Raw genomic sequence first — 144179 nt, 5'->3', positions numbered from 1 at the left:
GCCTGTAGAGTAGATAAGAGAGTTCTGTCATGTTCATATACATCTTCCAGATCAACTATAAATAGCAAGCACTTGTCCTCTCTTCAGCTGGAAGGATTATCATAGATTTGATCCGATTACAGTACGGACGTGAGGGACATTTTGGATGAGGACAGATATTACGTGCTGATGCATCTAATGCAATATAGTTACTCATATTAGTACAAGCAATGGGGAAACAAAGTGGGAAACCATGAAAATTGCAATGACAAGACAACCCTGGCAGATGCCTAGGGGCTCTAGAAATAGGGATCAGGGAAATCACATGGGCAAAACAGAAAGATATGGGCCATGTGAAACATGAGGAGGAAGAAGAGCCCAAAAGGATCATGTGATCTGTGAATCAGTCAGCTCTGCCCGAGGCCTGACGGCAGAGCTGACTGTGCAGTGCCGGAAGAAGACATAGGAAGAGGCCGTTCCACAAGAAGATAGTGGCGGCGCTGGAGAGTTCTCTCGCAGCATGAGGACCGCCCCCAGTGCTGCAAGAGAACTTATTTGCATACAGAACAAAACCAGGATTTCTACCAAATGGTGGCACAGAGAAAACATCTAAAGGTAGGAGAAGAATAGCCTTTCTTAAGGCTATTCCTACGTGTTAGGGAGAAAAAATTGCTTTATAGTGACTGAATCCCTTTAAGAATCTGTATAATGGGAACCATAGTGAATTTATATTCCCTGGGAATCTTTGCATGTTACTGTCAGATCTACAGCCTGTCTCACTAATGACAGTCCCTCTAATATGAGAGCCTGGGCTGGGATCTGGTGACTTCTGACAATCAGGAAAGCTGTGGCTTTTTCGAGGGAGAGCTATGGCCAGCTAGACATTTATGGATACTAAAACACTAAACCATATATATACTGTATATATACATATGCATATATTCTGCAATAAAAGACTACACTGTAAATGTAGTATAACACATGTGGCATGACTTAGAATATAGGGACTACAACCACTGGCATATATAAAAGAGCTGCGGGCTCCATTACATCATGTTGTATGGCCCTTGATCTAATACCCCAATAGCCCATTGTTTGCTGTGGAGGGGAGTCCTTCACCGTTACTTACCACCCAACAGCACCAGGGCCCTGTAGTGGCCACATGGCACTTACACCCTATATTACAACCATACATTGGCATTTCAATTTATTAATATGACTTGATGCTGCATGTAACATTATTTATAAAGTGAATACTGACCATGCTTGTCTCTCGCGGGATATGTTGTACAAGTGTACTGACAGCTTCCTCTCCTCTATGATATGCAAGAAACATATTAAGGGTTAATAGGCAGTAGAAAAATGGATGACCATAGAAAAAATAATGTACCTATAGATAGGGTTGAGCGATCGTGTTCGGAAAAGATTGGATTCCAATCGGCGATCAAGAAAATTTCACGATCGCGATCGGAATTCCGAACACGGTCTTTTTAGGTGGGATCGAGATCGTGATTATTTCCCACAATGCTTTGCTACTGGCCAAGCATTGTGGGAAAAGCTAACAATGTTAGCCTTCACACTGAGTATATGCTCCGCTCATTCTGAGCAGAGTGTACACTCAGTGTGAAGGCACCGCTGTGGTTCCATAGGAATGAATGGAAGCAGCCGGCACACAGCCTTAACCCCCTGCACGCCGGCTGCATCCATTCATTCTAATGGGAGACTAGCTATCATCTCTAGTAGCTACTTACCTGCAGAGATGGCTGGTCCGGTGCCCGGTGTTTTCGTTCTTCTTCGCCTCGCTGCCCCCGCCTCCCAGGTTAGTGTTAAAGAGCTAGGAAGAAGGCGGGGCTGTGGCTTCTCTGACGTGACGTCTCCCCTCCCAGTACCCGCCCACACTCTCCTAACCTGGGAGGCAGGGGGCAGCGAGGCGAAGAAGAACGAGAACACCGGGCACCAGACCAGCCATCTCTGCAGGTAAGTGGACACCAGGGGGGGACTAAGTAGCCACAGGATTAAAAAAAAATCTTCTGGCTACTTAGTGATTAAAAAAAAATTACTACACAGTGTGGAGTCTAACAATTAAAGCGTTCAATTGCTAGATTCCATGTTGTATAGTGAATAGGATTGTTTTTAAAATCTGATCTCCGATTAGTAAAAAAAATCCCATTGCCTTGCATTGGGATCGGAATTGGGATCGAGATCGGGTTCGAATGAAAAATGATCGGAAATCGGATTTCAAAACTGATCCTGAAAAGTCAAGATCGGCTCAACCCTACCTATAGGACTGTTTCTTACAAAAGTAAACAAATGATAGAAGTGTCTGCAATGGTTTTTCACACTGGAGTGAATGCAGACAGAAGCGGCTCCATCTGCATCAGTCATTGCAGCTCCGTATAAGTCAACCTATGACGACTAAGAACAACGGACTTTATAAACAGAAATCTGAACTTAGCCAAAAATTCCTCAGGTGACTAATGGGGATCAGATTCTTTATCAGGAAATAGAGTTGAGTATGTAGCGCCCAACAGAGTGGGTCACTACAAATGTTATCTTATGTGATCTATACTGTGTACTGTGAAGGTATAGTGAGATCCAGTCAACCTGTTAGCACACACAAAGTTCCACAGCCATTATCTCTTCCCTTTAGGAAAAGGGGTGGAGCTACAGACTGGAAGAGGGTCTCTCTTTCAGTTCCAGATCGGGGAGTGCAAGAGAGTGCAGGAGAGAGCAGGTGTGTTGAGGTGCAGTGAGTGCTGCAAGCCTCATGGTGTGATAGCACAGCACAGGAGGCCGGAGACCTGCAGAGGTGAGATGAGACCTCACAGGCACGGGGCTGCAGTTATAGGACCATCAATTCCTAACTAGTGTGAGAAACACTAAGAACATTGAGAGACTCACTGGACCGAGGCCTAGTGATTGCAAGATTCCTGGAGGCTCAGTAACATACAGAGTTGGGGGTGAGTGTCTGCATCCAGCATCCCAAAGAACTCGCATTACCTGCTGTCCAGAAGGGGGATCTACCCAGTTGTAATTAACCTTTGAGCTCCTGGAACCCAGGACCAGAGGAAACCTATTAGAGAGTTTGAGCAGCAATGGAAGGCTGAATCATACTGGTGGTAAAAGGAAAGACTGGCATCTCACTATACTGGAGCAAGGTGAATCCTCCTGTAACATCTGTTATCTCCTGCTGACTACAGAAGTAAACTGTAAGTGTTTGGTTAACCCCTGTCTGGACTGTGTTCTTTCATCGATCCTCTGTTACTCCTCCTGTAAATCATCCCTTCCTCACCTATATCATCTGGCCCTGGGACCTGCCCTGGTTGGGGAGGGTATAACATCTGGCACTGCATCACCACCTATTCCCAGAGGCCCTATCTACAGTGCCCGGCTTCACCTCAAGCCGAAACCCCAACTGGCGTCACAACAAACTTTTACTTTTCTTTATTTTTCTTTAATCTATTTTTGCTTAAAATTCCCCTTTTTCAAGGCGCTGCCGCCCCTGGTGTCGGGCCTGCTCGCACCGTGAATCTACATAGGCCGAGCCGGGGCAACTCAAGAACAGATATTCCCAACTTAACATGCGAACCCAGATCTATCTCCTGAATAAGGTCTCAGTCTCAACTTCTGTCCTGCCTGGCATAAAATGAATGGTGAGGTGGCCACCTACAGATATACACAGCACCTGTGCTCAGCTGTTACCATAATTCCCATAGAAGTCAATAGAGTGGTGGGATCACCGGTCCATTCATTGTATATTAGCTGTCTTGTTGGGTTGCATGGGGGTCAGGACCAGGCTCGGCAAGTCAGGCCCATACTACAAGCTTAGTACAAACTATATACATATACTCATTATACCGCCTCTCAACCAGACTATGTGCCAGTATAACATACTGGATATAAGATACAGGGCACCCAGTTTATTTTTATATACTGTAGACACACCAGAGTCAGGCCAACCAGTATCCTTCCTCTCTGGGCCCCATCTCCTCAATTACTTTGCAGGAGCCCCAGTAACCAATCATTGTGTAGGGTCTTGTGGCTCCTGAGGCCGGCTACTGGGCACCTCATCCAGTGGTGCCCAGTAGCCCTCGCTCATAGAGCTAAAAGGACCCAAGAGACAGGAGCAGACTACTGATAGGACCCAGGATCGAAACAACCAGGGACAAGGGCTAGGCAACAGGTTACTACTGAAAAATACATGAATGGATACGTGAATGAGTGTCAGGTAATATATGTGGGCCCCAAAATGAATATTATTGGTGGGACCAAGGTACACCAGTCCGACACTGGTCAAGATCCCATTCTGGAGATAAGCATCTATCAGATATTTATGGCATATCCTGGGGATAAAATGGGAATACCCCTTTAAGGTGTTCAGTGATATAGATGACAAAAAGTTAATACTTGCTAAAATTTGGAAAGTTCTAAAAGTAGTTACAAATGGCTCAAAGAAAAATTCATTTGAATAAATATTCCTATTATGTGAACCCTAAACACAAGCGTTATAGAAATCTATGAAATTCCCTTTACAACATTGTAGTGAGCTATTCCTTTACCTCTTGGTCTCTGCTCGCCCTTCTGTTCTGTGTCACATACTGCACATGCCATGGCAGGGGCTGGTACATAAGATATGGGGCTTGCTCTTCTCGAAATATGGAGCTGCCTATCTGTAAGAGAACACAATAGTCATTGCAGGGCGCAGCTCCGAGATACGCCACTGGTTAAAAACAGTCAAAATCCATAAGTTACTTATTTTTCCATAAATTATTCGATTTTGACCAACGTTTTTAACCATTAAAGTTATTAAAAGGGGTTAAAAAAGAAAAGCATACGCACCTGTCCCCGGCTCTCCATTGTCTTCTTTCCATCATGAGTTGGTCCTATTATTCTGTAAGTCCTGAGGCTTGCATGGTCTCAGCGGTCGCTGGGGAGGGACCAGTGACATCACTCACATACATCACTGATGTGTTACCAGTAGCCACTGAGGCTACTGGTTGGTTTCCATGGTCAAATGAGCCTCATCATGTAATGGAAGGTGGACTGGCAGCAAACAATTGAGTGTCGGGGACAGCAGTGTATGATTTTTTTTCTTGTACACCCCAGTACAGTTATTATGGCTTATATACAGTGGGTACAATACACTACAGTAATAACACTAGTTCTGGTCACTCTATGAATTGTAGCATCTTCCTCTTTGCAAACTGCCTCTGTAATTTTCAGTTTTCCCAGGGAGCTGCAAGGTATAGACAGTGGCGTAACTAGGAATGGTGGGGCCCCGTGGCGAACGTTTGACATGCCCCCCCCCCCCGACCGACACTGACACCGAAGACCTCGACCGACCCCCTTCTCCACATTCCTGCACGCTCTATTATCCCCCATAGTGGCCCCTGCACACAGTATTATGTCCCACTGCGGACACTTATAAACAATTATACTCTGGGGTCTTTCCAGAGTATAATAATCGGAGACCCGGGGGAATAAAAACATAAGAATACACTGTTACCTGTCCCCCGGCTCCGCTGCAGTCCTCCGCTGTCGGCCTTCTTCAATGACGTCGGACGTCACATGACCCGGGACGCAGGCCGGGTTCATGTGACGTCAGAGACGTCAGACAACTAGGCGAAGCCTGCCCGGAGCCTGGAGAGGTAAGTAACACCAGCCGGTAACAGCCTATTAAGAAAAAACTGGGGCGATAGCGGATGTCACCGGGCCCCCTAATGTCTTGGGCCCTGTGACAGCTGCCTCCGCGGTAGCTACACCACTGGGTATAGACAAACTGCTGTGATGTCTCCTATAGACTGCACGCAAAAAGTGGAAGAGGCACCAAAGCAGCAGCATATGGGACAATACACTGTCTACCAATAAGTATTTGGATACCTGGGGTCCAAGCGGCACAAGCAGAAATTACAGCCTCAACCCTCTGGGGCTTTCCACAAGTCCTTGTATGTCGGCTAGTGGTTATTTTATTCCATTTGACTTGGAGAAGACAGGTAAGCTCTTTCACCGATTTTGGACGGCTGCTGCACCCCTTAGTTTGGCGATCCAACTCGTCCCAGAGGTGCTCAATAGGGTTCAAGTCTGGGCTCTGGGCAGGACAGTCGCTTAACCTGATTGTCACTGTACCAAGCCATGGTAGACCTCGCTACATGACAGCTGGCGTTGTCATCCTGGTAGTAACATTGGTCCAACCCATAGAACCGCCATAATGTAGGAAGCACACTGTTATCTAAAGTAGTGCAATAGGTGTCAGCGTTGAGTTTACCATGCACTAGGACCAAGGGTCCTAGTCCATACCAGGAGAAACACCCCCAGATCATAACTCCACCTCTGCAGAACTTTACTGGGTGTCCAAATACTTATTGGTAGGCAGTATATAGAGATGGACTTCTTTGGAGTCATGCTTTTTCCAAAGTTAGTGACCGTTTAAAGAGGACCTTTCACCATTTTGCCCATAGGCAGTTCTATATACTGCCGGAAAGCTGACAGTGCGCTGAGTTCAGCGCACTGTCGGCTTTCCCGATCTGGGCCCGGTGTGAAGAGCTTACGGCCCGGTACCGTAGCTCTTCTATGGTCAGAAGGGAGTTTCTGACAGTTAGCCAGAGACATCCTTCTTCACAGCACAGCCAATCGCGCTGTGCTGTGAGAGCGGGGAGCAGCTCCCCCCTCCCTCCCTGATAATGCTCGTCTATGGACGAGTACTGCGAGCAGATGGAGGGGGCATTCCTCCCGGCTCTCATAGTACAGCGTGATTGGCTGTGCTGTGAAGAAGGACGTCTCTGGCAACCAAAGTTGCATCAAATGACCACCATTTAAGGCATAGATGGGACAATAAATAGTGTGCATCCTATTAATATTATAAATGTGAAAGTTTGTGTGTTTGGATGTTTGCATGTTTGGATGTTTGTTCCTCAATCACGGAAAAACCGCTCCACCGATTTGGCTGAAATTTTCCACAAACATAGTTAATGCACCCGATTAAACAATAGGCTACTTTTCGTCACAATAGCGCACATACGTTTGTGCCAGGACCCCCACAAAACCCAAACTCACACCACCATCTCTGCAATCTCACACACTTTGGACCATAGCAAGCCACCAAATTCATATTGCCCTCTACAGCTTCGCCCCTAACCCCACACAATCACATATACATATACTTTACCACTTTGCCCCTCACCTTACCGATACTCCAGGAGGTTCTCTTTAACGCTCCAGAGCAGCCATGTTTGCCGACCCCCACCGCTCTGACACTCCGCGACACCGCCCACCCATGTCAATACCCCTAGGAGGTCTAATAAATGCAAAAAAAAAAGTTTAAAAAAAGTTAAAAAAAATATAAAAAAAAAATAAAAAGGATCGCCCGCTCTACAAAGCTATACAAATATTTTTCCTGTTCGGTAAACGCCGTAGCAGGAAAAATGGTCAAAAGTGCCAAACCGCCGTTTTTTCACTGTTTTGATTCTGATAAAAAATTGAATAAAAAGTGATCAAAGCAATAACATTTCCCGAAAATGGTAGAACTACAAAGTACACCCGGTCCCGCAAAAAAAGACGCCCTATACATCCCCGTACACGCACGTATAAAAAAGTTACGGCTGTCGGAATATGGCGACTTTTCAAAAAATTATTTTTTAACACAGTTTTGGATTTTTTTTTAAGGGGTCAAAATATAAATAAAACCATATAAATTTGGTATCCCCGGAATCTTAACAAAACACAGAATACAGGGGACATGTCATTTTGGTTGCACAGTGAATGCCGTAAAACCACAGCCCGTAAGAAAGTCGCAGAAATACATTTTTTCTTCAAATCCACCCCATTCTGAGTTTTTTCCCTGCTTCCCAGTACATTATATAGAATAAATAATGGCGGCATCATGAAGAAAAATTTGTCCCAGGAAAAATTAAGACCTCATATGGCTCTGGGAGCGGAGAAATAAAAAAGTTATGGGGTTTAGAGGGACAGGAGTCAAAAACGAAAATCAAAAAATGCCATCGGCGGGAAAGGGTTAACTTCAAATACCTCTGTCCCAAAGTCACTATGTAACGTTTCTCACAACACCGTATATATAGCAGCTCAAATACAAATTAACTTCAAACACAAAAGTCTCACGTATTCTCAGAATTAAAGCAAAAACAAGATACAAAGTTACATTTCATATCCCATACCTTATACACACTACGAAAACCTTACCCGCGCCTGTATATACCCACTTCTACAATCACCGCAGACGAAGTCGTGGGTAACAGCTAGTAGAACCAATAAGTGAGATTATGAGGTAATGGCTGTAATGATGTGATGTAATGATCAGGTGGCTACCTGCTTAAAGATCTGATAACGCCTAGTTGTCAAATAAGTTTCTAGTCTGATTTGACCATTTTTGGACAGGTTTGGATTAGAGATGAGCAAACACTGTTGGATCGAATATCAGGCCGTTCGAGGTATTCAATTCCAATCGAATACTACGAGGCAAACGCAGTAAAAATTCATATCCCCTCCCACCTTCTCTGGCGCTTTTTTTGCACCAATAACTGCGCAGGGGAGGTGGGACAGGAACTACGACAACGGAGGCATCGAAAAAAAATCGGAAAAAGGAATTGGCTGCCGAAATCAGGTGACCTCCAAATTTATACGAATGGTGGATTTAACATTCAGTTAATTTGGGACTGTGAACTATGTGACTGTGAGACAGGGACAGATCTACAGGCAGGGTTAGCTAGGGATTACCTTTATTTAGGGGGGAATGTTACTCACCCAGCTCTTTGGGGCTCTATCTGGTCGGGATCCCTGTCAGCTTGCGATATGCGGGAGCTGACTTTTTCCCATAGAAATGCATTGACCAGCGTTGATTGGCCGAATGCCATACAGTGTACAGCATTCGGTCAATCAACGCTGGTTCTGCCGGAGGCTCGTCTGTAAGAAGGCAGAGTCTAAGATTGGACTAGAATGGAGACTGCTGTGGACCGATCTTAGACTCCGCCTCCTCTGGCAGAACCAGCATTGATTGTCCGAATGTTGTACTCTGTATGAGATGCAGCAGAGCTGAGTGTGCAGCAGAGTTCACATCTCCAGTGTAGCAGTGGTGGCCGTGCGCTCAGCTCAGCTGCATCTCCGGTGTAGCCGAGCTGAAACCACAGCCAGCACTGCTACATCTTGGCATAGGAATGCACTGACCAGCATTGATTGGCCGAATGCCATACAGAGTACAGCATTCGGCCAATCAACGCTGGTTCTGCCAGAGGAGGCGGAGTCTAAGATCGGTCCACAGCAGTCTCCATTCTAGTCCGATCTTAGATTCCGCCTCCTCACAGATCTTAGATTCCGCCTCTGTATGGCATTCGGCCAATCAACGCTGGTCAATGCACTCCTATGGGAAAAAGTCAGCTCCCACATATCGCAAGTTGACAGGGATCCCGACGTAATACAGTGACTTGGGCATGTTAGATGCCCCCAGACATGCTTCCCCTGCTGTCCCAGTTGCATTCCAGGGTGTTGGCATCATTTCCTGGGGTGTCATAGTGGACTTGGTGACCCTCCTGAGTCAAAGAGTGGGATCCCCTGAAACGAAGCATTTTTCCCCATAAACTATAATGTGGTTCGGTATTCGTTCGAATAGTCGAATATTGAGGGGCTATTCGAAACAAATATCGAATATTTAACTGTTTGCTCATCTCTAGTTTGGATATTGCCATCGGTCAGTCCTGTACACTACTTGCTACTTGTGATCAGATTTCACCATCAGTTAGCAGGTATATCTGTGTAGGGACTTAACTGGAAAACACTGGAGCTCTGGCCATGTAGTACATGGAGCTAAGAGCATTATCAGTAAAAAGGGACCGTCACTAGCTGGGCTGAAATCTCTTCATCAGGCCTTAAGCCCCAGGCACATGGTAGAGCTGTGTGCTCAGAGCCGGCGCCGTGGCACAAGGATTCCCATGGCCGTACCGTACAAAGCCGGATACCAGATAGTACATCTGTATAGCCTTAGATATGGGCCTTGTAGAATAAGGAGTCGGAGTTGGAAAGTTTCCTTCAGATGCTATGAAGGCACTTAAAAGGGAATCTTTCACCCGAACCCATCATATCAACCCGGACCCACAGATAGATAGGTTAGGATCACCTGAATGAAACTGTGTTAACCCCTTGTGACTTGGTGCCTCTGTTGCTGAGATATCGCTGTACTTGATAGTATAAAAATTAACTCTTTGGAGCAATGAGGGTATTGCCGCCATACGTCATTGGAGAAAAGGCCACACCCTCGCTGCTAAAAAGACCTATTCATATTTTGACAAAAAAAAAGTGATATCTTGGCAACACTGGCTCCAAGGGGAAAGCGCCATTTGATTCGGGTGATTGTAATCTATCTGCAGGGCTGGGTTCTGCTGACAGATTCCCTTTAAAGTGGTTCTCTACTTTGGACAGTCCCTATTTGTTATTAGCTGATAGCAATGTGTTCTCTGCTGAATCCCTTCCCCCCATAATTTGTGGAAAACCAGGCAGTTAGGCTGGTCTTACACGACCGCATTGAATGCACAGTCCGCAAGTTGCCGAACGGCAACATAGACTCCGCAGACGTCCGTGTCCTGCCACACTCGCCCATAGAGTTCTATGGGCAAGTCCGTGCAGTGCCGCAATTCACCATTATGGACATGTTCTATAAATTGCGGGCACACCACGGATAAAATACCTGGTGGTGTAAGAGGCCGCATTCAATATAATGTGTCCGCAAATGGTCCGCAATTGAAAACCCTCAATTGCGGACCATTTGCGTACTTACATTACGGCCGTGTAAGACCAGCCTAAGTGGTCAATTTCACGGCAGTGCCATGACAGAGAAAATAAAGCATTACACAGTGGCCATTCACCTCGATAAGGCCTTGTTCACACATCTGCATTTCACATATGTGTGGTGTCTCCATTTATCAAGGACACCACATGTGCGCATTCATTTCAATGTGTTTATTCAGACATTGCCCTTTCTTTTACCGATGCCTCACATCATTGAAAGTCTAGGAGTCCATGAAGAAAACAATTCATGACATTTGTGTGTAATCCATTTATCACGGACCTACATAGTTAGTCCATGAAAATATAGAATATGAAAATTGAAAAAAATAGAAATGGATGGACTGCAGATGGGAATGTGTGAGTAAGGTCTGAGCCTTGTGTGTAATGCAGGACAGGACATGTCCTCTAGTGGGCAATGCTCTTTGTAACGGCTCCTCTCACCGGCCAAGAGTTGAGGATCCTGAACACGGAAGACTCTAGTTCACAGCTCTCTAAAATGGTCTTTGGAAATGAGTTCACTAAACTGGACACCCCCTTTAAATATATATATAATTTTTTTTTTAACCCTGAATCAATGAGAGGAGTCAAGTTAAAGCATTATACAACGTTTAAAAAAAAGGATCTGCAATTTTTGTACAAACAGCGCCCTTCTGGACCATGGGCAATGTCTGGTATTGCAGTTCAGCTCTATTTCCCTAAAGACGACCTTTCACCACTTCCAACAAGTCCAGCTCTTTACATCAATTAATAGGGCTGCTCCACTGATTCTGACATAGATGGAATTTATCCCCCACTATTCCTGAGCAATCAGTGCTATTACTTTCAGTCCCTGATATACTATTTAGTCTCTGTACTGTCAGGAGGGCGGTGTCAGGCAAGAGCAGACAAGGGGTGTGATTCTGAGCTCTGACACTGGCTGCTTCTGATTGGAGCTCTGAGTCACGCCCCTTGACTGACACCGCCATACTGACATTACAGAGCTTAAATAGCACATCAGGCACCAAAACTACCTGCACTTGTTGCTCAGGAATGGTGGGGGCTAGAGAGAAAAGATTCCAACTCTGCTGGAATCAGTGAAGCAGCGAATAATAAGAGAGTTTGAGAACTTACAATGGTGGAGGAGTTGAAAGGTGCTCTTTAAGCAAAAATAGTGTCTGTAAAGCTAAAATGTACAATTTTTGTATCTTTAGCTGAAAATAAAACACGTGGGATCGCCATACTCCTGACACAATAAAGAAAGTAAGACAGAAGGACAAGGTAGCAACTTTCAGAAGTATTGTGCAAAAGAACTGGTATGTACCCTACATAGTTATTATGTAAGATTCCCTGTCAATGCCACCGCCCCATGGAGGAGAGCCCATATTAGCTGTCCCCCTATGTTCACGTGGCACGTAACACTTCACATCTCCACAAGCCCGGCAACATTACCAAACAACAGATGTGAACACAACAACCTTGCAGCTCTTTATTAGGAAATTGGGAGGAGGGGGCGGCACAAAACGTAACAGGTCCACCATAAAAGGCATTATCACTATTAAAGACTGAATCAGCGACAGGAATATTCCCTTATTGGAGGCATTATACAATGGCAGCATTGACCTATCACATATAGAGTTGCCCTTGGGGGACCTGAGTTGCCACATTTGCCTACAAACAGTCAAGACACAGACTGAAAATGTCAACGACGGATTAAGTTGCGGCAAATCCAGAGCAGGACCTGAAAAATCAGGCCCCGCCCCCAGTGCACTTCCAGGCTGATTTGCATACTCAGAAATTGATGATTATCTCTGCTTTCTTTCAGTTTGTGACTATAAAGGTTTATATCTGCTCCCATAAAGGGCCCCTACATGACATTATTATCGGTTTGGGGGGCACTTCCCATATACACATACCATATCATGCAATAACAACCTGTATATAATAGCAATTATTAGTAAGTGCATAGCAACTCCCCATAATAATAGATATTCTATAAGTGATCAATACTATATCTATATCCGATATACTAACCTTGCCAAACACCCGTACCACAAAAAACAGCGCTGTCATAAGAGACGCCAACATGGTGACAGAGGAATAGCGGTCTATTAAGTGGCAGCACAGGCTGTCAGCAGCAGAACTGAATGCGACTAATAGGATTACACGACTAGATCCCACACCTGCTGTCCTGAGGATGTAATCCTTCTGAGGAGAGAGACAAAGCATCACCAGGAAGCTACCCTATAGGATACATGGGGGAGGTGACAGTATGGGAAGGTGCGGTATAGGGCTCAGAGCCACAGCTCCTAAGCAGGCTGGACAATAAAGTGTTAATACATATCATTTTAATCCAACTTTTTATCAATTGGAAGATGAAGAGTATTTTAGAGGAAGAGTGACGTCACACAATCCAAGTACAGGAAGACTTTTGTGTAGGAAATATATCCTGTATTTCATGGTAGTTTCATTCACTAGATGGAAGTATTTTTTTAAGCATCCCTGGGGGCAAGAACATCTGAAAGTTTTGTGGGGAAAGATTCAGTATAACTAGTCATTTATTCACTTTAATTTCTGCGGTTTCTGGGTTTAGGAGTCCAGTGGGAGGTCCAACTGAGTAACAGTCTTTCCTGTACATGTGTACATACAGAGATAGCTGTCAATCACTAAGTAGGACATCCCACGGGACCCCGAAACCCAGAAAGAGCCGAAATTAAAATGTATAAATGACAAGTTAAACTGAATACTTTCACACATAATTATATATGTCTGCTAAGATGTTAAGGCCCCTTTAAGGCATATGCCCGAGTTGTGCCAAGTACAAGGGCTTTCTCTTTAGTGTCATGTTAAAAGTACAAACCAGCGGCTCTCCATCTGACCTCACCGGCACCATCCTGCTTTATTTTCTCCTGGGCTGCCCTGAGGCTCTCCCCAAGCCTCCGTCTGCTGTTTTTGGGCGCCATCCGTCCGCTCTTGCGTGGTCCCGGGCGGTTGATTGTTCTGCGGCCTACTGCTTTGCCTGAGTCCGGCCGCCATCTTGGCCTCGCGGCCTACCCGGCTCTAGGAATTGACCGCATCCACTTACCTGCCTGCCGTCCGTTCTCTCCTCCTCTCGGTGGTGATCCCCTGGTGCTCTCTGGTGTCCTCTGCCTGCCGGACTCTTCATCTGCTGTCTTCTCACCGCTGCGACCGCCATCTTGGATCTGCGGCCTACGTCTGTGCTGGCTTCTCTGTCGGTGGCTGCATCCAGAAGACCTTGCCTGCTGTTCCACAGTCGTTCCTGGCTCAGTGTGGTTGTCCAGTGTCCATCTCCTGGTGTTCCTGACCCTCCTGGTACGTCTGTGGGGGCCTGCTGCTGCTTGTTAACTCAAGTCAAAGCTGCTGCTTGTTTATACTGGGCCCTTGCTCTACCTGTTGCCTGGCCTTCCTGCACTGCTTGGATTACAGATATCTCCCCCCTCTGCTTTTTGGCTCTGGCGCTGTCTGCTGGGACATTCTAACACTGTGAGTACTCTCTGCTGGTTTTTTGGATTCTCTCACCCTCTCCAGAGACATTCCTAGTTGGGAACTCCTGCTGTTGTGACTTGCAGTGGAGTGAAGGGAGAGTTGAGCCCCTACTCCACCATCAGGGGGGGATCCTCACCTTCCTCCACTTGCTGTGTGGTGTGCGATCTGCGGTGTGTCCCCACAGACCTGACGCTTCCCTCATTGCTCCTTTTGCACCCCCTGGACGCCAGGTTTGACTATGGAACTGTTTGACCGCCTCATGTCAGGCCTGGTGATACTGCGAGTGTACCTTCATTACCTTCTATGGTCGCTTCCCGCTGTGATATGTCCAGAAGACGTCCTAACACCTCCACTGCTCCCTCCCGCACACCAGGCCGCCCTCTTGCTCACTCACCATCAATCTCTACCTTCTTGTCCCGCCCTGGAACCTCGGCTACAGGGTCTGGCGCTGAAGACATGGCTCCTCCATCTCCTCCGCTGCGCCAGTCGCGGCCGCCTTCTTTAGTGTCTGCTATCCCCCCTGCACATGACATGCAATCCTCGGATTCTGCTCCCCCACCCTGCTCGGCATCCCATATTGCCCCAGCGGACTTTCAATTACTTCGGGACCTTATTCAGGCTCTACCTACTAAACAAGACCTGGATGCTGTAGTTTCTCGAATGGAGCAGTCCCAAGCTCAGGCCCTGGGTGCTATCCAATCTGATGTGTCTCAGCTTACCACTAGGGCTGATGCTACTGATCAAACACTGTCCTCTCTGGAACAACGCCTGTCAGCAGTGGAGAGCGCTCAGTCTCACTCTGAGACTCGTCTTCAACATATTGCTCTGCTCCTGGATGATCAAGAGAATCGGGGTCGCAGAAATAATATTCGCCTGCGCGGAGTACCTGAAAAAGGCCCTCAGGATGATTTGCTCAACCGAGTTAATACCATTTTCAATATGGCGACTCAACGCCCGCTGGATGCTACCTTCGTGATGGACCGTGTGCATAGAGTCCAGCGGTCTGGCTCGATTGACCCTGCTAATCCTAGAGACGTTCTGTGCAGATTACATTACTTCACGGACAAGGAACTCATCCTGAAGTGTGCTTGGGATATGGGATCGGTGCCTTTTGAAAACGCCTCTGTCAAGCTCTATCCTGACATCTCATCTCGCACGCTGGCTATGCGCCGTGCTCTTCAACCGGTGTTGACTCTAATCAAGGACAGTGGAGGTTCCTATAGATGGGGTCATCCCTTCCATTTGATTGTACGTTCTGGCTCCTCTTCCATTGTGGTCCGTTCCCCGGCGGATTTGCCTGATTTGTTTGCCTCCTTGGATGTACGCCCTGTCTCAGTCCCGAACTGGCTTGCTCTGGACTCCTCCCGCCCTACTGTATCCAGACGTAGCCGCGGCTCCAGGCGTTCTTCTTCAACTGCCTCCGGAGAGAGACTTCGGAGCAACCTATCTCCACGACGTCTTCCAATGATGGATCCGCCTGGGCTCCCGCTCCATCAACCGGATCTTTCGACTTCGCTTCCCATCGAAGCATGAGCCCTCGTGCTACTGATCTCTGCCCTACCCACAGGACAGTGTTATTGTCCTATTGTGTTGAGTGATCTTGGACTTGTTTTGCAGTTGGTGTTTATTTTGTTTGTGATTGCTCTGTTCCTTTTGATCCTGTTCCTGATGGGCTTTCTAGGTGGCCCTTGGTGTTGCTTATGTCATGTTTTTTTTTTTAAATGTTGTCTCGTAGACCTTAGATTCATTTTGTAGCCCTGTGCTCCCTATCCCTTTGTATTTCATTGGGAGTGGGGGGCGTGGGGTTCTCCTTACCAGGTACACTCGTGGTGCTTACGGGCCCACTTCCCCCCCATCTTTTCCTAATCCCCTACTCCTTCCTGTTTCTTGTTGTGCCCCTTGTTTATTCGTTTAGGGGTAGTTAGACTTGTTCTACTCTTCTCCCCCGCCCCCTTCTTCTACCCTACCTTTACTGCTCTTCTCCCTCTACCCCCCCTCCCCCCCCTTTTTTTTTTTTTTTTCTTTTCTCTCTCTTTCCTTTCCCCCTTCCTCTCTCTCTCCTCCCCCCCCCCTTCCCCTCTTCTTAGGCTGTGAGCGGTGAGGGCCTGTCTTCCACCATGCCTCCACTTACTCACCTCTCCTCCATCACAGTAGGCTCCCTCAATGTGAGAGGCCTTCACAGCCCGGAAAAACGCTCCGTGCTCTTCAATCTGCTCAAAGGTAAGCGCCTTCATGTTGTGTTTTTGCAGGAAACTCACCATTGCTCTCACAAACCGTACAAGTTGACTAATGCTTGGTTCCCCCATTCCTATCACAGCTCTTCTCCTGACCCGAAATCCAGAGGGACTAGTATTTTGATTTCTCGCTCCCTGCCTTGGGAACATTTGGAGACTCGCACTGATTCCGAGGGCAGACTTGTTATGGTCAAAGGTCGTATCTCCTCCCAGCTTTTTACTTTTGTTTCTTTGTATTTGCCTAATTCGGGACAGGGTCGTGCCCTCAGTTCTTACTTAGGACTGTTGGACGGCTTCGCAGAGGGCTTCCTGGTAGCGGGGGGTGATCTTAATCTGGTCCTAGACCCTTCATTGGATTCCTCCACTGGTGTCTCTTCTCATCCCTATTCGCTTCTTCGAGGGGTTAAGAGGGATCTTCACTCCCACCAACTTGTGGACTCCTGGAGGTTACTCCACCCCTTAGATAGGGATTACTCCTATTTCTCCCCGGTCCATCACCGATACTCTCGTATTGATTACCTCTTTGTCCGTCACCAACATCTCCATTCTTTGTTAGCTGCGGAAGTTGACAACATTACCTTCTCCGACCATGCTTTGGTTACTTTGTCTGTTTCCTTATCCTCTCCTATTCCCTTCCAACGTCAGTGGAAACTGAACGCGTCACTTCTAGACGACGTATCCATTCTGGCAGACGTCAAGACCCGATTGGAGGAATACTTTGAGAGGGAGGAGACGTCGGGGGTTGCTCCCCCAGTGGTGTGGGAGGCTCATAAATGTTTTGTCCGGGGTATCCTGCTGCAACATGGTTCCCGCTTGAATAAGGCGCGCCGAGCTTGCATTGAGTCTCTGCTGCAGTGGATCCGCTCGTTGGAACTCCTTCATAAACGCCAAATCACTCCTGATGTTTATTCTCAGCCTGCCAGCGCCCGGGAAGAACTCCGTATGCTTGTCACTGATAAGGCGAAGGGTACTCTAGCTAAATGCAGACGTCATTTCTACGAGTTCGGAAATAAGAGCGGGCGTTCCCTGGCTAGAGCTCTTCGGGTTCAGCGATCCTCCACCTATGTTCCGTGCCTCCGTTCCACCCAGGGTACTCAGTTGCACTTGCCCCTCGACATTGCGTCTGCTTTTCGAGACTACTATGCCTCTTTGTACTCTGTAGACTCTGGTCCCTCTCCTCTCCCTGAGACGGTGTTCCGTGATCGTATTCGTTCTTATCTCTCCTCCTCGGGTCTCCCATCGCTGTCCCTGGAGGACTTGGCCGCCTTGGAATCTCCTATTGTTGAAGAAGAGATTTCTTCAGCTATCTCCAGTATGGCAACGGGTAAGGCCCCAGGCCCAGACGGCCTTACCTTGGTATATTATAAGAAACTTGGCCCTGAACTCCGCCCCAGACTGTTGAGAGTTTTCAATTCCCTTACTACTGGTTCGACCCTTTGTCGTGACTCCCTGTGTGCTCACATAGCGGTTATTCCCAAACCAGGAAAGGACCCTTTCGTATGCCCTAGCTACCGTCCCATTTCGCTAATCAATGTTGACCTCAAAATCCTTGCCAAGATCCTGGCGATCCGATTATCACCCCTGCTGGGTGCCATTATCCACCCAGATCAAGCTGGATTTCTACCCGGCCGTGAGGCTCGAGACAATACTACCAAAGCTATCAACCTCATGTATGGGGCTAAACGATCGGGTAATCCTCTCATGCTTCTTTCGACGGACGCTGAGAAAGCCTTTGACAGGGTTAACTGGCGGTTCATGGAAGAGACCCTGTTACACATCGGTCTTCGAGATCGCATGATGAGTTGGATTATGGCCCTATATTCTCTACCCTCGGCGATGGTCAGTGAATGGGTTGTTGTCCCAGCCCTTTCCTGTCCAAAATGGTACCAGGCAAGGATGCCCCCTTTCGCCTCTCATTTTCGTCTTGACTCTTGAGCCTTTCCTCCGCCACGTTCGAGCTGATCCGAACATCTCTGGTGCTGCTCATTCTTCCTGCTTATATAAAGTGGCGGCGTATGCAGATGACTTGTTATTTTTTCTCTCCTCCCCTCATGTTTCTCTTCCAGCTCTGATGTCTGCCTTTCAGGTTTACTCGACCTTCTCGAACTTTAAAATCAACTTTTCAAAGTCTGAAGCTCTTAATGTGACCCTTTCCTCTTCAGCGGCCACTTCCTTGAGTCAATCCTTCCCCTTTCATTGGGCCCCCACTTTTCTTAAATATTTGGGGGTCTATCTTACTCCGGACCCGAAAGATCTTTTTCGCTGCAACTTCCCCCCATTACTGGCGTCTATTAGGGCTGATTGTACTCGCTGGTCCACGGGTGCCTTTACCTGGTTCGGGAGGTGCGCCATCTTTAAGATGAACGTTCTTCCTCGTCTTCTCTACTTGATGCAGACGCTTCCCGTTCACATCCCTCTATCCTTTCTTAGGGCCCTCACTTCCATCCAACTGAAGTTCATCTGGTCGGGCAGACCCGCCCGAGTGAGCAAAGCTTTTCTCTTTCGCCCTAAGAGTTGTGGTGGTTTATCGCTTCCGGACCTGAAGTCCTATTACTTGGCTACCCACTTGACTCGTGTCGTGGACTGGTGTAGGCATGCTGTTTCTAAACCTTGGGTCTACATCGAACAGGCATTCTCCCCGATCCCTCTGCAGGTCGCCCCGTGGTTGGATTCCTCCTCATTAACATCTCTTTTTTCCCATCCTACCATTGGCCCCACGCTTCGGGTTTGCTCCAGAGGCCTGGTTCGCTCCACTTTCTTCCCTAAAAACTCTGCTTTTTTTCCAGTACTAGGCAATCCTGCTTTTCCACCTGGAATGTTTGACCGAGTCTTTCGTAATTGGCGCCGCCATGGAATTTTCCGTGCTTGTCACTTCCGAGACGAGGGGGGATGGAATACAATTCCGAGCTCTCAGGCCCCTCCTGAACTGCCACCTTTGGATGCTTGGCGCGAGATGCAACTTCGTCATTTTTTACATTCCCTTCCTGCTCCTACAGAGTTCCGTGTCGAACCCACTCCCTTGGAGAAGATTTGTGTTGGCGCTGACCCCCTTCGCCACTCCCTCTCACTCACTTACCAAATCTTGGTAGAACCTCCGGAGGACTTGGTTCCGCCATTCTTACTGAAGTGGGAATCTGATCTATCTCTTTCCCTCTCTCGGGAACAGCGTAGGCGTATTTTGTTGTCCGTCTCAGGTATCTGGCTGCTGGTCGCACCCGAGACCTTTCCTCTGGCTGTGATGTAGATGACCTGACAATGGAGGTGCTCTTTCTGGTATCCTGACTGCTCACACTCATCCTTACCCTGTCCCACCCGTTGTTAAGTTCCTTTTTCCGTCCGTCTCCCCCCCCCCTTTTTTCTTTCTTTCCCACCCCTTCCTCTCCTCTTTTCCCCCCCTCGCTTCCTTGTCGCTTTTCGACTCCCTTATCCCGGTTCTTCCGGGTCTTCCTGAAAGCTTCTTATTGTTTTTCCTATGTTGTTTTTCTTTTTCTGTGCTTCGATATTGTGTTGCACTATATGCTTTTCTGCTCACAGGGCATGTGTTCGCCCGGTAGCTTGTAATTGTCTTTTCTTTTCTCCGTGTAAAAATTATCAATAAAAATTTTTGAGTTTAAAAAAAAAAAAAAAAGTACAAACCAGCAGCCAGACTTAGATGAAGGAGTATGCTATTCATAAGCAATTCACACCCCAAAACGCGTTATCTCCATTGAGTTTGTGAGGAGCGCAAGAACCGGTTTTATATTTTGGAACTCTCAGTAGTTCCTACCCTCTCCTGATTCTCTACAGTTTTGGCGCATCTGATCGGTCATACATCGGTTGAACGCGACCCTCTATCTGGGTTTATTCCCGCCATCCCCAGCACAGGGGTTGTTACATATGTCGTGATACCAATTACGTGTTTTCTTATTTTATATCAGCTTTGATATATTCTTGTCAGTTTGGTTCTTTTCTGCCCAAATCCATTTTGTCTGACTGAACAGACATGACATTAAAGGAGTTTTCCGAGACTATGATATTGATCATCTAACCTGTCATAGAAAGCTTTGATAGAAAATCGTCTCAGGTGGATAAAAGCGGATAAAAGTTTATTGAGAAGTGAAGTGACAGCAAAAGGAGATTTAGAGATGGAGGTAATTTAAGAAATAAATTAAAGAGAAAGACAAGACAACCAAGACTCTCTAAAGAGATAAAGAAACCTGGCGCTTGTCCCAAAAACGGGGGTTCTGGCAACCAGTCATCAGAACGACCCTCCACAATGAACATCACTCTCTTAGGAGAATTAGCAGAATTCTAATTGTCACGTGAAGGGAACTCTAAAGAAAAAAACATTCTGTGGCCTAAACATCAGTCCGGACTCTCTTCATGGCAGTGCTAAAATTTTGGCTAACAGTTACATTAAAAAAAAAAAAGTCTTCACACAGGGTTTCTGGACTTGGAAGGTTCTAGGTAATTAGATCATAGGTGAGCATAGTAATAATGCCACATGGAACAGTGGCATAGCTGGGGCAGTGGGGGCGGCTGCCCCGGGCCCACTGACTCTGTGGGATTCACCCCAGGGCCGCCATTAATACATCCTTTACTTGTAACTACATTGATGTCTGCAGACACCGATGTAGTTGAAATGTGTCCCACAATGTAACAGTTTTGTAAACAGCAAGACAATACAGGCCTGCCATTAAAAAACACTGAGACCTCAGACGGATGTCTGGTTCTCAGCACAGGCATGTGCGATAACATCACAGCACCGCACCTCCTGTGCTGAGATACAGACGTCCTGTGCGTGGATAGGAAGGATACAGTGGTTCCATTCATCAGAACCTACACTCACTATATACTAAGAATAGCACCTTGGCCATGTGACCAATGGACATTAAGCCACTGGCCTGAGAAAAGGAAGTGGAGTTCACCTAAGCACTGCAAGCTCTTCAAACAACTAGAGATGAGCGAGTAGTATTCGTTCGAATATCGAATCCTATTATAGTCTATGGGAAAAAATGAGAATGTTGTTCCGGTTTCCATGGAAACCAAAGTTCAACACCTTGGATCCTCCACGTTCCGGAAGTAGCAGGATGAGGAGCACCAGGAGGTTTTTGCATTGAATTCAATGGATTTTTCCTGTGTGGTATTCGACCGATACGAGTATTCGATCGAATAGTCGTATTCGATCAAATACTACTCGCTCGTCTCTACAAACAACTGATCCGTAAGCATCTCAGATGTTGGACTTTGATGGTTTATCCTAAAGATAGATCATGGATATCATAGCCCCAGAATACTCCTGGGATTGAAATAATTACCGTATTTTTCGGACTATAAGACGCACTTTTTTTCCTCCCAATATGGGAGGAAAATGTGTGTGCGTGTTATAGTCCGAATGCAGCGTGCGCAGCGTCTGTGTCAATCAAAAGGAGAGCAGCACGGTGCCTGCCTGCTCTGCCCCTCCTTCCCTGTCTGTGTCGCGTGTTTGCAGGAGCGAGATCTGAGAGGCAGGGAAGTAGGGGCGGGCCAGACAGGTGAAGGAAGTGTGGTTTCAAGCTTGCCGAGAAAACCACGCCTCCTTCTCCCGTCTGGCCCGCCCCTCCTTCACTGCCTCTCAGATCTGGCTCCTGCAATGATGCCACACAGACAGGGAAGGAGGGGCGGGCCAAACGGGAGGAGGAGGCATGGTTTTCTCGGCAAGCTTTAAACCACGCCTCCTTCACCCGTCTGGCCCGCCCCTATTTCCCTGCCTGTGTGGCTTCATTGCAGGAGCAAGATCTGAGAGGCAGTGAAGGAGGGACGAGCCAGACGGGTGAAAGAGGCATGTTTTCAAGTTTGCTTAGAAAACCACACCTCCTTCACCCGTCTGGCCCGCCCCTTTTTCTCTTCTTGCATAGCTTCACTGCAGGGTGTCTCTTTCCATTCATGGATGAGAATAGATAGATTAGATAGATTAGATAGATAGATAGATAGATAGATAGATAGATAGATAGGAGATAGATAGATAGATAGATAGATAGATAGATAGGAGATAGATAGATAGGAGATAGATAGATAGATAGATAGATAGATAGATAGATAGGAGATAGATAGATAGATAGATAGATAGATAGATAGATAGGAGATAGATAGACAGACAGACAGACAGATAGATTAGATAGATATGTTCAAATCACCCTCATATCCCTAGAATACATATAAAACAAAAACATTACTGTGAAACACATACACATTTGGTATCCCTGTGTCCGAAAGCCCCCGGTTCTATTTACATTGGTGAAATATTATATTATTAGGTTATTAAATATTTCACCAATATTTTTTTCCTTAAAAATTTTTTTTCCCTATTTTCCTCCTCTAAAACCTTAGTGCGTCTTATGGTCCGGTGCGTCTTATAGTCCGAAAAATACGGACTATAAACGACCCTCACACTTTAGTGCCCCATATATAATATAACGGCCACCAAACTCAATGATGTGTAAGGAGCGAGTGGCAGGCGGCATTCATTACTTACCACTGGGGCAAATTAAGGGTATGATGGGTATCAGGCTGTTAAGAAAACATCCCTTCCCCGTTTGTGCCAAAGATTCCTGGGACAGAATAATGTCCCACTGCAGCCCCCCACACAGTATAATGTCTGATATCGTCCCTCCATGCTGTATCATATCCTATAGCGGCCCTTCATGTAGTGTAATGTCCCACTCAGGACAGGTCCTATTCCTTTCCATTGTGTGGCCCAGGCAATGGGTCTGTGGTGGGCATTAACATCACCATTTTGTGCCTTTTGGTAAAAAAAAAAAATGTAGAAGGTGAGCCTGAGGAAATGTTTTTTTCCAGGGGTGCCCAAAGTCTGGAAAGGTTGGAACCCGCTGCTCTAGTGTTCGGCTACCTCTAGTTTTCAGCCATGATGTGCATGCAAGTCTCGGTTTTCATCTGCACCCGGTCTCCGTGAGGGGATTCTGTTTCCCTCTCTGCATTTTTTGCCTTTTTCAGGCGGAAACCAAACAGACCCCATTATAGTCTATAAGGACCGTGGGAGTCCTAAGGTAACCACTTTTATGTGGATTAGGTTTCCGTTTGGGGGGTCCCAACGCAGATGTGAACCAGGCCTCAGACTTTCGATCATAATGTTGCCACATATTTTTGACCACGTGGTGCCCATATAAACCAGAGGAGCGACTGCTTTGCTTGTGACAGCTAAGTTTGAGAAGACAAAGCTTACTATAAATGGTGGAAGATATTCTAGCATAAAAATCTATGAATGTTAGCAGTCTCCTCCAACATGCCGTCCTCCAGGAGTCAAAGCTTAATATCTGTCATATATTTCAGACCAGTTGAAGCTGAGGGATTTTCTATAGCGTGGAATCGGCGTGTAGCCCTGGATTGTTCACGTCTCAAATCGATTGTTAAGGTCTGCGAATAGTTTTTCTCTGTAAAGACTCCGATACATATGTCGAGCTAATTCTCTTCCCCACTGAGCCAACATTCAGTATCTGCGTTCCAATGAGATTCACACAGGTAAAGTACAGTATATGGATTTAATCTGGATACAAAACAAAGCAATCCAATTCACACAGTGCATACAAAGACCGAGTATGAAATGTCAACAAAGTGACACCGTCATTACCACAGTCAATAAATACCGGCGTACCGCTGTAAGGAGACATAACCGTACACGTCACACATGAAGGCTTCCATTAGGTTTGCATAGTAGGAAGGAGAGAACTCAAAGATCTGTAGTAAGAAAATATATCAGTCCATTTATTGATACAGGGATTGTATGGTCTGTAGTTTGTACAACTGCAGCTGGCAGGGCATGCTGGGAGTTATATGACAGCCACAGGTTGCAGACCACTACCCTACACAATGTATATACCTCTCCATACGTCTTGGGTAAGTTATTCCAGCAGCCTACTTAATAGGGGGTTTCCAGTCTAAAAATATGGATGACCTATCCTAAATATAGGTGGGGTCAGACACCCAGAGCCCCCACCAATCAAATGTTCTCAGCTGATGGCAACAGAGAATGGAGCAGGAAGCAGACAGCACTGTTCTGTGTATAGTGGCAGAACTGAGTCACTGCAGCTTAGCTCCTATTCGAGTGAATGGGATCCGATCTGCAGTACCTGGTTTGGCCACTACACAGAGAACAGAGCTGTCTACCTCCTGCTCCATTTTCTATCTGATCGGTGGGGGTGCAGGGTGTTGGACCCATACTAATCTACCCTTAGGATAGGTCATCCATATGTTTAGCCTAGAAAACCTAGAAACATTGCATTGGTTGCTGCAGGTAACATCTTCACATTGGTTTACAAGTCCTGCAGGGAAGACACCCAAAAGAAGGATGGCAATTTTATTTTATTTAAGCAAATTTTGTTCTCTAGCTATGCCCTAGAAAGTGGTCATATACTTAAAATGGCTGTCAACTGGGCGGTCATTGTCCAACAGCGACTCTTCTTCAAGTGCATGCTTGGCTTGGCCAGGAGTGCATATATCACTGACAGTCATTTTGGTAGGGGCTCATCTCCCCAAGAACAAAAGGATTGCCATATTGAAATCCAATAGTCTGATCCTCTTAGGCGGTCTGTAGAAAGTCCAGACACCCCCCCCCCCCCCCCCCACACACACACACATTAGATGGTTGTAGAGAATTGTCATGTTTGTCTGATGATAATGGCCACCTTTAGCATAGGCCATCAATGTGTGATCAATATGGAGATTAGACCCCATAGCAGAACAAAGTATCTGACCCAATGCAGTCTATAGGACAGTTCAGTTCAAGAAATAGGGCCGCATTTGGGTACTGTAGTAAAAGTTCTGCTATGGTCACCTCTTCTCTCTGAAGATCAAGTGCAGGGCTAGATTTTCTACAGGAACCTACCACAAGATAGGCGGTACATCTGATCCCCTTTGGATAATGAGGTTTCCATAATAGTCAATCATTTCAATACATTGTGCCCAAGTCCGCGCGGCCGCTTCTCCACTATGGATCAGAAGTGTTGGCGGCCATATTGTCAGCAGCCGATCTGCATTTCATCACACGACATGTCACAAACATTGGAGACCTTTTCATTTTAACCCTTTGGAAGCTTACGCCATATTGTAAACCTAAATACACAGTAAGGCAATGTGTAAAATCAACAGGCACTCATTTATTCTCTATAGGAGTCCTATAGGTGACACTATAAGGGCAATGTGTTCAGCACTGCTCATAGTGTCCCGGTACAAAGTGCACAAGCTAATAGTCTTCTCTGATCCAGTATAAAAATAGATATGTACACAATTTATAGAAATCCTCCTGCCGTTGTGGTCCTGCAGCAGAAAGATCTAAAGCTTAGGTTGAGGACATCTTCATACTTACCAAGGATTTTATTAAAGACGTACAAGTTGCGGCTGTATATCCGTGGGTTTCCCTAAGGTACACACGTGTCCTGTGCCGCACTTAATCTTAACAATCTGTGAAACTCCACTCGTACAGTGAATTTCCACCCATTATTTTTGAAGTTTATACCCAGATCGATGGACACTCAAACCCCATTAATCTCTTTATATGTCTTTATAACAGCGGGAGCTTTGTTATCCTGACACAGAGCTCCAAACCTCCTGCATAACATAGATTTTTAGAACATGACTGCTAGGCATTAACCAAAGAAGGTATAAAAACCTTATATATATCTTATATATACATCTTCTTTGCCCCATCATTCCCCCCTGCCGCCCCCATCCTGTATAAGACTTTCAGGCCTCAGGCTGCAGGGGTAGGATCAAAAATAAAGCCCCACTCCCATAGACAAGCACCGCCCTGCCAAAAATGCAGCAGGTCAGTGGGATTTTGATCTATACAGGACGGGTTTGTGTCAGACTCGTGCGGACAATGCCGCAGATGACGATCTGTAATTCTCACTAGATTTCTTGCATTCATTTCTAAGATTACTGATCATTTAAACTAAGTATAGGCCTTCAATATCCGATTTTTCTTGGGGGGGTCTGACGTCTGTCACCCCACTGATCCGTTGTTCTCAATAGCATAGGACTGATCTACAGTACCATAGCATAGGGCTGATCTACAGTACCACGTATGACCACTTGAAAGAGAACAGCGCTGTCTGCTTCCTGCTCTATTCTCTGCGTGCCAGCTGCTAAGAACAACTCATCATTGGGGGTGCCAGGTGTTGGACCCATGCTGACCTTACATTGATAACTTATGCTTAACCTCTTAATAGTAAAACCATATGCAGTAAACTCCTGGAGCTACCCCAGTGGTGGCCGCAGACAATAATAATGTTACATAGTAATCTATGTCTATGCAGAGGATTGGAAATAAAAGGGTATGTTCACATGGCGGAAACCTTTTCCGCCTTGTGAACGATCTGCTCGGCTACCCGCGACAGGATGGCGATGCAGTGCTGGGGACGGGGCCAGTCCCTGATTCTGCACTAAGATGATAAAGGGAGTGTCTGCCATAATAATGTACTGTAGGAAGTTGTTATTTATGCAATGCCCTTTCTTATTCTTTAAAGGAACACTAAACCTCAGGTTTGTAACACAAAGAAGCGCAGCTTATAAGGATTGCTACTAATCTCATTCATATGGATGTAGAGGTTTCCGATGTCCCCAGAACATAGGAGATATAAAAGCGATCATGCGGCAGACATTTTTGTAGACTTTCTAGAGTCCTCCCAATAACACAATTCTTCTTTGCGGCTTGACATAACAGCTCGCAGGCAATATACTGATCCAATGGCGCAGCAAAGATTCTGAGAGTATACCGTACGTTAGGTTTAGCGTCCTCGTAACCTGCAGAATCCTCTGGACGTTTCAGGAATGTTCTGTCTCAGTTTGGTGAACTGCATGGATGACAATCCCAATATAATTCTGTAAGCTCCGGCATCACATACAGTAGAGTATATATGGAATGAAAAAAGTGTCGCGTCGGCTCCTGGCCCGCCGACGTGTTACACTGCTAGTAATGGTAGACTTTGATTTTGTCATTTTCATCCAAACCGAGCTGCAAAAATCCCTTTCCCGTTGGAGATCTGTTCATACGTGATGGAAGAAGACTGTGCAGTTAGTTAAGGAAGGCCCAGATGTGGCAGAGGCCATCTTGTAGCGTCAATGACCAGTCATCATGGGCTAAAAGTAAGATTCTTGGTGATTTTATTTGTATATATTATATTAGGAGGACACAAAGTACTGAAACATAAGTAAAAATATCTTACTTATTATATGTTATATTACTATATTGTATATTATATTCAAGTCTAAACAATACACAGGTCCATTTACAATATATATTCCATAGGCTAGACCTTCTTTGTGCGATCTGTGCGAGCCCAAACCCCCAAATCCTCAATCACTGCAATAAAGAGTCCACAAAACTCTATGATGTAACTGAACTATCAGGCACAGTAGTGTATACAGAGGAGTTGCTGTGCCTGGATACATGTTATGATATTGGTGAGGGTCCCTACAGCCCCACCAGCAGTGTATACAGAGGAGTTGCTGGGCCTGGATACATGTTATGATATTGGGGAGGGTCCCTACAGACCCACCTTTCACACAGTAATGGTTTCTCCTTAGGATAAGTGCTCTATGTATATTCTTGCAAAAGCCCTATTAACATCTGCAGGGAAAATATATCACACTATGATCCTATGGTTGCAGTCCCCAGCCCTCAAGTAAGTGAAAGGGGCTGTCCACAGGATAGGTAGGGGTCTGACCGCTGGGGGTCCCACCACACTTCACGTTTCCCATTTGAATGGGGCAATGGTTGCATGTGTGCGTTTCTGCACAATTGAATGCCTATAGCTGCCCATTGCTGGAAACAGCTGGTCTGCGGAGCGCCCATAGTTAGCCAATCTAATAAATACCCTATCTAAAGGATAGACCGTCAATTGTCAAATAATTCCTTTCACAAAGCCCCTTTAAATACTCCATCCTTTACCAAAGAGATTCCAGACACCAGTGGATTATAAGGATACACCTTGGGGTCATTCTTGTAATTTTCCAGCCATTTCTTGTTGGTTTCGATCATGGCCTGCATGGTCTGCTTATCTGTGTGCTGGGCTCGTAACGTTGCACTCTGCATGTTTTTGAGCTGCTCCCTACAGGAGAGATCACATGTAAATGACAGATATAATAGGCCCTCTGGTAATATGGCAAAGAGACAATACAGTCACTAATGCCGTAGAAATCATGAGCCAAGGCTTAGAGGAAAAAAAAAAGAAAAAAAAAAGTATACAAAAAAAATATAAAAATTCAAATTTCCCCCTTTCCTTAGATAATATAGAAAAATAAACTAAACACATCTGAAAACAACAAATTCTATATATCCCATAAGCTGAATGCCTTTGCCAGGACCCATGCCACGGTGTATACAGATTTTACTGAATTACTGAGAAGTTTGTGACTCACTCGGCTGAAACATATCCCAATTTATTGTCTGTGCGTAGAGGCTGCTCGCTGAGTAAAGGCGTCCCCCCTGAAAAACAGATAAAGACACAAAACTCATTGCTGTTAGAGTGACAGCTATTATGGCCGCAGTCAGAGGAAAGCTGTCAGTAGCTCCGCCCACTGGACTCCTAACCCCAGAATTAACAGGGATTTAAATGAATAAAATGCAAGGTATACTGACACGTATGCCCCAAAACTATATATCAATCTGCTCAGCAAATCCTGCTGTATAACCTAATGCAGATTAGACATTGTTTAACATGATGGGTTCCCCTTTAAAGCGATCCTATCATTGGATTCCCTTTTTTTCTGACTAACACATAGGAATAGCCATAAGAAAGTCTATTCTTCTCCTACCTTTAGATGTCTTCTCCGCACCGCCATTCGGTAGAAATCAAGGTTTTCTTCGGTATGCAAATGAGTTCTCTCACAGCACTGGGGGCGGTCCTCAGCGCTCAAACAGCACTGGGGGCATCCCCAATACTGCGAGAGAAGTCTCCAGCGCCACCTCCATCTTCTTCTGGAACGCTCTCTCCCTGTGTCTTCTTCTGGCCTGGGTTTCAATCTTCTAGGCATGTGCAGTCGGCTCTGCCATTGGGCCTCAGGCGAAGCCAATTGTGCATACCCCGTGGTCAAAAGAAAAAATGGCCGCTTACACCAGCTTACTGTGTAAGCGACCACAAGAAAATGGCTGAGCACTGGGGACCACCCCCAGTGCTGCGAGAGAACTCATTTGCATACCGAAGAAAACCCAGTTTTCTACCAAACGGCGACGCGGAGAAGACTTCTAACGGTAGGAGAAGAATAGCCTTTCCTAATGCTATTCCTACGTGTTAGTCAGAAAAAAGGGTATCCAATGATAGGATCCCCTTAAGAATATACCTAGTAATAAAGTAAATGCCTAACATATTAGGGAAAAAAGACCCTACTGTAAAGTAAAGTGGTCATCACATCATATCACAAGCTCTCCCACCTGGGAAATACTTCCTCCATTTCTCCGCCATGATGGCGTCCACTGTCTGGGCAGCAGAGGATGAAGCAGTGCTGGAGTGGACACCAGTTCTCCAAGCCCACTGAGATAGTGAATGTCCGCCAATTTCAGGATTGATTCTGGACAGTGTTGCGTAGGCTGAAACGGGGATGCCTGTCACGGACGGAGGCTGGTGGTGGGTATGGAGTATAGACTGCGGGTCAGAGGATAGCGATGATAAAACGCTGTTCAGCTCGGCTGTGAGGTTTCGCAGAGACTCTGTTAGATGCTGGACCTTTACAGGAAGACTGGCCTGTGACCCCAGAATATCACCTGTTGAAATATATTTTTACATAACAGTACCCATAAAGCTGGAGGACAAACCTCACCATAAAGGTGAGGACAGAACGTAATAAGCAAGGTAATGGAGTGTCACCTCTGTAGACGTCCATACTGGTCCCACTACTGGTGTCGTCTGAGTCACTGACATCAAAGGTCACTATTTTTTTGTTCCTTCTGGCTTTTAGCGTATCATCTTCTGACACCTTAAGAAGAGGAAGAGTGACGGTAATAGTGACTAATCCACATGATAGCTTCCTCAGCCATTCCTAGCGGCATCCACTTCCACGCAGGCGCTAAACGGTAAGTGAATGCACCCAACATATATGTAGCTACAGGCTGTAATCTGCTGTGTGTGTGTATACGTGCATGCGCTGAATGTATTCAGTAAGACAGCCATAAGGGTCGTGCTCTATGATATGGACTAAGGTTTCTGCAATGGTTGTCTGAGCTCATGAAGGCTTTCTGTCAGTAGCAGGACCGCACACTAGACTCCTAAACCCAAATAGAGCAGAGATCAAAATGAAAAAAAAAAATGACATGTGACACTAGGTTTACACTGGAGTTTGGGTTTCCGTTCTTCGTGTCCCCAAGTGGAAACCCTATCCACTTAAAAATCATTTACCCACAGACACCGTAGACTATAATGGGGTCTGTCAGGTTTCCGCCAAGAGAAAAGTCCAGCTCCGCATTTTTCAAGCTAAATGGGGGGCTAAATGGGGGATGGAGTCCCTGAACGCTTGTGTGACCATATCCTTCTACTAAATCTGCTCAGCTCCTCCTGCCCTATAACATGCTTCCTGCACATAGGACAGCATATACTTTGGGATAGGTTCCTTTCAATCATAAGACAAGACAAGCACTTACTACCTCAAAATTTTTAGCTTTCCAGTAAGTTCTCCTATTCAGTATTTATGGGTCACTGCTTTAACATAATTTTCTGGAAATGACTTCTGCAGTAAAGCCCTATATCTTTCTCTAGCGTTGCATGCCAAGCCCACCATCTGCTGTGTGACTGCTGCCCCCATGAGAGTGCTTGTGCCAGCCACTGCTCCGGGTCACAGATGTGTGAATGTACATTTTAGGCTGTCGTGCATCATGATGAATATGGACTGCCCCTCGGAGATGATAGTAAAGTGAGAACTCCAACAAGCACCCTGCAATATGGCATAAAACACATTTGTTTGCATATAAGCCTTCACTTGACAGCATATGATTTTCTATTTTTGAGTAGGGCAGAGGGCGGCATATGTCAGGGCTGCGCACTACAGTGGCTTCTACCTCCTCAAGGAGCGAATCCTCCAGCTCCTGCAGACGCTGCTCCTTCTCCTGCAGCAAAATGTGCCCCTTTTCCATTGTGGTGCGGATGTCTTTCAGGTTGCGAGATTCCTGCAGGAAAACAGGCGATGTATTAAGATTTCTAGCTTCTGTGCAAACATACTACGACATGAATAATGAACACAATGTTTTCCACAATGATGGAGGAGCCCCTTTTTTAATACAGTGACACAGACATGGTGCTCTCCATACAATGAACACGCTGCACATCAAGATGAGGAGTATGGACACACTGGCAATGAACAGGTTGCTCTGTACAACGATGCCGAGTAGTCGTATTATAGTTGGTTAAATGCTGTCCCACATCATACAGAGCATTTATACCTTATAGGGAACCTGTCATATTGAACACGGTGACTGATCTGCAGGCAGCATGTTATAGAGCAGGAGTAACTGAGAAGATTGATATAGAGTTTTATGAGGATAAAAAGGAGTATAACTGGTCATCTATTGAGATCAATGATTAGGAGTCCAGTGGGCGGGCTTACTCATGCAATCACTGAGCTTGACCACCCACTGGACTCCTAAATAAAATGAAAACAATATATCAATCTTCTCGGCATCTCCTGCTCTGTACTATACTGCCTGCTGGTCAGACACCATGTTGAATGTGGCAGGTTGCCTTTAAGCATGAACTGACTGAACAGTAATGATCATGCTGCTGTGAACCAAGGCGTAGTATATTGCAGAGAATAACATGCTGATCTGGAGGCTTACCTTCTCCTCTCCCGTTCCTTTAGCTGGCCTCCTCCCTGTGTGACAGATGCCTGCTTCTTCTCGTGGTGCCTGAAAACTGCCAGCACTCTTATGGGAAGAGGGAGAGGAGACTGGGCCCTCAAGGCCTTCCATAAAATAACAGTATGATTCCTAAGCTGCCAAATCCTGCTGAATGTAAAGGACTTCTAATCCTGATAACCGTAATCTGAAGATATTAACCATGGAGGTAATATTAAGTGTTTATGGCCTGATATGGTGGGTGAATACAGAAAACAAGTGTGGTACAGGGTTTGCTGGAACAACCATATGTGTAGCTTTGCCTGATACTGCAGCTCAGCCCCATTCTTATCAGATATGGCTCTGAAGTTTCTTTCTTTACTTGGCACACTTTTTAGAGAAACCTGTCAAAATAATCAATGTTTCTGACCTCTAGGCAGCATGTTATAGAACAGGAGGAGCGGAGCAGATTGATATATAGTTTTATTCATTCATATCTCTTCTCATTCTGTGCTTAGGAGTCTAGTGGGCGGTCCTACACTGTGACAGCCCTACCTGTAGGAGTGTGCATACAGAGGTAGCTGTCAATCACTAAATAAGACTGCCCACTACTCACCCATAGAAGTTCGGAGTTATAAATGAATATTCTGCCTCAAAACTATATATCCATTGGCTCACCTTGATCTATAAGAGGCTGCCTGCAGAGAAGACTGCAAATACAACGTGACCGATTAGGTTCACATCTGCGCCCCGGTCTCTGCTTTCAGGTTTCCGTCTTCTGCTGACAGGAGACGAAAACCCAGCAGTCAGTGTCCGCCCGTTAGCGTTTTGTGCTCTCCGTGGCGAAACAGTTTTTTTTAACCGGACACAAAGTCCTGCACGTCCGACTTTGTGTCCAGTTAAAAAAAAAAAAAAAAAAAAAAAAAAACTGTTTTGCAGCAGAGACCAGAAGACGCTCACGGGCGGACACTTTGCAAACCCATTCAAGTGAATGGGTTTGAAAAGTGACTGCAGGTTTCCGTCTCCTGTCCAGTTTCTCGGGCAGAAAACGGAAACCTGAAAGCGGAGACCGGGCGCAGGAGTGAACGCGCCCTAAACTTGTTGAGGAAGTCATGATAATCTTGTCCTTAAACAATACAGTCCTTTCTATACCGTACTTATTACCATAACATAGCACCTAGTGCAAGTGTAAAATTTAGGATCTGCCGGGACCAACCAATCATGTTGCTGCTTTTATTTTGTGAGAAATCCTAAAAAACCTAAGACCTGGAAACTGCTTGGCTCACATGGGCAATCGCTCCACTTTTTTAGAGCGTTAATTTTAATGAAAAGACCTGCATGTAAATGTACATAACCTTACATAAGACTGGGGAGACATCATGAGAACTCACTGTAATGAACAGATGACCTGCTCATAGTCAGACGATGGACACGTTATACCAGTGATGCCGATTCCCACTAGATGCCGTGTATGAGAGTGTTAGGGTCTGTTCACATTTGGGGGGGGTTTAGTTTCTGTCTGTGGTATATATCAGATTTCCCTCATGCATAACTCCAATGGAAGCTTCTAAAATGTGTCACTATATCACTACAATACATTGGTATACCAAAGCCATTAAAAACAAGCATGGTACACAATTTTGTAGTGTTCCTCTCTGCGGTAGAAAGTGTAGCAGACGACCCTTGCCTACACATAAATAAGAAAAGGCTATGCTTACATAAATTGACCCAGACAATGCCAAAAAGCTACTTCTTTTGGCAAATCCTAGACACAAGGGGGTGCCTGGATATGTTCAGTATGTGCGCACATCTGTTACATGTAAAGTGAACGCAATATGTGAGCAGACCCTGAAAAGTCTCTTTATACTGCATAGTACAATATACTAAATGGTTGACTATTTCTAGGTTACCTCCTCTAGGTTCTTCCTTATGCCCTCTAGTTTTTGGGACTCCTGTGGATCCGGAGACTCCTGCATGTTGTGACGCCACTGTTGTTTGGCTGCTTTGAGCAAAGTCTGTCGTCGGCACATGGAGCGGGTCTGCAGACGTAGAAAATCCTTGGCCTTTTGGATTGAAGCTCCTTGTGATGATATGTAAGATCGCACGCTACAAGAGAGATATGAGGCAGAGGTCAAAAGAGAGGCGTTAGATTAATGCTTATCCTAAATAATCTATTACAAAAACAAGGGTCTCATGTCCCCTGTCTGGAGAGTCAGTCAAGCATGCATGCTGCTGTTCCATTCAGATCTATGAGACTAAGATAGCCAAGAACAGCCATGGTGAATGGATCCGCAATGGACATGTGCAACCTCCGCTCCATTCTAACTGGGGCCGTTGGACCCTTGAAGTTTCTTGCAGTTCTTGGTCTTGAACAGTAGGAATTAATATCATATATGGAGCGAACTTACTCATCAACGTTGGAGTCCAATCCAGGGATACGTATAGGGGTTGAAGATGCTTTTGGAAGCTCTGTGCGGTACTGTGATAAAGGGGAGAAAGAAACCTATGTCAGTCAAATGCCATCAGTAATGAAAGGGGTTGTCCAGACCCTGTCTTCCTTCCACTCTGACACTGGCTACGGAGGAACACTACTGTACAACAGGTGGGAAATTTGCAGAGGTTACCATCTGATGCCCAGCAACTTACATACAAGCTTGACATCTGGACTGAAATACCCTTGTAACAGTGACTAGTAATATACTCACAGGAGAGGCCATGGACTGGATGAGGCTGTTTGTCTTTGTCAGATCTTCTACACGGAGCTCTTTTTCCACCGGACTGACTTTCCCCTCCATCTTTAACTCCTTCAGGTCCTCCTGTTTCTTGCTCACTTCTTCCTCCAGGTCACTGTAGACAGTACATGGGTTAGCATTGGTCTTATAGAACAAAACTTGGTAACTTTATATGTAGCAGACTAAAAAGGTCTTACTTTGCCAATTTTTGAAGACGGGTGTATCGGCCCTGGAGGAGCTCTATCTGGGCCTCCAGCTCTGCCTTATGATCTTGTAGTTCCTCGAGTTCCTTGTGTTTCCGCTGTATTAATTCATTGACTTGCCTTTGCTCCTTCACTGCAGCTTCTTGACTCTTGACACTCTATGGGGTATTGAGAGCAATATGTAAATGTCTTGAAATAATGAGACCAAAAAGGAGGGCAAAGCTTTCATTTCCTATTGTTATTTATAATGGACACGTCTATTGGTGAGTGTTAAAAGATTATCCTAAAAAAGACTAAATTGGTCATTGTTTAGAATATAAAACCAATTTTTCTATACCCCATTAGGGTATTCTGTGTTAATAGACTGTTAACTCATCTCTCAGTCCAGTGGTAACAAAGAGTGTCTCTCTGACTAGAGGATCGGTTCTGTCCTGCATTACATGGGTAACCCACTCATTTGTATGGGGGTTGTGTAATGCTTTATCCCTCCTCAGGGGGCACTGCAGGGAAATAGTCCCTCATTTCTGATCACTGGGATTTCTGGCAAGGAAGAGGTGCACAGACTTTTCTAGGGACCCTTCTAAAAAAGGGATTTTTGTGTACTTACCTGTAAAATCCTTTTCTCGTTTCACTGGGGGGAAACAGTAACCATGGGTATAGACCTGGTCATTAGGAGGCGGACACTAGGATACAAAAAAGTGGTTGGCTCCGCCTACGCAGGCTATACTCTCTCACTGGCAGAATGCTCAGGCAGTTTTGTACCATAGCAGTAGGAGAGAGTCCCCAAATGAACAATATATATGGAACCAAAAACCTCCAAAAAACCTAAACTCGTGAAGGGAAAAGAAAACCCCAACCCTGTGCCAAAACTTAATATGGGGGGGGGAGGACCTGTGTCCCCCAGTGAAACAACGAGGAAAGGATTTTTACAGGAGAGTACACAAAAATCCCTTTTTCTCGCAATATTTCACTGGGGGACACAGTAACCAAGGAACGTCCAATAGCAGCCCCAGAGGGAGGGAAAACTCAGGCAACCTTGCGAACAATCAGCGCACTGCTGCCTGAAGAACCTTTCGACCCAAACAGGCATCGGCAGAAGACACAGAATGAAACTGATAAAACTTAGTGAAAGTGTGAACTGAAGACCAGGTGGCAGCCTTGCAGACCTGGGGAACGGAAGCCTGATGCCGAACAGCCCAGGAGGCACCAACAGCCCTAGTCGAATGAGCCGTCACCCGGAAGGGAGGATCCCTACCCGGATCCTTCTGGAAGAACAAAAAAGAGAATCACAGCGCCGAAATGGCTCAGTGAGAGCCAGGTAGACTCTGACTGCCCGGACCACATCCAGGCAGTGGAGACAGTGCTCCCGAGGATGCTTTGGTGCCAGACAAAAAGATGTCAGGACAATGTCCTCATTGAGATGGAAAGAGGACACCACTTTGGGAAGGAAGGATGGAGGGAGACGAAGCACAACCTTGTCCTTATGTATAACCAGGAAAGGGGGGCTGGCGTGACAAAGCCGCCAGCTCAGAAACCCTACGAATAGAAGTGATAGCGACCAAAAACGCCACTTTCCAAGAAAGCAGGCGAAGAGAGATGTCCCTTAGCGGATCAAAAGGAGGAGTCTGTAGAACTTCTAAGACGAGATTGAGATCCCAAGGATCAATAGGTACAGAGGAACACAATGCGCTACCCCCTGAAGAAAAGTCTTTACCTGAGGTAAGAAGGCAATAGCCTTCTGGAAAAGAATGGAAAGCGCCGAGACCTGACCCCTCAGGGTAGACAGACCAAGACCCTGGTCCAGCCCAGACTGCAAAAATGCTAGTACCCTAGGCAAAGAAAAAAAAGAGAATGACACTCTTCCGCTTCACATCAACGGATGTAGGCCTTCCAGGTGCGGTAATATATCTTTTCTGATTGAGGCTTCCTGGCCCTAATCATAGTCCGAATAACAGGCTCAGAAAAACCCCGGCGCTTCAACACCTCGGTTTCAACAGCCACGCTGTTAAACGCAGCCGATGTAAAGAAGGATGGAATAGCGGCCCCTGAGAGAGCAGATCTTTTGTAGAGGCAGAGGCCAGGGAGCGTTTGCTACCAGAGCCATGAGATCTGCGTACCACGCTCGACGAGGCCAGACTGGAGCCACCAGGATCACAGGAACCCCCTCGACCTTGAGTTTCTTGAGAACCTGAGGGAGGAGAGGAAGAGGGGAAAGGATGACCTCCAGACAGCCCCACCTGAAGCTCAAGTGGAGAAACACCCCCTGATGGAAGGACCATTTGCCCAGATCGAGACACTCCCCCCGCCTGAGAAAGTCTATGGCTCAATTGTCTACCCCTGGACTGTGGACCGCTGAGAGGGCGGGGACATGAACCTCTGTCCATCTTAGAGAGTGGGAGGCTCCCAGAAAAGCTGCCCTGCTCCTAGTCCCGCCCTGATGGTTGAGATAAGCCACAGCCGTGGAATTGTCCGACTGGATGCGGACTGGCCTGTCCCAGAGAAGAGGGGTCCAATGACACAGAGCCCAAAAGATGGCTCTCAACTCCAGCAAATTGATCTGAAGCGAGGCTTCCTCCTGAGGCGGAAATAGGATTTGGCGGTCCAGGCTGAACTGGCACCGGTCCCAACGTGCCAGGATTGCCAACTGAAAGGGCCTTGAATGGAAATGGGCATAAGGGACGGCCTTGAAGGAGGAGACCATCAGGCCCAGAACACGCATGCAGAACCACATGGCACATGGTGACCTCCTCTGCAGGTGTGAAACATTGGACCGAAGATTCCAAATTTTTGATTCCATCTACTGAGGTGACACCAGACCAGAAAGGAACATTTACCGCCAGCCTTTTAATACTTACCCGTCCAGCGTCTTCAGGCGCCACAGACTCACCCCCTCGGTGGGGTCACCGTAACTCCAACCGCTGATGCAGCAACAGGGGACTGGGTGACTGCGCGCCGCTCTGAAACAGAGCGCTTGAGCCTGCAGGGGAAATGACTAGTGTAGCATGTACACTGACAAACCCCTGCCCTTGAAAAGGAAAATAAAAATAAAAACGATGTAAGACAGAAAGACCTGAGATAGGTCGTGACTGCCTCCTACGACACTAGGAAAAAAAAACTGCCTGAGCATTCTACCAGTAAGAGGGTATAGACTGTGTAGGCGGAGCCAACCACTTTTTTGTTTCCTAGTGTCCGCCTCCTAATGACCAGGTCTATACCCATGGTTACTGTGTCCCCCAGTGAAATGCTGCAAAAACATAAGTATTATTTATATCAATAAGGAGCTGATTGTTGGCAGCCATGTGTACGAAGACCATTACTACAGGGTTTTTTTTGCCATGTTATGCACAGTATAAGCAGGATCAGTAATCTAAGCAATATGATAAGGCATCTGGAGAGTAAAGATCCAAGGCATAATTGAGTCAGTGAAAATATTTTGCAACATAGTGACTGCAAGCTTGGTGCAACCTAAGGCCATGGTGACACGGACAGCGAGGACTGTCCTACAATCCATCATGCATGTAAAGCCCAATGTAGAATGAACCTAAACTCAACTGAGGATGTTACACTCGTATTTCATACATCCATAACCTCATATATTTGTTCGGCATGTAAATTCACCTCTGATTTTTTCTGTAACTCATTCTCTTGAAATTCTAGTGCTTCTTTTTTCTGTGCCAAAGCTTCTTCCTAAAAGAAACGATATCACACCTATCACCTAACAATCATAACTGACAGGCACTGATATTTTTAGCATGTAAGGTATACTAAGAATCACTAGTCATTATATGGTGGCTCAGTGGTTAGTACTGAAGTCCTAGATTCGTGTCCAGCCAAGGACAACACCTGCAAGGAGTTTGTATTGTAGAAGAAAACCCGGGTAAACGGGAGAATATACAAAGGCATACTGATAAGGAATTTAGATTGTCCTGCTTATGACAATATCTGTAAAGTGCTGCAGAAAATGTTGGCGCTATATATAAAAAAAAAAGAAAGAAAGAAAGAAAGAAAGAAAGAAAGATTGGCTCTTGCACCTTAGGTTGTAATCCTCAAGTTTCACAGCTGCCGCTAACTAAGTAGAAGGTTACCTGGCCGTCCAATTGGCTTGTCTTCAGTAATAGCTGTTTTCTTCTGATCTCCAGGTTTTGCTCTAAATCTTGGAGCTTGTTCTCCTACAAAAAGAGATGACACATTAAACAATAGATATTATATAACAAAAGACACTACATCACATGCTCATAAGGTATAAGTAATGACTAGGGTTGAGCGATCGGGAAAGATCGGATCCCGACCAGCGATCGAGCAAATTTCACGATCGGGATCGCCTGGAAAATGATCGAAAATTGGATTTTAAAAACGATCCTGAAATCTCAAGATCGGGTCAACCCCAGTAATGATATAACAGTAGTGAAGTGGCACATGATTTGGCATTACCTGATCCTGGTAACTGCGCTGCCTTTCTTCTAGACGCCTATCCTGTTCCTGCCGTTGGATTTCCAGCTCCTGTTCATGGACACGCATCATCCTCCCCAATTCATCTTTTAATTTTTCCAGCATCTGCGACCTCTGGGTCTGCTCCTAAAAGTAGACAGTAGGGTCAGTTCACACAGCGGAAAGTGAAGAGGAAATTCCTGTCGCGCAAATAGCTGTGACGGGATGCCGATGCAATGCATGCAAGCCGTGGACGCTGTGGCTGGCACAGCCGTGCAACCCGTCTGAGGATAGGTCATGTTGCTTTATTTTCTCCATGAGCTGAAAAAAAACTGCTAGAGACTCCCATTGAGATGAACGGGAGGTGTTTTTTCAGGCACATTTCATGTCAAAATCCAATTGCAAAAAACTCGGTGTGAACTGACCCTAAGAGTTAACCCAGCTATATGTAAGCAGAGCCCCATCAGCACAGGGTTCGTATGTTCTCTCCTTATATTGTATTTCTGCTTCCACCTTCTATAGCCTTGTTTCAGAAAACATTGGCTTTACTGTACATCTATGTACAAGACATAAAGAAATGACGCTAGTCATATACATTAGGTGAGCGTCGGACAAACCCACTGATTTTAACTGAACCGAAAGCCCACCTAATGTATATGGAGGTTTCCCAACTCCCCTCAGATGTCAAGAGAAAGAATACACCTGACCCTATGTTGTCAAAGGTCCATCCACTAATGGTGCCTGGCAGTGGCTTATTCTCCTCTCCCTGCTGATAACACATGCATGCTCAGTCAAGTGGAGTATGCATATGTATGGGATGAAAGGGGAGGAAGAAATAGCTATATAAACTGCTATATGTGCACTGCTGGGTACAATGCAACCCCATTTATTAACATTACAGACTATACAGTAGATCAACAATGCAATCTTATGTTCCATGACTACACAACACTGTCTTAGTCTAACAGAGAGGCATAAACACTGACACAACTTACTTCATCCTCCAGCTGATTCCGCATCTTCTCCAGGGCTTCTTCATGCTCCTCTCTCATACGCTCTAATTTTCTTTCATGGTCCTGCTGCAGAACCTCACGTTTCTCTTGTAGGAGGTCCATCATCTAAATAAGAATAGGAAATGGAGTCATTGGAAACACTTATACATGGTAGATGACAAAAGTCAGATACAAGATACATAGATAGATAGACAGATTGGTAGGTTGATCAATCGATCAATAGACGTATAGATAATACCTGTTTTTCAAAGTCCAATACTTGGGTCAATTTCTTGTTAGCGAGGTGAAATTCACTTGGTGTTGCAGAATCCTCCTTTTCCTGTATTTTCTGCAGGTCAGAAACTTCCTGAGGAACATAAAAGGTTTGTTAGTTACAAAATCTACGAGATTATATCTAACACCATACAAGTAAGCATGTCACACACTTGCCTGGACAGCCGATAATGTGGATGAGCCATAAACACTGATCCCTATATACAAGGACTGTCCATAGCTGTATGGAACATATACTTCCCATTTAATATCATAGATCTCTATTGAAGTAAGAACATCTATTCCCCATTAGAGAGGTACTCTTTACCCCCCATCCACATGATAGTAGGTAACCTGCTGCCCAATGGGAGGTCAACCGATGAGACCTTCATGAGAACAGGGGGTGCACTGTAACCCAAGGACTGTACTCGGTTATCTCCCAAAGTCTCACAAAGAATGAATGAAGCAGCAGTGGGTATGCTTACCCTGCTACTCCATTCAGAGGGGGGAATAAGACCCCTCTTCTCCTCCTCGCTGGGGGTTCCAGCAGCTGAAACCTCACCAATGAGCACGCTAATCCATCTCCTGCCTATAAGGGGTAAGTTGTTCTAGATGGAATATCACTTTAAGTAACAAAGCAGTTTAGCTGAAGCAATGTATTTAGGAAAAGTCTTAAATCCACATAAACTAGCAGTATAGATAGGATCCTTGAGATGGGACAACCCCTTTAATGATTGGGAGAGGCGCTAATAAGGCACTTTTCCCACTCCGTGTGAGAGCGGTTCATCTGCTCAGCTCTCTCCTCCCTGTCATATACTGATCAGAGCAGGGCAGGAGAGAGGAAGCCATCCTCTCTATAGGGTCGCTGGCAGACTGTGGCCCTAATGCCAACCACAACTGCCAGCTGTCCAGACTCCTGGCCCCATAATAATCAGAGTGGCCGGGAGAAACCCTCATCTGTCCCCCTATGTTTGATACATTAGACTAGTGGCAGTAGGAATCGATAATCCTCCCAGCATCCCATTCCCTGCTGTCGCTATTGTAAAGCATTAGTACACTAGACCTTACACTTGACCTCAGTGCTCACCACACACTATAAAGCCCCTTTATCTTCCCTAACCTAACAGAGACATTGACTCCTCCACTCTATTAACCACCAGGGAAGGTTAAATGAATATAAAATATTTTTCGGAATTTTTCTAGGTTAAACCCGGGGTTAGTCTTATTGTCTGAAAAGTACTGTATTTGCATTATGCTACATAACCCACTAGTGAGGCCCACAAAATACAGAATACCAATTGTACAAAGTGCCTGCTGCTCAGACCTTGTGATGTTTCTCAAGAGCTTCTGTTTTCAGCCGATTCAGATCCTCCAAATGCTTTTTCTCCAAAGACTCAAGAATCTGAATAAAACAAGAAGAAAAGGGTCAGTCAAGTCCAGGTACATTTTACCATGATTCTGAATAAAGGGGTCCGAATTGCTTGGGCAGAGCCTACAAGTTTGACCGCCTGCGCTGGAAGAAGACGCATGAAGAGGACGTTCCTGAAGAAGATGGAGGTGGCGCTGCAGAGTTCTCTTGCAGCATTGGGGATGCCCCCAGTGCTGTTTGAGCGCTGAGGCCCGCACCAAGAGAACTAATTTGCGTACCGACGAAAAACGGGATTTCTACGGAACGGCGCCGCGGAGAAGACATTTAAAGGTAGTTTTCCTACCTTTAGTTTTCCTACCTATAGCCTTTCTTAAGGCTACTCCTACGTGTCAACCAGAAAAAAAAGTGTTTTAATGGTAGACTCCCTTTAACAGAGGGTGTGGCCTAGCTATGCACGCATGAACACATCTTCTACAGCAGCTCCCGGACCCCAGGCAGCCTTACACCTACCTACAGTGGTCTGATCCCTCTCCTGGCCTCCCTAGCAGCGATGGTCCGTTGTCCTAGCCGCAAGGGCACCTCCACTCTGCGTCTGGACTCACAGTTGGCATGGTATCTCCTGTCTTCGGTCCCTGCCTCTGCTCCTGCCAGCAGGACCAAGATTGCGCCGGCACAGAGTGAGGGGAATCACTCCTCTCACCAGCTGCGGCATATCTGCTTTCCCTGCACCCGCTGAGGCTCCTGCTATGCCTGCTCCGTTGCCAAAGGAGGGAGAACCGGCGTCCCAGCTTCAGGTACTGATCCCCCTCCTTGTTGGTGTCCAAAAAGGCGGCTACCACGTGTTGGCGCCGCTCCAGACCTCCTGCCTGCACACTCCTCAGCCATCCACAGTGCCCCAGCCTCTCTCTGCCCTTGTAGACTTCCCCTGGATCCCTGTAGAAGGCCCCTGGACTCTCTTCCTTGCCTAATAGGCTGTGCCCTCCTGGCCTTGGGACTACCTCGTCCCTTCTGCCCTTGTTGCAGGACTCTATGTATTCCATGGGGACTCCCACTGCTTTGCCTGGCAGGGCCTCACAAGTTGTTGGACTCTACTCTATGGGTCCCCTCTCCTCAGTTATGAGGGGTCCTCCTCCGCAAGCCCTGAGCCCGACTCTACATGCTGGTCATTCCCATCCTCTTCTTCGGCCTGGTGCTCCTGACTCAATATCCATCTCAGCCAATCTGGATCAGGACTTTACTTCTACTCCTGCGGCCCTCCGTTCTCCATTCTCCTCTGACTTGTCTGATTCTTCACGCCATGCTGCTGCATCGTTGTCTCATCATTCCAAACGTCCTAAATTGTCGGACATATGGGATCTTCTTTGTACTACCAAGTCAGACTTGGAGTCCTTTGTCTGCAGAGTTGAGGAAAAGCAGGAGAGGCTCATGTCAGAGTTTAAGTCAGAGCTCCAGTCCCTTTCGGCTCAAGTTGCCACCCAGCAATTGCAGACATCGTCAATTGATCAACACCTTACGGCGGTGGAGCAGTCCCTGTCCACTCAACATTCCCTAAACCGTCACATCCTACTTCAGGTAGATGACCAGGAGAACAGGGGCCGGCAAAACAATATCAAGCTGTGTGGTATCCCTGAATCCGTCCCCCCGGTGGAACTCCGGTCTGTTGTCTCCTTCATCCTCAACACGGTTCTCTCCCGCCCTAAGGACACGGAGATTAACCTTGACGGAGTCCACCGTGTAGTGGGGCCCCGCCATGCGGCTGCTACTATTCCACAAAACGTCCTCTGCCGGGTCCACTTTTTCCAGAAAAAGGAGGACATTCTTCAGGCGGCTCGGAAGTGTGGTCCTACATCCTTCCTGGACAGTCCAGTGCAACTGCTTCCCGATGTCTCTCATCTCACACTGGCCACGCGTAGACTTTTGAAACTGGTTCTGCAAGCTGTACTGGACTCTGGTGCTACCTATTGTTGGGGTCACCCCTTCCATCTTCAAATACGCTGTAATGGTGCTCTGTTCACCTTGCATTCTCCGGATCAAGTGTCTTCCCTGGCACGGTTCCTGGATCTTCCTGACCTCCCTGACTCGCCAGTCGCTCCGTGCTGAGGAGTCTGCTCCGCCACCTCCTTGAGGGAGATACCCTTCTAGTACAGCTCCTTTGCAGAGACTTTGCTTCACTGTTGGACTCTATTATGCCCTGTTCCTGTGCCTTCTTTTGCCTTTTACTGGGGAATGGGTAGCACTCTATTATGGTTCTACTTACCCCTGTTAGTCAGGTTTGCCCGCCCCCACCTAGTTAGGATTGGCGGCTCTCTGGGTGCATACTGCGGTGTGCATTCGAGACCTGCATGAGTGGGCTTTCTCCCACTGTTTTTTATTGTTGTTCGCTCAGGATTAGCTTAGAGCGGATTTGCTTGTCTTCTATGTCCGTTCTATCTCTCTTTACCTCTGCTTGTTTAGTATTTGTCTCTCTTGGTTTTCCAGTTCTCTCCCCCCCTTTTTTTTTTTTATCTTTCTCTTCCAGGACCCCAGCTCCCAGCCATGGACTCCACTGCTTTTGTCTCCAGTATGTCCGATCTGCCCTGCTCCGATTGTCTCCATCCTTGTGGCCTTTGTACTTGAGATACTTCTTTGTGAGGGGGCGGCCCTTCCTTTTCCATTTCCTAGGTTCCCCGTTACGTCCCATAGCTGCTAATTTTTGATCCGACTCTAGGGAGCTTCCCAGAATTTGATTGCTTACTTGAGAGGTTTACGAGGCTTGCCCTGGGAGGGTGCCCGTAGGGTGGTTAGTCAGGTGTTTTTCAAATCTCTCCTCTATACTCACTGACTCTCTTCCTGCTTCACCTTTCAGTCCTCCCTCTCTGCACCTATAGTAAGTCTTCCTTTCATCCTGTGCTCCGTGAAGCCAGGACTTTCGTCCCTGGGCGCTCTGATAGTCTCCTTATCCTCCCCTCCTTCCGCCAACGGCTTCATAACGTAGAGGAGTTCGGAGTCTTGGAGGACCTCATGAGGGCGTGTAGGAGGCCTACATGGACGCTCGGATTCCGTGGATTCTCTTCTGGAGTTCCCGAATGTGCAGGGATCTGGCTAGCTGATGTTTCCTTGCGGTTGGCTGGTTTATGGCTGCAGCTTGGGGTTGCCCCCCATCCTCCCCTCCCGTTTTTGACTTTGGCCTTACGTTGTATTGCATTGCATTGTCTCGTCCGTTTGGACGAATCTATATTTGTGATTTTGTTACGTGGGTCCAGTTGCTCCAGCCCTGCTTGTTTCCTTTTTGTTCTGTTTTGCTTACTTGTAAATTGTTTATAAATAAAGAATTTATAAAAAAAAAAAAAAAAAATCCCTTTAACATACTGGCCCCCGCCAGTCACCACTAGAGGGGGCTTAAACACTTACTATGGTATATATTAGTTATATGGTGAACTCACTAGTAAAACATGATGTAGTAAGCTCCCCCTAGTGGTGGCTCCAGGCAGACACAATTTCATCTTGTGACTCTGAGCAGGGAATCTGGAGCTTTGTATCAGACAAATTACTATAAAGATATATTAGGAAATGAGTCAGCAGGGGATTGATAGACGTGATAAGAAGTGGAGATTCACCTTCATTTACTCGGCTTCTGCTTACAGACTTTGAAGCTTTGAGTTTTAGAAACTCAAAGACAAGAAAATGGAAATATACAAAACAGAATTTTGCTATATTTTTCTACATTAAATAGGAAAAATTTCTTCTGGTTTAGATTGTCTATGTGACATACCCGATTCCTCCAGCACTGGTATTATGTATATTTTCCTTGTTGCCTATTTTCCAGGTATATACAAAAGCCTTTCATTAAGCTGGTGAATAGACATCCAATACTCAGGATACGCACCTGATGCCTCATACTGGGAATATCCTCTGTGGATATTCACTGATCGGAACACCACAGCTTGGCTTGCCCGAAAGGAACGAGAGAACATCTGCTCTCTATCCATAGGCCTTGTTAGATTGTGGGAACGGAGAAGAATAGTGCCAGATTTAGGGAATATTAGGTGAACTCCACATTGTGGTAGGAGGTATAAGTATCTCTAGTACATTAAGTAATAACGTACCAGCAACTATGTCACATTATTCCAGGTTCCCTGGTTTATCTCAGGGGATATAATGTATCACGTGATACTTTTTATCCCTATATTACTATTTGATAGACATATATATATTTTTAATTGTGTACCAATTTAGCTGACATCAGGTGTGTGTATATAGTGGACAACAAGCCACGTGGACCCTGAGAATGGTGAATACCAACAAAAGAGTAGGTGGAGATGGTCGAGGACGGTGGCAGAAATTGTTATTTAAAGGCATGTCAGAGTTGAACACAAGTAAACCTCCCTCTGTGGCATGTAAAAGGCTCCTTTATTTCCAGCAGTGACAAAACCGGCCCATCACACCGAACAGGTTGCCACACAGTGAGAACTTCCTGCTCCAGACCCCGATTATCCCATAGTGACATCTTCGCCACTACACCCGAGAACCGAGCAACTGGCTTGGCCTATGACCAAACCTGTCTAGCCATTTTGTGGAGAGAAAATAGGCAATGTGGGTGGAAGTCATAGGGCTCAAGGACAGGCCAAAGGGATCACAGCTGGAGAAAATAAGATAGATGGTGCTCCACATTCATAAGCTGCAGAGAAGACCCAAAAAGATAGGAATCAAAGCTGCCCAGCGAGACAGTATAGAAAATAACATCGTATCAGCTTCATTTTAAGATCACTGAAGTGTTGCCAGCCTGAGTTTGGTTCCAACACAATCCACTAATGAAAAGAATCCGCCCCTAAAAGTTGCTATAACAGCTGATCTATGCGGGGTCAGGTGTCGGACCCCACAGGTCATGACCTATCTTGTGGATAGTTTATCAGTATGAAAACTCGATATGGAGCTGCAAAACCCCTTTAAGTATGCAAAGTCCTTGCACTGAAACCAGCCACGTTCTTCTAGCACAATATCTGATGGACATTCTGCTATTCATTGATCATATATGTACAATACAGCTAAAAAGCAGAATTCATGGCGGAAACAGATCACTTACCTCCCCTGTCTCCTGTCCATGTTTCTTCCTCAGCCTTTCGAGGGCTGATTCTCTTTCACTCAGCAGCTTTTCTCTCTCTTGTTCTAGTAAATTTTCTGTTTCTTTCTTCATTTTTTCTAAGAGATGATTTTTATCCTGCAGCAGCTTCTCCTCCTGAAACTCCTCCATTTGCTCTAATGCCTGCATACGCTTCTTTCTCAGCTCCTCTTCACGGATCCTGCAAGAAGACGACAAATAGAAAAGTGCGCAGAGACTGCTTTCAGCTTATCTAACAAAAGTTAGAAAAAAAATGATTTTGCCACAATAATGTGGCGAACAGGTGGCAGGCAAAAAATATGTAATGCGTTTGTATCTAAGACATGGAAGTAAAGTTGCAAGATCCACCAGGGCTGAGTCCAATGTGAATGACCCCATGTGATGTGTGTGGATACATCCAGACTTACCTGACAGCATATAGGGTATCCGGGAGAGGATTGGTCATGTTGGGTTTCAACATGTCCTTTGTTTTTGTTCTTAAAGGAGATAAGCCTCACCGGAAGCATCTGGTAAAAGCTTACTCCAACCTTCCCACTGAAAGCACATGAATACTCGCTGGAACCAAGCGTGCATGTGCATTAGCGGGTAGGATGGAACAAGTGCTCAAGAGCGATATAATGTATATAGCCAACGTATAGGCCATGTTCACTTTATACTCTACACATATAGAACGACAAGTAGTGCAAGTAACAGTACTAGATATAGGATCCTGCTATATGATAAATCAACATAAAAAAAATAAAATTTAAAGGGATATCCATATGCTAATACTAATAGTCTACTCTTAGGATAGGCCATCAATATTAGATCAGTGGGGGCTTGGCACTCCAGCGCTAGTGCAAGAGCTGCAGCCTCTTCATTAGTATGTATTGTATTACATAATGGCTGTGCTTGGTATTGCAGCTTTGTCCCTTTCACTTAAACTTAACCTCAATAACAAAATACAACATTCTCCATCAAGCCTGACAATCCCTCCTTACTAGAGATGAGCGAACACTAAAATGTTCGAGGTTCGAAATTCGATTCGAACAGCCGCTCAATGTTCGTGTGTTCGAACGGGTTTCGAACCCCATTATAGTCTATGGGGAACAGATACTCGTTAAGGGGGAAACCCAAATCCGTGTCTGGAGGGTCACCAAGTCCACTATGACACCCCAGGAAATGATGCCAACACCTCTGGAATGACACTGGGACAGCAGGGGAAGCATGTCTGGGGGCATCTAACACACCAAAGACCCTCTATTACCCCAACATCACAGCCTAACAACTACACACTTTACACACTCAATACCACCTCTCTGACAGTAGGAAAACACCTTGAAACATGTGTATTTGGCACTTGCAGTGAGGAGAGCTTGTCACCAGCAGTGAATTTGGCCCTTGTAGTAAGTTGAGGTTGGCACCAACATTTGTTTTGAAAATCAGGGTGGATTGAGCCTCTAACCAGCAGAGTTTGGGCAAATTCATGGTGGAGGGAGCCTCTAAAAACCCCAGTTTGGACCAATTCATGGTGGAGGGAGCCTCTAACCAGCCCAGTTTGGGCAAATTCATGGTGGAGGGAGCCTCTAAAAAACCCAGTTTGGACCAATTCATGGTGGAGGGAGCCTCTAACCAGCCCAGTTTGGGCAAATTCATGGTGGAGGGAGCCTCTAACCAGCCCAGTTTGGACCAATTAATGGTGGAGGGAGCCTCTAACCAGCCCAGTTTGGACCAATTAATGGTGGAGGGAGCCTCTAACCACCCCAGTTTGGACCAATTCATGGTGGAGGGAGCCTCTAACCAGCCCAGTTTGGACCAATTCATGGTGGAGGGAGCCTCTAAAAAACCCAGTATGGACCAATTCATGGTGGAGGGAGCCTCTAAACAGCCCAGTTTGGGCAAATTCATGGTGGAGGGAGCCTCTAAAAAACCCAGTTTGGACCAATTCATGGTGGAGGGAGCCTCTAACCAGCCCAGTTTGGACCAATTAATGGTGGAGGGAGCCTCTAAACAGCCAAGTTTGGACCAATTCATGGTGGAGGGAGCCTCTAAAAAACCCAGTTTGGACCAATTCATGGTGGAGGGAGCCTCTAAACAGCCCAGTTTGGGCAAATTCATGGTGGAGGGAGCCTCTAAAAAACCCAGTTTGGACCAATTCATGGTGGAGGGAGCCTCTAACCAGCCCAGTTTGGACCAATTAATGGTGGAGGGAGCCTCTAAACAGCCAAGTTTGGACCAATTCATGGTGGAGGGAGCCTCTAAAAACCCCAGTTTGGACCAATTCATGGTGGAGGGAGCCTCTAACCAGCCCAGTTTGGACCAATTAATGGTGGAGGGAGCCTCTAACCACCCCAGTTTGGACCAATTCATGGTGGAGGGAGCCTCTAAAAACCCCAGTTTGGACCAATTCATGGTGGAGGGAGCCTCTAACCAGCCCAGTTTGGGCAAATTCATGGTGGAGGGAGCCTCTAAACAGCCCAGTTTGGGCAAATTCATGGTGGAGGGAGCCTCTAACCAGCCCAGTTTGGACCAATTAATGGTGGAGGGAGCCTCTAACCAGCCCAGTTTGGACCAATTAATGGTGGAGGGAGCCTCTAACCACCCCAGTTTGGACCAATTCATGGTGGAGGGAGCCTCTAAAAACCCCAGTTTGGACCAATTCATGGTGGAGGGAGCCTCTAAAAACCCCAGTTTGGACCAATTCATGGTGGAGGGAGCCTCTAACCAGCCCAGTTTGGGCAAATTCATGGTGGAGGGAGCCTCTAAACAGCCCAGTTTGGGCAAATTCATGGTGGAGGGAGCCTCTAACCAGCCCAGTTTGGACCAATTAATGGTGGAGGGAGCCTCTAACCAGCCCAGTTTGGACCAATTAATGGTGGAGGGAGCCTCTAACCACCCCAGTTTGGACCAATTCATGGTGGAGGGAGCCTCTAAAAACCCCAGTTTGGACCAATTCATGGTGGAGGGAGCCTCTAACCAGCCCAGTTTGGGCAAATTCATGGTGGAGGGAGCCTCTAAACAGCCCAGTTTGGGCAAATTCATGGTGGAGGGAGCCTCTAACCAGCCCAGTTTGGACCAATTAATGGTGGAGGGAGCCTCTAACCAGCCCAGTTTGGACCAATTAATGGTGGAGGGAGCCTCTAACCACCCCAGTTTGGACCAATTCATGGTGGAGGGAGCCTCTAAACAGCCAAGTTTGGACCAATTCATGGTGGAGGGAGCCTCTAAAAACCCCAGTTTGGACCAATTCATGGTGGAGGGAGCCTCTAACCAGCCCAGTTTGGGCAAATTCATGGTGGAGGGAGCCTCTAAACAGCCCAGTTTGGGCAAATTCATGGTGGAGGGAGCCTCTAACCAGCCCAGTTTGGACCAATTAATGGTGGAGGGAGCCTCTAACCAGCCCAGTTTGGACCAATTAATGGTGGAGGGAGCCTCTAACCACCCCAGTTTGGACCAATTCATGGTGGAGGGAGCCTCTAAAAACCCCAGTTTGGACCAATTCATGGTGGAGGGAGCCTCTAACCAGCCCAGTTTGGGCAAATTCATGGTGGAGGGAGCCTCTAAACAGCCCAGTTTGGGCAAATTCATGGTGGAGGGAGCCTCTAACCAGCCCAGTTTGGACCAATTAATGGTGGAGGGAGCCTCTAACCAGCCCAGTTTGGACCAATTAATGGTGGAGGGAGCCTCTAACCACCCCAGTTTGGACCAATTCATGGTGGAGGGAGCCTCTAAAAACCCCAGTTTGGACCAATTCATGGTGGAGGGAGCCTCTAACCAGCCCAGTTTGGGCAAATTCATGGTGGAGGGAGCCTCTAAACAGCCCCGTTTGGGCAAATTCATGGTGGAGGGAGCCTCTAACCAGCCCAGTTTGGACCAATTAATGGTGGAGGGAGCCTCTAACCAGCCCAGTTTGGACCAATTAATGGTGGAGGGAGCCTCTAACCACCCCAGTTTGGACCAATTCATGGTGGAGGGAGCCTCTAAACAGCCAAGTTTGGACCAATTCATGGTGGAGGGAGCCTCTAAAAACCCCAGTTTGGACCAATTCATGGTGGAGGGAGCCTCTAACCAGCCCAGTTTGGGCAAATTCATGGTGGAGGGAGCCTCTAAACAGCCCAGTTTGGGCAAATTCATGGTGGAGGGAGCCTCTAACCAGCCCAGTTTGGACCAATTAATGGTGGAGGGAGCCTCTAACCAGCCCAGTTTGGACCAATTAATGGTGGAGGGAGCCTCTAACCACCCCAGTTTGGACCAATTCATGGTGGAGGGAGCCTCTAAAAACCCCAGTTTGGACCAATTCATGGTGGAGGGAGCCTCTAACCAGCCCAGTTTGGGCAAATTCATGGTGGAGGGAGCCTCTAAACAGCCCAGTTTGGGCAAATTCATGGTGGAGGGAGCCTCTAACCAGCCCAGTTTGGACCAATTAATGGTGGAGGGAGCCTCTAACCAGCCCAGTTTGGACCAATTAATGGTGGAGGGAGCCTCTAACCACCCCAGTTTGGACCAATTCATGGTGGAGGGAGCCTCTAAACAGCCAAGTTTGGACCAATTCATGGTGGAGGGAGCCTCTAAAAACCCCAGTTTGGACCAATTCATGGTGGAGGGAGCCTCTAACCAGCCCAGTTTGGGCAAATTCATGGTGGAGGGAGCCTCTAAACAGCCCAGTTTGGGCAAATTCATGGTGGAGGGAGCCTCTAACCAGCCCAGTTTGGACCAATTAATGGTGGAGGGAGCCTCTAACCAGCCCAGTTTGGACCAATTAATGGTGGAGGGAGCCTCTAACCACCCCAGTTTGGACCAATTCATGGTGGAGGGAGCCTCTAAAAACCCCAGTTTGGACCAATTCATGGTGGAGGGAGCCTCTAACCAGCCCAGTTTGGGCAAATTCATGGTGGAGGGAGCCTCTAAACAGCCCAGTTTGGGCAAATTCATGGTGGAGGGAGCCTCTAACCAGCCCAGTTTGGACCAATTAATGGTGGAGGGAGCCTCTAACCAGCCCAGTTTGGACCAATTAATGGTGGAGGGAGCCTCTAACCACCCCAGTTTGGACCAATTCATGGTGGAGGGAGCCTCTAAACAGCCAAGTTTGGACCAATTCATGGTGGAGGGAGCCTCTAAAAACCCCAGTTTGGACCAATTCATGGTGGAGGGAGCCTCTAACCAGCCCAGTTTGGGCAAATTCATGGTGGAGGGAGCCTCTAAACAGCCCAGTTTGGGCAAATTCATGGTGGAGGGAGCCTCTAACCAGCCCAGTTTGGACCAATTAATGGTGGAGGGAGCCTCTAACCAGCCCAGTTTGGACCAATTAATGGTGGAGGGAGCCTCTAACCACCCCAGTTTGGACCAATTCATGGTGGAGGGAGCCTCTAACCAGCCCAGTTTGGACCAATTAATGGTGGAGGGAGCCTCTAACCACCCCAGTTTGGACCAATTCATGGTGGAGGGAGCCTCTAAAAAACCCAGTTTGGACCAATTCATGGTGGAGGGAGCCTCTAAACAGCCCAGTTTGGGCAAATTCATGGTGGAGGGAGCCTCTAAACAGCCCAGTTTGGGCAAATTCATGGTGGAGGGAGCCTCTAACCAGCCCAGTTTGGACCAATTAATGGTGGAGGGAGCCTCTAACCAGCCCAGTTTGGACCAATTCATGGTGGAGGGAGCCTCTAAACAGCCCAGTTTGGGCAAATTCATGGTGGAAGGAGCCTCTAACCAGCAGAGTTGTGGGAAAGCAGGGTGGAGGGAGCCTCTAACCAGCAGAGTTGGTGGAAATCAGGGTGGAGGGAGCCTCTAACCAGCAGAGTTGGGGGAAATCATGTTGGAGGGAGCCTAGTATTAGCAGAATTGTGCAACGCTTATGGTGGATGAGTATGAGGATGCGGAGGAATTGGAGAGGTTGAGTACAGACATGGAGTTTCATGTTGGGGTGCTTTACACAGGTGGGCACAAAAATGAAGGCTCTATCCAGTGGTGGTTCATTTTTATCAAAGTGAGCCGGTCGGCACTCTCAGCTGACAGACGGGTGCGCTTGTCAGTGATGATGCCACCGGCTGCACTGAACACCCTCTCAGATAGGACGCTGGCGGCAGGACAGGACAGCACCTCCAAGGCATATAGGGCAAGTTCAAGCCACAGGTCCAACTTCGACACCCAATACGTGTAGGGCGCAGAGGGGTCGGAGAGGACAGGGCTGTGGTCGGAAAGGTATTCCCGCAACATGCGCCTATACTTCTCACGCCTGGTGACACTAGGACCCTCCGTGGCGGCACTTTGGCGAGGGGGTGCCATCAAGGTGTCCCAGACCTTAGACAGTGTGCCCCTCGTTTGTGTGGACCGGTGAGAACTTGGTTGCCTACTGGAGGAACTGCCCTCCCTGCCGCCACTGTCACATGCTGGAAACATCTCCATCATATTCTGCACCAATTGCCTGTGGCAAGCATTGATGCGATTGGCCCTCCCCTCTACCGGAATAAAAGACGAGATGTTGTTTTTATACCGGGGGTCAAGGATAGCAAAGATCCAGTACTGGTTGTCCTCCATGATTTTGACAATACGCTTGTCGGTTGTAAAGCACCCCAACATGAACTCAGCCATGTCTGCCACAGTGTTAGTTGGCATGACTCCTCTGGCCCCACCGGAAAGTTCAATCTCCATTTCCTCCTCATCCTCCATGTCTACCCATCCGCGCTGCAACAATGGGACGATTCGAAGTTGCCCGGAAGCCTCCTGTATCACCATCACATCATCGGACAACTCTTCTTCCTCCTCCTCCTCCTCCTCCTCCATTAAACGCAGTGAAGCGGACAGATGTGTGGACCTACTCTCCAGCTGTGACGGATCGGATGCTATCCCTAACTCCTCTGTGTGATCTGAGTTATCCCTGATGTCAATCAGGGATTCTCTCAGAACACACAAGAGCGGGATTGTAAGGCTCACCATCGCATCCTCAGAGCTCACCCTCCTTGTGGACTCCTCAAAGACCCGTAGGATGTCACAAAGGTCTCTCATCCATGGCCACTCATGGATGTGAAACTGAGGCAGCTGACTTTGTGGCACCCTAGGGTTTTGTAGCTGGTATTCCATCAAAGGTCTCTGCTGCTCAACCACTCTATTCAACATCTGAAACGTTGAGTTCCAGCGTGTGGGGACGTCGCACAAAAGCCGGTGTTGTGGCACATGCAGGCGTTGCTGGAGAGATTTTAAGCTAGCAGCGGCTACTGTCGACTTGCGAAAGTGGGCGCACATGCGCCGCACTTTCACCAGTAGCTCTGGAACATTGGGGTAGCTCTTTAGGAAACGTTGCACCACTAGGTTGAAGACGTGGGCCAGGCATGGAACATGTTGGAGTCCGGCAAGCTCCAGAGCTGCTACCAGGTTCCGGCCGTTATCACAAACGACCATGCCTGGGCCCAGGTGCAGCGGCTCAAACCATATTGCCGTCTCATCGAGGAGGGCATCCCTCACCTCGGAGGCAGTGTGCTGTCTGTCCCCCAAGCTGATCAGCTTCAGCACAGCCTGCTGACGTCTACCAACGCCAGTGCTGCAACGTTTCCAACTCGTAGCTGGGGTCAATCTAACAGCGGAGGAGGAGGCGGTGGCGGAGGAGGAGGCGGTGGCGGAGGAGGAGGCGGTAGAGGAGGAGGAGGAGGGGGGTGTTCTTCTCGTGTCCCTGCCAGGAATGTTAGGCGGGGAGACGAGGTACACCGGGCCAGTTTGGGAAGCAGTCCCAGCCTCAACTACATTCACCCAGTGTGCCGTCAGTGAAATGTAGCGTCCCTGTCCGCATGCACTTGTCCACGCGTCGGTGGTCAAGTGGACCTTTGTGCAAAGCGCGGAACTAAGGGCCCGCCTGATGTTGAGTGACACGTGCTGGTGCAAGGCGGGGACGGCACACCGGGAGAAGTAGTGACGGCTAGGGACGGCATAGCGAGGTGCCGCAGTTGCCATCAGGTCCAGGAAGGCGGGAGTTTCAACAAGCCGGAACGCCAACATCTCCTGGGCCAGCAGTTTAGCGATGTTGGCGTTCAAGGCTTGCGCGTGTGGGTGGTTAGCAGTGTATTTCTGCCGCCGCTCCAATGTCTGAGAGATGGTGGGTTGTTGTAAAGAAACGCCTGATGGTGCCTTTGATGGTGCAGGAGAAGGAGATAAGACAGGACCAGGGGAGGATGAGGTAGAAGTCAACAAAGTGGCGGAGGCAGATGAAGTGGTGTCCTGGCTCGTCCTCTGGAGTGCATCGCCAGCACAGTCAGCAGTGGCAGTGGCAGAGGCAGAGGCAGTGGCAGTGGCGTGAACGGCAGGCGGCCTTTGTCCTGCCGTTGCTGCCTGCCACTGATTCCAGTGCTTGGATTCCAAATGACGGCGCATTGAAGTGGTGGACAGGTTGCTCTTCTCAGAGCCCCTAATCAATTTCGAGAGGCAAATTGTGCAGACAACACTATATCTGTCCTCGGCGCATTCCTTGAAAAAACTCCACACCTTCGAGAAACGTGCCCTCGAGGTGGGAGTTTTTCGGGGCTGGGTACGAACTGGAACATCTTGGGAGATTCCGGGTGTGGCCTGGCTTCGCCTAAGCTGCTGACCTCTGCCTCTGCCTCTAGCTACCCTTTTTGGTGCTGCACCTGCCTCAACATCCACACTACTTTCCCCGCTTGACATCCCCCCTGTCCAGGTCGGGTCAGTGTCCTCATCATCCACCACTTCCTCTTCCAACTCCTGTCTCATCTCCTCCTCCCGCACAATGCGCCAGTCAACTGGATGCCCTGACGGCAACTGCGTCACATCATCGTCGATGAGGGTGGGTTGCTGGTCATCCACCACCAAATCGAACGGAGATGGAGGAGACTCTAGTGTTTGAGCATCTGGACACAGATGCTCCTCTGTTAGGTTCGTGGAATCGTGACGTGGAGAGGCAGGTTGAGGGACAATGAAAGGAGCGGAGAACAGCTCTGGGGAGCAGGGACAGTTTGGGTTATTGTTCTGTAAAGCTTCGGAATTTTGGGAGGAAGGAAGACAAGACTGTTGGGTAATAGGAGGAGAGGAGGCAGAGTCTGACTGGCTGCTGGACAATGTGCTGTAAGCGTTCTCTGACAGCCATTGCAAGACCTGTTCCTGGTTCTCGGGCCTACTAAGGTTTGTACCCTGCAGTTTAGTTAATGTGGCAAGCAACCCTGGCACTGTGGAGTGGCGCAATGCTTGCTGCCCCACAGGAGTAGGCACGGGACGCCCTGTGGCTTCACTGCTACCTTGCTCCCCAGAACCATTCCCCCGACCTCGCCCACGGCCTCGTCCACGTCCCTTTCCGGGAGCCTTGCGCATTTTGAATTCCTAGTTAGAAATTGGCACTGTATACCAGTAGTAAAAATTGTGGGTGCACGTAACCCCAATATATTCTTTGAATTACCAGTCAGACACTGGCACTATATGGCAGTAGCAAGAAATGAGGGTATTTGTATTCCCAATATATTCTTTGAATTCCCAGTCAGACAATGGCACTGTATACCAGTAGTAAAAATTGTGGGTGCACGTAACCCCAATATATTCTTTGAATTCCCAGTCAGACACTGGCACTATATGGCAGTAGCAAGAAATGAGGGTATTTGTATTCCCAATATATTCTTTGAATTCCCAGTCAGACAATGGCACTGTATACCAGTAGTAAAAATTGTGGGTGCACGTAACCCCAATATATTCTTTGAATTACCAGTCAGACACTGGCACTATATGGCAGTAGCAAGAAATGAGGGTATTTGTATTCCCAATATATTCTTTGAATTCCCAGTCAGACAATGGCACTGTATACCAGTAGTAAAAATTGTGGGTGCACGTAACCCCAATATATTCTTTGAATTCCCAGTCAGACACTGGCACTATATGGCAGTAGCAAGAAATGAGGGTATTTGTATTCCCAATATATTCTTTGAATTCCCAGTCAGACAATGGCACTGTATACCAGTAGTAAAAATTGTGGGTGCACGTAACCCCAATATATTCTTTGAATTACCAGTCAGACACTGGCACTATATGGCAGTAGCAAGAAATGAGGGTATTTGTATTCCCAATATACTCTTTGAATTCCCAGTCAGACAATGGCACTGTATACCAGTAGTAAAAATTGTGGGTGCACGTAACCCCAATATATTCTTTGAATTACCAGTCAGAAACTGGCACTATATGGCAGTAGCAAGAAATGAGGGTATTTATAACCCCAATATATTCTTTGAATTCCCAGTCAGACAATGGCACTGTATACCAGTAGTAAAAATTGTGGGTGCACGTAACCCCAATATATTCTTTGAATTACCAGTCAGAAACTGGCACTATATGGCAGTAGCAAGAAATGAGGGTATTTGTATTCCCAATATACTCTTTGAATTCCCAGTCAGACAATGGCACTGTATACCAGTAGTAAAAATTGTGGGTGCACGTAACCCCAATATATTCTTTGAATTACCAGTCAGAAACTGGCACTATATGGCAGTAGCAAGAAATGAGGGTATTTATAACCCCAATATATTCTTTGAATTCCCAGTCAGACAATGGCACTGTATACCAGTAGTAAAAATTGTGGGTGCACGTAACCCCAATATATTCTTTGAATTACCAGTCAGACACTGGCACTATATGGCAGTAGCAAGAAATGAGGGTATTTGTATTCCCAATATATTCTTTGAATTCCCAGTCAGACAATGGCACTGTATACCAGTAGTAAAAATTGTGGGTGCACGTAACCCCAATATATTCTTTGAATTCCCAGTCAGACACTGGCACTATATGGCAGTAGCAAGAAATGAGGGTATTTGTATTCCCAATATATTCTTTGAATTCCCAGTCAGACAATGGCACTGTATACCAGTAGTAAAAATTGTGGGTGCACGTAACCCCAATATATTCTTTGAATTCCCAGTCAGAAACTGGCACTATATGGCAGTAGCAAGAAATGAGGGTATTTGTATTCCCAATATATTCTTTGAATTCCCAGTCAGACAATGGCACTGTATACCAGTAGTAAAAATTGTGGGTGCACGTAACCCCAATATATTCTTTGAATTCCCAGTCAGAAACTGGCACTATATGGCAGTAGCAAGAAATGAGGGTATTTGTATTCCCAATATATTCTTTGAATTCCCAGTCAGACAATGGCACTGTATACCAGTAGTAAAAATTGTGGGTGCACGTAACCCCAATATATTCTTTGAATTCCCAGTCAGAAACTGGCACTATATGGCAGTAGCAAGAAATGAGGGTATTTGTATTCCCAATATACTCTTTGAATTCCCAGTCAGACAATGGCACTGTATACCAGTAGTAAAAATTGTGGGTGCACGTAACCCCAATATATTCTTTGAATTCCCAGTCAGAAACTGGCACTATATGGCAGTAGCAAGAAATGAGGGTATTTGTATTCCCAATATATTCTTTGAATTCCCAGTCAGACAATGGCACTGTATACCAGTAGTAAAAATTGTGGGTGCACGTAACCCCAATATATTCTTTGAATTACCAGTCAGACACTGGCACTATATGGCAGTAGCAAGAAATGAGGGTATTTGTATTCCCAATATATTCTTTGAATTCCCAGTCAGACAATGGCACTGTATACCAGTAGTAAAAATTGTGGGTGCACGTAACCCCAATATATTCTTTGAATTCCCAGTCAGACACTGGCACTATATGGCAGTAGCAAGAAATGAGGGTATTTGTATTCCCAATATATTCTTTGAATTCCCAGTCAGACAATGGCACTGTATACCAGTAGTAAAAATTGTGGGTGCACGTAACCCCAATATATTCTTTGAATTCCCAGTCAGACACTGGCACTATATGGCAGTAGCAAGAAATGAGGGTATTTGTATTCCCAATATATTCTTTGAATTCCCAGTCAGACAATGGCACTGTATACCAGTAGTAAAAATTGTGGGTGCACGTAACCCCAATATATTCTTTGAATTACCAGTCAGAAACTGGCACTATATGGCAGTAGCAAGAAATGAGGGTATTTGTATTCCCAATATATTCTTTGAATTCCCAGTCAGACAATGGCACTGTATACCAGTAGTAAAAATTGTGGGTGTATATAGCCCCAATTCTATTGCTAGGGGACTTGCAGGGTATTTCTGGGGTGAAGGTGGGGGGGCACACCGTTGGAACGGGTATCGGGGTATATATCGGGTATACGGGAATACACTGACAGTGTATTCCATTCAGGATCCTGGGAAAGCTGGGTTGCGGCGATTGAGCCCGTCAGTGCCACGTTACACTGACAAGCTTCTCCCTGGAATTTAGCTCTTACAAGAGCTGTTGGTTGTCTTCTCCTTCCTATCCTAGCCTGTCCCTGCCTACCCAGAATCTAAGCCCTAGCTAGCTGGACGGAAACCTCCGTCCTCGGTGAATTGCAAGCTCAGAATGACGCGAAGCTGGGCGTCGCTGTTCTTTTAAATTAGAGGTCACATGTTTTCGGCAGCCAATGGGTTTTGCCTACTTTTCTCAACGTCACCGGTGTCGTAGTTCCTGTCCCACCTACCCTGCGCTGTTATTGGAGCAAAAAAGGCGCCAGGGAAGGTGGGAGGGGAATCGAGTAATGGCGCACTTTACCACGCGGTGTTCGATTCGATTCGAACATGCCGAACAGCCTAATATCCGATCGAACATGAGTTCGATAGAACACTGTTCGCTCATCTCTACTCCTTACTTCATGTGTTCTTCTTCTTCCTCACGTTCCAGGTTGAGCTCGTTTTCCAGTTTTAGCAGTCTCTGCTTCTGGATCTCCAGCAGTTTGCTCTCTTCCTTCTTTTCCTCCTCTTCTAATCTTTCTTCTAAGGCCCTGAGAACACAAGAACAAAATATTTCCAAACACTTCTTTCCATTACACTTGAACTAAATGCAGAAATTCCTCCTTAAAGGGGTTGTCCCATCACAAGGATCCTATCTATACTGCTAGTTTATGTGGATTTAAGACTTTTCCTAAATGCATTGCTTTATCAAAACTGCTTTGTTTGGCCGTTATCTTAATTTATTCACTTCATTGTTTACACTCTGTTTCTATGGCCCTTGGGATTATCTGCTCATTTGTCAAGTGAGGGAGGGGCTGGGAGCAGCTCTGAGCTGTTTGTGTCTTTTAAGTAGCGGAGCTTCTCAGATAGGGGAGGTGACACCAGGACACCAGGCGGAGAGGCTTAAATGCATGAATGTGTTAAAGCCGACCACTTGCAAACTGTCTGCTGTCCTGTTTCCCCGGGCTTTACCATGGATACCCAGGGGCAGAAAGCAGCTGCAGTGTGAACGCCGCTTTAGTCTATATATCTGCCCTAGTGAATTCAGTATCTAAATGTTTTAGGTACTAGTTTATTCTAGTAGTAAAATCTCCCTAATGTGAGCTCTACATTACCTGAGGTTATTCTCCTTTTGCTGATATAGTCGCTGTCTCTCGTCTTCCTCTTCTTCTCTCAGCTTGTCTCTCAGTTCCTGCAGTCTTCTCCTGTGCTCTTTCTCTATTGCCGTCTTCTCTTGCTCCACCATTAGTTCAGATGTATCACTGGAATGTTTAGAAGAATCTTCCATAACCTTCACGGGCTCAGCTCTGGGTTTATTAGGTTCTTCTTTCAGTTTGGACTCTTTGACTGCATTTTGTATGGGCTGGCTGCCATATTTGTACGGTTCTGATAATCTGGACTGATCCTTAGCAATTGTTAGACCCAGGGTAGAGTTTATTGGCTTTATTTCTGGAATATTCCTAGAATTTATAAAAAATAAAAAAAACGTGTAGCTAGATACAAATATTCAGTAAGGGCTCGTTCACACGGGGGCAGGGGGCGGATTTTGACAATATTTTGACTCAGGGAGCCAAGTCAAAATATGGTCAAAGCCTGCCTGCCACGATGTCGCGGCTTCCACCACCCCAGAGTCGGCTCAAATGAATGGGCCGACGCCAGAGGTTGTGGCTTCCACCTGAAGAAAGGGCAGCTCGCTTCTTTTTTTCCGCTATTGGCAATTGCTGATAGCAGAAAAAAGAACGCTAGTGGTCTCCATAGACCACCATTGTAAAGGGGCGGATTATAACGTGGATTCCGCTGTCAAAATCCGCCCCTTTGTGAACTATCCGTCCATGTGAACTAGCCCTAAGGTTTTCAAAATGTAATATAAAGTCAAAAAACAAAACTCAAACAAACAACAACAACAACAAAAAAAAACCTTCCACCTACTTTTTTGTAATATCCATTAGATCTTTCACTGGCTCAAGGAGATCTTCTTCACTTACATCTTCTTCAACATCCTCATCCACCTCTTCTTCTATTGTCTCCTAAGAAAAAAGACGACAGTAAAAGCACCTGTCTAATGCAGTTTATTTCTCTTACTTGTATAGCGCCAACATATTCTGCAGCACTTTCCAGATATTGTCAGTCACTATTCCATACATCTCACAATCTAAATTTCCTATGAGTATGTCTTTGGGGTGTGAGCAGTGGTATAACAATCATGGTAGCAGGGAGTGCGACCAGGCCCGTCACCAGCTAGAAATGGCCAGGGCCCCGGACCACCATAACAGTGGTCGAGGAAAGCCTTCTTCCCCGACCGCTATACACATTGTTAATGGAAAGGAGCCTGACTGGGCCCCTTTCCATTAAATACCAGACCAGGGGAGGTAGATAAAATAAAAATAAAAATTCTTATACTCACCTGTCCTGGCCTGAGCATCCGCTCTGGGGATACAACTTGCGGTAGTTGCTAAATCCTAGTGGGCTAAAAGACCTTTGATGATGTCATGTAGGGGCAGAGCATTTTTGGATTGTACATGACAGTGTGGTGTTACACTGGAAGAGGAATCTGCTGGGAACTTAAACGGATAGATGGTAAGGAGGAGAGAAGAGAACATGTGTGAGCAAGAGGGGAGGCATGGGGATGTAGGCTGTGTGTGAGCAAGAGGAGGGAAAGGGGGTGCAAGCTGTGTATGAGCAAGACGGTGACATGGGGGTGCAGGCTGCATGTGAGCAAGAGGAAGGAATGGGGGTGCAGGCTGTGTGTCAGCAAGAGGTGGGAATGGGGGTGCAAGCTGTGTATGAGCAAGACAGTGACATGGGGCTGCAGGTTGTGAAGGGGGATGTGGTGCAGGCTGTGTGTGAGCAAGAGGGGTATATGGAGTGTAGGCTGTGTGTGAGTAAAAGGGGGGGATAGGGTGTTCAGTCTCTGGTGGGCATTGTGAGCACATAATAGTGTGTTGGGGGCCACTGTGAGCATATAATACTGTGTGGGGGCCACTGGTGAGCATATAATACTATGTGGGATCTACTGTGATCATATAATACTGTGTGGGGGCCACTGTTGAGCATATAATACTTTGTGGGATCTACTGTGATCATATAATACTGTGTGGGGGCCACTGTGAGCATATAATACTGTGTGGGGGCCACTAGTGAGCATATAATACTGTTTGGAGGACTCTGTGGAGCACGTAATACTGTGTGGGGTCCACTGCGGAGCATGTAATACCGTCCCAGTATTGTTTACATGCCCAGCGTTCTGCTGTTCACTCACCATATTCTTGATAACTGCCGTTGTAGGTACTAAAGCTGTACCCCTTTCAAGTATCGGAGATATCGCTTCAGTGCTCTTAAATGCCACTATCAAGAATTCGCTCTAGGAAGGGTGTAGGGGGCCTCGGACAAAAGTTTGCATCGGGCCCACAAGACATTTGTTCCGCCACTGCGTGTGACAGGAAACTGGAGTAACCAGAGGAAACCCACAAAAACACGGGGAGAGCATACAAACTCCTTACAGATGTCCTTGGCAGGTAAGTTACACCCACCCACCCAACTGTCCACTTGATTTATTAGACCACTTTACTCCACTCTTCAGTTCTGATGGTTATAATGTTATAATATAAAACCACCATGGTGGACAGGGGTCAGCACAGGCAATCTGATCAGTTCACTCCTACACAGCCCCGTGTGCTGCAATGTGTGCTGTCCTGTGTGTTCGGACATCTTTTTACCATAGCCACCATCATAGCCATATAACTTGCAGAGGTGCTGGGGGTTCAAAGTGCATAGGCTAGTCTACACTGGTTCCTACACATTAATGGCACAGAGTCAGGACACGGTCACTGGTTCTCTTTTAGATGGTACTAACCCTGCATACTAGGAGCACCTCAAAAGCCCCCCCTGCTTTGGAGATACTTGGACTCCATCACAGTCTCAGTTTCTTGCAGTTGCTTGGTGGCAATTTTTTTTTTGGTTTACAACAGGCTGAAATTATTTTAAAACATAGAAGAAGAAATCCCTCACGTATTGCTTACTGCTCCCATTCCCATGCTGGTCTCTTTGGTACTAGTGGAATTGTTAGGAAACGCCCTGTTAGCCGACCACTGAGGATGGATCCCCACTTTGGCCAATAATCGGCTGTGTGGTCACTACCTGTATGATCCGTCACTTAAAAACAACCCATCATATGATCTCATTTGCCTTAGCATGAGCTTCCTGACACTGGCTGCTACAATTACATCCCTACTAATCCCCACAATTCCCTTTCTATGTCTGTTAACCAAATGCTACAATATTTTATTCTCCTAATGTAAATTGTAGTGCCGTATACTATTATCCAGCACACCATTGGAGCTTACTGTAACATTCGGCCTACAGCGTTAATAAATAGCTTGTTTCCTTTTACTCGCATTATATAATTTTTCCAGCCCGTTAATAAGCGGTGTGCCCCTTCTGTTATACCTGCCCGTGCTTAGTGATCACAGGTCAGGTAATTCTATATACACGGGTGGCCAAATCTGCTGAAGCAGTCATCCAGCTGAGCCCTGGAACAAAAGCTGTAGAGAACGCTGCAACTGGTAATCAGAATGAAAGAGAGTATATGGCGCCACCTGTTGGCTGCACACACTCATTACAAGGATTTTTTTTATTTTTTTTATTATTTTTTTTAAGGCTCGCAAAAGTGGCGTCATGTGATCACCAATCTGACTACCAGTTCAGAGCGGACTCACACTACCGACTCAACACAGAAAATTAAAAGCAAAAAAATAAACAGATAAAAAAACATGCTCCAGCTAGGCAGCCATTATATTATTTCCTTTTTATCTTAGGATAGACGTGTGTTTATCCCAGAGATGTATAAATTCATTTACTATAGACTTCACAACCACACTTGCTGGAAATGACTTACAATTCTTAAAGAAGACCTTTCACCATCTCCACCAACTCAAACTTGTTGCTGAAACCAACAGCAATTATCTACATGTGAAAAGTTTGTGTGTTTGGATGTTTGTGTTTGGATGTTTGTTCCTCAATCACACCCAAACGGCTGAATGGATTGCTTTGAAATTTCACACACATCTACATATTGGCCACGAAGGATACATAGGCTACTTTAAACGTGTCTCACTCACCCCAAATCGCCACTGCGACCCTCAAAAGTTGGCTCCGGCTCCACTGTCGGCCCTGAGGTCAGCACAGGTAGTGACACGCAGCTCCGATTGGTGCATGGCGGTGCGGGGGCGGGATAGGGAGACAGCACAGCGGCCCCATAGATTAGCACCGAAATGTGGGTGCGGCCAGCGCGCGAGGACACTTGCCTGAACATGGCGGCTGCCTGCATGTTCCCAACGCTGCTCACATGCCGGCCAGCCACATATCGCCTAATGCTGGCATTACATACAGCAGCACGACCAGGCCTCAAGCCCACAGCCGCCCATACCCGCGTACTGTGTGGCCGGGAACAGACAGCACTCTCATGTCACGGTCACTACACACAGACATCCCCAGCATATGCAAGGTGAGTGCTGGAGGTTCCGTGATCGCCAGTTTCCTTAGTGGTGGTGGGGGAGGTTTACAAGAGTTGGTGTGTAGGGGGCTGGGGGGGGGAAGAGGCGCTGGGTAGGAGAAAGAGGGGGGGTGGGGTTGGTGGTTTAGGGGAGCTGCTGGGAGTTAGGGAGGGGGCCTGGAGGGGTTTTTTGGTGGGTGGGTTGGGACCAGAGGGCCGAGGGTGAGTAGGAGGGAGGCCGATTGCACAGGTTAAAGGGGGAGGTGGGCGGGTGACTGGGGTCACGGGTGGTTGGTGGTGGTGGGGGCAGGGGGGGAGATGTGGAAGGTGACTGTAGGTTCTGAAGGGGGGAGGGGGCGCGGGTGGGAGATAAGGAGAGAGCAGGGGGCGTGGGTGGGTGCTAGGGGGGTAGCCGGGGCCAGAGCAGCAGGGCTGTCTGGTCCCGCCACACGAGGGTGTGGGAGGGGACCGTGGTGGCCACAAGAAAAGGGCCGTGGGGGGGCCAACGGGCCGCGCTGCACATGGTTCGCGCAAGGAAGGGGGGTTCGCGGACGAAGTCGCGGGTATAGCTAGTTTCTCATAAATGGTGGAGGCTACAGGAAAAAAAATTCCTACTGAAGGATGCAAAAAGTTGGAGTTGGTGAATGTGGTCAAAGGTCTTCTTTAACTTCTCCTTCAGAGAAATAATATCACTGATATTGTTTCTGGTCTTCCCCCTATCTGTGAATACTGTTTTCAGAACCTCCAGTGTATTCCTATGAGATGCAGCTTTACACTGCACTCATCTGTCTCCTGCTTGTAAGAGCTGTCATGGAGAAACTTACCACCAGAATGTATTGGACAACTAGTAGAATTTGGATAATTCCACACAAAAAAAATCTGGTGGGCGCACGCTCCTTAGCAACAACTGGAGTCGGATTGTCATATGAAACAACTTTTTATTGGTACCAATAAAAAGTTGTTTAATATGACAATCCGACTCCAGTTGTTGCGGTCTAACGCTGGGTTCACACCTGCGTTTGGGGTCTCCGTTCTATGGTTTCCGTCTTCTGCATGCCAGAAGACGGAAACCATAGACCGGGTCCGGCCGTGAGCGGCGGTGAGCGTTTTAGGCTCTCCGCCGCGAAACCGGATTTTTTTATCCGGACACAGAGTACTGCATGTCCGACTCTGTGTCCGGATTAAAAAACCCGGTTTCGCGGCGGAGAGCGCAAAACGCTCACCGCCGCTCACAGCCGGACATCTCTCTCACCCATTCAAATGAATGGGTGAGAGAGACTCCTGCAGGTTTCCGTATCCTGCCTGTGTTTTAGGCAGGAAACGGAAACCTAAGTACGGAGTGCCGGGCCGCAGATGTGAACGAGCCCTAAGGAGCGTGCGCCCATCGGATTTTTTTTGTGCGGAATTATCAAAATTCTACTAGTTGTCCAAGTTCCGGAACAGCATCTTTCCTGCAGGAGAGCTGTTATTTAGGTGGTGGCGACCCCTTTTCTCAGCCATCTGAACTCTACTTCACATCCTGAAAAGGAGAAGTGGGCATTTAGTGTGTTCTTTGAGGAGGAACCACGCCACTCACCATACCATTATCAGTGATTATTTCCCACACACAAGGAAGCGCAGATTCTTCCATTTTTATTTTTTCCACTACACACCACAATATATTGGCATTTCACTGCACCTTTATTTTAATACTTTCTATAATAATTAATTCATTTTAAAGGTGTTTCGTCTCTGGGTATCTCTACTGATCTCTGTTTCCTGCATTCCGGCAATGACATGGCTGATGGCTCTACGTAGCCACTGTAAGCAATCAATGGTCTCAGAGGTCATGCAGAGTAGTTGAGTACATCATTGCTGAGCAGAGATTAGTCCTACATCGATAATAGATTCCACAACCCCATTTTACCGCTAATGTCAGTGATTATCTGCAATGGCCATGTGAATTGCTCAATGACATCATTGCTGGAATGATGAAGAGGTGAGTAACACGTCTTTTCTTATTTTAGAACATTCCCTGGCATTAGCTACCGTATATACTGGAGTATAAGCCGAATTTTTAAGCACAGTTTTTGTGCTGAAAAAGCCCCCTCGACTTATACTCGAGTCAGCAAAAAGAAATTTATTTAATTTTTTTTTTTTTTTTTTTTTTTAAGGGGGGGGAATCTATGACCAGCTGCAATATCAATGTATAGAATTTCCCATAAAATAGTGGAAAAAAAAAAAAAGCTTTAAAGAAAAATTAAAAAATAAAAGTTGTAAATCCCTCTGTGACTGTGGAACACATACACATTAGGTATCTCTGTGTCTGAAAGTGCCCGGTCTACTGAATATAGGGGATCTGCAGTGCTCCTGTTCCGTCGGGAAGGGGTTAATAGGAGCACTACAGATACCCTATATTCAGCCAGGCTGAATTCCAAGTGGGGGAGAAAAAAAAAAAAACAGTCCTCAAGCTCAGGGAAGGGGCAGACAGACAACCAAAACACCCCCTCCCCTTCCCCAGCAACTACTGCACCCAAAAACTCCGACCATTTTAATTTTTGAAATTTTCCAGTAGCTGCTGCATTTCCCCCCCTCGGTTTATACTTGAGTCAATAAGTTTTCCCAGTTTTTTGTGGTAAAATTAGGGGCCTCGGCTTATATTCGGGTCGGCTTATACTCGAGTATATACGGGTAATTTTTATTTCTTTTTGTTTTTATTACTTTTAGCTTATAAACTATATAGCATTTTTTAGCCGGATTTATTACAATTGTACTGTATTGTATTTGTGCTATGCGGTCATCTTACTTTTGGGCTTAGAGGTCCAGGAGACAGAGCACTGATGTCAAGAACTTTCTCCAGTGATCGACTACCAAATCCGAAATCCTGCAGAGTAAATCATGATAGAAAATAAGAACAAATATTATGTAAATGTGAACTGCTGATATATCCGTAATAAATTCTGAAACATCAGCAAGTGCTCAATGGAAGACCAAGTAGTAATATTGCTTACAGTGGGGCTTGCCTTGGTTCCCAGTCCTACGAGGTTTGACTTTGGAGCATCCTTGACACCCTCACTGGGTTCAGATTCCTGCAATAAAAACAAGAATGTCAATCTAGTATATTATCACTCCTTAAGGAGAGATCACCTTCGCAGGCATATGGAGACTTACAAAAGCCTTTTTCGCTCTACTGGGGGATTATGGGAAAAATATGCAAATCTGTTTCCTAAGATGTAAACAGGAAAACAGTGCCTCTGTTTGCTGCCCTCTAGGGGCAGCTCCCTTAAACATCATGCCCGACTTTTTCAACAAGCCGTGTATTACAATGCAGGATTTAGCCAAATCAGTATCCCAGCTGTGGACAGCGCTGTTTCGATTTGGTTGGATCTCCTCAGTACAGCGTAGGGAAAACTGATTTGGCAGAGAGGAGAGACTTCTAGACCTGGTCATTGTGTCTTTTTTTTCGAAGACCCAGCAGCTTATACAGTTCCGAACCTCCCATGGGTCATGTGACTGCCGGGCCGGAACAGGAGCCACATCATGGCGGCTTAACTTACCTGTACGCCCTTGCAGAGTTGACCGACCAGACCCATAAAGTGTATGGGCAGTTCAGAACAGGTTAATGTACTAATTCTTAATGGCTGGCGTGTGCAATAGCAAGAATCAATCCCCGCCTGTGTACAAGAGTATACAGGCGGTGGGACTGTGACCACTAGAATTGGATATATTAGATATTATAAACCATTCACAGCTACAGAGGTCATGACAACCTGAAAAAGCACAGCTACAAAGTGTAATAATTATTGAAGTGTAGCCCCCTCCCCCGCCCATCCAGTCTTACACAGGTTTCAAGTCTTTTATTTCTATGGTTATGGTGACCAAAGTACGCAGCAAATTAAGTAACCATGGTCACAAGATTATAAGTCCCCTAGTATTCAAGGAGAGGGGGACAAACAATCTCAATGGAGGGATTGAGATTGTCTCTAGTTTGTAGTTTTTAAATATTAGGAAAGTATTTTCAGAGCATTTTCTTAAAGGGAACCTAACATAACAAGCAGTGTAATACTCACCTAACCACTCCCCTGCTGGTCATTGTTCTGCTCTGTTACAGTGATGACGTATCGTCGGGACATGTGACCCCTGCACCCAATCACGGAGCAGTGATGTGATGACATCACGAAGGTCACTGCTGCTTTTTAAAAACACATGGGCTTGGTCAATGGCTCTAAGGAAGTTGTATCATGAAGACACGCACCGTCCACATGCCCTATTAGTATATACAGTATGGAGGTCATATTGCTAGGGACCACCCTTTATAAGTCGGTACATAGAGCAGCCTGCCTCTGGAGGACTGGGACTGTTGATGCATTGCAAGACCTTCCACTTGCCACTGAATGGCTGCCATGCAATGCTACTCTGTCCAGCAAAAAGCAGCATCCCCTTTAGCAAAAGACAACCCCTTTAACAACCTGAAGGAGTAAGAACCCCCTGCCTTTCCCTTGTTCAGACGGCTCATAAAATGTGATTTCCGCAGCTTATCTACTGCATTCAGATACACAAAATGTTCTGATTTTTTAGTGACGTCCTGGAGAATATCTGTAAAGGGAGGCATCCAAGTACTTGCTTATTATATACCGGATTATACTCACAGGGTTTACTATTATTGAATAGGACCCCTACCACAGATCAGCTACTATTAAGGTCTATGCACTAGCTATTGCAGACAGAATCACTCTTAGGCATCAGGGGTGAGGGACTTTTCTTACATCCTGAGCGTCCTGGATATGATCCCCGGTACTTGAACCAGGCTCTCCAGCTAAGGAAGCAGCAGAATTGTCTTCCTTAGCATCAATCTCAATGGAGTTTGGTGCAGAATCCTCCTTTGGTGAAGGTTTTTCGGCTGCAGACACACTGGGCACCACCTGTATATCTGACTCCCCAGGTTGCTCAGTCTGTGCTTTTGCCACACTGGTGTCTTGGACTCCTGGTGATGACTGACCAGTGGAAGGGGAAGAAGGATGAACACTCGGACTCCCCTTTAATTCCTTGTAGAAAGAGTTAATAGTATTTCAATGTGCAATGGTAAAAAATGCCCAGGCGTAGGGTCAATAATCCCACAAGACTAATTCTAGAAGCAAACCACTACCAAGGCAAACATGCAAGATGGGAAATCCACAGAAGAAAGGCTCCTTAAAGGAGTTGTCCCACCAAAGTAAGTTTTTCCCTAACCAAAAGATAGTGGATAAGTTGCAAATTGAATTGATGGTGGTCTGATTGCTGGGACCCCAGGGTTCATGAGAACAGGGGTGTTTTAAGTCCATTCAAGTCCACTACTCCACCATCTCTGACAACTCCTTTAAGAAGTACAGGAAAAGTGCAAGGATGCATTACACAAGTAGCTGTGGAAGGTTACTCTATCTGAAGTGGGAGAGTACTAATAAGCAAGAAGGGAAGATTTACTGAAATCTGCTGTTTCAAAAGTAAAATATGGTGGCGGATTCTAAGATGCCCAGGGCCTGAGGCTCCAGGGAACCCGCCACTGACCAAATATTTAATGCAAATGTTGGTTTTGTTGCATTTTTTTCTTGTAAATTGCGCCGAAGCAAAAAAAAAAAAAAAAAAGTGCAATATTCAATCCTTCCTAAAGCCACTGATGTGTATGGAAGTTGTTAATGTAGAAGGACCTACAGACAAATAACCTAATTTTGGGGTTCCTTAAATATTAGGACCTTTGTTTTCAGGGCAATTTCTGAAAAAAAACCTAAGAAAAGTCAACAGGAGAAAGATACTCACCCTTCAATTCCCAAGCTGCTCTTGTAACGACCCTTCCTGGGTCCCCTGCTGCTCCTGTGACGACCCACCCTTGGTCCCCTGCTGCTCCTGTGACGAGCCTTCCTGGGTCCCCTGCTGCTCCTGTGACGAGTATTCCTGGGTCCCCTGCTGCTCTGTGTCCTTCCTGCTCCACCAATGTACACATCTACATGACTTGTGACCACTGCACCCACAATTGTTTCTAGCAGTGACATGTGAACATTATTAAGAGAACTGCTGTATTATTTTTTGGTTTCTTTCTTTAATTCAGAGGATAGATAAACTGCTTTCGGGTTAATCCCCCACATTGCAACGCATTTTTATTGCAGATTTTGCTGTGTTGTTTTTATTCTTTAGCCAAAGTCAGAAGTGCATTCGACAGCAGGGAACCATCTAAGAGCTTCCTTTATTTTTTCTATTCATTTTCAAGCCACTTCTGACTTTGGCTCAAAAAACTGCAGCAAAATCTGCAACAAAAAATGTTGCACTTCTGCAAAGTGGGGCTTTAGCCTTAAAGAGATCTTGTCATGAAGACTAGCCCTGTCCACATGTCTTATTAGCACATATAGATTCCACATTGTCAGGGACCCCCCTCTGAGTCAGAACAGAGAGCAGCTTTTCCTGTGGAGGACCTGGATTGTCAATGCATTGCATGACCGGCCATGTATAACTACACTGTCTGGCCAAAATATTATATAATATAATATCCCATGCTGAATAAATAGTGGATAGCTCCATTCAATGTCATACTATCTAGCTGAAAGCGGCATCTTGTGCCATAAGCTGTTGGTCTGAGGATAGAGAAGCCAGCTCCCATTCCATAAGGTTGTATTCGACCTCTATACAGCAGGCCATAGGTTCAGAAGAAGTAAGAACCCTCTGCCTTTCCCTTGTTCAGATGTAAGGCAGACAAGTACTTGCTTATTATATACCTATATATTACTATTATTGAATAGGACCCCTACCACAGATCAGCTACTATAAGGGTCTAGTACAGCAGACATGCACTAGCTATTGCAGACAGAATCACTCTTAGGCATCAGGGGTGAGGGTCTTGTCTTACATCCTGAGCGTCCTGGATATGATCCCCGGTACTTGAACCAGGCTCTCCAGCTAAGGAAGCAGCAGAATTTTCTTCCTTAGCATCAATCTCAATGGAGTTTGGTGCAGAATTCTCCTTTGGTGCAGGTTTTTCGGCTGCAGACACACTGGGCACCACCTGTATATCTGACTCCCCAGGCTGCTCAGTCTGTGCTTTTGCCACACTGGTGTCCTGGACTCCTGGTGATGACTGACCAGTGGAAGGGGAAGAAGGATGAACACTCGGACTCCCCTTTAATTCCTTCTAGAAAGAGTTATTAGTGGGAATATCAATGTGTAATGGAAGCAAAATCCAAGGAAGCGGGTCAAGAACTCCACAATTCTAGAACCAAACCACTCAAACACAATGGCAAACATGCACCAGGACTAGGGAAATCCACAGCAGAGAGGATTGCAATACACAAGGAATTGTGCAAGGTCACTATCAAAAGCAGGAAAGAACCAGAATTGAGAGGAGATCTCTTTGGCTATGTCAAAAGTTCGCCACGGGGCCCCGCCATTCCTAGTTACGCCACTGAATTGAAGGTATGCTATAAGGTATAAGTGCAAGTTCAAGATCCTACACTTTTGCTAAGGCCAAACCAAGCAATAGTAAGAAATAAAAGAAGTGTCCTCAAGTCCCGGTCTGGGAATGCTATCAGTAACCATCAGACTATGTTACAAATACAAGTGAGTGGAAGGCAACAAAGGAAATGTGAAATCTTTAAGTCAAAGGAAATCTCATATGACCTGTAAGATAAACTTGATATATGTCTGCAATAATATTTACCTCAGAGTTGTATTTATGGCATCCCATAATACCCAATAAAGATTTAGTTAAAGAAATAAATCGTATAAGTGCTTCATATAATCTCTCCCTCTACAGTAGTCATCCTCTGTAAGGCTGGGTTTGCATCGTGTCTGTAATGTATGTTTGGTGTGTACGCCAGGAAAGTTACCTAATATGTGCTAAACGTGTCCACAGGGCGACATTAGCCAGACTGAGAGCCAACGAGTGTCCTACTAGCCTCCACCTGACAGCTATATATCAATGTACCACAGAAACATATGGAACAGTATAAAAAGTATGGACTAACCTAGTAGACAATGCTACCGAAGCGGTCTAATAGGAAGGTAGGGAAGGCTACAGGTGAGTGAGGAGGGATCACACACATGCAGGGTGTCCATGACATCACTGCTGCATGATGTCATATGCCCCGGGCACCTCTCTTTGGCTCTCCTCTTCATCCTCGGACTTTCCAAGGTTCTGTAACTCTGGCTCAGAGCCCTCGTCTGTACAGCTGGCTGCAATGGATTCATCTCTGCGCTCACTCTCCTGGATGACATATGGAAATGGAACTTCCACTTCTAATTTGATAAGTTTACTGCACCGATTTAAACCATGCTAGGCAACTTTTAGGCATGTGGATTTAGTGGGTAATATCACACCTTACCTCATATTCAAAGCCACCTCCTAGAGATCCTATGTCCATGTGCAAATTCTTGAGCAGACGAGCAGATCCTCGAGGACTCTGAAACACAACATCAGTACAAGTCATAAAAAGAAAAGGGATCCGATCATTAAAACTCAATTTTTTGTCCCTAACACGCAGGAATAGTCTTAAGAAAGGCTACTCTTCTCCTCCTTTAGATGTCTTCTCCGCACCGCACCGCCGTTCCGTAGAAATTCCGGTTTGTGTAGGTATGCAAATGAGTTCTTTTGCAGCAATGGGGGCGGGTCACAGCGCTTAAACAGCACTGGGAGCGTCCCCAATGCTGCGAGAGAACTCTCCAGCGCCCCCTCCATCTTTTTCCAGGAATGGGCTCTCTTTGCGTCTTCTTCCAGTGGTGGCTTCAAACTTCTAGGCCTCAGGCAGCCGTCTGCACATGCCCGCCGGCCACAAGAAAATGGCCGCTTACAATACTGTGTAAGCGGCCATTTTCTTGTGGCCAGCAGGCATGCGCAGCCAGCTTTGCCCTAGGCCTAGAAGTTTGAAGCCACCTCCGGAAGAAGACGCATGAAGAGGACGTTCCAGAAGACGATGGAGGCTGTTTGAGTGCTGGGGACCACCCCCAGTGCTGTGAGAGAACTCATTTGCATAACAACGAAAAGCGGGATTTCTACGGAGCGGCGGCGAAGAGAAGACATTTAAAGGTAGGAGAAGAGTAGCCTTTCTTAAGGCTAGTCCTACGTGTTAGGGACAAAAAATTGAGTTTTAATGATAGGATCCCTTTAAGGTAGGTCATCAATGTCAGATCAAGTGGACTCTCACTTCTAGCACCATTGCCGATTGCTGAAGCACTACAGACTCTTAAACAACTAGGTGAGGGTTATCAGATGTCAGGCTCCCACTACTCTGATATTGAAAACCTATCCAAAGGGTAGGTCATCAATATTAAAGGGGTTGGCCACTTTCAGACCAATATTGACAAACAAATGTACAATAAAAAGATATACTATTTTCCAATATACTTTCTGTATAAATTCCTGGCAGTTTTCTAGATCTCTGCTTGCTGTCATTCATTCTGTTACTTCTAGAGGATAAAACTCTGACCATGGTCATGTGATTTACGGTCCATGGTCATGTGATGAGCACACAGGTGCCGCTCGTTATAATCACAGCACAGTAATCAGACATCTGCCTGGTAATCAGCTGTGCACCTGTGTGCTCATCACATGACCATGGGCCATAAATCACATGACCATGGTCAGAGTTTTATCCTCTAGAAGTAACAGAATGAATGACAGCAAGCAGAGATCCAGAAAACTGTGAGGAACTGATACAGAAAGTATATTGGAAAATTGTATATCTTTTTATTGTACATTTGTTTGTCAATATTGGTCTGAAAGTGGCCAACCCCTTTAAGTTCTTGGAAACCTCCTCTAAAGTCACCTATTCACGTGATAGGAAACTAAAAATCAGCATAAGTGTTTTATGTCCCCCAAAACTTCATATAACAAAGGAGTAGCTTTACTGGAAATCTTAAAGGAAACCTGTCAGGGGTCATTCACATCTGCACCCCAGTCTCCGTTCATACAGGTTTCCGATTCCTGCACAAAACAGAGCAGGAGACGAAAACCTGCAGGACTCTTTCATAAAATGGGTTTGAAAGATGTCCGGCCGTGAGCGTTTTATGCTCTCCGCAGCGAAACCGGTTTTTTTTAAACCGGACACAGAGTCGGACATGCAGTACTCTGTGTCCGGTTTTTAAAAAAAACGGTTTTGCGGCAGAGAGCTTAGAACGCTCACCAACGCTCAAGGCCGGACCCGGTCTGACAGCTTTCCGTCTTCTGCATGCAGAAGACGGAAACCCGAGAACGGAGTCCGGGCAGTAGTGTGAACTCAGCGTCAGGATGATTTGGAACACTAAAGCTCAGACAGGTCCTTATGGTCAATAAGGATCTGCCCCCAAATCAGCAGCAGGTTCAGTTCCGGTTCTGCTTCCCATTGTTTTCAATGAGAAGCAGAGATCAAATAAACATGTTGCTTGATCTTGCGGCGGATTCTGCAGGCATGAGACCCCCAACCGATCAGACTTAATTATTTGGGTTTAGTCAGCGGTGAAAAATGGAATCCCTGTCATGACTTTCTACCACAGGAGGCCGGAATGGTGAAAATGAAGAGAAATTTAAGGCGGAAGTCTTCCTCAAATGCTTCTTAATTTTCGGTCATGTGAACAGCCCCTAAGTCACCAATGTCTAGTACCTGATCTTCACTCTCCTGATCCCCTTCCTCATCTTCCTCTTCAAGACCTGGTAAAGCGAGGCTCACTCTCTCCTCCGGCTGCTTCACAGTGGAGCTTTTCATATAGGATGCATTTTTTTGTGGCTGTGCAGTGGAGATCTGATGAAAAGATATAGGAATATGTATATTCATAAAAATAAAGTTATGTTTAACCGGTTAAGGACCGGGCCCAAAAGTATGTTAAAGACCAGGCCTTTTTTTTCAAAACTGACATGTGTCACTTTAAATGGCAATAACTTTGAGACGCTTTAACATAGACAAGTGATTCTGAGATTGTTTTTTCGTAACACCTTGTACTTCATGTCAGTAGTAAATTTTGGTCGGTATGTTATGTCTTTGATTATTAAAAAATATGAAATTTGGCGAAAATTTGGAAAAAAATGCAGTTTTCAAACTTTGAAATTGCATGTCTTTCAAATAGAAAGTCATACCACCCAAATTTTTTCATAAATATAATTAACCATGTCTTTCATTTATGTAGCAATCAAATTTTAATCACTCTTTAATTTTTTTCAGATATTATAAGGCTTACAAATCAAGCAGTAATTTTCAAAATTTTCAAGAATATTTCCAAAACACATTTTTCAAGGGACCAGTTCAGTTCAGAAGGGAAATTGAAAGGCCTCTGTAATAAAAACCCCCATAAGTCACCCCATTCTAAAAACTGCACTCCTGAAAGAATCCAAAACAGCAGGTAGAAAGTTTTTTTAACCCTTTCAGCATTTCACAGCAATTAAAACAAAATGGAGGTCAAATTTACATTTTTCAATTCCTATCACTAATATATTCATTTAGCCCTAGAATTTACACATTTACTAAGAGTTAAAAGAGGAAATGCACCCCACATTTTGTTGCACAATTTCTTCCGAACACGACAATACCCCATAAGTGCTGTTACCCTAATGTACGGGCACACAATCGCTCTCAGAACGGATGGAGCGCTAATTGGATTTTGTAGGCCAGATTTTGATAAAATAGTTTGCAGGCACCATGTCCCATTTGCAGAGCTCCCAAGGTGCCAAAATAGTGGAAACCCCCCAAATGTGACCCCATTTTGGAAACTAGACCCCTCAAGGAATTTATCAAGGGGTATAGTGAGCCCTTTGACCCTACAGGTGTCTCACAGATTTTTTTACCATTTAGACGTGAAAATGAAAAATTACTTTTTTCATAATAAAATGTTACTGTAGCCCCAAATTTTTCATCTTTACAAGGGGTTAAAGGAGAAACTGCACCCCATATTTTGTTGCACAATTTCTCCCGAACACAACAATACCCCATATGTGCTGGTACCCTAATGTACGGGCACACGGTCGCTCTCAGAACGGATGGAGCGCTAATTGGATTTTGTAGGCCAGATTTTGATAAAATAGTTTGCAGGCACCATGTCCCATTTGCAGAGCTCCCAAGGTGCCAAAATAGTGGAAACCCCCCAAATGTGACCCCATTTTGGAAACTAGACCCCTCAAGGAATTTATCAAGGGGTATAGTGAGCCCTTTGACCCTACAGGTGTCTCACAGATTTATTTACCATTTAGACGTGAAAATGAAAAATTACTTTTTTCGTAATAAAATGTTACTGTAGCCCCAAATTTTTCATCTTTACAAGGGGTTAAAGGAGAAAATGCACCCCATATTTTGTTGCACAATTTCTCCCGAACACAACAATACCCCATATGTGCTGGTACCCTAATGTACGGGCACACGGTCGCTCTCAGAACAGATGGAGCGCTAATTGGATTTTGTAGGCCAGATTTTGCTAGAATACTTTTCAGGCACCATGTCCCATTTGCAGAGCTCCCAAGGTGCCAAAATAGTGGAAACCCCCCAAATGTGACCCCATTTTGGAAACTAGACCCCTCAAGGAATTTATCAAGGGGTATAGTGAGCCCTTTGACCCTACAGGTGTCTCACAGATTTTTTTACCATTTAGACGTGAAAATGAAAAATTACTTTTTTCGTAATAAAATGTTACTGTAGCCCCAAATTTTTCATCTTTACAAGGGGTTAAAGGAGAAACTACACCCCATATTTTGTTACACAATTTCTTCCGAACACGACAATACCACATATGTGCTGTTACCCTAATGTACGGGCACACGGTCGCTCTCAGAACAGATGGAGCGCTAATTGGATTTTGTAGGCCAGATTTTGCTAGAATACTTTTCAGGCACCATGTCCCATTTGCAGAGCTCCCAAGGTGCCAAAACAGTGGAAACCCCCAAAATATGACCCCATTTTGGAAACTAGACCCTTCAAGGAATTTATCAAGGGGTATAGTGAGCACTTTGACCCTACAGGAGTTTCACAGAATTGGCCCAGCAAATTGGAAAATGACATTTTTTGCTATAAAATGTTGCTTTAACCCAAAATTTTGCATTTCCACAAGGGGTTAAAGGAGAAAATGCACCCCACAATTTGTTACGCATTTTCCCCCAACTACAGAAATGCCCCATATGTGGCTGTAAAGTGATGTATGGGCATGCTGTGAGGTCCAGAATGTAAAGATCGCTATTGGGATTTTGGAGGGCAAATTTAGCTGGAATATCTTTCAGGCACCATGTTGCATTTGGAGAGCCCCTGAAGTGCCAGAACAGTAGAAACACCCCAAAAATGACCCCATTTTGGAAACTAGACTCCTCAAGGAATTTATCAAGGGGTATAGTGAGCACTTTGACCCTACAGGAGTTTCACAGAATTGGCCCAGCAAATTGGAAAATGACATTTTTTGCTATAAAATGTTGCTTTAACCCAAAATTTTGCATTTCCACAAGGGGTTAAAGGAGAAAATGCACCCCACAATTTGTTACGCATTTTCCCCCAACTACAGAAATGCCCCATATGTGGCTGTAAAGTGATGTATGGGCATGCTGTGAGGTCCAGAATGTAAAGATCGCTATTGGGATTTTGGAGGGCAAATTTAGCTGGAATATCTTTCAGGCACCATGTTGCATTTGGAGAGCCCCTGAAGTGCCAGAACAGTAGAAACACCCCAAAAATGACCCCATTTTGGAAACTAGACTCCTCAAGGAATTTATCAAGGGGTATAGTGAGCACTTTGACCCTACAGGAGTTTCACAGAATTGGCCCAGCAAATTGGAAAATGACATTTTTTGCTATAAAATGTTGCTTTAACCCAAAATTTTGCATTTCCACAAGGGGTTAAAGGTGAAATTGCACCCACATTTTGTTACACAATTTCTCCCGAACGTGACAATACCCCATATGTGCTGGTAATCTAATGTACGAATGGATGGAGCGCTAATTGGATTTTGTAGGCCAGATTTTGCTAGAATAGTTTGCAGGCATCATGTCCCTTTTGCAGAGCCCCCAAAGTGCCAAAACAGTGGAAACCCCCAAAATATCACCCCATTTTGGAAACTAGACCCTTCAAGGAATTTATCAAGGGGTATATTGAGCACTTTGACCCTACAGTTGTTTCACAGAATTGGCCCAGCAAATGGGAAAATGACATTTTTTGCTATAAAATGTTGCTTTACCCCAAATTTTGCATTTCCACAAGGGGTTAAAGGAGAAATTGCACCCCACATTTTGTTACCCAATTTCTCCCGAACGTGACAATACCCCATATGTGCTGGTACCCGAATGTACGGGCACACGGTCGCTCTCAGAACGGATGGAGCGCTAATTGGATTTTGTAGGCCAGATTTTGCTAGAATAGTTTGCAGGCATTCAATAAGTGCTTTAGCATCTTCTTAGAGTATCCAGATTTTTTGTGAAATGTTGAAAAAGATGCAAAAAAATGTAATTAGTATTTTTGTTCCCCAATGTATTCATCTAGGGGTATAATTTAGGGAATTTAGAGTTTATAACAATAGGAATTTGCAGGTTTATGCAAAAGATGGGGCTTGGTGGCAATCACAAAATTAGAAGTGGAATTTTCTGGGGAAGAGATCTAATAATGAAGAACAGTGTGGTATCTCTCAAAGCAAGGGACAATACACAGGCCTGGTTTTGAGGGGCATGAGGGACAATGGTAACGGGTATCTCTGCGTCGCCCATTTTTGGTGCAGACACGGCATTTTTTTTGCGCGTTAGCTCGTGTTGTTGTGGAGGGAAGTAGACTAATAAAATGCCTTTCAGTGAGTCGTTTGACATCTTCAGACTGGGGGGTCTCTATGGGGTCCTGAGGGTCAAAAAGGAGGTTGTGAATTATTTTTTCCTGGAAATCCAGATATTTGTCGGTGCCTCCCTTCTTTTTATAAAGTAAAAAGGCATTTTGGATTCCAATTTGAAAGAGGTAAATGGCCACTTTTTTATACCAGGTTTTGGTTTTTCTTTTTACTAAATAGGGCTGTAAGATTTGATCACTTAAATCCACCCCCCCCATGTGTTTGTTATACTCGGACACACTTATTGGCTTATGCTTGTCTGCTGTTGCCCCTCTTTCCCTCACTGCCACTGTTCCTGTGGGGTGTATTGTGCTCAACAAATAGACATCTCTCCGATCTCTGTATTTCACCGCCAACAGCTCCTCACAAGAATAAGAACAGGACTCCCCCTTTTGTATGCCCTTCCCCACTAGCTGCTGCGGAAAACCAATTCGGTTTTTGCGCATGGTTCCACATGCTCCTGTGCTTGCACAATGCAAGTGTCTAAATAGGGCCACACCTGAATAGAAGTTGTCACAATACAAGTGGTACCCTTTGTGTAGCAGGGGCTGCATTATCTCCACCACTATTTTACTACTGATGGGAAAATTTGGGGGGCATCCTGGGGAATTAATTTTTTTATCTCGTCCCTCATATATTCTGAAGGCGGCGGTGTAGCCAGAACTGCTTTCGCAAAGCTTATATAGCTTTATGCCATATCTTGCCCGTTTGGAAGGGAGATATTGGCGAAAGCTCAGTCTACCGTGAAAACTAAGGAGGGATTCGTCCACACTGACGTTTTGCTCTGGGGTGTAATGTTGTAAAAAGGAGTGGTTCAAATAATTTATGAGGGGTCTCAGTTTGAATAACCGATCACGGTTTGGATCATCACTTGGGGGGGCCTGTGAATTATCACTGAAGTGAAGGAACCTCATTATTCGCTCATAGCGAAGCCTGGACATGACTGCCGAATATATTGGGGTTGACTGTGCGGGACTTTTTGACCAATATGATCTGATTGAGGGCTTTTTTACAATACCCATATTTAGGGTGAGGCCCCAAAATTTTTTCATTTCCACCAGATCTGTGGGTGTCCAATCTTTGGCATGGGCAGAGGAAGGTTTTTGGGTTATGTACTGGGTGGCATATAAATTCGTTTGAAGGACAATTTCATTGAGGAGGTCGTCGCTTATGAATAAACTAAAATAATTCATGTGGGTAAATTGGGAATCATCCACTGTTATGCCAGGAGATGCAGTAAATGGGTGGACTCTAGGGGCAAAAGATGGAGCAGGTGCCCACTGGAGGGAACGCACATCAATTAGTGGGAAAGTGTCACTGTCTGCTGCCGCACTGCTAGTTCCTGCACCTTCACCATCTGAAGAGTCAATGTCATCAGGGAGAACGTCCCCTGAAGACAAATCTGAAATGACACTTGTATTGTCATTTTCATTGTCTGCAAATGTTTCAGTGTCAGACGCATCTGATGCATCTGACCAAAGAATGGCGTATGCCTCCTCACTAGTATAAAACCTCCTCGCCATAATGTCACTGATTGCGAGCCCTCTTTGGTAGAGTGGCTGTAAAGCGCCGCAGAATATGTTAGCGCTATACAAGTCACAGATATATATATACCTATATGGCGGGTATATATATATATATATATATATATATATATATATATATCTAAAATTTATACGGTAGATATATATATAGTGCTAGAGAGCTGATTATTGTGAGCCCTCTTTGGTAGAGTGGCTGTAAAGCGCCGCAGAATATGTTAGCGCTATACAAGTCACAGATATATATATATATATATACCTATATGGCGGGTATATATATATGTATATATATATATAAAATTTATACGGTAGATATATATATAGTGCTAGAGAGCTGATTATTGTGAGCCCTCTTTGGTAGAGTGGCTGTAAAGCGCCGCAGAATATGTTAGCGCTATACAAGTCACAGATATATATATATACCTATATGGCGGGTATATATATTTGTATATATATATATATATATATATATATCTAAAATTTATACGGTAGATATATATATAGTGCTAGAGAGCTGATTATTGTGAGCCCTCTTTGGAAGAGTGGCTGTAAAGCGCCGCAGAATATGTTAGCGCTATACAAGTCACAGATATATATATATACCTATATGGCGGGTATATGTATATATATATATATCTAAAATTTATACGGTAGATATATATATATATGGTGCTAGAGAGCAATTTATTGTGAGCCCTATAGGGTACGGTGACTGACACTTTCTGTAAAGCGCCACAGAATATGTTAGCGCTATACAAGTGACAGAAATATATATATATACCTATATGGTGGGTATATATATATATATATCTCCCTATCTAGCTCTGATATACACAGATATATATATATATATATTTATTTTTTTATATATATATATATATATATATATGATCTATATATAGATTTGGGGATAGGGGATTAGGAATTAGGGGATCGATGGGTTTGGGAGCAGGATCGGGCAGTAGAAACTGTGTATATGGGTGTTTTTTAGCAAGCAATGTCTCAAGTCTCTCTCCTTCTTCTCTTCTCCTCACAAAGTAACAATGTGTAAGGAGAAGAGGAGAGGGAGGAGACTTGAGACGCTGCCTGTACTGTAAATAAAAGAGATCGCTGTGACTTGCTGTCACAGCGATCACATGACCGGGGACCAATCAGATCGGTCCCCGGCATCTTCACCAAGTCCCGGGCTAGAGGTAGGGGCGGGACTGTTACCAGGGGGGGGGCGCGATCTGCTCCGAAATGGCACCTAAAGACCGGACGTATTTCGACAATAGTCCGGTCTTTAGGTACCAGCACATGAGGCCGTAAATTTACGTACGGCGGTCCTCATGTGGTTAAAGGGGTTATTCAACAATATCAAATTTATCTAGAGTAGGGGACTTAGACTCTCTGCATCCACAGCTTATCCTCAAGGGTACCAGTAGTTGGACCTCACCAACCTAAACTGAACACGCAACATGGAGCCACAAAATGGTCCCAAAGCTGCCTTATACATGTAGTGTTACTGGATCCAGTCAACACAACAACTGCTAAGTGACTAATATATGCATGCATAGCAATGTACTTACTCCAGAAGTTCCCCCCAACAGACTGTCGAATCCTCCAGAACTTCCTGCACTGCTGCTCAGAGACCCTCGCACTCCACCACTCCCTCCAGCAGATTCACCCATTGCACGTAAAGGAGCCAGACCGCCAAGAGGTCCCTGTACTGGTCCAAGGGGGGTTCCCAGAGACTATCCAGAAAAAGCACAAGTGGGAAAATATACATCACAAAAATCTATAAACAACATACATAAGAGGATACTGTAAGACGTGGTCTCATGACTTGGGCTATTTAAAGGGATTCTACCATTAAAACACTTTTTTTTTCTGGTTGACACATAGGAATAACCTTAAGAAAAGCTATTCTTCTCCTATCTTTAGATGTTTTCTCCGCGCCACTGTTCGGCGCCGTTTTTTGTTGGTATGCAAAGGAGTTCGCTCGCAGCACTGGGGGCGTCCCCAATGCTGCGAGAGAACTCTCCAGCACCACCTCTATCTTCTTCAGGAACGTCCTCTTCACACGTCTTCTTCCGGCGCAGGCGGTCAAACTTGTAGGCCTTGGGCAGAGCATGGCCGTGCATGGCCACAAGAAAATGGCTACTTACTTACTGTGTAAGCGGCCATTTTTCTTGTGGCCACGGGCATGCGCAGTCGGCTCTGCCCGAGGCCTACAAGTCTGACTGCCCGCACAGGAAAAAGACGCGTGAAGAGAACGTTCCTGAAGAACATGGAGGCGTCGCTGGAGAGTTCTCTCACAGCATTGGGGACACCCCCAGTGCTGTGCAGTGCGTACCAACGAAAACCGGGATTTCTACCGAACGGCGTCGCAGAGAAAACATCTAAAGTTAGGAGAAGAATAGCCTTTCTTAAGGTTATTCCTACGTGTCAACCAGAAAAAAAAAGTGTTTTAATGGTAGAATCCCTTTAAAGGGCAAGTTCAGTTTCACATACATATTGAGAGACAAGTGAGTTATTCTTCATATAATGAAAAATTAAGACAGTTTGGCAATATTCTCATACTGCTTACTAAAAATCAGTCAATGGTCATGTGATGGAGAAAACAGTGAGGAATCAATACAGAAAGTATATATTGGAAAATTGTACAAGTAACATTTGTCTGAAACTGGACGACCCCCCTGTCAGAATCAAGATGGAATCTGCCTCAAAATCAGCACCAGATTCTTCCTTGTGAATGGGCCCTTTACACAGAAATACTACTGACTTCCAAGAAACAGTGTAAGTCTTTATTTCTCCTGTGGTGGTGCCGCAGGGAACCTAAAAACTTGCTTACTGGTGAGCCATCCAATAACATGTGATAATAGGGGGCAAGCAGCAACACACCCTGCAAAGAGGGGAGGCCTTGATAGATAAGGGGTTACCTCATCATAAACAAAACCTTATTGTGTGTGCACCCACCACAGCGATCCAAACATGCATGGAGCATAGTGGAGCTCTCTATTGTGGTTCAATTTAGGAGGGGTCCCAAGCAGATCACCCCTAAGATGCCATGCAAACAGGGTTGACTTTTTCGGGAAATCCCTTAAAGGTGTTCCCGAGGATTGGAGAACTAGAGCTCATTTTTTTCCTCTAGAAACAGCGCCACCCTTGACCATGGGTGCATCTGGTACTGCAATGTTTAAGTAAATAGGACTGAGCTGTCAATTGGAAGTGGTTTAGGAAAAATAAATAAACTGTATTTATTAGGGTGTATGAAGATCTGACATAGATAATGGTATTTAGGGCTGATGCTGACACATGAAATATAATGGAGCGAATCTTCAGAAGTGATCACGTGAGTATAAAATCATGGATGATCTGAAACCATTGTGAACTGATCTAAAAATTGGTGTTTTTTTTTTATCATTTTGAACTAAAAATTGTTATGTTCATGGCCAGCCTTAGTGACGGGAGAGAAGTGTATGCATGGTGACAGGTGACAAGCATCTCCCTAATGGAAGGCATGTTGTTCTGAAAGCTCAGTCACAACGGCAGTGTGTCAACTACTTCAGCTGACAGCCTACAATTTTAGGTTTACATTTATTAAAACTTTGAGAGACATATGGAGAGCGACATTCCCTCATGTCAGTCACACATAGGAGAACATATCTACACTCCTACACCCGCTCGCACAATAGCTACGGGTCTACATTAGGTGACACACAGCTTCGGCCTTGTCTACGGATAACCTACAATAAAAGGTTATAAATGGACCTCGCATCGCCATCCAAACTGTCCGCTGTGTCCTGGACTCTGCAGTCATTGCGCCTTATCCCATTGCTTCTGCTCTCGAGTGACAGCTCTAGAGGTCTCCTAAATGGACACTAAGGCCGGGACCCCATGGGCCGGAAATGCCGCGGGTAAAAACGCCGCATTTTACAGTACTTTCAAAGTGGATGAGATTCATGTGAATCCCATGCCCACTTTGCGGGGAAAAAAAAAAAAATTCGCAGCGCGGACACGCCGTTGCGGTTTTGAAAATCGCAGCATGTCAATTATATCTACAGAAACGCCGCTGGCGTTCCCGTAGATATAATTGTAACAAAGTCTGTGGAGGAAAACTGCGCTGCTTTTCCAGCCCGTGGGGTCTTAGGGCTCGTTTACACGGGGCGGGCGAGAAGGGGCAGATTCACCTCAAAGTCCGTCCCCTCATAATAGAGGTCTATGTAGACCGCTAGCGTCCTTTATGTTCACGCTCACGGAAAAAAAAAAAGTGAGCTGCCCTTTCTTCAGGCAGATTCCACGGCTGATTCAGTCGCAGCGTCCGCCTTGCGGCAGCACCCTCCGAACTAGACCTATTCATTTGGGCTTACTCCGGAGTGGGAAGCCACGACGGTCGAAAGCCGCGACAGTCACATTTTGGTCCTATTCTGACGGGGCTTCACGTGTCAAAATCAGGACCAAAGTACGCGGTCACAGCCCCCATTTGAACTAGCCCTAAGCAGAGGAGAAGGGCTGGTGAGCAGTGAGTAAGTGGGACCAGAATACTTCATGGATCACCCAGCGGATACTTTGGATCATGGCGTAAAGTGGATTGAATTTTTCTAAGTGATGCAACCACTATGACCAGCAATACAGAATGTGTTTACTACCTTATATCTCACTGATCTATTACCATCATTCATTTTTAGAGATCAAAAAATGTAATACTGTTAGCACAACGTCCAATTCTTCCCGTATTCTTCCCATCGTCCTTTCTACCATATCTACTCCCTCACCTCTAGGCTCTGCTGTATATCTGTCAGGGGGCTGCTTCCCCCAGACCTTCCTGGACAGATTGGGTCATCATCCCTTTCAATCTGGGCTCCAACCCAGGACTTTGTAAGCATCTCTCCTCCAGGCTTATGTAACTTCTCTAAACTTCCATAGCTTCCTTGCTCTTCCTCAGGATTCCTCATCTCCTCCTCTAATACACAATTCTGTTCATTTATACCGGACATTATCAATAAGGGTCTAGCTGTCACATTTAGGACATCTGACTGGTCATCCATGAGACACACATATTGTGCTGGGTTATACTTCCCTTCATTATTTATTGTTTCTTCTACAGCTCTAGAATCTGAGTCTGCCATCTTCAGAGAAGAGGAACGGTGATCATATGGTTTCTCGAGGAACCTCCTATTTGAGTGACATCTAACACTTGGATATGTCGGAGAACTATCTGCCTTTGAAGGAGACAAATCACTTAAGTCATCCAAGGTGTCTATACAAGTTGTGGATGGGATAGCTTTAGAAAGAAGCCTTTGAATGTGAAGAGCAATGCCTTCAGAAGATGTTTCTTCTAGATCATTTGTCTCTACATCCTTGGAGCAATGACCACTCTTTTTTGTTCCACTGCTTTTTAGATTGGCCTTTGGTTTTTGGATTGTCTTTGCTTCCTTAAAGTATTTTTCTCTATTCTGACACCTTTCTTCCAAAGGACCCTTCTCATCAGCTTTATTTAGCTCCACCAAATGCGTAGTCAACTGGCCGATTTGCTGGTGAATAATCTTACCTGGGACTTCTCCCTCACTGAGGTCACTAGCTTGTTGTACCACATTGCTAAAAGGGTACTCTACGTAGGAAGAATCCTCTGTAGCACTGGATATATCTAATGCATTACGACGTATAAGCTTTGTGTGTTGCGGCCCAGTATATGGAGGTGGATGGCACACTTGATCTTTCTGCTCATGGCTCCCTGTCCTCCATAGACTTCTTTCTGACATTAAGACAGGCTTTGTCTGCTCTACTTCCAAAGGCAGCAACCTTTGGGGTGCTCGCTTTGTACAATATATAAAGCCTTGCCCTGTCTCCCTGTTCTTGATAGGAGTTGTCTCCCTACGGTCCTCCCTGAGGCTCTGTCTACCTGAAGTTTGAGATCGTAACGCACGGAAAAGGCGACTGTCCTCTGCTTGTAGAGCCTAAATATGCAATAAGGAAAGAGGTTCCATTAATATAATATTACTGCAGGCACTGCACACTTCTAAAACAAGATCTATTATTTTATTATACCCAATAAAACTACCCTATTGCAATAATACAGGAGAACTTCGCGTTTCTTTCCAGAAAATTGGGATGGAAGAAATGTTCCGATGTCAACAGGAAATATAAGCGGAGCTCAAAAATGTCTATTATGGAATAATTTATCACTAAACGACAGCGTACGTCAGCAACAATTCAGCCAAACAACCATATCTGGGAGAATATAAGAGGTATTTACATCCTGGTTTACTTAAAGGACAGAGCAATCGATAGAAATGACAAGAAGAAACCTTAACCCTTACAGGACGTGGCAGACATTTTTCATTTTTTACTCCCTGAATTCCAAAAGTTTCATCATTTACTCAATTTTCCCTTTACGTAGTCATATGAGGGCTTGATTTTTGCGGGACAAGTTGCACTTCCAAGTGGTGCCATTTATTATTCTGTACAATGTACCGGGGAAAATTTAGAATGAAGCAGAACTGGAAAAAAAAAAAAAAAAAAGCGCCATTTTCTAACGGGTTTTGTTTTTACGGTTTCTACTATGTACTATAAACGCCATGTTAGCTTTATTTTCCGGGTTATTCCGATCACAGTGATACCAAATTTGTATAGTTTTTTTTGTTTTGTTTTTTTAATGTTTTAATATCTTTACAAATATCCAAAATTTTGAAGAAAAAAAAAAAAATATTTGAATCCCCCTATTCTGACGCCTGTAACTTTTTAATATGTCAGTGCTCGGGGCTGTGTAAGGAGTCTTTTTTGCGGGACAATATGTAGTTTTTATTGAATGTATTGAATTTTTTTTTATTGAATTTTGGGGAATGTATGATATTTTGATGACTATCATTTTTTTTAGGGAGGCAAATCAGTGAAAAATACTAACTCAGCCATTTTGATTTTTTTCCTGCTACAGTATTTCTTGTATGGCAGAGGTCCCTAATGGTTGGGATTAGGGACCGCTGTAGGCTACTAGGTGTAGACTGATGCTCCCATACTACGTGTAATACACAAGCATCAACTAACACCCGTAATATACACCACTTACCTGGTCACTAATACAGAAATTCTATCCGCTTAAAAAGCTGTTACCCATGGAACTTGCGGACCCCGTAGATTATATTGGGGTCCACCTGGTTTCCGCCTGAAAAATGCAGAGAGAAAAACCTGCTGTTTGCTTGTAGGACTTTACCCTCTGCATTTTTCAAGGAATCCCTGAATGGCGATTGAAGGCAGATGTGAACACAGATTAGGGATGCTTAAAGAGGACCTTTCACCACTTGGGGCACATGCAGTGTTATACACCGCTACAAAGCCAACAGTGCGCTGAATTCAGTACACTATCGGCGTTCATGTTCTGTGCCCCCGGTACCGTATCTCTTCACCGTCAGAAGGGCGTTTCTGACAATCAGTCAGGAACATCCTTTCTCACTCACAGTAACGCCTATAGCACCCCCCTCATTCTGATTTTCTTAGGGTAGGACTTGTAACCATACAAACAGGGTGTGTGCTACGATAATCTGTGGTCAGTGCAGGCCATTCATCTGCTCATGGGAAACAGACCTAAGAATTGCCCACAGTTTTCCCTAACAACTTATTAAAAGGTCATGGAAGTAGTAATTTCACTATACTATACATGACCAGCGTACAGATTACCATATTAGTCATATTATATGTATACATACTGTATATGCAAAAAATTCTCCTTGATGGAAAAAGGAAGAATAACTCTAGCGCCACCTTTTAGAAGATATCTACCTATAACTTCAACCTAGATTCATTGTCTGGGATTAAACGCAAAGGGAGTGTTCACACTACCGTCGGTGTCCGACAGTCAGTGTCCGACGCTAATGTCTGTGCAAAATCTTGCATGGACATTAGCAGCGGACACTAGCTGTGTCTGTTACATTTTGCATTGATTTAAATGGACATTGGGTGCTTTCTTTTACTGTCCGTGCCTGTCCTTAACTGTCTGTTCACAAAGATGTCCGACTTTTCAAGTGGACAGCAAAAACCTACATGGCTGGTTTTGCTGTCCGCTTGAAAAGTCAGACATCTTTGGGAACGGACAGTTAAGGACAGGCACGGACAGTAAAAGAACGCACCCGATGTCCATTTAAATCAATGCAAAATGTAACAGACACAGCGAGTGTCCGCTGCTAATGTCCGCGCAAGATTTTGCACGGACATTAGCGTCGGACACTGACTGTCGGACACCGACAGTAGTGTGAACACTCCCAAACCAGAAAATCTCTTCCAAAAGGAGTGAGGCCCATCCTTAGATAGCTCTATCAGGGTTATCGCTCACACCAGTGTAAAGAAGAGTTCTGGTTTGCCTAGGTCAGAGACGGCAAACCTTTTAGAGACCGAGTGCAGAAACTGCAACCCAAAATGCACTAATTTATCACAAAGTGCCAACATGGCAATTTAACCTTAATAATGTGCGGATCCACAATTGCACACTATTACAGACCTGTAAAATATGGTCATACGACTGGGGCTTTATAGAGCTTTCTGCTCCACTGTGACCCCCCCACACCCACCCCCCACACACACACAGTTCAATCTTCTTCACAGTGGCCCCCACACAGTACAATCAGCTCCACGGATGGGTGCCCAAATAGAAAGCACCAAATGCCACCTCTGGCACCCTTGCCATAGGTTTTCCATCATGGGCCTAGGTCATAGATGTGGATCAGAAGGGCTACTATATCTCCTTAGGGAGACAACCTTTGCAGGCCACCTTGTGCTGTGTTACAGTCTAACAGAGACCATACATGATCTACTAGGAATTCTGGGAAAACAATGGGCAAATAAGTGGAGAAGGGAACGTTCATTCTATACTCTGCAAGGTGACCTGCAAAGGCAATCTCCCTAAAGAGACATAGTACCCCTTTGGACTCACATCTATGACCTCGCCTAGTCAAAGTAATACCAAGACTAGAGATGAGGGGCAATAACCCTGGAAAAAGCAGTCTGCACATAGGACTCTCTTCCTTTTGGAAGAGATGTTCTGATTTGGCTATAATCCATGTCAATATCACTAGGTTTCTTAGTAAGCCAAGCATTGATCTATAGGGAGCTACTTTCAAAAGGTAGTGCTAGAGTAAGTTTTCTTTTTTTCTTTAAGAAGAGATTATTTCCATATTATTTCACAGAGTTTCTAATAGAGACTGTACGGTCTGTCAGACTCTATACACTGAAACTGCTGCATCCCATCTGAGCCTATGTACACATATAGAAAGAGGGAGCACAATACTGTGTTAGGCATTGTATAAGGTAACTCCGAAGGGCTTTCCTCTCCTCTGTATTACATGGCGACACCTGAGGCTCCCAGGGGATAAAGGATTTACACTCACCGGGTTATTTTTAGATATTGCTGATTTACTGATCAGATCTGCTCACCAGCAGGTTACGGCATCTTCAGGTTTCTGAAGGAGCTCATTTTACTCTGCATAGAAGTAATTAACGGGTACAAAGCCTTCCCTGGCAAAATGGCTTCTTGGCAGGTGCAAGACATCCGAGATCAATAGACATCAAGGATGAATACAAAAATAGCAGATTATTTACTCGAGCATTGATTTATTGTAGGATGTATATCTAGTGGTGCGCTGCACTGTCTGCACAGGAGCCACCTCATTATTTTCTGACAGTTCATCACTTTTTGGTCAGTCACTATGAAAGTTCCCCTTTAAATATATGCATCTATAATACATCCTATCATTTCTCCCTATAGGACCATATCCCTTCCAGGTCAGCTAAAGGGATGAAATAGCAAAAAATAGCAGAAAATACAAGAAGGAGATAACGCATGTATTACATCCCCCACTGATCAGTAATAGCCGCCAGCAACCATGTGCCATTTATCCATGTCACCCCTGCAGCAAATTTTGTGCCATATATGCCATGTCACTGCTAAGGCCAATGACTGTCTGCAGCTGTCATGTAAGCAGGCGGCAGGAACCCCAACAAAGACCAGCAGGGGTGATGCAATGGCCGGGAACTTATCAGATGAATAATGGTTCCCCTGTTTGTTTCATTCTATTTACTCATCTTAGCCTAATTTTACGTCACTTCTACAAAACCATCTTAAATGGGAATTCTCATTTTACAAATTGATGCGATGCTACTAGCTTTACACTGTGATGAAGTCACTATACTCTTAGGGCTGGTTCACACAGAAGTTTTTTGGAAGCGGATACTGACGCGGAATCTGCCTCAGAATCTGCTGCCAAAAACAGCTACCATTGACGTCAATGGGAGCCGCTCGCTTCTTTTTTCCCGCTAGCTAGTAGTGGAAAAAAGAAGTGACATGCCCCTTTTTCCCGCGGCTGACTCAGCCACGGTGTCCACGGCGCGAGACTCCCTCCCAGTTAGGCCCATTCATTTGGGCCTAATCTGGGACGGAATGCCACGACAGGATGCTAATGCATTGCTACGGCATTCCATCACAGCTACCGCAAGGTATGGTCACACGCGGAATCCATTTTCCGCCATCTGTTTTTATTGTGATGTTGTCACTACATTGTTTTACATTGTCTTTATTACTTGCTTGTGTTCCATTATGATGTCACTATAGTGTTAATCTTTATGCCATGGTTCTGTTCTATTGTGATGTCACTATAGTGTTCTCCTTTATGCCATGGTTCTGTTCTATTGTGATGTCACTATAGTGTTCTCCTTTATGCCATGGTTGTGTTCTATTATGATGTCACTATAGTGTTCTCATTTATGCCATGGTTGTGTTCTATTCTGATGTCACTATAGTGTTAGTCTTTATGCCATGGTTCTGTTCTATTGTGATGTCACTATAGTGTTCTCCTTTATGCCAAGAATATGTTCGATTGTGATGTCACTATAGTGTTCTCCTTTATGCCATGGTTGTGTTCTATTATGATGTCACTATAGTGTTCTCCTTTATGCCATGGTTCTGTTCTATTGTGATGTCACTATAGTGTTAGTCTTTATGCCATGGTTAAGTTCTATTATGATGTCACTATAGTGTTCTCCTTTATGCCATGGTTATGTTCTATTGCAGGGGTAGGGGACGTACGGCTCTCCAGCTGTTGCAAAACTACAACTCCCAGCATGCATACTTGCTCTGCTGTTCTTGGAACTCCCATGGAAGTGAATGGAGCATGATGGGAGTTGTAGTTTCACAGCAGCTGGAGAGCCGAAGGTTCCCTACCCCTGTTCTATTGTGATGTCACTATAGTGTTCTCCTTTATGCCATGGTTGTGTTCTATTGTGATGTCACTATAGTGTTAGTCTTTATGCCATGGTTATATTCTATTATGATGTCACTATAGTGTTCTCCTTTATGATATGGTTCTGTTCTATTGTGATGTCACTATAGTGTTCTCCTTTATGCCATGGATCTGTTCTATTATGATGTCACTATAGTGTTAGTCTTTATGCCATGGTTAAGTTCTATTATGATGTCACTATAGTGTTCTCCTTTATGCCATGGTTATGTTCTATTGTGATGTCACTATAGTGTTCTCCTTTATGCCATGGTTATGTTCTATTGCAGGGGTAGGGGACGTACGGCTCTCCAGCTGTTGCAAACTACAACTCCCAGCATGCATACTTGCTCTGCTCTTCTTGGAACTCCCATGGAAGTGAATGGAGCATGATGGGAGTTGTAGTTTCACAGCAGCTGGAGAGCCGAAGGTTCCCTACCCCTGTTCTATAGTGATGTCACTATAGTGTTCTCCTTTATGCCATGGTTCTTTTCTATTGTGATGTCACTATAGTGTTCTACGTTATGCCATAGGTCTGTTCTATTGTGATGTCAGTATAGTGTTCTTTATGCCATGGTTCTTTTCTATTGTAATGTCACTATAGTGTTCTCCTTTATGCCATGTTATGTTCTATTGTGATGTCACTATAGTGTTCTCCTTTATGCCATGGTTATATTCTATTATGATGTCACTATAGTGTTCTCCTTTATGCCATGTTATGTTCTATTGTGATGTCACTATAGTGTTCTTTATGCCATGGTTCTTTTCTATTGTGATGTCACTGTAGTGTTCTCCTTTATGCCATGGATCTGTTCTATTATGATGTCACTATAGTGTTAGTCTTTATGCCATAGTTAAGTTCTATTATGATGTCACTATAGTGTTCTCCTTTATGCCATGGTTATGTTCTATTGCAGGGGTAGGGGACGTACGGCTCTCCAGCTGTTGCAAACTACAACTCCCAGCATGCATACTTGCTCTGCTGTTCTTGGAACTCCCATGGAAGTGAATGGAGCATGATGGGAGTTGTAGTTTCACAGCAGCTGGAGAGCTGAAGGTTCCCTACCCCTGTTCTATAGTGATGTCACTATAGTGTTCTCCTTTATGCCATGGTTCTTTTCTATTGTGATGTCACTATAGTGTTCTACGTTATGCCATAGTTCTGTTCTATTGTGATGTCAGTATAGTGTTCTTTATGCCATGGTTCTGTTCTATTGTGATGTCACTATAGTGTTCTCCTTTATGCCATGGTTATATTCTATTGTGATGTCACTATAGTGTTCTCCTTTATGCCATGGTTCTTTTCTATTGTAATGTCACTATAGTGTTCTCCTTTATGCCATGGTTATATTCTATTGTGATGTCACTATAGTGTTCTCCTTTATGCCATGTTATGTTCTATTGTGATGTCACTATAGTGTTCTCCTTTATGCCATGGTTCTGTTCTATTGTGATGTCACTATAGTGTTCTCCTTTATACCATGGTTCTGTTCTATTGTGATGTCACTATAGTGTTCTCCTTTATGCCATGGTTATATTCTATTATGATGTCACTATAGTGTTCTCCTTTATGCCATGGTTCTGTTCTATTGTGATGTCACTATAGTGTTCTCCTTTATGCCATGGTTCTGTTCTATTGTGATGTCACTATAGTGTTCTCCTTTATGCCATGGTTCTGTTCTATTGTGATGTCACTATAGTGTTCTCCTTTATGCCATGGTTCTGTTCTATTGTGATGTCACTATAGTGTTCTCCTTTATACCATGGTTCTGTTCTATTGTGATGTCACTATAGTGTTCTCCTTTATGCCATGGTTGTGTTCTATTGTGATGTCACTATAGTGTTCTCCTTTATGCCATGGTTCTGTTCTATTGTGAGGTCACTATAGTGTTCTCCTTTATGCCATGGTTCTGTTCTATTGTGATGTCACTATAGTGTTCTCCTTTATGCCATGGTTCTGTTCTATTGTGATGTCACTATAGTGTTCTCCTTTATGCCATGGTTCTGTTCTATTGTGATGTCACTATAGCTTTCTCCTTTATGCCATGGTTCTTTTCTATTGCGATGTCACTATAGCTTTCTTCTTTATGCCATGGTTCTTTTCTATTGCGATGTCACTATAGTGTTCTTCTTTATGCCATGGTTCTTTTCTATTGTAATGTCACTATAGTGTTCTCCTTTATGCTATGGTTCTTTTCTATTGTAATGTCACTATAGTGTTCTCCTTTATGCTATGGTTCTGTTCTATTGTGATGTCACTATAGTGTTCTCCTTTATGCCATGGTTCTGTTCTATTATGATGTCACTATAGTGTTCTCCTTTATGCCATGGTTCTGTTCTATTGTGATGTCACTATAGTGTTCTCCTTTATGCCATGATTATGTTCTAATGTGATGTCACTATAGTGTTCTCCTTTATGCCATAGTTCTGTTCTATTATGATGTCAGTATAGTGTTCTTTATGCCATGGTTGTCTACTATTGTGATGTCACTATAGTGTTCTCCTTTATGCCATGGTTCTGTTCTATTATGATGTCACTATAGTGTTCTTTATGCCATGGTTCTGTTCTATTGTGATGTCACTATAGTGTTCTCCTTTATGCCATGGTTCTGTTCTATTGTGATGTCACTATAGTGTTCTCCTTTATGCCATGGTTCTGTTCTATTGTGATGTCACTATAGTGTTCTCCTTTATGCCATGGTTCTGTTCTATTATGATGTCACTATAGTGTTCTCCTTTATGCCATGGTTCTGTTCTATTCTGATGTCACTATAGTGTTCTCCTTTATGCCATGTTATGTTCTATTGTGATGTCACTATAGTGTTCTCCTTTATACCATGGTTGTGTTCTATTGTGATGTCACTATAGTGTTCTCCTTTATGCCATGGTTCTGTTCTATTCTGATGTCACTATAGTGTTCTCCTTTATGCCATGATATGTTCTATTGTGATGTCACTATAGTGTTCTCCTTTATGCCATGGTTCTGTTCTATTGTGATGTCACTGTTAGAATCATATCTTCTATCTTGTATTTTGTCATAACTCTTTCTATAGCAAAGATAAGTCTTGTCTCAAAAGGAAGTAGTTAGACTAATTAACATGGAGATGCTATGGGGATCAAAGAAGGAAAACCCTTTTCTTCTCTAGGTAATAAGGAAATGGAATGCTAATGAATCCTCATGAATCTGATCAGCTTTAGGGCTGCACCTCTGTCTTGTCAATATAGAGTGTGTAACACAGGATGCCTATAGAAACACTGGAAGTTAGATCCAAGAAGTGACACAAAAGTCTTTGATGTGTAATTATCTTCTGAGCCTTGAGATACACATACTGTATACAGTGACTGTAGGGGGTTAGCTTCCTGGTGGAATGTAATGCTTTAGCCAATGGATAGAGGATACCATTCCACATCCAATCCTGGTATGTTATGTTATGTCATAAGTCCAACCTGCTTTTCTTTGTATAAATATTGACTCTCTGTAACAATAAATCAGAACTCACTTGATACACTATCAGCTGCGTGTGTGTGTGCGTGTGGCTTCTCCAGGCCCAATGGGTGGTAGCCCATCTAGGCCTGTTAATTAATTAATTTGGAACCCTGCAACATACTCTTATGAGGACAATTTAATGTCCCCAACATCACTATAGTGTTCTCCTTTATGCCATGGTTCTGTTCTATTATGATGTCACTATAGTGTTCTCCTTTATGCCATGGTTATGTTCTATTGTGATGTCACTATATTGTTCTCCTTTATGCCATGGTTCTGTTCTATTGTGATGTCACTATAGTGTTCTCCTTTATGCCATGGTTCTGTTCTATTATGATGTCACTATAGTGTTCTCCTTTATGCCATGGTTCTGTTCTATTGTGATGTCACAATAGTGTTCTCCTTTATGCCATGGTTCTGTTCTATTGTGATGTCACAATAGTGTTCTCCTTTATGCCATGGTTGTGTTCTATTGTGATGTCACAATAGTGTTCTCCTTTATGCCATGGTTCTGTTCTATTATGATGTCACTATAGTGTTCTCCTTTATGCCATGGTTGTGTTCTATTGTGATGTCACTATAGTGTTCTCCTTTATGCCATGGTTGTGTTCTATTGTGATGTCACTATAGTGTTCTCCTTTATGCCATGGTTATGTTCTATTGTGATGTCACTATAGTGTTCTCCTTTATGCCATGGTTATGTTCTATTGTGATGTCACTATAGTGTTAACCTTTATGCCATGGTTGTGTTCTATTGTGATGTCACTATAGTGTTCCCCTTTATACCATGGTTCTGTGCTATTGAGATGTCACTATAGTGTTCTCCTTTATGCCATGGTTCTGTTCTATTGTGATGTCACTATAGTGTTCTCCTTTATACCATGGTTCTGTTCTATTGTGATGTCACTATAGTGTTAACCTTTATGCCATGGTTCTGTTCTATTGTGATGTCACTATAGTGTTCTCCTTTATGCCATGGTTCTGTTCTATTGTGATGTCACAATAGTGTTCTCCTTTATGCCATGGTTGTGTTCTATTGTGATGTCACTATAGTGTTCTCCTTTATGCCATGGTTCTCTTCTATTGTGATGTCACAATAGTGTTCTCCTTTATGCCATGGTTGTGTTCTATTGTGATGTCACTATAGTGTTCTCCTTTATGCCATGGTTATGTTCTATTGTGATGTCACTATAGTGTTCTCCTTTATGCCATGGTTATATTCTATTGTGATGTCACTATAGTGTTAACCTTTATGCCATGGTTGTGTTCTGTTGTGATGTCACTATAGTGTTCCCCTTTATACCATGGTTCTGTTCTATTATGATGTCACTATAGTTTTCTCCTTTATGCCATGGTTCTGTTCTATTATGATGTCACTATAGTGTTCTCCTTTATGCCATGGTTGTGTTCTATTGTAATGTCACTATAGTGTTCTTTATGCCATGGATCTGTTCTATTGTGATGTCACTATAGTGTTCTCCTTTATGCCATGGTTCTGTTCTATTGTGATGTCACTATAATGTTCTCCTTTATGCCATGGTTCTGTTCTATTGTGATGTCACTATAGTGTTCTCCTTTATGCCATGGTTCTGTTCTATTGTGATGTCACTATAGTGTTCTTTATGCCATGGATCTGTTCTATTGTGATGTCACTATAGTGTTCTCCTTTATGCCATGGTTATATTCTATTGTGATGTCACTATAGTGTTAACCTTTATGCCATGGTTGTGTTCTGTTTTGATGTCACTATAGTGTTCCCCTTTATACCATGGTTCTGTTCTATTATGATGTCACTATAGTTTTCTCCTTTATGCCATGGTTATGTTCTATTGTGATGTCACTATAGTGTTCTCCTTTATGCCATGGTTGTGTTCTATTATGATGTCACTATAGTGTTCTCCTTTATGCCATGGTTGTGTTCTATTGTGATGTCACTATAGTGTTCTCCTTTATGCCATGGTTGTGTTCTATTGTAATGTCACTATAGTGTTCTCCTTTATGCCATGGTTCTTTTCTATTGTGATGTCACTATAGTGTTCTCCTTTATGCCATGGTTCTGTTCTATTGTGATGTCACTATAGTGTTCTCCTTTATGCCATGGTTCTGTTCTATTGTGATGTCACTATAGTGTTCTCCTTTATGCCATGGTTCTGTTCTATTGTGATGTCACTATAGTGTTCTTTATGCCATGGATCTGTTCTATTGTGATGTCACTATAGTGTTCTGCTTTATGCCATGGTTCTGTTCTATTGTGATGTCACTATAGTATTCTCCTTTATGCCATGGTTCTGTTCTATTGTGATGTCACTATAGTGTTCTCCTTTATGCCATGTTATGTTCTATTGTGATGTCACTATAGTGTTCTCCTTTATGCCATGGTTCTGTTCTATTATGATGTCACTATAGTGTTCTTTATGCCATGGTTCTGTTCTATTGTGATGTCACTATAGTGTTCTCCTTTATACCATGGTTGTGTTCTATTCTGATGTCACTATAGTGTTCTCCTTTATGCCATGTTATGTTCTATTGTGATGTCACTATAGTGTTCTCCTTTATGCCATGGTTGTGTTCTATTGTGATGTCACTATAGTGTTCTCCTTTATGCCATGTTATGTTCTATTGTGATGTCACTATAGTGTTCTCCTTTATGCCATGGTTGTGTTCTATTGTGATGTCACTATAGTGTTCTCCTTTATGCCATGGTTCTGTTCAATTGTGATGTCACTATAGTGTTCTCCTTTATGCCATGGTTGTGTTCTATTGTAATGTCACTATAGTGTTCTTTATGCCATGGTTCTGTTCTATTGTGATGTCACTATAGTGTTCTCCTTTATGCCATGGTTCTGTTCTATTGTGATGTCACTATAGTGTTCTCCTTTATGCCATGGTTCTGTTCTATTGTGATGTCACTATAGTGTTCTCCTTTATGCCATGGTTCTGTTCTATTGTGATGTCACTATAGTGTTCTTTATGCCATGGATCTGTTCTATTGTGATGTCACTATAGTGTTCTCCTTTATGCCATGGTTCTGTTCTATTGTGATGTCACTATAGTGTTCTCCTTTATGCCATGGTTCTGTTCTATCGTGATGTCACTATAGTGTTCTCTTTTATGCCATGTTATGTTCTATTGTGATGTCACTATAGTGTTCTCCTTTATGCCATGGTTCTGTTCTATTATGATGTCACTATAGTGTTCTTTATGCCATGGTTCTGTTCTATTGTGATGTCACTATAGTGTTCTCCTTTATGCCATGGTTCTGTTCTATTATGATGTCACTATAGTGTTCTTTATGCCATGGTTCTGTTCTATTGTGATGTCACTATAGTGTTCTCCTTTATACCATGGTTCTGTTCTATTGTGATATCACTATAGTGTTCTTTATGCCATGGTTCTGTTCTATTGTGATGTCACTATAGTGTTCTCCTTTCTGCCATGGTTATGTTCTATTATGATGTCACTATAGTGTTCTCCTTTATACCATGGTTGTGTTCTATTCTGATGTCACTATAGTGTTCTCCTTTATGCCATGTTATGTTCTATTGTGATGTCACTATAGTGTTCTCCTTTATGCCATGGTTGTGTTCTATTGTGATGTCACTATAGTGTTCTCCTTTATGCTATGTTATGTTCTATTGTGATGTCACTATAGTGTTCTCCTTTATGCCATGGTTCTGTTCTATTGTGATGTCACTATAGTGTTCTCCTTTATACCATGGTTCTGTTCTATTGTGATGTCACTATAGTGTTCTCCTTTATGCCATGGTTGTGTTCTATTGTGATGTCACTATAGTGTTCTCCTTTATGCCATGTTATGTTCTATTGTGATGTCACTATAGTGTTCTCCTTTATGCCATGGTTCTGTTCTATTGTGATGTCACTATAGTGTTCTCCTTTATACCATGGTTCTGTTCTATTGTGATGTCACTATAGTGTTCTCCTTTATGCCATGGTTATATTCTATTATGATGTCACTATAGTGTTCTCCTTTACGCCATGTTATGTTCTATTGTGATGTCACTATAGTGTTCTCCTTTATGCCATGGTTCTGTTCTATTGTGATGTCACTATAGTGTTCTCCTTTATGCCATGGTTCTGTTCTATTATGATGTCACTATAGTGTTCTCCTTTATGCCATGGTTCTGTTCTATTGTGATGTCACTATAGTGTTCTCCTTTATGCCATGGTTCTGTTCTATTGTGATGTCACTATAGTGTTCTCCTTTATGCCATGGTTCTGTTCTATTATGATGTCACTATAGTGTTATCCTTTATGTCATTGATATGTTCTATTATGATGTCACTATAGTGTTCTCCTTTATGCCATGGTTCTGTTCTATTGTGATGTCACTATAGTGTTCTCCTTTATGCCATGGTTCTGTTCTATTGTGATGTCACTATAGTGTTCTCCTTTATGCCATGGTTCTGTTCTATTATGATGTCACTATAGTGTTATCCTTTATGTCATTGATATGTTCTATTATGATGTCACTATAGTGTTCTCCTTTATGCCATGGTTCTGTTCTATTGTGATGTCACTATAGTGTTCTCCTTCATGCCATGGTTCTGTTCTATTGTGATGTCACTATAGTGTTCTCCTTTATGCCATGGTTCTGTTCTATGGTGATGTCACTATAGTGTTCTCCTTTATGCCATGGTTCTGTTCTATTATGATGTCACTATAGTGTTCTCCTTTATGCCATGGATCTGTTCAATTGTGATGTCACTATAGTGTTCTCCTTTATGCCATGGTTCTGTTCTATTATGATGTCACTATAGTGTTAGTCGATATGCCAAGATTATTTTCTATTGTGATGTCACTATAGTGTTCTCCTTTATACCATGGTTTTATTCTATTGTGATGTCACTATAAAGATCTCCTTTATGCCATGGTTCTGTTCTATTGTGATGTCACTATAGTGTTCTCCTTTATGCCATGGTTCTGTTCTATTGTGATGTCACTACAGTGTTCTTTATGCCATGGTTCTGTTCTATTGTGATATCACTATAGTGTTCTCCTTTATGCCATGATTATGTTCTAATGTGATGTCACTATAGTGTTCTCCTTTATGCCATGATTATGTTCTATTGTGATGTCAGTATAGTGTTCTCCTTCATGCCATGGTTCTGTTCTATTGTGATGTCACTATAGTGTTCTCCTTTATGCCATGGTTAAGTTCTATTGTGATGTCACTATAGTGTTCTCCTTTATGCCATGGTTCTGTTCTATTGTGATGTCACTATAGTGTTCTCCTTTATGCCATGGTTATGTTCTATTGTGATGTCACTATAGTGTTCTCCTTTATGCCATGGTTCTGTTCTATTGTGATGTCACAATAGTGTTCTCCTTTATGCCATGGTTGTGTTCTATTGTGATGTCACTATAGTGTTCTCCTTTATGCCATGGTTATGTTCTATTGTGATGTCACTATAGTGTTCTCCTTTATGCCATGGTTATATTCTATTGTGATGTTACTATAGTGTTAACCTTTATGCCATGGTTATGTTCTATTGTGTTGCCACTATAGTGTTAACCTTTATGCCATGGTTGTGTTCTATTGTGATGTCACTATAGTGTTCTCCCTTATGCTATGGTTCTGTTCTATTATGATGTCACTATAGTGTTCTCCTTTATGCCATGGTTCTGTTCTATTGTGATGTCACTATAGTGTTCTCCTTTATGCCATGGCTATATTCTATTATGATGTCACTATAGTGTTCTCCTTTATGCCATGGTTATGTTCTATTGTGATGTCACTATACTGTTCTCCTTTATGCCATGGTTCTGTTCTATTGTGATGTCACTATAGTGTTCTCCTTTATGCCATGGTTCTGTTCTATTGTGATGTCACTATAGTGTTCTCCTTTATGCCATGGTTCTGTTCTATTGTGATGTCACTATAGTGTTCTCCTTTATGCCATGGTTCTGTTCTATTGTGATGTCACTATAGTGTTCTCCTTTATACCATGGTTCTGTTCTATTGTGATGTCACTATAGTGTTCACCTTTATGCCATGGTTGTGTTCTATTGTGATGTCACTATAGTGTTCTCCTTCATATCATGGTTCTGTTTTATTGTGATGTCACTATAGTGTTCTCCTTTATGCCATGGTTATGTTCTATTGTGATGTCACTATAGTGTTCTCCCTTATGCCATGGTTGTGTTCTATTGTGATGTCACTATAGTGTTCTCCTTCATACCATGGTTCTGTTCTATTGTGATGTCACTATAGTGTTCTCCTTTATGCCATGTTATGTTCTATTGTGATGTCACTATAGTGTTCTCCTTTATGCCATGTTATGTTCTATTGTGATGTCACTATAGTGTTCTCCTTTATGCCATGGTTCTGTTCTATAGTGATGTCACTATAGTGTTCTCCTTTATGCCATGGTTCTGTTCTATTATGATGTCACTATAGTGTTCTCCTTTATGATATGGTTCTGTTCTATTGTGATGTCACTATAGTGTTCTCCTTTATGCCATGGTTCTTTTCTATTATGATGTCACTATAGTTTTCTCCTTTATGCCATGGCTATGTTCTATTGTGATGTCACTATAGTGTTCTCCTTTATGCCATGGTTCTGTTCTATTATGATGTCACTATAGTGTTCTCATTTATGCCATGGTTATGTTCTATTGTGATGTCACTATAGTGTTCTCCTTTATGCCATGGTTCTGTTCTATTGTGATGTCACTATAGTGTTCTCCTTTATGCCATGATTATGTTCTAATGTGATGTCACTATAGTGTTCTCCTTTATGCCATGATTATGTTCTATTGTGATGTCAGTATAGTGGTTTCCTTTATGCCATGGTTATGTTCTATTGTGATGTCACTATAGTGTTCTCCTTTATGCCATGTTATGTTCTATTGTGATGTCACTATAGTGTTCTCCTTTATGCCATGGTTGTGTTCTATTGTGATGTCACTATAGTGTTCTCCTTTATGCCATGGTTCTGTTCTATTGTGATGTCACTATAGTGTTCTCCTTTATGCCATGGTTCTGTTCTATTGTGATGTCACAATAGTGTTCTCCTTTATGCTATGGTTCTGTTCTATTATGATGTCACTATAGTGTTCTCCTTTATGCCATGGTTATGTTCTATTGTGATGTCACTATAGTGTTCTCCTTTATGCCATGGTTATGTTCTATTGTGATGTCACTATAGTGTTTTCCTTTATGCCATGGTTCTGTTCTATTATGATGTCACTATAGTGTTCTCCTTTATGCCATGGTTATGTTCTATTGTGATGTCACTATAGTGTTCTCCTTTATGCCATGGTTCTGTTCTATTGTGATGTCACTATAGTGTTCTCCTTTATGCCATGGTTATGTTCTATTCTGATGTCACTATAGTGTTCTCCTTTATGCCATGGTTATGTTCTATTGTGATGTCACTATAGTGTTCTCCTTTATGCCATGTTATGTTCTATTGTGATGTCACTATAGTGTTCTCCTTTATGCCATGGTTATGTTCTATTGTAATGTCACTATAGTGTTCTTTATGCCATGGTTCTGTTCTATTGTGATGTCACTATAGTGTTCTCCTTTATGCCATGGTTCTGTTCTATTGTGATGTCACTATAGTGTTCTCCTTTATGCCATGGTTCTGTTCTATTGTGATGTCACTATAGTGTTCTCCTTTATGCCATGGTTATGTTCTATTCTGATGTCACTATAGTGTTCTCCTTTATGCCATGGTTCTTTTCTATTGTGATGTCACTATAGTGTTCTCCTTTATGCCATGGTTCTGTTCTATTGTGATGTCACTATAGTGTTCTCCTTTATGCCATGGTTATATTCTATTATGATGTCACTATAGTGTTCTCCTTTATGCCATGTTATGTTCTATTGTGATGTCACTATAGTGTTCTCCTTTATGCCATGGTTCTGTTCTATTGTGATGTCACTATAGTGTTCTCCTTCATGCCATGGTTCTGTTCTATTGTGATGTCACTATAGTGTTCTCCTTTATGCCATGGTTCTGTTCTATTATGATATCAATATAGTGTTATCCTTTATGTCATGGTTATGTTCTATTGTGATGTCACTATAGTGTTCTTCTTTATTCTATGGTTCTCTTCTATTGTGATGTAACTATAGTGTTCTCCTTCATGCCATGGTTCTGTTCTATTGTGATGTCACTATAGTGTTCTCCTTTATGCCATAGTTCTGTTTTATTATGATGTCACTATAGTGTTAGTCGATATGCCAAGATTATTTTCTATTGTGATGTCACTATAGTGTTCTCCTTTATGCCATGGTTCTGTTCTATTATGATGTCAATATAGTGTTATCCTTTATGTCATGGTTATGTTCTATTGTGATGTCACTATAGTGTTCTCCTTTATGCCATGGTTCTGTTCTATTGTGATGTCACTATAGTGTTCTCCTTTATACCATGGTTCTGTTCTATTGTGATGTCACTATAGTGTTCTCCTTTATGCCATGGTTGTGTTCTATTGTGATGTCACTATAGTGTTCTCCTTCATATCATGGTTCTGTTTTATTGTGATGTCACTATAGTGTTCTCCTTTATGCCATGGTTATGTTCTATTGTGATGTCACTATAGTGTTCTCCTTTATGCCATGGTTGTGTTCTATTGTGATGTCACTATAGTGTTCTCCCTTATGCCATGGTTGTGTTCTATTGTGATGTCACTATAGTGTTCTCCTTCATGCCATGGTTCTGTTCTATTGTGATGTCACTATAGTGTTCTCCTTTATGCCATGTTATGTTCTATTGTGATGTCACTATAGTGTTCTCCTTTATGCCATGGTTGTGTTCTATTATGATGTCACTATAGTGTTCTCCCTTATGCTATGGTTCTGTTCTATTGTGATGTCACTATAGTGTTCTCCTTTATGTCATGGTTGTGTTCTATTGTGATGTCACTATAGTGTTCTCCTTTATGCCATGGTTCTGTTCTATTATAATGTCACTATAGTGTTCTCCTTTATGATATGGTTCTGTTCTATTGTGATGTCACTATAGTGTTCTCCTTTATGCCATGGTTCTGTTCTATTGTGATGTCACTATAGTGTTATCCTTTATGCCATGGTTGTGTTCTATTATGATGTCACTATAGTCTTAGTCTTTATGCCATTGTTATGTTCGATTATGATGTCACTATAGTATTATCCTTTATGCCATGGTTGTGTTCTATTATGATGTCACTATAGTGTTCTCCTTTATACCATGGTTCTGTTCTATTGTGATGTCACTACAGTGTTCTTTATGCCATGGTTCTGTTCTATTGTGATGTCACTAAAAAGATCTCCTTTATGCCATGGTTAAATTCTATTATAATGTCACTATAGTGTTCTCCTTTATGCCATGGTTAAATTCTATTATGATGTCACTATAGTGTTCTCCTTTATGCCATGGTTCTGTTCTATTGTGATGTCACTATAGTGTTCTCCTTTATACCATGGTTCTGTTCTATTGTGATATCACTATAGTGTTCTCCTTTATGCCATGATTATGTTCTAATGTGATGTCACTATAGTGTTCTCCTTTATGCCATGATTATTTTCTATTGTGATGTCACTATAGTGTTCTCCTTTATGCCATGGTTATGTTCTATTGTGATGTCACTATAGTGTTCTCCTTTATGCCATGGTTATATTCTATTGTGATGTCACTATAGTGTTAACCTTTATGCCATGGTTATGTTCTATTGTGTTGCCACTATAGTGTTAACCTTTATGCCATGGTTGTGTTCTATTGTGATGTCACTATAGTGTTCTCCCTTATGCTATGGTTCTGTTCTATTATGATGTCACTATAGTGTTCTCCTTTATGCCATGGTTATGTTCTATTGTGATGTCACTATAGTGTTAACCTTTATGCCATGGTTATGTTCTATTGTGTTGCCACTATAGTGTTAACCTTTATGCCATGGTTGTGTTCTATTGTGATGTCACTATAGTGTTCTCCCTTATGCTATGGTTCTGTTCTATTATGATGTCACTATAGTGTTCTCCTTTATGCCATGGTTCTGTTCTATTGTGATTTCACTATAGTGTTCTCCTTTATGCCATGGTTATGTTCTATTGTGATGTCACTATAGTGTTCTTTATGCCATGGTTATGTTCTATTATGATGTCACTATAGTGTTCTCCTTTATGCCATGGTTGTGTTCTATTGTGATGTCACTATAGTGTTCTCCTTTATGCCATGGTTATGATCTATTGTGATGTCACTATAGTGTTCTCCTTTATGCCATGGTTATGTTCTATTGTGATGTCACTATAGTGTTCTCCTTTATGCCATGGTTGTGTTCTATTGTAATGTCACTATAGTGTTCTTTATGCCATGGTTATGTTCTATTGTGATGTCACTATAGTGTTCTCCTTTATGCCATGGTTATGTTCTATTGTGATGTCACTATAGTGTTCTCCTTTATGCCATGGTTCTGTTCTATTGTGATGTCACTATAGTGTTCTCCTTTATGCCATGGTTATATTCTATTATGATGTCACTATAGTGTTCTCCTTTATGCCATGTTATGTTCTATTGTGATGTCACTATAGTGTTCTCCTTTATGCCATGGTTCTGTTCTATTGTGATGTCACTATAGTGTTCTCCTTTATGCCATGGTTCTGTTCTATTCTGATGTCACTATAGTGTTCTCCTTCATGCCATGGTTCTGTTCTATTGTGATGTCACTATAGTGTTCTCCTTTATGCCATGGTTCTGTTCTATTATGATGTCAATATAGTGTTATCCTTTATGTCATGGTTATGTTCTATTGTGATGTCACTATAGTGTTCTTCTTTATTCCATGGTTCTCTTCTATTATGATGTAACTATAGTGTTCTCCTTTATGCCATGGTTCTGTTCTATTGTGATGTCACTATAGTGTTCTCCTTCATGCCATGGTTCTGTTCTATTATGATGTCACTATAGTGTTCTCCTTTATGCCATGTTATGTTCTATTGTGATGTCACTATAGTGTTCTCCTTTATGCCATGGTTCTGTTCTATTGTGATGTCACTATAGTGTTCTCCTTTATGCCATGGTTATGTTCTATTGTGATGTCACAATAGTGTTCTCCTTTATGCCATGGTTGTGTTCTATTGTGATGTCACTATAGTGTTCTCCTTTATGCCATGGTTATGTTCTATTGTGATGTCACTATAGTGTTCTCCTTTATGCCATGGTTATATTCTATTGTGATGTTACTATAGTGTTAACCTTTATGCCATGGTTATGTTCTATTGTGTTGCCACTATAGTGTTAACCTTTATGCCATGGTTGTGTTCTATTGTGATGTCACTATAGTGTTCTCCCTTATGCTATGGTTCTGTTCTATTATGATGTCACTATAGTGTTCTCCTTTATGCCATGGTTGTGTTCTATTGTGATGTCACTATAGTGTTCTCCTTTATGCCATGGCTATATTCTATTATGATGTCACTATAGTGTTCTCCTTTATGCCATGGTTATGTTCTATTGTGATGTCACTATAGTGTTCTCCTTTATGCCATGGTTATGTTCTATTGTGATGTCACTATAGTGTTCTCCTTTATGCCATGGTTATGTTCTATTGTGATGTCACTATAGTGTTCTCCCTTATGCCATGGTTGTGTTCTATTGTGATGTCACTATAGTGTTCTCCTTCATACCATGGTTCTGTTCTATTGTGATGTCACTATAGTGTTCTCCTTTATGCCATGTTATGTTCTATTGTGATGTCACTATAGTGTTCTCCTTTATGCCATGTTATGTTCTATTGTGATGTCACTATAGTGTTCTCCTTTATGCCATGGTTCTGTTCTATAGTGATGTCACTATAGTGTTCTCCTTTATGCCATGGTTCTGTTCTATTATGATGTCACTATAGTGTTCTCCTTTATGATATGGTTCTGTTCTATTGTGATGTCACTATAGTGTTCTCCTTTATGCCATGGTTCTTTTCTATTATGATGTCACTATAGTTTTCTCCTTTATGCCATGGCTATGTTCTATTGTGATGTCACTATAGTGTTCTCCTTTATGCCATGGTTCTGTTCTATTATGATGTCACTATAGTGTTCTCATTTATGCCATGGTTATGTTCTATTGTGATGTCACTATAGTGTTCTCCTTTATGCCATGGTTCTGTTCTATTGTGATGTCACTATAGTGTTCTCCTTTATGCCATGATTATGTTCTAATGTGATGTCACTATAGTGTTCTCCTTTATGCCATGATTATGTTCTATTGTGATGTCAGTATAGTGGTTTCCTTTATGCCATGGTTATGTTCTATTGTGATGTCACTATAGTGTTCTCCTTTATGCCATGTTATGTTCTATTGTGATGTCACTATAGTGTTCTCCTTTATGCCATGGTTGTGTTCTATTGTGATGTCACTATAGTGTTCTCCTTTATGCCATGGTTATGTTCTATTGTGATGTCACTATAGTGTTCTCCTTTATGCCATGGTTCTGTTCTATTGTGATGTCACAATAGTGTTCTCCTTTATGCTATGGTTCTGTTCTATTATGATGTCACTATAGTGTTCTCCTTTATGCCATGGTTATGTTCTATTGTGATGTCACTATAGTGTTCTCCTTTATGCTATGGTTATGTTCTATTGTGATGTCACTATAGTGTTTTCCTTTATGCCATGGTTCTGTTCTATTATGATGTCACTATAGTGTTCTCCTTTATGCCATGGTTATGTTCTATTGTGATGTCACTATAGTGTTCTCCTTTATGCCATGGTTCTGTTCTATTGTGATGTCACTATAGTGTTCTCCTTTATGCCATGGTTATGTTCTATTGTGATGTCACTATAGTGTTCTCCTTTATGCCATGGTTGTGTTCTATTGTAATGTCACTATAGTGTTCTTTATGCCATGGTTCTGTTCTATTGTGATGTCACTATAGTGTTCTCCTTAATGCCATGGTTATGTTCTATTCTGATGTCACTATAGTGTTCTCCTTTATGCCATGGTTCTTTTCTGTTGTGATGTCACTATAGTGTTCTCCTTTATGCCATGGTTCTGTTCTATTGTGATGTCACTATAGTGTTCTCCTTTATGCCATGGTTATATTCTATTATGATGTCACTATAGTGTTCTCCTTTATGCCATGTTATGTTCTATTGTGATGTCACTATAGTGTTCTCCTTTATGCCATGGTTCTGTTCTATTGTGATGTCACTATAGTGTTCTCCTTCATGCCATGGTTCTGTTCTATTGTGATGTCACTATAGTGTTCTCCTTTATGCCACGGTTCTGTTCTATTATGATGTCAATATAGTGTTATCCTTTATGTCATGGTTATGTTCTATTGTGATGTCACTATAGTGTTCTTCTTTATTCTATGGTTCTCTTCTATTGTGATGTAACTATAGTGTTCTCCTTCATGCCATGGTTCTGTTCTATTGTGATGTCACTATAGTGTTCTCCTTTATGCCATGGTTCTGTTCTATTGTGATGTCACTATAGTGTTCTCCTTTATACCATGGTTCTGTTCTATTGTGATGTCACTATAGTGTTCTCCTTTATGCCATGGTTGTGTTCTATTGTGATGTCACTATAGTGTTCTCCTTCATATCATGGTTCTGTTTTATTGTGATGTCACTATAGTGTTCTCCTTTATGCTATGGTTATGTTCTATTGTGATGTCACTATAGTGTTCTCCTTTATGCCATGGTTGTGTTCTATTGTGATGTCACTATAGTGTTCTCCCTTATGCCATGGTTGTGTTCTATTGTGATGTCACTATAGTGTTCTCCTTCATACCATGGTTCTGTTCTATTGTGATGTCACTATAGTGTTCTCCTTTATGCCATGGTTGTGTTCTATTGTGATGTCACTATAGTGTTCTCCTTTATGCCATGTTATGTTCTATTGTGATGTCACTATAGTGTTCTCCTTTATGCCATGGTTCTGTTCTATTGTGATGTCACTATAGTGTTCTCCTTTATGCCATGGTTATATTCTATTATGATGTCACTATAGTGTTCTCCTTTATGCCATGTTATGTTCTATTGTGATGTCACTATAGTGTTCTCCTTTATGCCATGGTTGTGTTCTATTGTGATGTCACTATAGTGTTCTCCTTTATGCCATGGTTATGTTCTATTGTGATGTCACTATAGTGTTCTCCTTTATGCCATGGTTCTGTTCTATTGTGATGTCACTATAGTGTTCTCCTTTATGCCATGGTTCTGTTCTATTATGATGTCACTATAGTGTTCTCCCTTATGCTATGGTTCTGTTCTATTGTGATGTCACTATAGTGTTCTCCTTTATGTCATGGTTGTGTTCTATTGTGATGACACTATAGTGTTCTCCTTTATGCCATGGTTCTGTTCTATTATAATGTCACTATAGTGTTCTCCTTTATGATATGGTTCTGTTCTATTGTGATGTCACTATAGTTTTCTCCTTTATGCCATGGCTATGTTCTATTGTGATGTCACTATAGTGTTCTCCTTTATGCCATGGTTCTGTTCTATTGTGATGTCACTATAGTGTTATCCTTTATGCCATGGTTGTGTTCTATTATGATGTCACTATAGTATTATCCTTTATGCCATGGTTGTGTTCTATTATGATGTCACTATAGTGTTCTCCTTTATACCATGGTTCTGTTCTATTGTGATGTCACTACAGTGTTCTTTATGCCATGGTTCTGTTCTATTGTGATGTCACTAAAAAGATCTCCTTTATGCCATGGTTAAATTCTATTATAATGTCACTATAGTGTTCTCCTTTATGCCATGGTTCTGTTCTATTGTGATGTCACTATAGTGTTCTCCTTTATACCATGGTTCTGTTCTATTGTGATATCACTATAGTGTTCTCCTTTATGCCATGATTATGTTCTAATGTGATGTCACTATAGTGTTCTCCTTTATGCCATGATTATGTTCTATTGTGATGTCAGTATAGTGGTTTCCTTTATGCCATGGTTGTGTTCTATTGTGATGTCACTATAGTGTTCTCCTTTATGCCATGGTTATGTTCTATTGTGATGTCACTATAGTGTTCTCCTTTATGCCATGGTTATATTCTATTGTGATGTCACTATAGTGTTAACCTTTATGCCATGGTTATGTTCTATTGTGTTGCCACTATAGTGTTAACCTTTATGCCATGGTTGTGTTCTATTGTGATGTCACTATAGTGTTCTCCCTTATGCTATGGTTCTGTTCTATTATGATGTCACTATAGTGTTCTCCTTTATGCCATGGTTGTGTTCTATTGTGATGTCACTATAGTGTTCTCCTTTATGCCATGGTTCTGTTCTATTATGATGTCACTATAGTGTTCTCCTTTATGCCATGGTTGTGTTCTATTGTGATGTCACTATAGTGTTCTCCTTTATGCCATGGTTATGATCTATTGTGATGTCACTATAGTGTTCTCCTTTATGCCATGGTTCTGTTCTATTATGATGTCACTATAGTGTTCTCCTTTATGCCATGGTTCTGTTCTATTGTGATGTCACTATAGTGTTCTCCTTTATGCCATGGTTATGTTCTATTGTGATGTCACTATAGTGTTCTTTATGCCATGTGTATGTTCTATTATGATGTCACTATAGTGTTCTCCTTTATGCCATGGTTGTGTTCTATTGTGATGTCACTATAGTGTTCTCCTTTATGCCATGGTTATGATCTATTGTGATGTCACTATAGTGTTCTCCTTTATGCCATGGTTATGTTCTATTGTGATGTCACTATAGTGTTCTCCTTTATGCCATGGTTGTGTTCTATTGTAATGTCACTATAGTGTTCTCCTTTATGCCATGGTTATGTTCTATTGTGATGTCACTATAGTGTTCTCCTTTATGCCATGGTTATGTTCTATTGTGATGTCACTATAGTGTTCTCCTTTATGCCATGGTTCTGTTCTATTGTGATGTCACTATAGTGTTCTCCTTTATGCCATGGTTATGTTCTATTGTGATGTCACTATAGTGTTCTCCTTTATGCCATGGTTATGTTCTATTGTGATGTCACTATAGTGTTCTCCTTTATGCCATGTTATGTTCTATTGTGATGTCACTATAGTGTTCTCCTTTATGCCATGGTTCTGTTCTATTGTGATGTCACTATAGTGTTCTCCTTTATGCCATGGTTCTGTTCTATTGTGATGTCACTATAGTGTTCTCCTTCATGCCATGGTTCTGTTCTATTGTGATGTCACTATAGTGTTCTCCTTTATGCCATGGTTCTGTTCTATTATGATGTCACTATAGTGTTAGTCGATATGCCAAGATTATTTTCTATTGTGATGTCACTATAGTGTTCTCCTTTATGCCATGGTTCTGTTCTATTGTGATGTCACTATATTGTTCTCCTTTATACCATGGTTCTGTTCTATTGTGATGTCACTATAGTGTTCTCCTTTATGCCATGGTTGTGTTCTATTGTGATGTCACTATAGTGTTCTCCTTCATATCATGGTTCTGTTTTATTGTGATGTCACTATAGTGTTCTCCTTTATGCCATGGTTATGTTCTATTGTGATGTCACTATAGTGTTCTCCTTTATGCCATGGTTATGTTCTATTGTGATGTCACTATAGTGTTCTCCTTTATGCCATGTTATGTTCTATTGTGATGTCACTATAGTGTTCTCCTTTATGCCATGGTTATGTTCTATTGTGATGTCACTATAGTGTTCTCCTTTATGCCATGTTATGTTCTATTGTGTTGCCACTATAGTGTTCTCCTTTATGCCATGGTTTTGTTCTATTGTGATGTCACTATAGTGTTCTCCTTTATGATATGGTTGTGTTCTATTGTGATGTCACTATAGTGTTCTCCATTATGCCATGGTTATGTTCTATTGTGATGTCACTATAGTGTTCTCCTTTATGCCATGGTTCTGTTCTATTGTGATGTCACTATAGTGTTCTCCTTTATGCCATGGTTCTGTTCTATTGTGATGTCACTATTGTGTTCTTTATGCCATGGTTCTGTTCTATTGTGATGTCACTATAGTGTTCTCCTTTATGCCATGGTTCTGATCTATTATGATGTCACTAAAGTGTTCTCCTTTATTCCATGGTTCTTTTCTATTGTGATGTCACTATAGTGTTCTCTATTATGCCATGGTTCTTTTCTATTGTGATATCACTAAAGTGTTCTCCTTTAATCCATGGTTGTTTTCTATTGTGATGTCACTATAGTGTTCTCCTTTAATCCATGGTTCATTTCTATTGTGATGTCACTATAGTGTTATCCTTTATGCCATGGTTGTGTTCTATTGTGATGTCACTATAGTGTTCTCCTTTATGCCATGGTTGTGTTCTATTGTGATGTCACTATAGTGTTCTCCTTTATGCCATGGTTCTGTTCTATTGTGATGTCACTATAGTGTTCTCCTTTATGCCATGATTATGTTCTATTGTGATGTCACTATAGTGTTCTCCTTTATGCCATGGTTGTGTTCTATTGTGATGTCACTATAGTGTTAGTCTATATGCGAAGATTATGTTCTATTGTGATGTCACTATAGTGTTCTCCTTTATGCCATGGTTCTGTTCTATTGTGATGTCACTATAGTGTTCTCCTTTATGCCATGGTTGTGTTCTATTGTGATGTCACTATAGTGTTCTCCTTTATGCCATGGTTCTGTTCTATTGTAATGTCACTATAGTGTTCTCCTTTATGCCATGGTTCTTTTCTATTGTGATGTCACTATAGTGTTCTCCTTTATGCCATGGTTCTGTTCTATTGTAATGTCACTATAGTGTTCTCCTTTATGCCATGGTTCTGTTCTATTGTGATGTCACTATAGTGTTCTTCTATATGCCATGGTTCTGTTCTACAGTGATGTCACTAGAGTGTTCTCCTTTATGCCATAGTTATGTTCTATTATGATGTCACTATAGTGTTCTCCTTTATGCCATGGTTATATTCTATTATGATGTCACTATAGTGTTCTCCTTTATGCCATGGTTATGTTCTATTGTGATGTCACTAAAGTGTTCTCCTTTATGCCATGGTTCTTTTCTATTGTGATGTCACTATAGTGTTCTTTATGCCATTGTTATGTTCTATTATGATGTCACTATAGTGTTCTCCTTTATGCCATAGTTCTATTCTATTGTGATGTCACTAAAGTGTTCTCCTTTATGCCATGGTTCTGTTCTATTGTGATGTCACTATAGTGTTCTCCATTATGCCATGGTTCTGTTCTATTGTGATGTCACTATAGTGTTCTCCATTATGCCATGGTTCTGTTCTATTGTGATGTCACTATAGTGTTCTCCTTTATGCCATGGTTGTGTACTATTGTGATGTCACTATAGTGTTAGTCTATATGCGAAGATTATGTTCTATTGTGATGTCACTATAGTGTTCTCCTTTATGCCATGGTTATGTTCTATTGTGATGTCACTATAGTGTTCTCCTTTATGCCATGGTTGTGTTCTATTGTGATGTCACTATAGTGTTAGTCTATATGCGAAGATTATGTTCTATTGTGATGTCACTATAGTGTTCTCCTTTATGCCATGGTTCTGTTCTATTGTGATGTCACTATAGTGTTCTCCTTTATGCCATGGTTCTGATCTATTATGATGTCACTATAGTGTTCTCCTTTATGCCATGGTTCTGTTCTATTGTGATGTCACTATAGTGTTCTCCTTTATGCCATGGTTCTGTTCTATTGTGATGTCACTATAGTGTTCTCCTTTATGCCATGGTTCTGTTCTATTGTGATGTCACTATAGTGTTCTTCTTTATGCCATGGTTCTGTTCTATTGTGATGTCACTATAGTGTTCTCCTTTATGCCATGGTTATGTTCTATTGTGATGTCACTATAGTGTTCTCCTTTATGCCATGGTTCTGTTCTATTGTGATGTCACTATAGTGTTCTTCTTTATGCCATGGTTCTGCTCTATTGTGATGTCACTATAGTGTTCTCCTTTATGCCATGGTTCTTTTCTATTGTGATGTCACTATAGTGTTCTCCTTTATGCCATGGTTCTGATCTATTATGATGTCACTATAGTGTTCTCCTTTATGCCATGGTTCTTTTCTATTATGATGTCACTATAGTGTTCTTCTTTATGCCATGGTTCTTTTCTATTATGATGTCACTATAGTGTTAGTCTATATGCGAAGATTATGTTCTATTGTGATGTCACTATAGTGTTCTCCTTTATGCCATGGTTGTGTTCTATTGTGATGTCACTATAGTGTTCTCCTTTATGCCATGGTTGTGTTCTATTGTGATGTCACTATAGTGTTCACCTTTATGCCATGGCTGTGTTCTATTGTGATGTCACTATAGTGTTAGTCTATATGCGAAGATTATGTTCTATTGTGATGTCACTATAGTGTTCTCCTTTATGCCATGGTTGTGTTCTATTGTGATGTCACTATAGTGTTCTCCTTTATGCCATGGTTGTGTTCTATTGTGATGTCACTATAGTGTTAGTCTATATGCGAAGATTATTTTCTATTGTGATGTCACTATAGTCTTCTCCTTTATGCCATGGTTGTGTTCTATTGTGATGTCACTATAGTGTTAGTCTATATGCGAAGATTATGTTCTATTGTGATGTCACTATAGTGTTCTCCTTTATGCCATGGTTATGTTCTATTGTGATGTCACTATAGTGTTCTCCTTTATGCCATGGTTCTGTTCTATTGTGATGTCACTATAGTGTTCTCCTTTATGCCATGGTTCTGTTCTATTGTGATGTCACTATAGTGTTCTCCTTTATGCCATGGTTCTGATCTATTATGATGTCACTATAGTGTTCTCCTTTATGCCATAGTTCTGTTCGATTGTGATGTCACTAAAGTGTTCTCCTTTAATCCATGGTTCTTTTCTATTGTGATGTCACTAAAGTGTTCACCTTTATGCCATGGTTGTGTTCTATTGTGATGTCACTATAGTGTTAGTCTATATGCGAAGATTATGTTCTATTGTGATGTCACTATAGTGTTCTCCTTTATGCCATGGTTGTGTTCTATTGTGATGTCACTATAGTGTTCTCCTTTATGCCATGGTTGTGTTCTATTGTGATGTCACTATAGTGTTCTCCTTTATGCCATGGTTGTGTTCTATTATGATGTCACTATAGTGTTCTCCTTTATGCCATGGTTGTGTTCTATTGTGATGTCACTATAGTGTTAGTCTATATGCGAAGATTATGTTCTATTGTGATGTCACTATAGTGTTCTCCTTTATGCCATGGTTGTGTTCTATTGTGATGTCACTATAGTGTTCTCCTTTATGCCATGGTTCTGTTCTATTGTGATGCCACTATAGTATTCTCCTTTATGCCATGGTTGTGTTCTATTGTGATGTCACTACAGTGTTATCCTTTATGCCATGGTTATGTTCCAATGTGATGTCACTATAGTGTTCTCCTTTATGCCATGGTTGTGTTCTATTGTGATGTCACTATAGTGTTCTCCTTTATTCCATGGTTCTGTTCTATTGTGATGTCACTATAGTGTTCTCCTTTATGCCATGGTTGTGTTCTATTGTGATGTCACTATAATGTTCTCCTTTATGCCATGGTTATATTCTATTATGATGTCACTATAGTGTTCTCCTTTATGCCATGGTTTTGTTCTATTGTGATGTCACTATAATGTTCTCCTTTATGCCATGGTTCTGTTCTATTGTGTTGCCACTATAGTGTTCTCCTTTATGCCATGGTTTTGTTCTATTGTGATGTCACTATAGTGTTCTCCTTTATGATATGGTTGTGTTCTATTGTGATGTCACTATAGTGTTCTCCATTATGCCATGGTTATGTTCTATTGTGATGTCACTATAGTGTTCTCCTTTATGCCATGGTTCTGTTCTATTGTGATGTCACTATAGTGTTCTCCTTTATGCCATGGTTCTGTTCTATTGTGATGTCACTATTGTGTTCTTTATGCCATGGTTCTGTTCTATTGTGATGTCACTATAGTGTTCTCCTTTATGCCATGGTTCTGATCTATTATGATGTCACTAAAGTGTTCTCCTTTATTCCATGGTTCTTTTCTATTGTGATGTCACTATAGTGTTCTCTATTATGCCATGGTTCTTTTCTATTGTGATATCACTAAAGTGTTCTCCTTTAATCCATGGTTGTTTTCTATTGTGATGTCACTATAGTGTTCTCCTTTAATCCATGGTTCATTTCTATTGTGATGTCACTATAGTGTTATCCTTTATGCCATGGTTGTGTTCTATTGTGATGTCACTATAGTGTTCTCCTTTATGCCATGGTTGTGTTCTATTGTGATGTCACTATAGTGTTCTCCTTTATGCCATGGTTCTGTTCTATTGTGATGTCACTATAGTGTTCTCCTTTATGCCATGATTATGTTCTATTGTGATGTCACTATAGTGTTCTCCTTTATGCCATGGTTGTGTTCTATTGTGATGTCACTATAGTGTTAGTCTATATGCGAAGATTATGTTCTATTGTGATGTCACTATAGTGTTCTCCTTTATGCCATGGTTCTGTTCTATTGTGATGTCACTATAGTGTTCTCCTTTATGCCATGGTTCTGTTCTATTGTGATGTCACTATAGTGTTCTCCTTTATGCCATGGTTGTGTTCTATTGTGATGTCACTATAGTGTTCTCCTTTATGCCATGGTTCTGTTCTATTGTAATGTCACTATAGTGTTCTCCTTTATGCCATGGTTCTTTTCTATTGTGATGTCACTATAGTGTTCTCCTTTATGCCAAGGTTCTGTTCTATTGTGATGTCACTATAGTGTTCTCCTTTATGCCATGGTTCTGTTCTATTGTGATGTCACTATAGTGTTCTTCTATATGCCATGGTTCTGTTCTACAGTGATGTCACTAGAGTGTTCTCCTTTATGCCATAGTTGTGTTCTATAGTGATGTCACTATAGTGTTCTCCTTTATGCCATGGTTCTGTTCTATTGTGATGTCACGAGAGTGTTCTCCTTTATGCCATGGTTCTGTTCTATTGTGATGTCACTAGAGTGTTCTCCTTTATGCCATGGTTGTGTTCTATTGTGATGTCACTATAGTATTCTCCTTTATGCCATGATTGTGTTCTTTTGTGATGCCACTATAGTGTTCTCCTTTATGCCATGGTTATATTCTATTATGATGTCACTACAGTGTTCTCCTTTATGCCATGGTTATGTTCTATTATGATGTCACTATAGTGTTCTCCTTTATGCCATGGTTATATTCTATTATGATGTCACTATAGTGTTCTCCTTTATGCCATGGTTATGTTCTATTGTGATGTCACTAAAGTGTTCTCCTTTATGCCATGGTTCTTTTCTATTGTGATGTCACTATAGTGTTCTTTATGCCATTGTTATGTTCTATTATGATGTCACTATAGTGTTCTCCTCTATGCCATAGTTCTATTCTATTGTGATGTCACTAAAGTGTTCTCCTTTATGCCATGGTTCTTTTCTATTGCGATGTCACTATAGTGTTCTCCTTTATGCCATAGTTCTATTCTATTGTGATGTCACTAAAGTGTTCTCCTTTATGCCATGGTTCTGTTCTATTGTGATGTCACTATAGTGTTCTCCATTATGCCATGGTTCAGTTCTATTGTGATGTCACTATAGTGTTCTCCATTATGCCATGGTTCTGTTCTATTGTGATGTCACTATAGTGTTCTCCTTTATGCCATGGTTGTGTACTATTGTGATGTCACTATAGTGTTAGTCTATATGCGAAGATTATGTTCTATTGTGATGTCACTATAGTGTTCTCCTTTATGCCATGGTTATGTTCTATTGTGATGTCACTATAGTGTTCTCCTTTATGCCATGGTTGTGTTCTATTGTGATGTCACTATAGTGTTAGTCTATATGCCAAGATTATGTTCTATTGTGATGTCACTATAGTGTTCTCCTTTATGCCATGGTTATGTTCTATTGTGATGTCACTAGAGTGTTCTCCTTTATGCCATGGTTCTGTTCTATTGTGATGTCACTATAGTGTTCTCCTTTATGCCATGGTTGTGTTCTATTGTGATGTCACTATAGTGTTCTCCTTTATGCCATGGTTGTGTTCTATTGTGATGTCACTATAGTGTTAGTCTATATGCGAAGATTATTTTCTATTGTGATGTCACTATAGTCTTCTCCTTTATGCCATGGTTGTGTTCTATTGTGATGTCACTATAGTGTTAGTCTATATGCGAAGATTATGTTCTATTGTGATGTCACTATAGTATTCTCCTTTATGCCATGGTTATGTTCTATTGTGATGTCACTATAGTGTTCTCCTTTATGCCATGGTTCTGTTCTATTGTGATGTCACTATAGTGTTCTTCTTTATGCCATGGTTCTGTTCTATTGTGATGTCACTATAGTGTTCTCCTTTATGCCATGGTTCTTTTCTATTGTGATGTCACTATAGTGTTCTCCTTTATGCCATGGTTCTGATCTATTATGATGTCACTATAGTGTTCTCCTTTATGCCATGGTTCTTTTCTATTATGATGTCACTATAGTGTTCTTCTTTATGCCATGGTTCTTTTCTATTATGATGTCACTATAGTGTTAGTCTATATGCGAAGATTATGTTCTATTGTGATGTCACTATAGTGTTCTCCTTTATGCCATGGTTGTGTTCTATTGTGATGTCACTATAGTGTTCTCCTTTATGCCATGGTTGTGTTCTATTGTGATGTCACTATAGTGTTCACCTTTATGCCATGGCTGTGTTCTATTGTGATGTCACTATAGTGTTAGTCTATATGCGAAGATTATGTTCTATTGTGATGTCACTATAGTGTTCTCCTTTATGCCATGGTTGTGTTCTATTGTGATGTCACTATAGTGTTCTCCTTTATGCCATGGTTGTGTTCTATTGTGATGTCACTATAGTGTTAGTCTATATGCGAAGATTATGTTCTATTGTGATGTCACTATAGTGTTCTCCTTTATGCCATGGTTATGTTCTATTGTGATGTCACTATAGTGTTCTCCTTTATGCCATGGTTCTGTTCTATTGTGATGTCACTATAGTGTTCTCCTTTATGCCATGGTTCTGTTCTATTGTGATGTCACTATAGTGTTCTCCTTTATGCCATGGTTCTGATCTATTATGATGTCACTATAGTGTTCTCCTTTATGCCATAGTTCTGTTCTATTGTGATGTCACTAAAGTGTTCTCCTTTAATCCATGGTTCTTTTCTATTGTGATGTCACTAAAGTGTTCACCTTTATGCCATGGTTGTGTTCTATTGTGATGTCACTATAGTGTTCTCCTTTATGCCATGGTTGTGTTCTATTGTGATGTCACTATAGTGTTCTCCTTTATGCCATGGTTGTGTTCTATTATGATGTCACTATAGTGTTCTCCTTTATGCCATGGTTGTGTTCTATTGTGATGTCACTATAGTGTTAGTCTATATGCGAAGATTATGTTCTATTGTGATGTCACTATAGTGTTCTCCTTTATGCCATGGTTGTGTTCTATTGTGATGTCACTATAGTGTTCTCCTTTATGCCATGGTTCTGTTCTATTGTGATGCCACTATAGTATTCTCCTTTATGCCATGGTTGTGTTCTATTGTGATGTCACTACAGTGTTATCCTTTATGCCATGGTTATGTTCCAATGTGATGTCACTATAGTGTTCTCCTTTATGCCATGGTTGTGTTCTATTGTGATGTCACTATAGTGTTCTCCTTTATTCCATGGTTCTGTTCTATTGTGATGTCACTATAGTGTTCTCCTTTATGCCATGGTTGTGTTCTATTGTGATGTCACTATAGTGTTCTCCTTTATGCCATGGATATATTCTATTATGATGTCACTATAGTGTTCTCCTTTATGCCATGGTTGTGTTCTATTGTGATGTCACTATAGTGTTCTCCTTTATTCCATGGTTCTGTTCTATTGTGATGTCACTATAGTGTTAACCTTTATGCCATGGTTCTGTTCTATTGTGATGTCACTATAGTGTTCTCCTTTATGCCATGGTTTTGTTCTATTGTGATGTCACTATAATGTTCTCCTTTATGCCATGGTTATATTCTATTATGATGTCACTATAGTGTTCTCCTTTATGCCATGGTTTTGTTCTATTGTGATGTCACTATAATGTTCTCCTTTATGCCATGGTTCTGTTCTATTGTGTTGCCACTATAGTGTTCTCCTTTATGCCATGGTTCTGTTCTATTGTGATGTCACTATAGTGTTCTCCTTTATGCCATGGTTCTGTTCTATTATGATGTCACTATAATGTTCTCCTTTATGCCATGGTTCTGTTCTATTATGATGTCACTATAGTGTTCTCCTTTATGCCATGGTTCTGTTCTATTATGATGTCACTATAGTGTTCTTTATGCCATGGTTCTGTTCTATTGTGATGTCACTATAGTGTTCTCCTTCATACCATGGTTCTGTTCTATTGTGATGTCACTATAGTGTTCTCCATTATGCCATGGTTATATTCTACTAGCTGGTACCCGCAACTTCGTCTGCGGTGATTGTAGAAGTGGGTATATACAGGCGCGGGTAAGGTTTTCGTAGTGTGTATAAGGTATGGGATATGAAATGTAACTTTGTATCTTGTTTTTGCTGTAATTCAGAGAATACGTGAGACTTTTGTGTTGAAGCTAATTTGTATTTGAGCTGCTATACGGTGTTGTGAGAAACTTTACATAGTGACTTTGGGACAGAGGTATTTGAAGTTAACCCTTTCCGGCCGATGGCATTTTTTGATTTTCATTTTTGACTCCCCTCCTTCTAAACCCTATAACTTTTTTATTTCTCCGCTCCCAGAGCCATATGAGGTCTTAATTTTTCCTGGGACAAATTTTTCTTCATGATGCCGCCATTATTTATTCTATATAATGTAGTGGGAAGCAGGGAAAAAATTCAGAATGGGGTGGATTTGAAGAAAAAATGCATTTCTGCGACTTTCTTACGGGCTTTGGTTTTATGGCGTTCACTGTGTAACCAAAATGACATGTCTCCTGTATTCTGTGTTTCGTTACGATGCCGGGGATACCAAATCTATATGGTTGTATTTACATTTTGACCCCTTAAAAAAAAGGCAAAACTGTGTGAAAAATTATTTTTTTTTGAAAAGTCGCCATATTCCAACAGCCATAACTTTTTTATACGTGCGTGTACGGGGATGTATAGGGCGTCTTTTTTTGCAGGACCAGGTGTACTTTGTAGTTCTACCATTTTCGGGAAATGTTATTGCTTTGATCACTTTTTATTCAAATTTTTATCAGAATCAAAACAGTGAAAAAATGGCGGTTTGGCACTTTTGACCATTTTTCCCGCTACGGCGTTTACCGAACAGGAAAAATATTTGTATAGCTTTGTAAAGCGGGCGATTTTGGACGTGGGGATACCTAACATGTATGTGTTTCACAGTTTTTAACTACTTTAATATGTGTTCTAGGGAAAGGGGGGTGATTTGAATTTTTAATATTTTTTATTTGTTTTTATATTTTTTTTCCTTTTTTTTAAATTTTTTTTTTTTGCATTTATTAGACTGCCTAGGGGTATTGACATGGGTGGGTGGCGTCGCGGATTGTCAGAGCGGTGGGGGTCGGCAAACATGGCTGCTCCGGAGCGTTAAAGAGAACCTCCTGGAGTATCGGTAAGGTGAGGGGCAAAGTGGTAAAGTATATGTATATGTGATTGTGTGGGGTTAGGGGCGAGGCTGAAGAGGGTAATATGAATTTTGTGGCTTGCTATGGTCCAAAGTGTGTGAGATTGCAGAGATGGTGGTGTGAGTTTGGGTTTTGTGGGGGTCCTGGCACAAACGTATGTGCGCTATTGTGACGAAAAATAGCCTATTGCGCAATCGGGTGTAGTGACTATGTTTGTGGAAAATTTCAGCCAAATCGGTCAAGCGGGTTTTGCGTGATTGAGGAACAAACATCCAAACATCCAAACACACAAACCCACAAACATCCAAACTCACAAACTTTCACATTTATAATATTAATAGGATTATTATGTCACTATAGTGTTCTCCTTTATGCCATGGTTCTGTTCTATTGTGATGTCACTATAGTGTTCTCCTTTATGCCATGGTTATGTTCTATTGTGATGTCACTATAGTGTTCTCCTTTATGCCATGGTTCTGTTCTATTGTGATGTCACTATAGTGTTCTCCTTTATGCCATGGTTCTGTTATATTGTGATGTCACTATAGTGTTCTCCTTTATGCCATGGTTCTGTTCTATTGTGATGTCACTATAGTGTTCTCCTTTATGCCATGGTTATGTTCTATTGTGATGTCACTATAGTGTTCTCCTTTATGCCATGGTTATGTTCTATTGTGATGTCACTATAGTGTTCTCCTTTATGCCATGGTTATGTTCTATTGTGATGTCACTATAGTGTTCTCCTTTATGCCATGGTTATGTTCTATTGCAGGGGTAGGGGACGTACGGCTCTCCAGCTGTTGCAAAACTACAACTCCCAGCATGCATACTTGCTCTGCTGTTCTTGGAACTCCCATGGAAGTGAATGGAGCATGATGGGAGTTGTAGTTTCACAGCAGCTGGAGAGCCGAAGGTTCCCTACCCCTGTTCTATAGTGATGTCACTATAGTGTTCTCCTTTATGCCATGGTTCTGTTCTATTGTGATGTCACTATAGTGTTAGTCTTTATGCCATGGTTCTGTTCTATTATGATGTCACTATAGTGTTCTCCTTTATGCCATGGTTATGTTCTATTGTGATGTCACTATAGTGTTCTCCTTTATGCCATGGTTGTGTTCTATTGTGATGTCACTATAGTGTTCTTTATGCCATGGTTGTGTTCTATTGTGATGTCACTATAGTGTTCTTTATGCCATGGTTGTGTTCTATTATGATGTCACAATAGTGTTCTTTATGCCATGGTTCTTTTCTATTGTGATGTCACTATAGTGTTCTCCATTATGCCATGGTTCTGTTCTATTGTAATGTCACTATAGTGTTCTTTATGCCATGGTTGTGTTCTATTATGATGTCACAATAGTGTTCTTTATGCCATGGTTCTTTTCTATTGTGATGTCACTATAGTGTTCTCCATTATGCCATGGTTCTGTTCTATTGTAATGTCACTATAGTGTTCTCCATTATGCCATGGTTCTGTTCTATTGTGATGTCACTATAGTGTTCTCCTTTATGCCATGGTTCTTTTCTATTGTGATGTCACTATAGTGTTCTCCTTTATGCCATGGTTCTGTTCTATTGTGATGTCACTATAGTGTTCTTCTTTATTCCATGGTTCTGTTCTATTATGATGTCACTATAGTGTTCTCCTTTATGCCATGGTTATGTTCTATTGTGATGTCACTATAGTGTTCTTTATGCCATTGTTATGTTCTATTATGATGTAACTATAGTGTTCTCCTTTATGCCATGGTTCTGTTCTATTATGATGTCACTATAGTGTTCTTTATGCCATGGTTCTTTTCTATTGTGATGTCACTGTAGTGTTCTCCTTTATGCCATGGTTCTGTTCTATTATGATGTCACTATAGTGTTCTCCTTTATGATATGGTTATGTTCTATTATGATGTCACTATAGTGTTCTCCTTTATGATATGGTTCTGTTCTATTATGATGTCACTATAGTGTTGTCCTTTATGATATGGTTATGTTCTATTATGATGTCACTATAGTGTTCTTTATGCCATGGTTCTGTTCTATTATGATGTCACTATAGTTTTCTCCTTTATGCCATGGTTATGTTCTATTGTGATGTCACTATAGTGTTCTCCTTTATGCCATGGTTCTGTTCTATTATGATGTCACTATAGTTTTCTCCTTTATGTCATGGTTCTGTTCTATTGTGATGTCACTATAGTGTTCTCCTTTATGTCATGGTTCTGTTCTATTGTGATGTCACTATAGTGTTCTCCTTTATGTCATGGTTCTGTTATATTGTGATGTCACTGTAGTGTTCTCCTTTATGCCATGTTTCTGTTCTATTGTGATGTCACTATAGTGTTCTCCTTTATGATATGGTTCTGTTCTATTATGATGTCACTATAGTGTTCTCCTTTATGCCATGTTTCTGTTCTATTATGATGTCACTATAGTGTTCTCCTTTATGATATGGTTCTGTTCTATTATGATGTCACTATAGTGTTCTCCCTTATGCCATGGTTCTGTTCTATTGTGATGTCACTATAGTGTTCTCCTTTATGCCATGGTTGTGTTCTATTGTGATGTCACTATAGTGTTATCCTTTATGCCATGGTTCTGTTCTATTGTGATGTCACTATAGTGTTATCCTTTATGCCATGGTTCTGTTCTATTGTGATGTCACTATAGTGTTATCCTTTATGTCATTGTTATGTTCTATTATGATGTCACTATAGTGTTCTCCTTTATGCCATGGTTCTGTTCTATTATGATGTCACTATAGTGTTCTCCTTCATACCATGGTTCTGTTCTATTGTGATGTCACTATAGTGTTCTCCTTTATGATATGGTTCTGTTCTATTATGATGTCACTATAGTGTTATCCTTTATGCCATGGTTGTGTTCTATTGTGATGTCACTATAGTGTTCTCCTTTATGCCATGGTTCTGTTCTATTATGATGTCACTATAGTGTTCTCCTTTATGATATGGTTCTGTTCTATTATGATGTCACTATAGTGTTCTCCTTTATGATATGGTTCTGTTCTATTATGATGTCACTATAGTGTTCTCCTTTATGATATGGTTCTGTTCTATTATGATGTCACTATAGTGTTCTCCTTCATACCATGGTTCTGTTCTATTGTGATGTCACTATAGTGTTCTCCTTTATGATATGGTTCTGTTCTATTATGAAGTCACTATAGTTTTCTCCTTTATGCCATGGTTATGTTCTATTGTGATGTCACTATAGTGTTCTCCTTTATGCCATGGTTCTGTTCTATTATGATGTCACTATAGTGTTAGTCTTTATGCCTTGGTTCTGTTCTATTATGATGTCACTATAGTGTTCTCCTTTATGCCATGGTTATGTTCTATTATGATGTCACTATAGTGTTCTCCTTCATACCATGGTTCTGTTCTATTGTGATGTCACTATAGTGTTCTCCTTTATGCCATGGTTCTGTTCTATTGTGATGTCACTATAGTGTTCTCCCTTATGCCATGGTTCTGTTCTATTGTGATGTCACTATAGTGTTCTCCTTTATGCCATGGTTATGTTCTATTATGATGTCACTATAGTGTTCTCCTTTATGCCATGTTTCTGTTCTATTATGATGTCACTATAGTGTTCTCCCTTATGCCATGGTTCTGTTCTATTGTGATGTCACTATAGTGTTCTCCCTTATGCCATGGTTCTGTTCTATTGTGATGTCACTATAGTGTTCTCCTTTATGCCATGGTTCTGTTCTATTATGATGTCACTATAGTGTTCTCCTTTATGATATGGTTCTGTTCTATTGTGATGTCACTATAGTGTTATCCTTTATGCCATGGTTCTGTTCTATTGTGATGTCACTATAGTGTTCTCCTTTATGCCATGGTTCTGTTCTATTGTGATGTCACTATAGTGTTCTCCTTTATGCCATGGTTCTGTTCTATTATGATGTCACTATAGTGTTCTCCTTTATGATATGGTTGTGTTCTATTGTGATGTCACTATAGTGTTCTCCGTTATGATATGGTTCTGTTCTATTGTGATGTCACTATAGTGTTCTCCCTTATGCCATGGTTCTGTTCTATTGTGATGTCACTATAGTGTTCTCCCTTATGCTATGGTTGTGTTCTATTGTGATGTCACTATAGTGTTATCCTTTATGCCATGGTTCTGTTCTATTGTGATGTCACTATAGTGTTCTCCTTTATGCCATGGTTCTGTTCTATTGTGATGTCACTATAGTGTTATCCTTTATGTCATGGTTCTGTTCTATTGTGATGTCACTATAGTGTTCTCCTTTATGATATGGTTCTGTTCTATTATGATGTCACTATAGTGTTCTCCCTTATGCCATGGTTCTGTTCTATTGTGATGTCACTAGAGTGTTCTCCTTTATGCCATGGTTGTGTTCTATTGTGATGTCACTATAGTGTTCTCCTTTACGCCATGGTTGTGTTCTATTGTGATGTCACTATAGTGTTATCCTTTATGCCATGGTTCTGTTCTATTGTGATGTCACTATAGTGTTATCCTTTATGCCATGGTTCTGTTCTATTATGATGTCACTATAGTGTTCTCCCTTATGCCATGGTTGTGTTCTATTGTGATGTCACTATAGTGTTCTCCTTTATGCCATGGTTCTGTTCTATTGTGATGTCACTATAGTGTTCTCCTTTATGCCATGGTTCTGTTCTATTGTGATGTCACTATAGTGTTCTCCTTTATGCCATGGTTATGTTCTATTATGATGTCACTATAGTGTTCTCCTTTATGCCATGGTTCTGTTCTATTGTGATGTCACTATAGTGTTCTCCTTTATGCCATGGTTCTGTTCTATTGTGATGTCACTATAGTGTTCTCCTTTATGCCATGGTTGTGTTCTATTGTGATGTCACTATAGTGTTCTCCTTTATGCCATGGTTCTGTTCTATTGTGATGTCACTATAGTGTTCTCCTTTATGCCATGGTTCTGTTCTATTATGATGTCACTATAGTGTTCTCCTTTATGCCATGGTTATGTTCTATTCTGATGTCACTATAGTGTTCTCCTTTATGCCATGGTTCTGTTCTATTATGATGTCACTATAGTGTTCTCCTTTATGATATGGTTATGTTCTATTGTGATGTCACTATAGTGTTCTTCTTTATGCCATGGTTATGTTCTATTGTGATGTCACTATAGTGTTCTCCTTTATGCCATGGTTATGTTCTATTGTGATGTCACTATAGTGTTCTCCTTTATGCCATGGTTCTGTTCTATTATGATGTCACTATAGTGTTCTCCTTTATGCCATGGTTCTGTTCTATTCTGATGTCACTATAGTGTTCTCCTTTATGCCATGGTTCTGTTCTATTATGATGTCACTATAGTGTTCTCCTTTATGCCATGGTTGTGTTCTATTGTGATGTCACTATAGTGTTCTCCTTTATGCCATGGTTATGTTCTATTGTGATGTCACTATAGTGTTCTCCTTTATGCCATGGTTCTGTTCTATTATGATGTCACTATAGTGTTCTCCTTTATGCCATGGTTATGTTCTATTCTGATGTCACTATAGTGTTCTCCTTTATGCCATGGTTCTGTTCTATTATGATGTCACTATAGTGTTCTCCTTTATGCCATGGTTCTGTTCTATTATGATGTCACTATAGTGTTCTCCTTTAGGATATGGTTCTGTTCTATTATGATGTCACTATAGTGTTCTCCTTTATGCCATGGTTCTGTTCTATTATGATGTCACTATAGTGTTCTCCTTTATGATATGGTTATGTTCTATTGTGATGTCACTATAGTGTTCTTCTTTATGCCATGGTTATGTTCTATTGTGATGTCACTATAGTGTTCTCCTTTATGCCATGGTTATGTTCTATTGTGATGTCACTATAGTGTTCTCCTTTATGCCATGGTTCTGTTCTATTATGATGTCACTATAGTGTTCTCCTTTATGCCATGGTTCTGTTCTATTATGATGTCACTATAGTGTTCTCCTTTATGCCATGGTTATGTTCTATTGTGATGTCACTATAGTGTTCTCCTTTATGCCATGGTTATGTTCTATTCTGATGTCACTATAGTGTTCTCCTTTATGCCATGGTTCTGTTCTATTATGATGTCACTATAGTGTTCTCCTTTATGCCATGGTTCTGTTCTATTATGATGTCACTATAGTGTTCTCCTTTAGGATATGGTTCTGTTCTATTATGATGTCACTATAGTGTTCTCCTTTATGCCATGGTTATGTTCTATTGTGATGTCACTATAGTGTTCTCCTTTATGCCATGGTTATGTTCTATTATGATGTCACTATAGTGTTCTCCTTTATGCAATGGTTCTGTTCTATTATGATGTCAATATAGTGTTCTCCTTTATGCCATGGTTATGTTCTATTCTGATGTCACTATAGTGTTCTCCTTTATGCCATGGTTCTGTTCTATTATGATGTCACTATAGTGTTCTCCTTTATGCCATGGTTCTGTTCTATTATGATGTCACTATAGTGTTCTCCTTTAGGATATGGTTCTGTTCTATTATGATGTCACTATAGTGTTCTCCTTTATGCCATGGTTCTGTTCTATTATGATGTCACTATAGTGTTCTCCTTTATGATATGGTTATGTTCTATTGTGATGTCACTATAGTGTTCTTCTTTATGCCATGGTTATGTTCTATTGTGATGTCACTATAGTGTTCTCCTTTATGCCATGGTTATGTTCTATTGTGATGTCACTATAGTGTTCTCCTTTATGCCATGGTTCTGTTCTATTATGATGTCACTATAGTGTTCTCCTTTATGCCATGGTTCTGTTCTATTATGATGTCACTATAGTGTTCTCCTTTATGCCATGGTTATGTTCTATTGTGATGTCACTATAGTGTTCTCCTTTATGCCATGGTTATGTTCTATTCTGATGTCACTATAGTGTTCTCCTTTATGCCATGGTTCTGTTCTATTATGATGTCACTATAGTGTTCTCCTTTATGCCATGGTTCTGTTCTATTATGATGTCACTATAGTGTTCTCCTTTAGGATATGGTTCTGTTCTATTATGATGTCACTATAGTGTTCTCCTTTATGCCATGGTTATGTTCTATTGTGATGTCACTATAGTGTTCTCCTTTATGCCATGGTTATGTTCTATTATGATGTCACTATAGTGTTCTCCTTTATGCAATGGTTCTGTTCTATTATGATGTCAATATAGTGTTCTCCTTTATGCCATGGTTATGTTCTATTCTGATGTCACTATAGTGTTCTCCTTTATGCCATGGTTCTGTTCTATTATGATGTCACTATAGTGTTCTCCTTTATGCCATGGTTCTGTTCTATTATGATGTCACTATAGTGTTCTCCTTTAGGATATGGTTCTGTTCTATTATGATGTCACTATAGTGTTCTCCTTTATGCCATGGTTCTGTTCTATTATGATGTCACTATAGTGTTCTCCTTTATGATATGGTTATGTTCTATTGTGATGTCACTATAGTGTTCTTCTTTATGCCATGGTTATGTTCTATTATGATGTCACTATAGTGTTCTCCTTTATGCCATGGTTCTGTTCTATTATGATGTCACTATAGTGTTCTCCTTTATGCCATGGTTATGTTCTATTGTGATGTCACTATAGTGTTCTCCTTTATGCCATGGTTATGTTCTATTCTGATGTCACTATAGTGTTCTCCTTTATGCCATGGTTCTGTTCTATTATGATGTCACTATAGTGTTCTCCTTTATGCCATGGTTCTGTTCTATTATGATGTCACTATAGTGTTCTCCTTTAGGATATGGTTCTGTTCTATTATGATGTCACTATAGTGTTCTCCTTTATGCCATGGTTATGTTCTATTGTGATGTCACTATAGTGTTCTCCTTTATGCCATGGTTATGTTCTATTATGATGTCACTATAGTGTTCTCCTTTATGCAATGGTTCTGTTCTATTATGATGTCAATATAGTGTTCTCCTTTATGCCATGGTTATGTTCTATTCTGATGTCACTATAGTGTTCTCCTTTATGCCATGGTTCTGTTCTATTATGATGTCACTATAGTGTTCTCCTTTATGCCATGGTTCTGTTCTATTATGATGTCACTATAGTGTTCTCCTTTAGGATATGGTTCTGTTCTATTATGATGTCACTATAGTGTTCTCCTTTATGCCATGGTTCTGTTCTATTATGATGTCACTATAGTGTTCTCCTTTATGATATGGTTATGTTCTATTGTGATGTCACTATAGTGTTCTTCTTTATGCCATGGTTATGTTCTATTGTGATGTCACTATAGTGTTCTCCTTTATGCCATGGTTATGTTCTATTGTGATGTCACTATAGTGTTCTCCTTTATGCCATGGTTCTGTTCTATTATGATGTCACTATAGTGTTCTCCTTTATGCCATGGTTCTGTTCTATTATGATGTCACTATAGTGTTCTCCTTTATGCCATGGTTATGTTCTATTGTGATGTCACTATAGTGTTCTCCTTTATGCCATGGTTATGTTCTATTCTGATGTCACTATAGTGTTCTCCTTTATGCCATGGTTCTGTTCTATTGTGATGTAACTATAGTGTTCTCCTTTATGCCATGGTTCTGTTCTATTATGATGTCACTATAGTGTTCTCCTTTAGGATATGGTTCTGTTCTATTATGATGTCACTATAGTGTTCTCCTTTATGCCATGGTTATGTTCTATTGTGATGTCACTATAGTGTTCTCCTTTATGCCATGGTTATGTTCTATTATGATGTCACTATAGTGTTCTCCTTTATGCAATGGTTCTGTTCTATTATGATGTCAATATAGTGTTCTCCTTTATGCCATGGTTCTGTTCTATTGTGAATATGTCACTATAGTTTTAGTCTTTATTCCTTGTTTGTGATCCATGATATGATATCACTATAGTGTTAGGGCTAGTTCACACGGGGCCAATGGAGCAGATTTTGACCGCGGATTTCGCCTCAAAATCTGCCTCCATACAATGGAGCCCTATGTGAAACGCTAGCGTTCGATTTTCCTCTAGCAGAACCTTTCTGCTAGTAGAAAAAAGAAGCGACATGACCTTTCTTTAGGTGGTTTCCGCTTGAAGAAATGAATGGCAGTCAATGAGAGTCGAAAAAAAACGCCTCACAGTTTTTGGTCACAGTTTTGGCAAAAACCGCGACCGAACCCGCGAGGCATTTTTTTACGGTCCATTTACTGTCCAGGAAGGGGAAACCGCCTGGCGTTTTCTTAAGCAGTTTTTAAAAACCGCACCAGAAAACGTTCCAAAAAACGCCTCAAGGTCCAAAAATGGCTTCCTAAAATCAGCGACGCGGTTTTCACGTGTGAACTAGCCCTTAGTCTTTATTCCATGGTTATGCTGTATTGTGATGATGTCACTATAGTATATTTGTCTTTATGCCATGTTGTTTTCTATTTGGATGATGTCACTATAGTGTTAGAACACAACCATAGAATAAAGACTGTGACATCATTATACTATAGCAGAACAATGGAATAAAGACTAACACTCTAGTGAAGTCACCACACAACAATACACAGTAATAAAACACGTACATAGCACAGTACACGGCACTTACAATAGGAGCCTAAACAGTGGGATATGTTCTAACCTTCTGTCAGTATACACAGGTTGCTTATTCCATAATATACATAAAACAGAGACTAAAATACGATAATAATTAGCCTTATGTGTGTGTGAGAATAGTTCCCAACTGCAGAAGGGATGGATTAGAGGAATAAATACCATGAAAAGATAGTAATTACAGGCTGACGTATAGACGCATGGCGGCACCCTGACCCCCTGCACATGTAGGACACGGAGACGCACATATATGTGGCCTCATTTACAGTAACATCTGACAAATTCATGTCTATATATAAGCATTGAAAGAAGACCCAGCTAAGTACTTTGTCCCAGAAAAAAAAAAGAAGAAAGTAACACATATGTCTTTCTGTTCTTGAACGATGTAAACTTGCAAAATATCTATAGATTAAGGTCCGGTTCGTGAAAAGACATGTGTAAATGTCTATGACATCAGCAGTCGTGTATAGGCCGCAAGAACACTGGGAAAATCTACAAGTCAAAGCAGCAGTGGCAAGAGGACGTGAACAAGTCTCGATTCATTGTAAATTGTCCATAATATTGTGGTTAGGACTAACCAAACCAAGAGTAAGAAGCAGATAAAAATCCAGACAGGACTCCCAGAATAGAAAGTGTCCGCTTACCCCACCCACATACTGTGATTGACAGCCCACCCTGTATCAGTGTGTATACACAAAGGGCTGTCACTGACGACGTGTGGGCGGAGTAATCAGGACTCTTATTGTCTCTCCTAGGAGTCCTGTCAGGATTTACTCTGCTTATACTCAAAAATCCTGATACAAACCATATAACCCTATATATCACAGTTTGTCTCCCTTTATCATATAAACCTATATATCACAGAGCTCAGCTCCTCTCCCCTACCATATAACCCTATTTATCACAGAACTCAGCTTCTCTCCACTATCATATAACCCTATATATCACAGAGCTCAGCTCCTCTCCCCTACCATATAACCCTATATATCACAGAGCTCAGCTCCTCTCCCCTACCATATAACCCTATATATCACAGAGCTCAGCTTCTCTCCTCTACCATATAACCCTACTAGCTGGTACCCGCGACTTCGTCTGCGGTGATTGTAGAAGTGGGTATATACAGGTGTGGGTAAGGTTTTCGTAGTGTGTATAAGGTATGGGATATGAAATGTAAGTTTGTATCTTGTTTTTGCTGTAATTCAGAGAATACGTGAGACTTTTGTGTTGAAGGTAATTTGTATTTGAGCTGCTATACGGTGTTGTGAGAAACTTTACATAGTGACTTTGGGACAGAAGTATTTGAAGTTAACCCTTTCCCGCCGATGGCATTTTTTGATTTTCATTTTTGACTCCCCTCCTTCTAAACCCCATAACTTTTTTATTTCTCCGCTCCCAGAGTCATATGAGGTCTTAATTTTTCCTGGGACAAATTTTTCTTCATGATGCCGCCATTATTTATTCTATATAATGTAGTGGGAAGCAGGGAAAAAATTCAGAATGAGGTGGATTTGAAGAAAAAATGCATTTCTGCGACTTTCTTACGGGCTTTGGTTTTATGGCGTTCACTGTGTAACCAAAATGACATGTCTCCTGTATTCTGTGTTTCGTTACGATTCCGGGGATACCAAATCTATATGGTTGTATTTACATTTTGACCCCTTAAAAAAAAGGCAAAACTGTGTGAAAATTTTTTTTTTTTTGAAAAGTCGCCATATTCCGACAGGCGTAACTTTTTTATACGTGCGTGTACGGGGATGTATAGGGCGTCTTTTTTTGCAGGACCAGGTGTACTTTGTAGTTCTACCATTTTCGGGAAATGTTATTGCTTTGATCACTTTTTATTCAAATTTTTATCAGAATCAAAACAGTGAAAAAATGGCGGTTTGGCACTTTTGACCATTTTTCCCGCTACGGCGTTTACCGAACAGGAAATATATTTCTATAGCTTTGTAGAGCGGGCGATTTTGGACGTGGGGATACCTAACATGTATGTGTTTCACAGTTTTTAACTACTTTTATATGTGTTCTAGGGAAAGGGGGGTGATTTGAATTTTTAATATTTTTTTATTTGTTTTTATATTTTTTTTTCCTTTTTTTAAATTTTTTTTTTTTTTTTGCATTTATTAGACTGCCTAGGGGTATTGACATGGGTGGGTGGTGTCGCAGATTGTCAGAGCGGTGGGGGTCGGCAAACATGGCTGCTCCGGAGCGTTAAAGAGAACCTCCTGGAGTATCGGTAAGGTGAGGGGCAAAGTGGTAAAGTATATGTATATGTGATTGTGTGGGGTTAGGGGCGAGGCTGCAGAGGGCAATAGGAATTTTGGGGCTTGCTATGGTCCAAAGTGTGTGAGATTGCAGAGATGGTGGTGTGAGTTTGGGTTTTGTGAGGGGTCCTGGCACAAACGTATGTGCGCTATTGTGACGAAAAATAGCCTATTGCGCAATCGGGTGTAGTGACTATGTTTGTGGAAAATTTCAGCCAAATCGGTCAAGCGGGTTTTGCGTGATTGAGGAACAAACATCCAAACATCCAAACACACAAACCCACAAACATCCAAACTCACAAACTTTCACATTTATAATATTAATAGGATATATCAGATCTCAGCTTCTCTCCTCTATCATATAACCCTATATATCACAGAGCTCAGCTTCTCTCCTCTATCATATAATCCTATATATCACAGAGCTCAGCTTCTCTCTCTCTACCATACAACCCTATATATCACAGAGCTCAGCTTCTCTCCTCTATCATATAATCCTATATATCACAGAGCTCAGCTTCTCTCCTCTATCATATAACCCTATATATCACAGAGCTCAGCTTCTCTCCCTCTATCATATAACCCTATATATCACAGAGCTCAGCTTCTCTCCTCTATCATATAACCCTATTTATCACAGAGCTCAGCTTCTCTCCTCTAACATATAACCCTATATATCACAGAGCTCAGCTTCTCTCCTCTATCATATAACCCTACTAGCTGGTACCCGCGACTTCGTCTGCGGTGATTGTAGAAGTGGGTATAGACAGGCGCGGGTAAGGTTTTCGTAGTGTGTATAAGGTATGGGATATGAAATGTAACTTTGTATCTTGTTTTTGCTGTAATTCTGAGAATACGTGAGACTTTTGTGTTGCAGTTACTTTGTATTTGAGCTGCTATACGGTGTTGTGAGAAACTTTACATAGTGACTTTGGGACAGAAGTATTTGAAGTTAGGGGCCACACGGTGGCTCAGTGGTTAGCACTGCAGCCTTACAGAGCTGGAGTCCTGGTGTTCAAATCCCACCAAGGGCATAAAACCATCTGCAAGGAGTTTGTATGTTCTCCCCGTGTTTGCATGGATTTCCATCCCATATTCCAAAAAAGACATACTGATAGGGAAAAATGTACATTGTGAGCTCTATGTGGGGCTCACAATCTACATTTAAAAAAAAAAAAAAAAAAAAAGTATTTGAAGTTAACCCTTTCCCGCCGATGGCATTTTTTGATTTTCGTTTTTGACTCCCCTCCTTCTAAACCCCATAACTTTTTTATTTCTCCGCTCCCAGAGTCATATGAGGTCTTAATTTTTCCTGGGGCAAATTTTCCTTCATGATGCCGCCATTATTTATTCTATATAATGTACTGGGAAGCAGGGAAAATATTCAGAATGGGGTGGATTTGAAGAAAAAATGCATTTCTGCGACTTTCTTACGGGCTTTGGTTTTACGGCGTTCACTGTGCAACCAAAATGACCTGTCCCCTGTATTCTGTGTTTCGTTACGATTCCGGGGATACCAAAATTATATGGTTTTATTTACATTTTGACCCCTTAAAAAAACCGAAACTGTGTTAAAAAAAATTTATTTGAAAAGTCGCCATATTCTGACAGCCGTAACTTTTTTATACGTCTGTGTACAGGGATGTATAGGGCGTCTTTTTTTGCGGGGTCGGGTGTATTTTTTAGTTCTACCATTTTCGGGAAATGTTATTGCTTTGATCACTTTTTATTCAAATTTTTATCAGAATCAAAACAGTGAAAAAACGACGGTTTGGCACTTTTGACCATTTTTCTAGCTTTGCAGAGCGGGCGATTTTGGACGTGGGGATACCTAACATGTATGTGTTTCACAGTTTTTAACTACTTTTATATGTGTTCTAGGGAAAGGGGGGTGATTTGAATTTTTAATCCTTTTTATTTGTTTTTATATTTTTTTTTACTTTTTTTTAAACTTTTTTTTTTTGCATTTATTAGACCTCCTAGGGGTATTGACATGGGTGGGCGGTGTCGCGGATTGTCAGAGCGGTGGGGGTTGGCAAACATGGCTGCTCCGGAGTGTTAAAGAGAGCCTCCTGGAGTATCGTTAAGGTGAGGGGCAAAGTGGTAAAGTATACGTATATGTGATTGTGTGGGGTTAGGGGCTAGGCTGCAGAGGGCAATATGAATTTTGTGGCTTGCTATGGTCCAAAGTGTGTGAGATTGCAGAGATGGTGGTGTGAGTTTGGGTTTTGTGGGGGTCCTGGCACAAACGTATGTGCGCTATTGTGACGAAAAGTAGACTATTGCGCAATGCAGTGTAGTGACTATGTTTGTGGAAAATTTCAGCCAAATCGGTCGAGCGGGTTTTGCGTGATTGACTAACAAACATCCGAACACACAAACCCACAAACATCCAAACTCACAAACTTTCACATTTATAATATTAATAGGATATATCACAGAGCTCAGCTTCTCTCCTCTCTTATATAATCCTATATATCACAGAGCTCAGCTTCTCTCCTCTCTTATATAATCCTATATATCACAGAGCTCAGCTTCTCTCCTCTATCATATAACTCTATATATCACAGAGCTCAGCTTCTCTCTTCTAATACATAACCCTATATATCACAGAGCTCAGCTTCTCTCCTCTATCATATAATCCTATATATCACAGAGCTCAGCTTCTCTCCTCTATCATATAACCCTATATATCACAGAGCTCAGCTTCTCTCTTCTAATACATAACCCTATATATCACAGAGCTCAGCTTCTCTCCCCTATCATATCCTTTTCTCAGTGCAGCATACATCACCTGATAGGTGCAGTATAAGACTATATGATATATCATAGATCCAGAAAAGTAACTCTGAAGCTCTGGACCCCAGTGCAAAATCAGTAATGGGGCCCCTACCTTAAACCATTTAGAACAGACGTATATTTATTTGGCCAGGGGACCTTAGGGCCCGCTCAAGGACAAGAGCCTGGTAACAACTGCTACTGCTGCACCCCCTGCATATATATGATATAGAATAACTCTTTAAACTACAGAAGTTCTACAATTCTTCTCATATTCTCCATTATCTAGCTTAAAACCCTTAACTACATATGATGACTCTTCTAGTTCTCCAAATTCTAAAGGTAACTAGTCCAGTACATCACTCACCACAACAGGCTTCGGAACTTCTTTCGTCTTCTTGTCTTTCTTTTTTTCCTTCTTCTTTTTCTTCTCTCGCTTCTTTACACCACCTAGTACTTGCAGCTTTGCCCGCTCTTGTGTAACCAGTTCTCTGTAATGTTCATCTATTGGATGGTCCCATGTGGACTGGCCAGTGGCAAAGTTAAAATAATAGATATCACCGGTCACATCCTGGCTGGAAGACAAACAATACGGCTCAATGTCTGCTGGTAATTATTACCACCAATGTAAAACAGAACTCACTACATTTTAGAGGCTCAGTTCAGCTTTTACAGTCGCATGAAAATTAGCAATTTTTTTAACAGCAGAAACCTAGCATTATGCTGCATGATAAATTCCCCCAATATGTCCCGGGTGAGTGGCGAGGGCAGGGAAAGAGACACCAGGGGAGGCTTAAGAGTCTTAGCCACCTCTCTCTTCCCATTGGGGCATCAGGTCAGGGGTACCAATTGCAAAGCTTATTCAGCTGTAGAAGACTGAAATGTGGACCTAAGCGGCTACACTACATGGCTACGGTAGATATTATTATAAATTGTAGCAGCAAAGTGGGGAGGACTTAAATCTAAAGTGATAAAGTAATATCGTAACGTACTATTAAAGCAGGCCAGACATGTAAGACAACTGGTAGCTGTGTATTACTACTCTACTAAGTAGAGGCATCTGTTATCAGAGCAGGTTAGACAAGTCAGACCCAGGAGATGTGTTGACTGGACACTTATTTGATGGATAGCTATCTCCCCTGACCTCTCATTAGAAATGCATGCTCACCATGGTATGGAAACCATGGATACATATTGCATTCTGGTGGATGTTGGACAGGTAAGAAGGCTGTACTTGTCTTGTAAATCCCCTACAGTAAGAGCAGGGTCACATGGTGTGGCAGTGACACAGGTATGATGCACCAGATAACCTTAGTGGACTGCCGCCACTTCAGTTTTTGCTTTGACTGTTAAGTGGGTACAATAAAGATATTTCTCTGGACTCTCTCACACCAATCACAGTGCATTATGGGGAGCACCATCATATCATTAGGTTGTCCAAAAGTTGCATCATTTCCTACAAAAAGTGTTTTGCAATAGGGGCATGTCAGAGCATCCAAGGCGATATGAAGCTTTGAAAACATTACAATCATTGCACTTGCGCCTCACTTGGACGTTTCTTAAAAGCACTTTATCAATGTGGTTCTATTGGACTATCTAAAGATATAATGCTCAGCATAACATCCCCTATAGTTCACAGACCTCGTTGGTGACAGACTTCCTTTAAAATCTGTTGCGGCTGAACGCCACCATGGTTTATGACGATATTAGTATTAGTATGCCAAAAGTAAAGGTACAGTATAAACCCAGCATTTGCCCCACCAGGCCTCAATCCGTGACATCATTTATTTCTTACCATGGTTTCCAATCTGGAGGCAAAGGAACGACGATCCCTTCCCGAGCCAACCACATCAGCTCAGGTTCGGCATCTGGATCAATTCCAATCATTCTGGCATACTCCTGAATTTCTAGAACGTTAAAAAAGAAAATCAGAATAAATGGCTGACCAAGATGATAAATGGTAAGGGATGGAACACTCCTTAAATCTCTCTATGAGGGTACATAAAATAGTAACTTTAGTCTGTGGTTTTTGTAAAGCAAAGAAGAGCAACACTTCACCTACCGTGCTCTTGGGGTATATAGTTTTCATCATGGTCTTCCTCCAGGATCAGCTGATCACCCATTCGAGCCGCAGGAATAGCCAGCATGTTGGAGCTTGACACATTCACAACTATGGAGAAGACAGATGAATAATGGTTATTCAAGTTTATTTCTAATTGGAAAGTATTTTGAGAAATTAATGGCGATTTATCGGTGATACATATATACAGCATATAATGTCAGGTACTATGGTACCCCAGGCTACTACATAGGGCCAGTCTACACTCTACCTGTTATCTTTATATCAGTTGTTGGGGTGCTGCAGGTTCTGTCTTCTATGGATAGCTCCTGTATACTCCACTCTTGCTTATAAAGGTCAGTCACAAGCCACAGACCCCCCTTCTGTTATATCTATATACTCTATAGCCCATATGGACAGATTACAAGACAATATAATATATTCTCTATTTTGGGTATCAGACCCCACTGATATTACCTAAAGAAACTGAAAAGGGCCTTAAAGTACTTTGGCAGCAGCACAAATACCTCTCCTGTCCTGACAGTCTGCTACAATGTGTCATTTTAGGTACAATGTGTCACCTTGGAGCTGTTTAGCTCACAGTTTGGATTGCCTAGTAGACTGGACAACTGTACCAAGCAATCAGCCGCGAAAACCTTTACGCTGAGTTCACATGGGGTATTTTGGTCAGGATTTTAAGGCAGAGTCCACCTCAAAATCCTGACCAAGAAGACGGCTTCCATTGAAATCAATGGGAGCCGGTCAGTTCTTTTTTCCAGGAGCGGTTTGTTCTGGCTCCTGTAAAAAAGAAGCGACATGCTCATTCTTTAGGCGGAGTCGTCTTGCGATTCCACCTGAAGACACTCCCTCCTCTCGACTAGGCCTAATACGGAGCGGAGTGCGTGTATGGATGCTGGTATACTGCACCGGCATCCAGTCGCAGCTACTCGTATTATGGAGCGGAACCTGTGTGTCAAATTCCAGTCCAAAATACCCCGGGTAAACCCAGCCTTAGGGTAGTCTCTAAATACAAATAATGATCTGTGCGGAGTTTGTAGTATCTACTTATTACACAGGATTAGTGAAGCTGCCCTAAAACATAAAAAACGGAAAGGTAATATAAGTGTCAGACATTAGTGTAAGAAATCTCTAGAAATCACAGGATTAAGGAATTGTACAGCGACAGACACTCCTCACTCTCTGGGGAAGGATCATTATTGAGCATTGCCATGTTATTAACCTGAATACACATTGGAGCCTATTATAAGTGGTCCCTGCTCTGTCCTATAAGGATATAGAGAATATAGAGGATGCCGAGGGATCTGACTACAATGTAGCAGCATCTTAGAGAGCGTTCATTAAAACAACACAAAATGTATAAAGAATGAAAGACAAGAAAATGCCAGGAGCTTATGGGATAGCTTGGCATACTGCAAGTATAGTAATACATAGGCACAGAGGGGATGACAGCGCCCCCACCAGCGACACCCTATATACACCATATACCTATATACATATATATCATGTGGTAGATTTGTCACAATGTCATCACACATGGACTGCGCCCCTATACCAGTGCCCCCCTTCCTGTTGCAGAACTACAACCTCCAGCATGCCCAGACTGACTGGTAATACTATGGCATGGTGGGGATAGTAGTTGTGCTCCAGCCATATCTTGTTATAGACTGATATCCCCAGTACTCAGGTGCTTATGATGCAGCTTCTCAGCGAGTATAATCCAGGCCACCCCCTCCTAATCCTATAGGGCTGCCTGTATACTGCTGTGCCCGTCCTGACCCCCGCCGCTCATGTATCCCCCCCTAGGTGTCTGCACTTACCTCAGGCTCCGCTATACACACACGCACTAACGGCTCCGCTTCCAGGGACGCTCCCTGCGTTGCCCTGCAAAAGCAATAGTAACCACTTCCGGGATCGTCCAGCCCGGCAACGAAAAGACTCCTCCTACTTGGATTTCTGATTGGCTAACTGGATCAGCTTCTCGTCCTGATTCGATAATTGTCCTGCCAGTCATTATAACAAATGGGGTGACGTCACGGACGCGCAAAGTCTGACGGGAAATGTAGTCTTTTACTTGGCCATGATGCTGAAGAGAGCTTGAGCTTGAGCTTGAGCCTGAGCCTGACTTTAACTCTGATTCTGATTGCCTCACTATGTGCGAGAATGGTCATGTGAAAATCAAAGCTGACATGTATGGTGTGGTCTGGAGGAGACACTGACTGCCCATAGTCATAGCTGCCCCAATCACACACTGCTAATGTAACCAAAGTCCTTATGAGATGGGCAAAAGATGTCTCAGGGTAAACCAGCTGGATAGACCTGGGTGAAGGTTTTACAAATGTATCTAGGTCTCTATCCATCTATTTATTTACTTAATATCTATCTATCATCTATCTATCTGTATTTATTTATTTATTTACTATCTATCTATCTCCTATCTATATATCTATCTATCATCTATCTATTATCTATGTATTTATTTACTATCTATCCATGTCTCTGTCCATCTATTTATTTACTATTCATCTATTTAATATATATATATATATATATATATATATATATATATATTAGATTGTTATCTATTTATGTCTCTCTCCATCTATTTCTTTAGTATATATATCTATCTCCCCATCATCTATCTAGTATCTATGTATCTATTTAGTATCTATCTAGGTCTCTATCCATTCATTCCACTTATTTAGTATATATCTATCTACATATCATCTGTCCGTGTAGAACCTCTGTATTTATATACTATCTATTTAGTATCTATCTATCTATCTATCTATCTATCTATCTATCTATCTATCTATGTTTCTGTCCATTTACTTCTTATTTCTTTGTATAAATCTATCTACCTATCATCTATCTAGTTCCTTTGTATTTATTTAGTATCAACCTATTTAGTATCTACCTATCATCTATTGAATCTATCTATCTCCTATCTATCTATCTATCTATCTATCTATCTATCTATCTATCTATCTATCTATCTCCTATCTATCTATCTATCTATCTATCTATCTCCTATCTATCTATCTCCTATCTATCTATCTATCTATCTATCTATCTATCTATCTCCTATCTATCTATCTATCTATCTCTATCTATTTATTTATGTCTCTATTATTTATTTATTAATTATCTATCTATCTATCTATCTATCTAGTATCTTGTATGTATGTAGTATCTATCATTCTGTCATCTATTTAGTATCCATCTAAAAATCATTCTCTATCTATAAATCAATCAATCAATCAAAAAATTGTACATATATATGTGTCTTTCTATGTAATATCAATCTAAAATATATAAAGTAAATCATTATCTACCTGGTTAATGTCTAATTAATCTAATATATATATATATATATATATATATATATATATATCTTAGTAAATCATATGTATTAGCTATGCCAGTTATATACCTATAAATCATGTCTACCTATCACTATATATCTGCCTATTAATCTATCTATATATTTATCAATAAATCATTATGTACCTAGCTATTAATCCCTGAATCATATTTATAATCTATTAATAAATTAAGTCTAGTTAACCTATTATCTAGCTATTGTGTCTAGCACATATCTATGTATCACTATACTAGACAAGATATATATAAGACTGCACCAGTATAAGCATAGGGTGTTCACCAACGGAAAAAGGATCTGCCCCATTAAGTATAACTTCAAAAAACAGATGGCACACCAAAGAGTATGTGGTAAAAAAGTGAAGGAGGTTTATTGCCTCATGCTGTAACGTTTCGGCTCAAAGAGCCTGTTTCAAAGCTTGCCTTGGTAATGAGTTCCAGAGTATGGGGGATGCACGGGAGGAATCTTGAAGATGCTTGCGTGAAGCTCGGATAAGAAGAGGTCTTTAGAGGATCTGAGGTTACGTGTAGGCAGGTAGAGGGAGATTAGGTCGGAGATATATGGAGGGGACAGGTTGTGGATGGATTTGTATGTTAGCGTTAGTAACTGGAACTCTATTTGCTGGGCAACGGGTATCCAGTGAAGGAATTGGCAGAGGGGAGTGGTTGATGAAGAACGTGGGGCGTGGTGAATAAAGGGAGGTGCGCAGTTTAAGGTAGACTGGATGGGTGTTACAGTAATCTAAGCAGGAGGTTATACGGGCATGGACGAGCATCTTTGTGGTTTCAGGTGTGAGAAAGGAGCAGATTTGATGGATGTTCTTGAGTTGGCGGCGGCAGGAGGTGTTGAGGCTTTGTATGTGCAGTTTCAAGGATAGGTCAGAGTCCAGGGTTATCCCAAGGCAACGGACCCGTGGGACAGGGGCAATCATGGTTCCATTATCCTTAATAGATGGGTCAGGTAGAGGTCCCGTACAAGGTGGGGGCGAAGATGATAAACTCTGTTCTCTCCATGTTGAGTTTAAGAAAGCAGGAGAAGAGAAAGGAGGCTACGGCCACTAAACAATCTGGAACTCTGGCCAACAGAGAGGTAATGTCTGGTCCAGAGATGTATATTTGGGTGTCATCAGCATAGCAATGGTAATGAAAACCATGAAATTCTAAGAGTTGGCCCAGGCCGAGGGTGTAGATGGAGAACAGGAAGGGTCCTAGGATGGAGCCTTGGGGGGACACTATATATATATATATATATATATATATATATATATATATATATATATATCACATAACAGTCATGTTTTATACAAAATAAATTTTCTATATAATGCATAGAATATTATGTCATATTATTTTGGAAATGATGTGTGTGACATAGTAGATGTGTCCTCTGCATCTGCTGAGTTACCATGTGAAAGTATCAGGTCTTTTCCTTTACT

General features: G+C 42.7%; 1 protein-coding gene across 5 annotated transcripts; it reads right to left on the bottom strand.

Moving 5' to 3' along the window:
- Positions 1 to 26948: 26948 nt before the first annotated feature.
- Positions 26949 to 141285, bottom strand: CEP164 (centrosomal protein 164). 5 transcript variants are annotated; one of them, XM_075279696.1, is made up of 32 exons: positions 141183 to 141285; positions 139348 to 139455; positions 139081 to 139192; positions 137653 to 137860; positions 82967 to 83131; positions 75686 to 75823; positions 73433 to 73510; positions 73204 to 73314; positions 71962 to 72243; positions 69854 to 70132; positions 68099 to 68176; positions 67894 to 67971; positions 61547 to 61644; positions 60733 to 61077; positions 60037 to 60168; positions 47340 to 47556; positions 42233 to 42310; positions 40895 to 41002; positions 40630 to 40761; positions 39647 to 39790; positions 39301 to 39384; positions 38834 to 38902; positions 35210 to 35373; positions 34986 to 35127; positions 34689 to 34759; positions 34191 to 34386; positions 31510 to 31617; positions 30326 to 30434; positions 29893 to 30222; positions 28881 to 28947; positions 28448 to 28570; positions 26949 to 27526 (listed from the first exon to the last, which is right to left on the bottom strand). In XM_075279696.1, exons 2-32 carry the CDS (start codon positions 139430 to 139432, stop codon positions 27430 to 27432), a joined length of 4428 nt encoding a protein of 1475 aa, XP_075135797.1. In that variant the 5' UTR covers positions 139433 to 139455; positions 141183 to 141285; the 3' UTR covers positions 26949 to 27429. The 5 variants fall into 5 exon arrangements, with proteins under 5 accessions (XP_075135797.1, XP_075135798.1, XP_075135799.1 ...); XM_075279697.1 differs by having other exon boundaries at positions 40639 to 40761; XM_075279698.1 differs by lacking the exon at positions 69854 to 70132.
- Between the last annotated feature and the right edge of the window lie 2894 nt (positions 141286 to 144179).

The sequence above is a fragment of the Leptodactylus fuscus genome, chromosome 6 (assembly GCF_031893055.1).
Source record: "Leptodactylus fuscus isolate aLepFus1 chromosome 6, aLepFus1.hap2, whole genome shotgun sequence".
Taxonomy (NCBI): Eukaryota; Metazoa; Chordata; class Amphibia; order Anura; family Leptodactylidae; genus Leptodactylus; species Leptodactylus fuscus.
This window is presented reverse-complemented; position numbering and strand designations above follow the sequence as displayed.

Bases quoted from the DNA above. Each gene is read 5' to 3' on its own strand.
- CEP164 (XM_075279696.1), bottom strand. From the start codon at position 139,432: ATGCTGGCTATTCCTGCGGCTCGAATGGGTGATCAGCTGATCCTGGAG. The intron at 61,078-61,546 runs GTAGGTGGAAGG...TATAAATTCTAG, and splicing joins CTAATGGATATTACAAAAAA to GAATATTCCAGAAATAAAGC. The intron at 39,385-39,646 runs GTAATGCCAAAT...CTCTTTTTGTAG, and splicing joins AGCGCAGTTACCAGGATCAG to GAGAACAAGCTCCAAGATTT.